Genomic DNA, 144,179 nt, shown 5'->3' with positions numbered 1-144,179 from the left:
TTATTATTATTCCAATAAAAAAAAAATCCCCATAATCATTTGAACACTGTAATTATATCTGCGACTGCTCTGCTACTTTTGGCGGCATAATTTATACTTAAAAATTAAAATACTTGTCTGTTTTTCATGGACGTATGTCCGGCATCTCATTTATTAACAATTTCGATTCCTGCTTAATATTTGATTTATACGTGATACTTTAGTTAAGGAAACCAGATTTTTATCATGTATTATTTCTATCTATCAAAGGTCGCGGTGTCACTGCTGTCAGTCCTTACCTGTCCCATCTTCAAACCGCTGGCAGATCTTCGGTTTTATTACATTTTGATTTTAAATTTTGCTGAACTTTTATAATTCGTGCAAAAGTGCTAAAACTAGGGTAGTAATTCCTCAAAGCAAACCGGTTGGCCTTATACAGATTGGGCAAATTTGATTTTGGTAAAATTTCATCAGTTTGTGAGGAAAAAACAGAACGATGAATCAATCGTTATTTACATATTTATTTTATTTACAGACAGCAGACAAACTTAATTATTTGGACAGCGAATAATCTTCAATTGACATTCTACATACCATTTATGCCCAGACACTTGTCTCTGAACTTTTTTTTCCTATATAATTACATTATATAACATAGGTATTTTTTCAAAGACAAGTGCCTGTGCATTTATGAAAGATATGTGACTAATTTACCCATATTTGTTTCTTTGTCAACATTTTTTTTTAATTATTTCCTTTTCTCCTTCTTTACCTTTAAGTTGTTACACTTCTCGTCCTCCGTTACTTTCAATTTCGTACACTTCTCGTCCTTCTCCTGCTTTGCCTTTCGTATTTGATATACAAATGTTCTCTAGTTCAGAATTCTATTGAGAAGACCAACCAGTGATGTCTTGGTTAAGTGACGATCATTGAGTTCTGCAAGTATGATTGCAGCATCTAAATCAGAAAAGCTTTGCGATATCGTGTGATCATGTTTGAATCATTAGGACTTTCGAAATTGAATACGTACTCATTTTCCGAGCCCCGATTATCAGCCACTGTTAGCACGGAGCTTGAAACAGTTGATTGGTGTATGTTAACAACAACTTCAAAGTTGTGTTGAATATTGTCTGGTGTGGCAATGGGTGCCATATCTGGAGTCACTGTAACGGCTGGACTAGAATTGTTCGAAACAATTTGTTCGCTAGTCAAAACCCATCGAAGGGCGTGTTCGTCATTGTAAAGATTTCGTATATGCCTGTTTGATGATTCTAGGGGCTGATTCTTTGTTGACAATGTTGTTGGGGTCAGCTGACATGAATTCGGTAATAAATAACGGAATTCTGTCATCAGAGGACCAAACATTGTGCGGTCAAGAGGACATAAGTAGTGTGTGTGGCATAGGGTGGATGAGCGAATACCTTGAATCTGTTGGTAAGTGCTGCTTCTAAGAGTCCTTATGTTTTCATGCGAGTGATGTGAATCTAAATTGAGCACCTGTGGTCGCTTGGGCCCACAATGCTTCAGAACCGATTCTTGAACTAATCTTCACCCAGTTCATCATCCATCCATTTCTTTTGCTGGTAACGTCTCACTAATTTCTGGTCCTTCATGCATGTTATAAGATCTGACATCTTGCGTTGTTTTGCCTTTTGCTGAAATGAACGTTGGCATTTTGTTTCCCTGCGGCATTGACACAAGGAGGGAGGGTTATCTTTTCACGTGTATTACCTATACGACCAGGAACTGATTTGGCACGCTTCCGCTCTAGAACTACGGCTGGCCGATGTTCAAGATTCATCCAAATTTCGTCCACATTCCATATGTATGTAAGGGAAAGTTTTTGTGTTACTTTCCGTAGATCCTTTATATAATTGCCAACATCATTTGCATTAAGCATAGTTGTCTCATGGGCAATCATACCACATATTGTCATGGTCTTCTAATAAATATCTCAATTCTGAATATACAACTGCTAGTAGTCTGTTGTTATTTATGTATTATTGTCATTTTGTTTATTTTCTTTGGTTACATCTTCTGACATCAGACTCGGACTTCTCTTGAACTGAATTTTAATGTGCGTATTGTTATGCGTTTACTTTTCTACATTGGCTAGAGGTATAAGGGGAGGGTTGAGATCTCATAAACATGTTTAACCCCGCCGCATTTTTGCGCCTGTCCCAAGTCAGGAGCCTCTAGCCTTTGTTAGTCTTGTATTATTTTTAATTTTAGTTTCTTGTGTACAATGTGGAGTTTAGTTTCATTATCACTGAACTAGTATTTATATTTGTTTAGGGGCCAGCTGAAGGACGCCTCCGGGTACGGGAAATTCTCGCTGCATTGAAGACCTGTTGGTGACCTTCTGCTGTTGTCTGTTCTATGGTCGGGTTGTTGTCTCTTTGACACATTCCCCATTTCTATTCTCAATTTTAAGTTTAGATTTTAAACCTCAATAATTTTAATATATTGTGTTCTTTACAAGTCAGTGTGAGGAGTATGTGCACTTTTACTATGACGAAACTCTGTTCAGCTCGAGGGCATGCTCAGGTTGACAATAGTTGTCCTTTTATCCTCCTTGACCTGTTTAACGTTGGGCACAGTTCGAGTTTACTGTCTTTTAAAAAAAGATTCCTTTCCAAATCTGTGTGCCCTATGAAATTCAACCGCTGAATCCATTTTCATCCATTTTTATCTCGTTAGTCATAAACTGTTTGATTATGTCCTCTATATCCGGGTTTTTTTTTTAATATAAAATAGGGAGATGTGGCATGATTGCCACTGAGGCATGATTGCCACTGAGACAACTGTTCACTTAAGTCCAAAAGAAGTGTAACACTGAATCGTATGCAACTTTTGGGTTTGTAGATATATCTGAATACTGGCTGCTAGCGGAGTGGAAACTGGCTTGCGTTTAACCTCTGTATCATTGGTCAGGGATAGTCCAGTAAACACCAAACTGTATCTTGCCACTATTCACGCCCTACTGGTCCTCCTCCCCAACTTTAAAACGAACAACAGTCACTCCCGGGTACACAGTCGGTCCGTTGACAACTGGTCTAAAGAGACAACCCGGATTGTCCTACAGCCATTGCTGGTGCCCCCAAACAAACGATTTTGTAAATTATGTAATAATGACATTGTTGAAGATGAAATTCATTTTCTTCTTCAATGTCCATCACTTAAAACTGAAAGGTCCAGTTTCATTTTAGATTTATCCTCCAAATTTATTAATTTTAAATTTCTAAATGACCAATCAAAATTTGTATGGTTGATGTCAAATGAAGATCCATTGGTTAATAACATAATGATCAAATTAATAGATAGTTTGATAAAGACTAGAAGAGCAAAATTAAATAATAAAACATAAGTAGCACCAGCTCTTCTTTCAATAATACAACGGTACTGATTGTGTTCACTCACTCATTATCTTTGGGAATACACTGTGTTTGTTGTCTCCCTTTTCCTATATAGTTTTAGCTTTATTGTCATGTATTGTAATTTCAAATAGTTCAATAAAAAAAATCACCACAATTATTTGTACACTTTAATTTAAACTGTAATTGTACTGCTCCTCGGGGCGTCCTGATTGACAAATAAAAAAATGTTGTTGTTGTTGTTGGTGGTGGTGGTGCACCATTTGATCAATTTGACGACCTATTTTGAAGACAACTAACCGCGTTTACATGGTTAATAAAGGTAACGGACTCTAAGTGATTTTATTCACGCTGCATGTAATTAAACCCTACAACATATATAACAATGATAAATACATAGATAGCAAATTACAAAATAAAACATAACAATGGACCAAGGGAAATAAATCAAATACATTCCAATCTATATTTCTTAATCTTGTATTCAAATGCACACATACAATATATAATGTAGGATGCTAAGGAGTCATTTGACCTTATGATGAGGTCCCATTATATTGTATGTGTGCATTTGAATACAAGATTGAGAAATAGGGGTCGCCCCGCTATTCCGACACCCCATTGATCCGACGCCCCATTTGCCAAACACCCAATACTCCGACACCCCATTAGTCCGACACCCCATTTGTCCGACACCCCAATACTACGACACCCCATTAGTCCGACACCGGTCGTAATCGAAAATCTACTTTATAGAATCGGTAGATGTGGTATTTGACCTAATGTCTACCATCTGGTTATGTACTAAATTATACGTAATATTTTTCTTTACTAATACAAAGTTTGACCTAGCTTTTTAGCTCACCGGGGCCCGAAGGACCCCATGTGCGCTAATGTCATCACTTGGTGTCCGTCGTCGTCTGTCGTCGTCGTCGTTTGTCGTCGTCTGTCGTTGTAAACTATTTCAAAAATCTTCTCCTCTGAAACTACTGGGTTAAATACCTTCAAACTTTAACTAAATGTTCCTTAGGGTATCTAGTTTATAAATTGTATCCGAAGTTTTGATCCATTGACAAACATGGCCGCCATGGCTAAAAATAAAACATAGGGGTCAAATGCAGTTTTTGCTTATATCTCAAAAACTAAAGCTTTTAGAGCAAATCTGACATGGGGTCAAATTGTTCAAGATCTATCAGCCCTGAAATTTTCTGACGAATCGAACAACTCATTGTTGGGTTGCAGCCACTAAATTGGTAGTTTTAAGGAAATTTTGCAGTTTTTTGTTATTATCTTGAATATTATTATAGATAGATATAAACTGTAAACAGCAATAATGTTCAACAAAGTAAGATCTACAAAAAAGTTTATATGACCAAAATTGTCAATTGACCCCTTAAGGAGTTATTGCCTTTTAAAGACAATTTTACACAATTTGTTCATCAAGTTTGCTAACATTTTAAAATCTTCTCTGAAACTACTGGGCCAAATACCTTCAAACTTCATCTAAATGTTCCTTAGGATATCTACATGTAGTTTATAAATTGTATCCGAAGATTTAATCCATCAACAAACATGGCCGCCATGGCAAAAAAAAAAGAACATATGGGTCAAATGCAGTTTTTGGCTTATATCTCCAAAACTAAAGCTTTTAGAGCAAATCTGACACGGGTAAAATTGTTTAATTGGTCAAGATCTATCAGCCCTGAAATTTTCAGACAAATCAAACAACCCATTGTTGGGTTGCTGCCACTAAATTGGTAGTTTTGAGGAAATTTTGCAGTTTTTTGTTATTATCTTGAATATTATTATAGATAGATATAAACTGTAAACAGCAATAATGTTCAGCAAAGTAAGATCTACAGAAAAATTAAATGACCAAATTTGTCAATTGACCCCTCAAGGAGTTATTGCCCTTTAAATACAATTTTACGCAATGTGTTCATCAAGTTTGCTAACATTTAAAATTCTTCTCTTCTGAAACTATTGTGCCTAATACTTCTTAACTTTGAATGAATGTTCCTTTAGGAATCTAGTTTATGAATTGTATCCGAAATTTTGATCCATCATCAAACATGGCCACCATGGCTAAAAATAGAACATAGGGGTGAAATGCAGTTTTTGGCTTATATATCAGAAACTAAAGCATTTAGAGCAAATCTGACATGGGGTAAAAATGTTCCAATGGTCAAGATCTATCAGCCCTGAAATTTTCAGACACACCGAACAACCCAGTGTTGGATTGCTGCCACTCAATTGGTTGTTTTAAGGAAATTTTGCAGTTTTTGGTTATTATCTTGAATATTATTGAAGATAAAGATAAACTGTAAACAGCAAAAATGTTCAGCAAAGTAAGATCTACAAAAAAGTTTTTATATGACCAAAATGGTCAATTGACCCCTTTAGGAGTTATTGCCCTTTAAGGACAATTTTACACAAGTTGTTTTATGTTTTTTAACTTTAAAAATCTTCTCAAATGAATCTAGTATAAATTTTGTACTTCATTTCCTTGTACGCCAAGAAACATAGACACTATGGCTAAAATGGAACATATGGGTAAAAAGCAAAAATAATCATTGATGAAAGATTTAAGCAAAAAAAATAACAGGTGAACGATTCAGGCTCTTGAGAGCCTCTTGTTTATAAACTAGAGGCTCTCAAGAGCCTGTGTCGCTCACCTGAATTTACTGATGCTTTGGAAATCATGTAAAATAAGGTTAAAATCATAATTAATAGTATTAGATATTAGATATTATAATGATATCTAAGATAATAACAAAAAACTGCAAAATTTCTGTAAAATTACTAACTCAGGGGCAGCAACCCAACAACGGATTGTCGGATTCGTCTAAAAATTTCAGGGCAAATAAATCTTAATCTGATAAACATTTTTGCCTCCTGTCAGATTTGCTCTAAATGCTTTAGTTTCAGAGATATAAACCAAAAACTGCTTTTTACCCCTATGTTCTATTTTCAACAAAGTCGGCCATGATGGTTAATGGGCGGGGTCATCCGACAAATTTTTTAAACTAGATAACCTAATAATGATTATGGCCAAGTATGGTTAACTTTGTCTAAGTAGTTTCAGAGAAGAAGATTTTTGAAAAAGATTACAAAAATTTACGAAAAATTGTTAAAAATTGACTATAAAGGACAATAACTCCTAAAGGGGTCGACTGACAATTTTGGTCATACCACTTATTTGTAGATCTTACTTTGCTGAACATTATTGCTGTTTACAATTTATCTCTATCTATAATAATATTCAAGATAATAACCAAAAACTGCAAAATTTCCTTAAAATTACCAATTCAGGTGCAGCAACCCAACAACGGGTTGTCGGATTCGTCTGAAAATTTCAGGGCAGATATATATCTTGATCTGATTAACAATTTTACCCCATGTCAGATTTGCTGTAAAAGAGGGACGAAAGATACCAGAGGGACAGTCAAACTCATAGATCGAAAACAAACTGACAACGCCATGGCCAAAAATAAAAAGACAAACAGACAAATAATAGTACACAATACAGAAAACCAAAGACTAAGCAACACGAACCCCACCAAAAACTGGGGGTGATCTCAGGTGCTCCGGAAGGGTAAGCAGATCCTGCTCCACATGTGGCACCCGTCGTGTTGCTTATGTCATTACAAATCCGGTAAATAGTCTAATTCGGTAAGTCACATTCGTGAAAAGGGAGGGTATTGTAGTTACGACATAAGGAACATATCCGATATCGTCTGTGAAACGGTTATTCCATAACGGTCAACCAACTCGTGATGGCGTCCGTAAAATTTACGAAGGGATGACTTCAACTTCACCATTTGGAACTCTTGGTTTAATAGCTTTCTTGTGAGCAGCAATCCTCTTTCAAGGAAATCATGATAGGAAACACAAGCCCGGGAATATCGTATCAATTGGGAGATATATACTCCGTATGCAGGCGCTGCTGGAATGTTGCTACATTGAAATGGAAAGTTCACAATTGGGAAGCTGAAATCATCTCTTTTGTCGTAAAGTTTTGTTTTCAACCGACCCTCATTGTCAATTTCTAGATGTTAGTCAAGATATGAGGCAGACTTAACTGTATCTGTAGTATCCTTTATCTCCAGTTCGATTGGATAGATTCGTTCAACATAGTCACCAAATTTTGTATTATTTAGTGAGAGAACATTATCTTTATAGCGGAACGTAGAGTTAAAGGATATTGCTAACTTCTTATCTTTCTTCCTAAGAAGTCCCTGTATGAAGTCAGCCTCATAATAATAAAGAAACAAGTCGGCAAGAAGAGGGCACAATTGGTTCCCATTGGAATTCCGACAGTTTGTTGAAAAACACGTCCTCCAAACGTAACAAATATGTTGTCAATCAAGAAATCAAGCATCTTGATAATGTCAGTTTCAGAGAATTTTTTGTTTGAATCAGAGTGATTCTTTACAAAGTAGGATTTATCCCTCCCCAAGACAAGATACTTGTATCTACGTTCGCCATTCTTTTTAATGAAACAAAGTAATACCAACTCTTTCAATTTGTCTTTTAGTTTGGAATGGGGAATACTTGTGTAAAGTGTAGAAAAGTCAAATGTTTTAATACTATTGCAAGATGAGAGAGTCTTAGATTGTATGTACTCTAAAAGATCTTTGGAATTTTTTAGTATCCACATCTGATTCACGCAACCTCTAGAATAGGCAGTTTCACAATAATTTTGGAGCCCGGCTTTGATTGCTGATAAAAAAGATGTTAATAATTTAGAAAGAGGTTTCGTGGAGCACTTGGAAGACCAAGCAATATACCGTTGTTTGTAAGGACACTTATGTAGTTTAGGTATCCAATACAGTGATGGAAGATCCAGTTCTTCATCTTTGGTTGAAATTCCAAAGGAACACAGAACCTATGATTATCCAGGATTTCCTCTTTGGTAAGTGTCGTGAGGGTATATGTTGAGTTTCCAAGTGAATTGCCAATACCTAATTCATTTATCAAGCAGTCTATGTAATGATATTTATACACAAAAACGATGTTGTTTGGGGCTTTATCTGCGGGGACAACAACATATTTGTCATGGAGGTAGGACAAGTGTTTTGCAACATTTGGGTCTTTAAAAATTGACGTAGCGTGGGTATTGATATGCCCATTTAGTTTCTTAATTCGGATTTGTATCAACGACCTCAAAGCCTTAATCCATTCGGAAAGAGTATCTACGTCTTCTTTCTCGCGATTAGCCCATTGCCTGGCATAATCCTCGACTGAATCCATCAGTATTTTGAAGTTGTATTTCCAATTGATGGATTTAGGCTCACGATATTTCGGACCTTTGGATAACAAATTTCGCAGGGAAGTGTTATTGACAATGTTGAGGTCTCCGGTAATAACATGGCCAGCCGGATTATATGTGAATTGGGAACTAGCACAGGTGCAATCAGGAGGTTTAGACTTGAAGTCGTCAATGTTGAGATCCTGCAAAACGTGTTTGTAATTGAAAATTTTAGTTGCAATTGGTTTGGTATAGGTATAAGAAATTATTGGTACAGACTGATCTTTAAAATAAGGTTGTATTTTCGACTGAACTAATTTATGATGAAGAATATTGCCTAAGTTGACGCCATCGAGACCTTTGTTGGCAACGGAAAGTTTAAGAAAAGATATTTTCTCTTTTTCATCTTTTCCAATGCGAACTGGTTTGAAAAGTCTGTGACTTGCAATATCCGAAATGATAGCTGTAAGTTTGTATTGGTTTGAATGAGGGTTTGTAACAGTGGTTTCCAAACATAAATTAAACAGAGAATGAAGTTTTGAAAGGGGTAATGAATACAGTTTCGTGCGAATGTGATGAATGCCTAACGGCTTTTGTATAAATGGCAGCAAGTCATTAATAGAGACATCATGCAAAGTTGGTGATGTATATTGACGATGACCATGACTGCGTCTACGTCGAGGAGTAGAGTTGAAAATATTCATTACATTCACCGAGCTACAGGAAGGACTAGATAGAATACCTATACCATCATTTTTGTCATTGCAACCATATGGTGTCGCAGTTCCAGTAGTCCTCTTTTTGTCTACGGAGAGGCGTTGCAAGTTGAGGATTGTTAGTCTTGTGGTATATTTTTTCGATTATACGAACTGTCATAGAAACGATGGAATGATCAGGCTGATTACAATGCTGGTACAAAATGTCGTTTGCATTGAGGTTGATATCTGATCTTAGGCCGCCCTTCGGGCCAGGTGAGCTAAAAAAGAAACACTCTACTAAAAAAGACAATTTGCTTGATGTTCAGTGGCAAATATTTCATGCATGTTCAGGACAAGAACAAATTAACAATAGATATAATTGGTATATGTCTTGTTATAGAGAATTCACCGCGATAAGGGCGGAAAGTTTGGACTGACACTGGATTGGAAAGGGACAGAAATGTAGCCTTGCAACTGGCTAACAAACTAACCCCTCACAGAGTTGTTGTAAGGGAACTTAACATGCAGAATATGTGGCACTTTCTCTACGAGTTGCATCAGATGTTATTTCCTAATTCTGCGTATCTATACATCCCGCACAGTCAAATGGACGCCGACTTTAACAGGGTTTTACAGCCGGTCGGAAAAAGACCAAAATTAAATATATTTCCATACCCAAGTCAACCTTGGGGGGTCTCTCGTAGTTTAGGAAATTGTCCAGATCGCAACATACTATCCTAAACCGTCAATACTGAAAAGATTTCATTAACAATGAAAAGAAACTTATTTTATCCAAGCATGTTGGTTTCCTTTTATATACACTGAACGTGAATTTAAATATCAAAAACTTAAAAAAAAAAAAGAAAAAAAAGGGAAAAACGAAAGTCAAGTCAAAATGTCCATAGTAAAATTGTACAATTGATAATATTTGGATTTTTATTTGGTACTTTATTGAGGTGGTTAAAGTCAATTAAAAACGATGGCATTTGCCGTCAGAATAAATTTCCAGGAAATGTTTACTACACATTTGCAACTGAACGTTAGGCAAACAAAAAATATGAATTTTGTAGCTAGGGCTGGGAGTGTACTCTGAAAGCAGTGATTTGTACTTTGTATTGCATATTCATTTAAAATCAAACTCTTAAAAACAAAATAATGCTTTATTGGTGTTCAGATCTTTTCATCTAAACAAATAATCGATTAACGGTCAACATTTTAATCGGTTGAACAGCATTGAACACAATGTGTGAAAATAGTTCTGTTCCAACACCTAAGGATAATGACCCAAGAATAAAAGGAAAGTTTGTACGCATACAGAAATGTAACAAAGACTATACATTTCATGGATTTTTAACGTGCTGCTGATAACTGGCAGTTTATTCCTACTACGAGTCGATTAGTATTTGCTCTTGCTTCTAAATCTCGTTTGCTTGGCATAGAAGTAGCAAATACCAAAGTCGTTTGTTTGAACCGACCGAAGATCGACATGACGTACTCTATGACAAGCCATTCTCGTAAAAACTATGTCTAAACCCTTTTTCTGAAAAATTACACACAGAATTAAAAAAAAACACACTGAGATTTAAAAACCTGAAATACCACACTGAGAAATCGAAATTACACACTGAGATTTTAAAATTTCACACTGAGATTTAAAAAAATGAAAAACACACACTGAGAATTTGAAATCACAACTGAGATTTTAAAAAGACACACTGAGATGAAATAAATTGAAAAACACAAACTGAGAATTGTTAATTACACACTGAGATTTCAAAAATACACACGAAGATTAATTTGCACATTACTAATGAATATTCATGAGATGAATAATCCAACAGATTAATATCTTGGTCTCCCGAACTCTTGTTATTTTAATGAAATGCGGTTCCTTCAACCAACATTTGTAATAAATTTCAAGACTTACCATCGTTTTTTGCCAACTCATATTCTTAAGTTTGTTGCCTATAATTCAGATTATAACTAACAGTGTATCGGGATGTTTTGCTTAATACTGTTTAAGCATGGGTCCCTTTTTAAAAGTCTTTCAACTGTTATCCTGATTTTGCAAGGTAATCTTTTATATTTTTGTTACGTTTATATGCCATAATAAAAAAATTCCCTGCATTGTTTGTCGCAGATTGTTCCAATGTTTTCTTATAATTGTAATAAAGTGTTTCACCATTAGGTTATATTTTGTAATGAGAGTAAGTGGGTATTTTTCTTGTTCTATTGGTCTTTAATAACGTATTTTTTCTATACGTTGTATTTCTCATGTTTTTACAAAACATTTGGCGCCGATTAAAGGACTAACGAGTTCTGTCCCCTAGTTGTTTTAAGCTTGTAAAAGATTCAGATTAAGTAGGCTAATTAGCATAAAAAGTGCACACAAATCTCAGAGTGTAATTTTAAATTCTCGGTGTGTAATTTCAAATTCTCGGTGTGTGTTTTTTAAGTTAGGTCAACTCAGTGTGTCCTATTGAAATCTCAATGTGTAATTTTTAATTCTCAGTGTATGTTTCTTCATTTTTTGTAATCTCGGTGCGTCTTTATGAAATCTCAGTGTGTAATTTTTAATTCTCAGTGTGTGTTTTTAGTTTTTTTTTATATCTCAGTGTGTTTTTTTTTAAATCTCAGTGTGTAAATTTATCGAAAAATGGTTTAAACATAATTTAGACCAAAACGGCTTGCTATGGTACTCCTGTATTACGCGAGACAAGCACGACATCACTGATGCAGTTTTATATGCAAGATATACAGATAGAGAAACCAAAAACAGAAAGTTCTGTATGTCTTCTGTTCAGACATGGAAAACGATATGTTTTACACTAAATTCTTCTTGTTCTTTTCTATGGTCATAATGTTTTTCATATTTGTTGATGTATACTTAGTGTTTTGACATGTGGGTTATATCACCATAAGAAAGGTATGGCTTGTGATCATTGCTTATGCTTAGCCTGAAGCTCTTCACATCATAAATGTTTTTGTTAAGTAATTCTGTCCGTGCCATTCTGTCCGGGCCTGAAATTTCATGATATATTCGCATTGTGCATGTCCAATTAACGTTGAACAGAATTTAGATTGGTGTCTTAATTCCAAAATAATCACTAACCTTAAGATTGCTTGCTATCATGTAATTTTCCTATTAGTTCTTTTTTTCCCCAATGGTGACTGGGGTATATAAATAAGGTAACTTTGTCTTCTTCCAATCGACAGTATAACCTTTTCTAATATGTATGAAATTAAATATTTTCCACTGGACGTAAAGCAAATAACAATCAATCAATGTTAGTTCTTTCTTTAGCTTCTATACTCTAGCTTCATACATATAGGAATATTGGCATGTTCCTGTAACATATACATCTATTAATGAATAAATTATTAGTTTGTCCGTTAGAATCTCAAGTATTTTTCAGAGCAAAGAGACAAACTGATTTTATATAGAACTCCAATAACCTTAAAATCTCACCGTTTGTCGAGGAAATTTATGACATTATTTATGATTTTATATGATAACTCTATTGTAATGTTGTAATCCCCTGTTACTATTTACTAGAATATAAATTGTAAACTCATATAGTCAGTAGATTCCTTACGAGCTGTAGAGTATTACTTGGAAGGGAGATAATCATTGAACCAGTGAACCCACTGTTCTTAATTCTTCTATAAATGGCATTACTGCCACATTTTAGCTCCTTTTATAAAAATCAATTTAATAAAAAGTTTTAAATTTAAATCGAGTTATACTTGAAAATCAATTAATGTGCCCGTCTTATTCACTCAATTCATAGTCACATATATTAATGCTTAAGGAACAAAGGTTCATTTTGGTTCCTTTATATTCTTACTGCGTCCCCTTTAACCTGCACATGATAGCTAGTGTATCCAGATATATCTAAGTAATTAGACAACGCTTTAAAAAGTGTTTTCTGACTTTAATTGCGCTGGTGATAAAGTTTTGCTACTTATCATTAATACACCAACCTATCTTAATACTAGTAAATTACATCGTCTGTTCCCACGAAGGACAATGTCCTTCTCTTAAAATTGAACAAACCTTTTATTCGGCTTTCTAATATAGAAATAAATACTTTTTGTATTTAATATTCCGATGTCGGACTATCGAGGCGTCGAACTATTGGGGTGTCGGACTATTGGGGTGTTGGACAAATGGGGTCGGACTATCGATGCTGCCCCTAATATTCTAGAGCCCAGTTAACCCGTGTGGTTCACACAATGCGCCATGATCGTTCCACTTGCTTTGTATAGGCAGGGATACAATTTTTCCTACCATGGAGTTGTAAACATATACTGAAGTGTAAACAGTCGGATATTTGAAAAGGATCTAATAGTTTACATTTAGACTTACTATATATGAATATTGGCATATTGTCTTTAGGTTAGCATACTCAATTATAAGTGATAGACTTACTATTAAATGCGCACAGACTTGCATTCCTACACTAATATACATGTGAGACTTACTTTTAATGTTTGACTTGAAATCCTACTATAGTTTACATGTTAAACTTACTTCGAACAATTTGTAAACATATTGGCATATGCATCCCATATTTCTTCTGACGAATTTATAATCATTATAGTGTATACCCATAAGCTCTCTTCTAAAAGAATTGTAGCCATGCTTAGGTATAAATGTAAAGCTGGCTTCAAAAGACTTAAACCTGATTTGAATATACCTGTACTTCGAACAGACCAATTTGAAAAACATCCGAACTAAGGTGAAATGTGATTTTTTTCTTTTTACAAACTGACAGCTTATTCACTTAAAGATATACAATAGACTTAACGGTAGTCATTAACTTTAAATGAGTGTTTTGAAGAAAACGATCATTTTTTGCAGGTTACTGAAAACCAGTTTAACTGTCATTCAAATTACCAAATGTACTTGTATTTCATAACTGTCAGTAACTGTGAGTACTCTCAGATCTGTACTTATTGTCTTTTTGTTGTGGGGATGTATAAGTACCCGTTCATGTGCACTCTGTGTTTTTGTTATATGTATTTCGATTTGTATCCATCTGATGAGTTAAGCCTTTTTCAATTGATTTTTGTAGTTTGGTCTTATGTTGTACTGTTACACCACTGTCCCAGGTTAGGGGAGGTTTGGCGCCTTCAAACGAGCTTAACCTCGCCACATTCTGTATGTGTCTGTCCCAAGTCAGGAGCCTGTAATCCAGTGGTTGTCGTTTGTTGCTATATATCATATATTTTTTGCGTTCATTGTACACAAATTAGGCCGTTAGTTTTCTCGTTTGAATTGATTTACATTTATCATTTCGAGGCTTTTTATAGCTGACTATGCGGTATTGGCTTTGTTCATTGTTGAAGGCCGTACGGTGACCTATAGTTGTTAATTTCTGCATCATTTTGTCTCTTGTGAAGAGTTGTCTCATTGACAATCATACCACATCTTCTTTTTTTTTTGTACTATAAGCCTTTATAATGAGCAAATAAATGAATTGATAAATATTAAAATTGGGTATGCGAAAGTGTACGTTACAAACTCACACAGTGAAGTTCAATAGCTATATATATATAAACACATTACATGCATGATTCGGATTTTTATTTCACAAAATTTAATAAAATTATAACCTCCCAACTTAGGGTTACTGTATACTGCACGAAAATATGACACCGCTTTTATCGGACATAAATCATATAAAACTTTTGATTACTTTATGTTTTAGCTATTATAAACCAAATAAAAAATAATATTTTAAAACGTTCTAGTCGTTCTAACGCTAATCATTCTCTCCATCTGAAATCGCATTTAAAAATATTTATGAAACTTGCATGCTTTTTGAATAATCATCAGATGATATTGCTTTACACTTGTTATATATTATTTGCAACCTTCTTGAATCATAAAATGTTGTCAAATTCCTTGCAGGATCCTCTTAAAAATTTAAAACCATGCATGACTTAACGGGGAGTTTTTCGGAACATCTGCCCACTGGCACTTCTATGAAAACTAAACATGTAATCTTTACATGCTTCAAAACCTTATAGTTTATTGTTTTGTTGATTGATTGATGCGATATCTATTTTAAACGCAACTTTAAGCAGTCTTGGTTTAATCTTGTCGACCAGTTGTTAATATTGGAGGAAGCCGGAGTATCCTGCAGAAAGAACCAATTAAGGTCATATTAAAATAAGCATTTGATTTGTTTAAATACGTAGTAAAATTATTACAACATCCCCAATTTGAGTTTTGCTAATATCTTGTTCAATTCAAAAGATATTTTTAAAATGTTCTTTTTGGTTTGAAGTCACTAGTAGAGCAGTCCGTCTTTTACGCTTCCGATTTAATCACAGTTTCTGATAAGGTTGGTTTATGTTTCTCAATCATTATATGAAAGTGTTTGTATGAACAGTTGTTTTTGTCGGTTTTTTTTTCGTTCATGCTATTGTCTGTTATTCTTTGACATGTTTTTCCTTTAATATCTTCTCTCTTTTCACCGGGAAACAATTATTATATGAGAAGACGTTTATTTTTGTCTTTGGTTTAAAAAAGGAGGCGGAGGATACCAAAGCGACATACAACATTCTCACAAGTCAAAGAAGGTAACTCCATGGAAAAAAAACTAAAAACAACAGTCTACACAACAGTACATATACAACTAAAAACTGAACATCACGAACCTCACCATAAAACTTAGGTGATAAATGGTGATCCAGAAGGCTCAGCAAATCATGATCAAAGTGACATCCCAAAAAATATCGAACGATATTCTAGAGAGTTCAAACCTTAAAAAGGTTAATACGACCAAACCGTTGACTGAACTGTTCTCCAACCTAAGCAATAATCATGTACGGATGAAAGAGCGGATGCAGGAGTAGTCAACTGTGAACTTTGCTTACTTATTATATCATCAGTGTCAGTAGGTCGTTTGTTGACAAGATTGTCCATCCTATTATAAATGCAAAAGCAAACACCAAGCATTATCAAATTTGTTTTAGACAAAACCATTACAAAGTAAAATAAAGATGTGAAAGGAAGGCAATTAAAAAAGATAAATGTCTTACGTTTTCCGTCATTAAGTAGTCACTGTTTAGTTGAAACTACATAGACCAAGTAATTCTGCAACCAAATGCATGCTATGATTTTCGATGCAAATTTTACAAGGATTGTTTTTATTTTTATGGAAATAAGTAAACTTATTGAAATATGATTTCAGTTTCAATTATTGAGTATTTTAAAAACATTCAAAGTTCGGGAAATGTTTACACCTGTCTCATTTTAACCACTCAAGAGAGAGAAAAAATACAGAATAATATGCCATGACGAACCTTTTCATCTGTTATAAATAACAAGTGTTGTTATTTGGACATTTATGTACATACATTTTCTATCAGCTATGTTAAGTAAGCAATTTTAACAATTTCTTCTAAATATTTGTTCATTAAATTCAATTTGAAGTCCTAGACTGTATATTTACAATTTAAGCATAAGGAGACGTGATATGATTGCCAATGAGACATATAACCATCACAGACTAATGGACATTGATTTACACACCTAAAGGTCATCGTACTGCCTTCAACAATGAACAAAAGAAAACCATACAGGTAATAGGTTACTGATGAAAAATGAGAAAATCAAATGAGATGTATGTATGCCCTTGATTTATAATGTATATAATTTTATGTACTTTATACTAGTATTCCTAAAACTCACTCTTCTAGGCTGATATACAGGAACATCATTATTTTATGTATAGACAGAAAAGTTCCTTCATATCTTTAATAACTTTCAACACGACGAAAAACAAATTTTTTCCATTGTAGTTTAAAGATAAGTATCTATAATATAATATTGACAAAGAATTTTCAAAGAAGGGTGAAGTAGTTTCCCTGAAAAAGTCCTTTTGTGAACAATTATGATGCAAAACCTTCTTTGGAATTTTTCGATATTTTGCTATTAGATCACTATTTTGCATGCATGGGGGTCTCGATGAGTGAGTGGTCTAAGTAGTTCAGATTTACTGTTTTATTAGCCTGTCAGCACTGAGTTTGTGAGTTCGACCCCGTTGTGGCTGTTATGTTGGTATCCGATTTAGGATTGCCATATTTCTTGTCGATCGTCGGTAGTTCTCTGTAGTTGCACCGTCTTCCTCCATTACTAAAATTCGCCGTTTTTCTTTTTCTTCACTGCTTTCAGCAGCCTTGTTGGATATTTATAGACTTTTAAATTATATTGTAGACAAGAACGGGACCTTGTGTAAGATTTGCTACAATAATGCAGTTATTTTCCTCGTCATAGGCTAAAGGCCAAGGCTGATACAGTCCATCATGTCGACCGTCTAGCCTTTTGCTTCTGTTTCCATCACTGGCAATAACGATCAGAAATATGTGGCCTGCAACGTATATATTTCCCTTGCAATCTACTGCAATACCAAAAGGTTTATATTCTTCGAACGGTAATTTCCATATAATTTGGTAATCGGAATTAATAACAGCAACATTTTTCTTTTTACTGTTTGTAAAAAAGATTTTGTCCTCAAAAGTTGTGACATATGACCCCCATGGTAATTTGTCTTCGAAAATACGTTTAGGGTTACTCAGTTTCCGATTCATTGTAAAAATACCATCATCTTTCACACAGAATATGATTTTTCCATTGCGATAGGCTATTCCACAGCAAGCATTTGTCGAACTAGTACTTTTAATGACTGTATTCTTTTTTAAATCAATTATATGAAGAGTGCGGAACATTCCGTTGGTAACGGCAACTGTATTTACATCTATAGCGCACACATCAAATATACCTCTGTTTGTAGGTATGGTAAACGAGGAACCATTAACCTCTTGAATGATAAGTTCACCGGAACTGTCAGCCAACACGATCTTCCCACCAGGAAGAACGCAACACCCGGTGATGTCCCCTTTTCTTTCTACGTTGTATAAGTCTGTCATTTCAAGTTTGATATTATCGTAAGCCGACGCACGTTGCATGACTATCTGTCCCTGTGTGTCTTCTCCTTTGGTAATTTTAACCAGAGTTGTCGATTTCCTAACGGTTATTTCTTTTATATTCTCTAGATCATCACATGTGTTTTTATCCCTACTACTTGTGAGAGAAATATTGATATTATCTAATGTACCTTCGCTGTAAATACTATTTAGATAAATCTCCTCTTCATGTACAATATCCTTCATTTCTAGCATGCACACAAACGCATGTATGTCAGTCGCGTAGTTATTAATGTATGTGAAACCCTTTTCTAAATCTATCATTTTGTCTTCTCTTTCCCGCAAGTCGGTAATAAGTTCTCCTACTTCCTTTCTATATTTTTTGGAGACCATTGCCAACTCATTTGAAATTTTTGGCTGATCTCTATTTGTTGATATCTTTTCCTTTATGCTATCTTCTTCAGCAACAATGTTTGTAAGATTATTCTCTCGATCTTTTGCAGCTTTTGCCAGATTACTTGTAACATCCCTCAGGCCCCTCAATAAAAAGTACATTGCTGTTGATGTTTTTACGTTTTTAGCTGCATCGACTAGTATATCAGTGTTTTCGCAATTTCTATGCGTGGAAAGGATACATTTTCGGCATAAAGGAATTTCGTGGTCACGACAATACAATTTTAATTTTTCGCTGTGTTCCTTGCAGAAAAGTTTAGTCTTGCGAATTATCTCTGGAAGTTTCTCATAGTCCGCCATAGTAGAAATACCATGTGTTCTTGTGACTGATGACAGACTATGATGGTGGGAACATTTGTCGCATAGTTTTTCTACACATTCTGGGCACCACGTAACAGCTATGGATGATGTATGACCTGTGACGCAGAGATCACATGATTCTTGAGATGTTGCCATTTGATATATCTAAACGAAACAATCATAATAATATTTTGAATTACTATTATACACGATTATCAATATGGTGAAAATAACATTTTATAAATTTTTGGATTTCCCTTCATCAGGAACGCTCAATCCTAAACATTTAATTTTTATTTAAATCACATTTACAATGTACATGTACAATTAAGAATTTTATTTAAAAATTATTTCCTTTTTTCTTCTTCTGTTTGTTTACATTGCATTTTGGTTAATACTAAATACAGTGTAGTTTTTATCTATATGTGGAGATGTTTGTTGAGAACATATATTTAGATAAGTTCTCGTAAAGTCAAGTGTAGTACATTATACTGCAGCTAAAGGTAGGAGGTTCCATTATAACATTTCCCTTGGGTGAAATGAATATTTTTATTAATCTTTAGTGGTCTGAATTGGTCTTTAAAAACGATTAACGTCTGAATGTTGTCTTGTTCTCCTATCTGTTTGGATAAGCACATATGTTGGGTTATATGGCTACATGATGGTGTATGTGTAGAAAAAGATGATAAATGTTATTTTTCGCATTTTTCTAGAATTGTCCAGTTGAGTGTATATAGCAATTCAGTTACTGAGCTGGTGTTATGGTATCTGTTACAAGAGTGCATAGCTGCTTTGCACTGGAACATCTCAAGTCGGTGTGTTTGTAATATGGTGTGTGGTTCCCAGACACAACTGCTGTATTTTGGCTTTGATCTTACGAGTTATGTATAAGCTTTTTTTTCAACTGTTTTTCAGTTGACCTTTAGGTTTCTCTTTACAAAGTTTAACATGCATGTGGCTGAAGCTGTTACATTATTGACATGTTTGTTCCATTTTAAGTTTTTGTTTTGTATTGTAACTCCAAGATGCTTTGTGGATGTTTTTCTGCATAACATGTTCGTGAAAGAGGGGCTAAAGATACCAAAGGGACATTCAAACTCGTAAGTTGTGAAGAGTGTGGTCAAACTTATTGGATTTTAAATAGTTGTTATCTGCAGGAATGATCATTTTTCATGGTGAAAAGAAATGAGCTAGCCCCCTCCCACTGGCTGCTGATAAATGGTCTTTTTGAAATTTTTGAGTGTCTTCTCAGTTATGATTGACTTGTATATTATGATGTTATCTGCAACTAATCTTATGGTGCTGTGTTTGGTGTATTAACGTTAGTCATTTACATGCATAAGGAACAGGATAGGACCCAAAAATGTTCTTGGGGAACACCAGATGTCACATTAATTTTGTCTGATTGTACACAATCAATAACGGCTGCTTTTTTGACGAATGTGAGAAAAAGCGTCTATCCGTTAGGTGTTGTATTCAATGCCATACCAATTAAGAGATGTCTTTTGTGATGTACTTTGTCAAACGCTTTGGCAAATTCGATCACAATTATATCACTTTGGAGGTATTGTTGTGTTTTTGTAAGACCTTGGTTGAGTGAAAATAGATGAGTTTCACATGATGTTAATCCCCAGAATCCATGTTAAGGATCGTTCACTATTTTGTTATTTTGCAAGTGCTCATCAAAGATACAACGCTTGTAATTTTTGAACGCCAGTTATATATTTGTCCCATGATTTTACGTAGTATGCTGTTAAATTGAATGAGTCTTTGGAATTATTTATTGCATTGTGCTGATCTCCTTTTTTAGGAACTGTGAGCTTTTGCCCCATCACTTGGCGTCCGTCGTCGTCCGTCGTCGTCGTCCGTCCGGTGTAAACATCTCCTCCTCTGAAACTACTGAATTAATTCCAACCAAACTTAAGCTGAATGATCCTTAGGGTATCTAAAATAAAGTTTGTGTTTTATTTTCTGTTTCGTCAAAAAACATGGCCGCCATGGTTAAAAATAGAACATAGGGTTAAAATGCAGTTTTTGGTTATTATCTTGAATATTATTATAGACAAAGATAAACTGTAAACAGCAAAAATGTTCAACAAAGTAAGATCTACAAATAAATTTTATATGACCAAAATTGTCAATTGACCCCTTAAAGAGTTATTGCCCTTTAAGGACAATTTTATACAATTTGTTTATCATGTTTTCTAACTTTAAAAAAATCTTTTCCTCTGAAACTACTGAACCAATTCCAACTAAACTTAAGCTAAATGATACTTATGGTATTTAGAATAAAGTTTGTGTTTTATTTTCAGTTTCGTCAAAAAACATGGCCGCCATGGCTAAAAATAGAACATAGGGGTAAAATGCAGTTTTTGGCTAATATCTCAAATACTAAAGCATTTAGAGCAAATCTGACATTGGGTGAAAATGTTCATTAGGTCAAGTTCTATCAGCCCTGAAATTTTCAGATAAATTTCTAACAACCCATTGTTGGGTTGCTGCCACTAAATTGGTAATTTTAAGGAAATTTTGCAGTTTTTGGTTATTATCTTAAATATTATTATAGATAAAGATAAACTGTAAACAGCAAAAATGTTTAGCAAAGTAAGATCTACAAATAAGTTGTATATGACCAAAATTGTCAATTGAACCCTTAAGGAGTTTTTGTTCTTTAAAGACAATTTTTCACAATTTGTTCATCTAATCTAGTTTGCTTACTTTAAAAAATCTTCTCCTTTGAAACTGCTGAATCATTTTCAGCCAAACTTGGGCTGAATGAGATTCAGAGTATCTTGTATAAATTTTGTATTCTATTTCCTTGTACGTCAAGAAACATAGCCACTATGGCTAAAATGGAACATAGGGGTAAAATGCATTTTTTTGCTTTTGAAGAAAATATGACAGATACAAAGAACATTTAAATGGCATTGTTAAGCCACTCATTAATATATATTGAAAAGCAAAAATAATCATTGATAAAAGATTTAAACAAAAAATTACAGGTGAGCGATTCAGGCTCTTGAGAGCCTCTTGTTTAAAAACAATCCACTGGGGGTTTTTCCTGTTTCCTGTGTCTAGCGAGTTCTCAAATATGTATTTTATTGAGGTTGAGATGTCACTACTAAGCTTTTTTCAGTACCTTTCCGCATATTTGATCAGGACCAGTTGCTGAATAAGGATTGCTCTTATCAGTAATTTGTTTACACCCTTCGTTGCAAAAAGTGACGTTTTTCATATTTGGATAGTGTGATTTTCTCTTGTTCGGTATTGATGTGTTTGTTGTTTCATCAAAATGCTTAATGAAACTGACTATTAAAGATGTTTGCTTTGTCTGATGTACTGTCTGTTATTTTTCGATATTTCCTACGTGCAGCAATGGCTGTATTGTCATTTATCTTACTTTTAATGTAAACAAGTTCTTTTGTAGTTTTTTCTTTCTTGTTTGTGATTGTCTCCTAGGGGATACTTTTTTCTTGGCTAATTTAAGTAGTCTGTCAGTGACTATATTCAAAAGATCATTTGTAGATTAAATGTGGTATTGATCAATGTGTTTGTTCACATCTTGTTTGATGTTTTCGTTCTAACATGTAGCATTTTTATACTGGTAGGTTTCAAACCACTCGAAACGATCCAGAAACAACAAGGGCAATCGCATAAACAATTTGAAGATTCCCGTAAAATTATCGAACTGTCTTGGATTAAGCGACTGCAGACAGCATATACCCTGGGTCTAAATGACAATATAATGGGACAAGGGAACATATCTAAAACTTCTTCTATTGATATCATTAATATTGTTGATAAAAGACAATGTCATATTAGGTCTCATGGCAAACGTATCAATCGAAATCAACGATTTAAACATCGTATAAATTATACACTTGATGTTCCTCTATCTACATTTAAAAACAATGGTAGGCATCAATTATTATGTAAACTGGGTCAAATACCAATAAGTAAAATGATATTTTCAAGGAGTGTACCACAATCTCGTTCTTCAGCCCACTTTATGAATATTCGCGTATAATTACAGCTTTTTGCCACCATTAACTGTTCTCGCGTATCAATAAACCTGAAGATCATAAAGGCATTTTCTGAAAATTAAATATATAAACAGAGGTATTGATTTCATCAACTTATCGAGTATATTTAATGACTCTACCATTCAAAACGTTATACCTCCCTATTTTAATATCACAGAACCACCTATTATTTCGTATACACACAAAAAACCCAGCAGAAGTTTAATTTTTAATTATACGTCAATAACATCAGACGTCAGAGTAGAAACAATACTCCTTTAACTTGAGACTGTGAATCATCGAATTTTGGATATGATCCCTATGACCATGTTATTACGGGGGACCTCAATACCGTTCAAGAACGAAAGTTTAAAAACTTTTTGAAAAAGGACCAAAATATCGTCCTCCATTTAAAATAGATTGGAAACAGTGTCGTCAGGTCGCAAAGGATGCTCTTTCATTGTATTCTAAAAATTGGTGGAAACGGGAAAATTCTCTTTATTCTTATTTAAATAAATGTATGAATGTTGTGGATATTCGAATATCACAATTTTGAAATTAATTTAGAATACATAATACGCCTATTTCTAGAATAAGAAACAAACTTCAAGTACTCGCAAAGCGGTTTGTGTGTGTACCGGCCGACAAAGCAGCCAACAATGTGATGGTGGTATGCCGTAAATACAACACGGACGTTCTTAAGAATGCAATTTTAAATTCTTCTACATTGAAGTCCGAACGCTCCACAGACAGTCATATAGTACACAATCATATCATAACCACATCACAGCTTAGGGCCTATTCTGAACATTTGAAGGTTCCTACTATGTATTGGTTAAACTACACAAAAACCTAACTGGTCCCTAACTACTATCAAAGAACTTATCATTAACTTTTATAAAAAAGCATATAAAAATAGTGAAATTTACTATTTTTGGAGTGTAAAAAAGTCTTTGGATGTTTTTGATAAATATCGTGCCTTTCATAGTCCTTTTGATTCTGTTGACAGTTTTGACTTTTCAACTTTTTACACTACACTTCCACACAATCTTATCAAACGAAACTTTTCCTATTGGATTAAATGGTTGTTTGGTAAATCTGAATGCAAATATATTTGCTACAACTCATAAAGCCTTCTTCTCTAATGAGAAAGGTAAATATGCTACATATACTTACTGGAGGTGTGATGAGATGATTGAAGCTTTTAATTTTCTCCTTGATAAAATTTATGTACGTTTCGGCAATGAAGTTTATCGACAGGTTCTACATATTCCTATAGGCACCAATTGCGCCCCTTTAATATCAGACTTATTCTTGTACTATTATGAATCACAGTTTATGACCAAACTTAGTAAAGACCCGTCTAAAATGCATTTAATTGATAAATTCGACAACACTTATCGTTATCTTAATGATATTTTTTCGTTAAATAATCAAGAATTTTCTAAATATACTGCCGAAATTTACCCAAAGGAACTTACTTGGAATAAATCAAATATAAACGGTAATAACTCTCCTTTCCTAGATTTAGATATTTCCGTTTTACACGGGAAACTACCCAAAAATTTACGACAAAAAGTACGATTTTTCGTTCCCTGTTGTTAATTTTCCTTTTTTGGACGGTGATGTTTCTTTGGCACTATCTTACGGTGTTTATATGTCACAACCCGTTCGCTATGCCCGTGTCTGTAGTGACGTTTTGGATTTCAATGAACTTAATCTATGTATTACTGGTAAATTATCAAGTCAGGGATTTTGTTACCACAAATTATTTGAAACCTTTATTAAATTCTTTCACAGATATAAAGATTTGGTTTGGACGTTTGGTTGTTCCTGTAGAAAACTTATTTTTAACGGGATAGCACATCCTAATTTTTACGAAGATGTTGTTTACCGAGCCCGGAAATTTTGATACGATCCGGGTAAACTTATCGATCCTTTAAATAAACTTATTCTAAAAGGTTACCAATTCAACACTATACTCAGATCTTTGAACATTGTTTTTATTGGTATTAATATTGATTTTGCTATCAGTAAATTAAAATCAAACTCAATATTATTTTTATATACATATATATGCACATTCATGGCTCTACAATCTGTCGACACCTGTATCTTGGCATTGCACAAGGTCATGTTTTTCTCTGACTGTTAATGACGTCTTTATACTAAATCCATTGGATGTTGGATGTGTACTGATTGATGTTTTAGTCTTAGATGCATGATTTTTATTAGTTGTTATTGGCTTTGAACTAGCTGTGAGTAACTGTGAGTACTCTCAGATCTCTACTTAGTGTCTTTTTGCTGTGGGGATGTATAAGTACACTGCCACGTCCACTCTGTGTTTTTGTTAGAAGTTTTTGTGCTTTGTATCGGTCTGATGAGTTAAGCCCTTTTCAGCTGATTTGTTTAGTTTGTTCTTATTATGAACTGTTATACCACTGTCCCAGGTTAGGGAAGGGTTGTTGCGCCTTCAAACTAGTTAACCTGCCACATTCTGTATGTGCCTGTCCGAATAGTTGAAATATTCTCCACTTTGTTGACCATGCATTTGTTTGACTTCTTAATATTTTTAAACTTCATTATGCTTAGACAGAATACTTTGGGATAAATATATATGTATATGGACCTTTCAAGTCTTAAATAAACATTATTTTATACAATGAAAGTTCCAACTATGTACTGGCTTCCATAGCTGCACAAAACACCTTACAAATATAGATTTATTTCGTCTTCAAGCCATTGTTCCACTACTAAACTGTCTTTTCTACGTACTAGTACACTTGGTACAATCAAAATAATAAATTGTTCAAAAAAGGCCTTTGAAAATAGTGGAACTAATTACTTTTAGAGTGTCAAAAATTCGTTTGAAGAACTTGATAAAAGAGGGACGAATGATACCAGAGGGACAGTAAAACTCACAGATCGAAAACAAACTGACAACGCCATGGCCAAAAATAAAAAGACAAACAGACAAATAATAGTACAGATGACACAACATAGAAAACTAAAGACTAAGCAACACGAACCCCACCAAAAACTGGGGGTGATCTCAGGTGCTCCGGAAGGGTAAGCAGATCCTGCTCCACATGTGGCACCCGTCGTGTTGCTTATGTTATTACAAATCCGGTAAATAGTATAATTCGGTAGGTCATTGCATGCTTATATTGGTGATTTTGAATTCGTTCAAAGTTTTGATTTTTCTACCTTTTATACCACTTTGCCTCATAATCTAATTAAGAAACAAATCACACACCTAATTAAATGGGCATTTAAAAAGTCAGTATGCGAATATATATGTTCAACTCTTTTAGGCCTTTTTTTAGTAACAATAAACAAAAGAACTATGTCAATTGGACCTGCTTTGATACGATTACTGCCCTTGAATTTTTACTAGATAACATTTTTGTTCGCTTTGAAGATTCCGTTTATCGTCAAGTTATCGGAATTCCAATGGGGACTAACTATGCACCACTTATTGCAGACCTTTTTTTGTATTGTTATGAGTTACAATTCATGACTAAAATCAGCAAAGACCCATCGAAACAACATCTGATACATAAATTTAATAACACTTTTATATATTTGGATGATATATTGGCTTTCAATAATGAAGACTTCAGTATGTACACTAAAGATATTTATCCTGCTGAACTGACTTTAAATAAAGCTAATACTAACAATGAACACTGCCCGTTCCTGGATCTTGATATCTATATCTTCAACGGGAAGCTTTATACCAAAATTTATGATAAAAGAGATGATTTTTCATTTCCTATTGTTAATTATTCAATTTTAGATGGTGACGTTCCTTTGTCACCATCTTATGGTGTTTATATATCTGAACTTGTTCGATTCGCTCGTTTATGTAACAACGTATTTGATTGTAACGATAGAAATCTCTGTATTACTGAAAAATTATTACACCAGGGTTTTCGATATCACAAACTAGTCAAAACATTTACTAAATTTTATCATCGGTACACGGACATCATTCGTAAATATAATTTAAATCAACATGCAGACATCTTAAACGTTCAGGTATTTCACATCCAATTTTTTATGGTAATATTCTATACAAAGCACAAATATGTCGACATTCACCTCAAAAGCTAACCAAACCTTCAAACAGACTTATGCAGAAGGGATATAGTTACGATTCTGTTGTCAGGTCATTAATGATGGCATATTTTGGTATTAATATTGATTCACTCATAGGGTCTTTGCATCGGAAATAAACACATTTGTTCTAAAACCAGTTGTTGGCATGATACGGGAGGTATTGTGCTTGATCTTGATATGATGAAGACATAATCTTTCTATCAGTTTAATTAAGGTCTGATGCTGGCCATTGTTAATTTATGTATTATTGTCATTTTGCTTAGTTTCTTTTGTTACCTATTCTGACATCGGACTCGGACTTCTTTTAAACTGAGTTTTACTGTGCTTATTGCTGTGTGTTTGTTTTTTCTACATTGGCTAGAGGTATAGGGGGAGGGTCGAGATCTCAAAAAAACATGTTTAACCCCGCCGCATTTTTGCGCCTGTCCCAAGTCAGGAGCCTCTGGCCTTTGTTATTCTTTTTTTAATTTTAGTTCATTTATATGTTTTGGAGTTGAGTGTGACGTCCATTTTCATTGAACTAGTACACTTTTTTTGTTTAGGGGCCAGCTGAAGCCCGCCTCCGGGTGCGAGATTTTCTCGCTGTGTTGAATACCCATTGGTGGCCTTCGGCTGCTTTCTGCTCAATGTTTAGGTTGTTGTCTCTTTGAAATATTCCCAGTTTCCATTTTCAATTTTATTATCTTGTCTGTTTTTTTTCATCCCAAATTGTTGTCAATAAAATGAAATTCAATATGACTGTCATACAAGTGAGAGGTTTAGCTAGCAATAAACCAGGTTTAATACACCATTTTCTACGTAAGGAAATGTCTGTTCAAAGTCAGGAATATGACAGTTGTTTTCCATTCGTTGATGTGTTTGAGCTTTTAATTTTCCCATTTGATAAGGGACTTTCCTTTTTGAATTTTCCATGGCTATTTTACTTTTTATCTTGTTGACATGACAGTTGTCTTGTTTTGATTTGTTCTTTTATTGTTATTCTACTGGTGATATTAAGGAGCTTAGTGGGAATCCAACAAGAAATGTTAAAGGCTGCTACGAATGTCAATATCAAGTTGACCTGCTGCAGAATTATGCATGGCATATTTGGTAAAACAAATTTGGCTATTGACCGTGACACAATTGTTTTGAAAATTATACATTTTTTCATCATTAAAGACTGTGCTTAAGAGTTAGTTTAACATATTGCATTCGCGCAAAGGAAAAAGAAAAAGGATCAGACACAAGTAAAACAAAATTATAAGGTCATATCCACAATACAATATATATATATCAATATGAGTTGAATGTGATTATTCATTCTTTGATATCAACAACATAAATATTTCTAAACTATACTGAACAAAAGAACGACAGAGATGATGATGATGATGATGGTGTGCGTTTTAAGTATATTGATATTATACCACGAGAAATCGTTTGCTCTCTTTATAAAATTAAGACTGGTTTGATAAATTTGCGGATTTTGATCGGAGGAAAGAGTTTTTTCTAACAAAACCAATAGTTTTGTGTCCAAATTGCAGCCTTCGGGAAGCCAGCTGAGACCATTAAACACTAATCTTTCTTTTTAAGTTCGTTCATTTAAATCGAAAGAACAACCAAAGAAAAAATGGCGCATGTCCTCAATATCAAATCCACATCTACATGTTGGAATAGATATAATGATAACTCTAAATATTTCACAATTCAAAAAAAAGGTGTCGACATCTAAATTGGCTTTAGATTATATTCAATTTTCTACAACCATATAAATAAACATGGCGAAAAAGGTGAAATAACAAAAATACCGAACTCCAATGAAAACTCAAAAGGGAAAGTTCCTTATCAAATGGCAAAATCAAAAGCTCAAACACATGAAACTAAGGGAAAACAACTGTCATATTCCTGACTTGGGAGAGGCATTTTCTTATGTAGAAAATGGTGGATTAAACCTGGTTTAATAGCTAGCTAAACCTTTCACTTATATGACAGTCGCATAGAATTCCTCTTTATTGAGCAAAACAAACAGATGGATTCTCATTTAGAATGTCGCGTTTTTTAATGATATTTTGATAATGACATTTCGAACTGACATGTTCAGATTAATCCAACGTTTCATTGTTGAGGTAATAAATGACTGGGAAGTCAGCGTCAGCCTGCAAAAAGGTAATATGACACTTTGTCCATTTCACAAGGGAAATTGTGTCGTACTTTGAGACTTAGGGGGCATTATTGTTTTGATTTTAATAAAAAGAGTTTTACTCACGAGTCCGAACTGTAACTAATGTCTATACTTGGGACAGTGTGATTCTTCAAATCTTTATTAGACCTTCCACATTTGACGTTGCTATAAATCACAAGCCAGAAGTGTTTGTATAGGAGAGTAAACATTCAGTTAGAAAATGGAGGTTTATATTTGTCGTCATATTTTTCGTCGGCAAAACATCCGTTTAAACGAAATTCACAAGAAGGATGTTCTATTCAGAATAGTTTTTCAAGTGTGATAATAGTCTTCCGTTGGTGTTTTTTTTAGCAATTTAAACTTACTAGTTTACCTGTGAGAGACATACCAATTAAAAACTTATAATATGTACATTTACACAACCCTTTTAATAGAACCGATTGACGAGTGAGCGATTATTTCATTATACATGTTATATGCATAACACTTTTGTAACTGCATGTTTACTCTCCTATACAAACACTTCTGCCTTGTGATTTATAACAGTCACGAAAAAGGCGTTGCTATCGAACACTTGGTTCCAAAAGTGATGGAATATACATGTACGTGGAAAGAGCTCAAGTTTGGGAAAATGTGTGATGCAAAAGTTTAGGGTTTTTTTTATCAAAAAAAGTAGAAATCTATTTAAGGATCTGGTACAAAATATTGGATGTCTGTTATTTGTCTCCGATAAACATTCGAAAACCTGGGAACTTATATATCTAATGGTCCCGGTCAAAACATATTTTAATAGTGTATAATATTTAATTGGTTTCGTTTTTAACTATGGTGTTGGATTTGAGATGATTGAGCCTTTTCAATTCCTTCAACTTCTTTTGATATCTTTTGACATATGGGCTATATTAGAGAATAAGTGACGAAAATAAAAATTAATGATATGACTTACCTGAAAAAGGAATAAAACAACCCCAAAATGATTATTTCCTCACATTTAACTGAAAAAATATTAAGTGTTTTTCTTACATGTCGATGTCCATTTGAGAAACGTTAAATGTTTTTGTATAATGCATTCTGCTTTTTTACAGGTAATTTAAATTCTTTGAAAGGTGATTAAAAAAAATCTTTTGATTTATGATCTTTATTTCGATATTTAATTGTCACAAACTGCGTTGTTGTGTTCATATGTGATACTTCTTATCAAAACAGGTTTTTATTATGTATATGTTTAAATGGTAATTCGATCGTTATCTTAGGTTAGAAATATGATTCATAATTTATCGGTGGGTTTTAAATTTTGAAAGACAAACAATCATTTTGTACATGTCTTTTAAATGAACTTATCATTATTTAAGCACTTAAATATGTGTCATCCTTGTGGATTACAATTAAAGATCGGCGCCTCTGCTGGTATACTGCCAAAGCCAAAGCATAGCAGATTAAGGGATTGCGCTCCGTAATGGGTCTACATATATGGTTAAGCATAAACTTTTTTAAATGTCCCACTCATAACGTTGACTTGGTGGGTCGTTTTTTTCAACATCGTGGATCTGCAACTATTAGCATCCAAGTTTACCAGTGTTTCGGTATTGTCAAGATCTTTAAGGATACAATTTGTAAAATATCGTAGTAACATAACAATTTCAAGTGTTTATTTCAGCTAAACTTTTCGATAACTGCAAACAAATCAATTATATGTTGTTTCTTTCGGTCCAGTAAGGGACATTTGAAATGATTTTTGATTACGTTCCAAAATTTGTACATATTTTCTCATAAAAATATCAATAGCAGTATAAGTTTAATCTTTCTACAAAGGTACGGAGTGCTTTGCAGTATCAAAATTACAGATGTCCGCTGCTAAGGTTCAAGAACCACCCCAATCAATGCATATATTGTCATTCACATATATAACTCAACTAACTGTTATGTCATCTCCGTGAATTGCCACGACATTGATATATTTGACTTTAAAAAAGCGATCAGCTGTATATGTACGATTTCCTATCCATCTATCATATCGATCAATAAGCATATTTCTATCCCGAAAGTCAAACAGAACGAGCCTGATATGTCACGGGTTCCTTTTTTGGTTTTTAATTCTTCTGCATTTAAGTTATGTCGTCATGTATTCATGCAAGCTTAAATTGTTACTAACATGTAAAACATCTAGCTCATTGCACCGGTAAAGTATAAAACATTGTTAATATTCATGATCAATAAACATGTTCTCGACTGTGTATGCAGGTAATATTTGTCACTGGACGTTAACTTAAAACATATACATGAACATGACTAATGTAATACAATGTAATGTGATGATAAAACCTACCTTTGTCAGAACCATATTTGGAAAATATATATTCCGACAATAAATCAACCCGGCCACCAAACACCTTCTCTGCTTCTTTTGAACGTGTAAATAAACGTCGAAGAACGTGTTTGTCTAAATATTGTTCATTTCCGCCGCAAAACTAATAATTTTCCTTCCCTTCAGCAAGGGATTTTTTATTTCTGTTACCACTGTGCTGTTAAAGACTGGTTTTCCTTTACAAAATAAAACCTGTCAATTGAGTCCATCATCTCCACCAAACTGTGACATCTCTGTATGTAAAGGCTGCGGTTGTATTCTTTTGAAAGTGTAAATAAAGCCCAAGAACGTGTTTGTCTAAATATTGTTCATTTCCGCCGCAAAACTAATTATTTTCCTTCCCTTCAGCAAGGGATTATTTATTTCTGTTACCACTGTGCTGTTGAAGACTGGTTTTCCTTCACAGAATAAAAAGCTGTCAATTCAATCCATCATCTCCACCAAACTGTGACATCTCTGTATGTAAAGGCTGCGGTTGTATTCTTTGACATTGATGTCTGTGAAACTTTCTTGGTCCCTATAATAAGTGTTGTTTATACCATTTTTTTCCTCCCAACATTTTACATAAAAGGAAACGTTCTCACCTCTAGCTTGTTTAACCTGCAGAGTTGACATAAATCTGTCACCTTCATGACGTGTTATGATACCGTAGATAGTTGTAAATTTGCTGTTTCTGTAACCCTGTTGTTTTGACGGCTTCTAACTGAATGAAAATTCCATCCTTTTCTTTTATCTTTTCTACAAAATGATCAATTACCTTATGGCATGTGTTACTTTGTCATCCTGGGTGCGCATACAGCAACTAAAAATAGGTTAATTCAGTAGTGTCAAAATGCAATGCTCCCTACAGAAACTAAGGTATTTGGTCCACATAATGAACTAGAAAGAACCAAACTGCTGTAGCAGTTGGTTGGTGTTTGGAAACGAAAAGAAACAACGCCATATCAAAAAGTAAAAAAACAAAAATACCGAACTCCAAGGAAAATCCTTTTTCAAATGGCAAAATCAAAAGCTCAAACACATCAAACGAATAGAAAACAGCTGTCATATTCCTGACTTGGTGCAGGCATTTCCTTATGTAGAAAATGGTGAATTTAACCCGGTTTTATTGCTAGCTAAACCTCTCACTTGTATGACGGTCGCATAAAATTCCAATACATTGACAACAATGAGTGAACAAAACAAACAGAAATAATAGGTAAAAATGTCAAAAATAGGGGTACAACAATCAACATTGTGCTATAATCTTAATCATTATAAAAATAAACAAATATCTCTACAAAGAAATACGAAATTGCATCAGACAAAGCACACAAACAAAAATGAAAGACAATAATTTTAAAAAATGACCACAGCACAACAACACATTGGCGGGATGCATAAGTACCGAGCCACGCGAAAAGAATATTTCCATAAATAGACTAAACAGTAGAGGTTAATAATTTACAAAGACAAATAAAAGAACATTATAACACGTAATGAAGATGATAAACAACATCAGTACCTAGAACCTATACTTCAAGACCATCATGTATATATTATTTGTGAAGGTGATATGGAATATTTATCGACAAGGTCTTGGTATCTTCCGATGAACTTTTTTAGAAAAAGGACGAGACGTTATTTGATATAACACAGGTTCATCAACTTTTTGCTCAGAACTGATGACGTTTTATAAAGTCTGAGTAGAAGCTGCAATCTCTTGAATACCGAATGAGCAGGGAAATGTAAATCCCATATGCAGGTGAAGTCTGTATATTGCAACTTAGGTGGGGGAAATTGATAATTCCAAAATTAAAATCGTCTCGTTTGTCATAGGATCTGGTATTGAGATGACTGCTTCTGTCGAATTCGAGGTATAAGTCTAAAAATGAGGCGGATGAAGCCGTATCTGTTGTTACTTTAATTTTTTGTTCTGGAGGATATATTAAAGGAACCCAGTCAGAAACGTTTGGATTGTTAATGGAAAGAACATCATCAATATATCTGAGTGTGATATTAAATGATCTTCCTTCTTTGATCTTCTTGTTTTTGACAAGTATCTGAAAGAACTCCGACTCATATGAAAATGAAAAGAGGTCGGTAAGGAGAGGCGCACAATTTGTTCCCATAGAAATTCCGACAATTTGTTGAAAAAGTTTACCTCCAAATTCAACAAATATGTTGCCAATAAGAAACTCCATCATACTGATCACTTGTTCCTCTGTGTGGCATGTTTTACCTTTTTGTTCACTATTAACAAAATATTGCCGAATGGTATCCAAAAGTAATAAATTTATAGCGTATGCTACCATTTTTATATTGAAAAGCATTGTTGGTTATTTCTTTTAGACTATTTTTCAATTTCACATGGGGAATGGTGGTATACAGGGTTGAAAAATTAAAGGATTTGATAGAATTAATTTCAGAGAAAGATCGAGATTTAATATTATCCAGAATTTTTTAGAATCCACATATTGTTAATACGACTACGCGAGTAAACAGTTTCACAGTATTTCTGAAGACCCTCTATCACAGCGGACAGAATTTTTGTCAATCTAATGGACAATTCTTTTGTAGAACATGTAGATGAGCCGGTAATGTACAGTTGTGTGTATGGAATTTTGTGAAGAATAGGTATCCAATACAAACAAGGTAAGTCTTCAGATTTGCTGTTCAATGTAATGTCCATTGAAGCCATGAAGGACTTATGATTCGCCAAAATCTCATCCTTGTCAAATGATATGTTTTTGTATGTGAGATTACCTGAGTGCTCATTTATTCCGAATTCTTTTTCAAGACACTCGTAGTAGTACGATTTACATACAAAGACAATATTGTTAAAGGAATTGTTCGCAGGAACAATAACATATTTATCGTGAAGAGATGATAGACATTTCACAGCTTCTCTGTCTCTGAAAACGGTTTTTTAAGGTATTTTTCCAAATCAAGGTCCTGCAATGCATGCTTATAGTTAAATACTTTAGATGCAATGGTTTTGGTGTAACTGAAGGATACAATAAAAACAGACTGATTTTAAAAATAAAGTGGAATTTTATATTTTAGAATCAAAAACGTCTTTCCATGGAATTATAACACTAAAAACTGGAATATATAACTTAATATTTTTTAAGCTGGTGCCATGTTCTCCCCATTAACCCTGCTACTGCCAGATTGAAATTTTAAACGATGTAACGTACACCACAATTGTTTGACGTCCGACAATTTTTGACTTATGTACAGGATTGAGATATCTATTCTAATCATTATATACTGCAGAACTTATAGTATGTACAGATGTCAAAATGTATGTTTTATAAAGATAAGGGTGATTTATATGAGTCATCAATAAATCTATTATGATCATTGTATACTGCAAAACAGATGTCAAAATACACATGATATATGTATTATATAGATGATGGTGATGCATATGAATTTCTCGTTGTGATAAATTCCGATATTCTCAACTGTGTTATACGACAAGAAAAAACTTAAAATATGCATTGTATGCCTAATACTGTCAAAAATTATTATTTTCTGCAAAGATTTGCGGAAAATCGTATCCCATTTCACCGATCATGCGCTCCCAACAGATCAGTAATAAGGAGAAATAAAAATCACAAATAACATTAAAGGTGGCAACAAATGTCTCTTCAGTGATGCTCGAGGCCAAAATATTTGAAAATACATAGCTTATTAAAAATATAAAGAGCTAATGACCCAAAAAATACAAAAACGTTATAATCAAAATCGAACAAGGAATCAGAGCTTTGCGTGATTGGGATATATTCCTTAATTTAAACTAATTTCCGAAATTTTGTAACAGCAAATTTTAATAACACAAAATCCGTATTTTCATGCCTAAACCGATCGAAGTACTGGCTTCTGGGCTGGTGATACCCCCAGGGACTAACAGTCCAGCAGCAGATGTATCCAGATGCAAATAACTACAAGCTTGAAATTCAATAGATTATCAACATGATAGATTATTTTTCCTATAATATTTTTGTTGTTTGGTAAGCAGTTCATATCGCTTCATATGAAGATAGTTAATAACCTGTCCACACACCTAGCTGTTCACAAATACTACGATTAAGATCAAAATTTAGTGTATCTATGGCATAACAGAAAGGATTAAAAATCAGTTGTATTAAATCTAGACTATCTCCAATGCAAGATTTTGCGAAAAATTCACTTCCTCAATAAGGTTCTAGATGAGATTCAGAATAGAGAATAATATGCCAATACTACAGAAAAATTGGTTAAACAATAGAAAAAAAAAGACAAATGGTTTGAAAAATAAAGAAAAGAGAATAATGAGGTGCTGATATATGAAAAAAGAGAATAATGGTCAAAATGTATAAAGAATAGAGAAAAATGACTTGAAATATTAAAGAATACATAATTGAAGGACTCCCAACCAAACCCTCCTTTATCAACTATAATCTCTATCAATCGTAATGGTCATGACTGTTTCAACTGATTCAAAAGTAAATAGAAAATGCGATAAAATATAAGGACTCTTGTTACAATGTTATATAACTTACATGATGGACTAATTTAATTTAATCTAATTAAATACAGCTCGGTTATATTGCAAAATATATATTTTCTAGTTGCAATTTTGGTTCCTATAAAAATACTTATAATATCTATGGTTTTCTGCCGTTCATCAAGAATCTTGATGGGCCAGTAATGCTACACTTTATTGTGTATAAAAGACTTCCATATAGTTTTGGTTAGTGGATTGTCTAAAAAGTTTTCTATACTGTCTTTCCTATATTGTAACCAGAGCTTTTTTATATCAATGAACCAACTATACTAGTCAACAAAAGAAACTGTCTTTCCTATATTGTAACCAGAGCTTTTTTATATCAATGAACCAACTATACTAGTCAACAAAAGAAACTGTCTTTCTTATATTGTAGCCAGAGCTTTTTTATATCAATGAACCAACTATACTAGTCAACAAAAGAAACGATACAAGGCAATGTATTTTCCATATATAATGAAATTGGATACACTGTACCAAGCTAAATAATTGCCCAGTTGGTCTAATATTTACAGAGTGTTATTTTCTTATCAAAACCATTGATTTAAAGCAAATACGCGAATTCTCTCTTTTGCAATTTTTGTTATTTCAAAAATCGTATTTTCACCAAAAAATTCAAATATCTATATTAGATTACTTCATTTGAACTTTGGTGGATAGTTGGCTCATTGGCAAACATACCGCATCTCCTAATTGTTATATTCAAGAACTTAAAACTTTAAACTTAAACATGGTCTGCTTAAAATTTCGAAAGCCTTTGCAGATATTTGAATACTTAATTCTCATCTTCGAAATTAAGTGCCGACTTTTGTCATCATTTTCCGCAAAATAAATTTGACCCCTGTGTTCAATAACACGGTATTTTATCACTTTCCAATTTGATCAAATTCTTTTAATCATATGCATTTGCTTTGCAAATGAATGTTTTTTACTGGATAATTTAACAGTTTTTCCTATTTATTATATTTTATGATAAATTGGAGTTCAAACTTGTGTATCGTTAATTTTGTTGACTAGTATATAACAGTATGTTGAAGGATGCCAGTTTAACTGCCTTCATACTAATCTCTATTGATTGAATGTATTTTCTGACTAAGAAATGATCCTGAATATTATATTTCAACTTCAATCTGTATGATGCTGAAGAATTATTTATATTGCTTCGTCTTAGCAGCTAAAGATATAAGCTGTTTTAATAATCGAAGTGATTTGCCTTTCAAGATTTCTAGTCCAGAAGTTGTCGTCATGCTAAACACTTATCAAATTGTGACTTGGATGGAGAGTTGTTTCTTTGGCACTCATACCACATCTTCTTATATCTATCTATCTGTTGCTTTAATAACACATGTTTGGACTTTAATAATGTTAGTGTATATTGTAAAGTCACATTCTAATGAAATTGTGTGAAATATATCTTCAAATCAATTATTTTGCATTGTCATCCTTAAATCTACAATGCAATACTTGCATATGACAGTGAAAATTAATATTTGGATTCGCACGTTTTAAACTCTGTGGGTTATATTTGTTGTTATATATTTCAGATTATATATTTTGTTATAAAATAAGTAAATATCGAGTCAAATGATACCTGTTGTCATAGTTTAAATGTACATAGATATAAAAAGATGTGGTATGAGTGCCAATGAGACAACTCTCCATCCAAGTCAAAATTTATAAAAGTAAACCATTATAGGTCAAAGTACGGTCTTCAAACGGTGCCTTGGCTCACACCGAACAGCAATCTATAAAGGGCCCCAAAAATTACTAGTGTAAAACTATTCAAACGGGAAAACCAACGGTCTAACCTATATAAAAAAACGAGAAACGAGAAACACTAATGAACCACATCAACAAACGACAACTTCTGAACATCTGATTCCTACACATAATGTATTATATAAATACACTCTTTTGTGTAGCCTGCATTATTATGTGGTGTTTACCGTACTGTTTTATTAGGACCATAAAGACCATTGCTTTTATACCGTCATGTTTTTTATTTATTTAAAGAATGTCTTGAAATTGCGTTGTACATCTGATAATCAATACACACTCGATAGTATAAACACAGACTGTGTTTCGGAATCGATAGATCTAAAAAAAAATGTTATCTTCATAAAAGCAGTTTGCATTCGAAAATATATTTTTCCGTTTAGGAATATGTCGTCTGACCGTTTATATTTCTGTAAAATACATATGCAAACTATCAGTATAGTTGGTATCGGTATGTTATCGACATACCCTTAGTTTTTTCTCTATGTTTTTGAGGGATCTCTTCAATGTAGTTCCAATTTTTTCCGAGTATCTTTTCCCTTTTCTGCAACTGTAAAACACAGCCTTCAGAAGTAAAGCAATACAATAAATATTCAAAAGACTTAAATTCTAAAAAAAATAAAATTGAGAATGGAAATGGGGAATGTGTCAAAGAAACAAGAACCCGACCAAAAAGCAGAAAAAAATCCAGCAATGGGTCTTCACCACAGAGAGACAATCCCACACCCGGAGGCGGGCTTCAGCTGGTAATAACTTAAGGCAGCACAAAACTTCAAAAGTCAATTGTCAATTAACTCAATATTGGAGATATGCAATCTAAAATGTGTATTCAATACTAAATATGAAAATATTATAAACATAAAAGAACAACTGTAACGCTGCACAAACCTCTAAATGCATATATTGTCGATATCATCAATATTCGAGGTTTGCAATTTTAAATTATATAATTTCATGCGTCCGAAGCGCCTAACCTCGTATCAAAGCCCTCCTTATGCAAAACATCAAATATTATGTATGTTCTTACTTGTGGAACTTGTAGGCTGCAGTTTGTTGGTGAACCTAATATGTATAGGGAAATATGGCGTAAATCAAATGTAAAATAAAACAAGATTTTTTTTCATCATTTTTAACTCATGATCACATTCCGAATTTTCGTGCGCAGGAAATTGTTGAATATGGTTTTTTTTTTTTTTTTCGAGAATTAAGGACCAAACATTACTTATTTTCGAAAGTTAAAATTTATAATCTATTCCTTGTACGACTTTGACCCAAGCAGAGCTATAGAAAAACAGTACATTAATGGGTGTTACATGGACACTTTTAAGATGATACACGGACACTTTTTAGTTGTTACACGGACACGTTTTAGGACTAGAATCACTCGTGCATAATCAGTGAGTTCATGGGCGCTTTAAATTTCAATTAGATTTGAACTTTTTGTGTCACCGACATGTTACCTGTCTTTTTTATTAAAATATTTCCGTTGGCATCAATAACTATATCTTTTTTCAAACAATTCCATTATATTTATATTCTTATCAGTACTCTAAGAGATTGACCATATAACTTCAAAAGGGGGTTATGGTTTTTTTTTTAAAATAATCATCTGATCACCAATTTTAAGAGACAGAATATATTGTGGTCAAGCAGATGACAAAATAATGTTCTGATTCCCGAATACCGTATATAATAGTGCTAATTTCTAAAAAAAATATTTGGTGATAACGTTGAAAAACTAAATAATTTTCTTACTCAGAAAAAACATACCCCCCCCCCCCCTCTTGAAGCTAAATGGTCGGTCCTTAAATGTATTTTTTTTTCAATATGGACATGAATAGTATTCTGATAGTAAAGTAATGCTGGTACCGACGTATATATTTCTATAAAAAGACAGAAAATATATATAAAAGATAAAATCCCTATCAACTCACCAATGCACGACTGATCCTATAAATACTAAGTGTCCGTGTAATACATGTTCAAATAGACATCAAATCTTGAAGAAAATCATTCAACTTATGTCACCAATTTTGGAAGGTAAGCTGCGATTAGATCATATTGTGACACGTGTTTAATCCCGATCAAAACTATCAGAGACATATAAAAACCTAAAAGCATGACAATTTTTAAAACAAAATCAATAATGTATGCCTATATATATCTATTAACAAGACAAAATCCATTTTTTCATAACATTCCATTCACTAATGAAATAGGAAATTCATTCTTTTGATACATTTATATTGTATTGAATTCATATATATTAAATTCATATATTTGGGAGCAAACGTACGATTATTTTTTTAAGGGGGAATAGGGGAAAGAAATGGCACATCCTGCATTTTTTCAACAAAAAAAGGATGAAGCCTGTTTATTTTTAATTTCTTTTAAACCCCCTCCCCCTTTTTTTCGTTTTTCCCCAAATAAAAATCAAATGTTAGCTTGCTTACCTCTGAAATCTTTTCCATACATTACTGACTTGCGAAGTTGCATTTTCAAAAGTCTCAAATGTGTACGACATTCATCTTTTACTTGACATGGTTCTTTTTTTATCAAATTATTAGATTCTTGAATTTCTTGAGGAAATAGCTCTCGGCTGAAGGGAAGTATAAAAAAAGGTTTGTTTAAACTGTAACTTACATTAACTGGTATATGGCCATATAAGTTTTTAATCTGTTTAATTTTGCTACCTCTTCTAAATGCAAAATAAACTACTTTTTTCTTGTTGTACAAGTCAGATACATAAATTAAAACAGTTGGTTGACGGGAAGAGTTAACAATTCTAAATTGTTCGTTCCCAGAGGCAATTTGACGTTCAAATGTTGCCCCACACCACACTACAGTGAATTCATTGACCATGACGATATTTCACAAGAGAAATCACGCCCCTTTCAACATTCTAAAACATGAAATGTGTTCCATATATCCATATATGGATCAATGAAAATCGCGATCAGTAGTTAACATCGTGTCTCGACCAGAGAAGCTGAAATACTGTTTTATTTGGAATGTATACATATGAGAAATACGCAGCCTCGTCTATTGAAAATTCATAATTTGCCTAATCTTCGAAATTGTGTAATTATGCAAGGCTTACTTTTTTACAAGCGATATTCTAATAAGTACCACGTTCCAGTGTTCCAAAAATCAAAATATATTCTGGCGCCGTTTAACATCAGTCTGATGATATTGATGAAATTATTAATTGTATTTATTTACGTTTTAAAAAAAAAATCTAATTGTTGTGATTTTTTTAAACGTATATTCGAATTATTTGTTTTGTACAGTATTGTTTGTTATAACGACCCGAAACCCTCGTATATATAGCCGAGGGGCGTGTGGGATTAAATTTATTAATGTTATCAATATGTTATTCTGTGGTAATTATCCTATTCATTCTATGGAAATTTGTATTGACAGATGATAAGGTTCATATTGTTATGGCACTTGCTTGTCATTATACAAGGAATACTGGAGGCCGAAAAATATAATATAACTAAAACCTTAGACGTTTTCATAGGACTAGCTTCAAAGAAGATGTTGAAATGTTTTTCATCGGCAAATGGATACGATAAAATAGAAAAGTCAACGCTTTATCAAATAGCGATGAAAAGATGGGAAAATAATATTGATTCTAAGAATGGTGCATCTGTTAGGGTATCTCAAATCCCTTCACAGCTTAAATAATGGACACAATCCAATAAATATGCAGACATGATTTTTTTTGTATTACTTAACAGAGAAAAACAGAAAGAGAACATATGTTACTATTTTGTCTTTTGAGTTGTGTGTCACTTTATCTATCTACGAATGTGACTTACCGAATTAGACTTATAACCGGGTTTGTAATAACATGAGCAACAAGACGGATGCCACATGTGGAGCAGGATCTGCTTACCCTTCCGGAGCACATGAGATCACCCCCAGTTTTTGGTGGGGTTCATGTTGCTCAGTCTTTAGTTTTCTATGTTGTGTTTTGCGTACTTTTGTTTGTCTGTTTGTTTTTTTTTCTTTTTAGCCATGGCGTTGTCTGTTTATTTTCGACATATAAGTTTGAATGTCCCTCTGGTATCTTTCGTCCCTCTTTTTTTCCTCCTTCTTAACACACCTGTTTTCCTTTGTTTTATTTGCTGCGGAAGTGACGTATACATAGTATCTCATTTGTTTTCATATATAATTTAAAAAAAAATCGTTTTGAAATTATATTAAATGTATTCTTGTCAGACATGTCAATGATTGCTGTAAAACAATCGTTCTCCAAATGTCTGACATGACGACAAAACAACCATTTTGTACTGATCACGCCATGGTTACCGATGTTTATCGTGTTGCATTATTAGCTGATGTTCGAAATTTAAAAGAAAAACGAAAGCAAAACCAGATTAGATTGTATTTATAAAATAATTGCTAAATTATTTAAATTTGGTACTATAAATTTCTCATGTTGATTATGGCAAATAAGTGTAAAGTATTTTTTTTTTCAATAGGAAAACAAGAGGATGTAGTATGTTTAAAAAGGAGACAACCCTCTGATTTACACCAAATGACGTAGAAGTTTATTGCTATATGGCACAGTACGACCTTCAACAATGAGCAAAACCAATATCGCCGGCTATTAAAGGTAAATGTAAAAGAATTGAGAATGGGGGTCGGTTATACAAAAGTTACATTTACATAACAAGTAAAAAGACACAATGAATCTATAAAACATTTACAGTTATCGATATAAAAATAAGGAGATGTCGTATAATGTCGCCAATGTGAAAACTATACATCAAAGTTCAAATGAAATGGATGAATCAATTGTGGAAAACAGTACGGCCTTCCGCAATGAGAAAAAACCCATACCGTATGGTCGGCTATAAAAGGCCGGGACATGAAAAATATAACACAATTCAATTGAATTGAATTCAACCCTCCCCTAACCTCAGACAGTGATGTAACAGTACAACAAATGAACAAACTATAAAAATCAGTTGACAAAGGCTTAACCCATCAGATAGATACAAAATAGAAATACATCTAACAAAAACACAGAGTGGACGTGGATAGGAACTTATACATCCCCAAATTTTATTTTTCTATGTGATATTTCTTTACTGGAAATACAAGGTTAACAATAAAAACGCTTATATATATATTAAAATCTAATAACGATATAATTTCAAAAGAGTTTTCATATAAATATGCTGTACAGAGATATGAATAATAAAGTTGACTTCGCTCAACTCGTTCGACACTAGTTTACATAGAACAAATGATAGTCAAATTTCTTATTGAAACACGCTGTGTTTCTGACTGAAAGAACTAATCATGAGTCATATATCATAGTCCAGGATTCCCTTAGAATAACTGTATAGAGTAAACATATAATAACTAAGATATATACTATGGAAATACTTATTTTCTTTTGTTTTTTTAATTTTGCATTGGATGCATATTTTATATAAAAATGCAGTCTTTTTTTTATCTATTTGTGTATTAGCAGTAATCAAAAGTTGAACATAAACGTTAAACACTGTGCCTGATAGATGTCACATTAAATACAATGTTTTTACATAAAGAGGTACACAGATATCATCCAACTTTTAATGCATATTCAATGAATTTTAAATAAAATTATGCGATTAAATTTTATCTTCTTCTAAACAGTGCGAAAACGTGCAGCAAAATTTCGTTCTGACACGCAATGGTTAATTAAGGTAGCCGATTGATATTGTAAATCTAGACATAAAAGATACCGACGTGCAAATATTCGAATTTAAGGTAACATACATTCTCCAACTAAGTGCCAACAAGTCACTAAATGTTTCTTACATTTCCTGGACTATGAAATTTATATAATTGAGGAAAAATCTTCTTTATTTGTACTATGATATTCTCTTACCTTCATACATACTCCTTGAATGCAATTGTAATTATATTTTTTGAAAGACATTCAATATCAATGGGAAACTATTCAATTTGGTTATGCTTTTATCTTTAGGTAATCAAAGTATCATTTGAAAATATTGTTTACCTGCAGCTAGGGCCCAATATGGAAATGCCCTTGTAATGCCAACTACTATATCAAGAAAAAATTCACACACCTAATTAAATGGGCATTTAAAAAGTCGGAATGCGAAAACATATGTTCAAACTCTTTTAGGTCATTTTTTAGTAGCAACAAACAAAAGATCTATGTCAATTGGACATGCTTTGATACTATATCTGCCCTTGAATTTTTACTTGATAACATTTTTGTTCGCTTTGGAGATTCCGTATATCGTCAAGTTATCGGAATTCCAATGGGGACTAACTGTGCACCACTTATTGCGGACCTGTTTTTGTATTGTTATCAATTACAATTTATGACTAAAATCAGCAAAGACCCATCGAAACAACATCTGATACAAAAATTTAACAATACTTTTAGATATTTGGATGACATATTGGCTCTCAATAATGACAACTTCAGTATGTATACTAAAGACATTTATCCTGTTGAACTTACTTTCAATAAAGCTAATACTAACAATGACCACTGTCCTTTCCTCGATCTTGATATCTTTATCATTAACGGGAAGCTTAATACAAAAATTTACAAAGCACAAAAATGCCAGTATTCACCTCAAAAGCTAACAAAACCTTTAAACAGACTTATTAAGAAGGGATATAGTTACGATACTGTTGTCAGGTCATTAAAGATTGCATATTTTGGCTTTAATATTGATTCACTTATAGGGTCTTTGCATCGGAATTAAACATATTTATTCTAAAACCAGTTGTTGGCATGACACGGGTTGTGTTCTTCTCATATATTTTATGACGGTATAATACTAAACCCCTAACAGGAGGGATTGTGCCTGATATTCATATGATGAAGACATAATCTTTCAATCAGTTTAATTGAGGTCTGGAGCTGGCATGTCATTAACTGTTAGTAGTCTGTTGTTATTTATGTATTATTGTCATTTTGTTTATTTTCTTTTGTTTCCTATTCTGACATCGGACTCGGACTTCTCTTAAACTGAGTTTTACTGTGCGTACTGTTGTACGTTTGTTTTTTCTACATTGGCTAGAGGTATAGGGAAAGGGTTGAGATCTCAAAAAAATATGTTTAAACCCGCCGCATTTTTGCGCCTGTCCCAAGTCAGGAGCCTCTGACCTTTGTTAGTCTTGTATCATTTTTAATTTTAGTTTCTTGTGTATAATTTGGAGTTTAGTATGACGTCCATTATCACTGAACTAGTATACATATTTGTTTAGGGGCCAGCTGAAGGACGCCTCCGGGTGCGGGAGTTTCTCGCTGCATTGAAGACCCATTGGTGGCCTTCGGCTGTTGTCTGCTCTATGGTCGGGTTGTTGTCTCTTTGACACATTCCCCATTTCCATTCTCAATTTTACACTACCAAATCCATCATGTAGTCAAACAATTGCGCCTTATCCCCACACCTATGCCTTCTGATAATAGAATGTCATCTTTCGCCCAAAGCAACAACTACATTTATGACAGCAAAAATGTTTTAGGAAGTGTTGTCTTCGTTGTTCTGAGTGTTTTTATTTCAATTGTTGTTTTTATCATAAGAGATTGGTATATTTTCTTGTCTCAGTAAATTAGGACTAGTACTTTTAATATTCTAGACAAATCAGTAAAATACCGTTTAAAAGTGTTTTCGTTATTTTTATTGAACAACAAAGTGCACTCCTTCTGCTAACAATGTTCTTCAATAGTCCAGTATTCAAGTGAGGAGTCCCTGTTTGTTAATACAGGAAATCCAGGGTTGTTTTCTGGTAAACATCATTATATCAAAATAACTGTTACATTAGTTTTGATAATAGCTAAATTATAACATTATCAACAATGGACATGATAGAATAAACAAATATATATCAATTTAGACTTATTTACTTAACAATTTACTATATAACATCTAGTAATTATTTTACGCATTGGTTCCGGATTATTTTCTTTATTTCTTTCGTGAACGTGTTATTTTATTACTATAAAATATCTTTGACACCGATATTATTACAGGTGACACGGTAGTATTTCCTGGCCCATAGGAATAATGATAGCCTTTTTAAAATTTTCACCACTTTCTAACACTGCCCAAAATTCTACATACACAGTTAACTGAAGTACTTTCCTTATAATATATAGAAATGAATTTGAATATGTATCATGACCGTTTACTTTTTTTGCTATCTTTAAAAACCTAAGGCCACTATTGCTTTTATGTCTGTTATCATGCAGTGAATACAAAATCTAAAAAGATTCTCAAAAATTCATTTTCACCTGTATGTAAAATTACTTCATATTTTTCTACACCTGATTCATCCGTCAGTTTTGGAAAGTATGTTCAGTTGATACTGTATTTTTTGTCCAATCACACTATTCAGATACATTAACTGAAGTAGGGTACACAAAACAGCAACCTAAATTCTGGAATGCAAATACTACCGTGCCACCTTAACAAAGACATCACAAACTTGAAAACAGTCATGACACCTATGATACACAGACTTCTTACTATGAAACATATTACAATAAAGAATACTAGTCTGCACTTATTTCTTACCAAAAAAAAAAGAAAAGATTATACCCCTACCCCAGCTAGCAGATTTTCACTTTTTTTCATCTTATCATTTTTACTTAAGCAGTGAACAAAACCCAAATATATGATGTTTCAAATCAACACAGAAATAAAACATGGTGATTCAGGAGGAATTATTGGATTGCCAACTCTATTTTTAGTAAATCTGACTGAAAGAAACAGTTTAAGAACCAAATCATGAAAAATGATAGAAAAGTCCATTCCACATTTTACAGCATGCCTTACATTCCCTTTAAGCATTTCCAGATTATGAAGGCAACATAACAATATTCTTTAGATGGCAGTTGACTTTTATTCTAAAATCTTTTTGACAATACATGTACTAGAATATATCTCTAAGTTGACTGTTTGTCTATTTCTCATGTATACATAAAGTTTAATTATGTCCCCTTACATAATCAATTTACCTTTATTGTGCTTTTCAGGGTCAGAAAATCAAAACAATTCATGACATTTGCATGGAAAATGAATAAACTATTTAATCTTGCTGATATACTATCATAATCATATTCTTTGTCCAAAAAAATTGTCTTGTCAATGTAAAGAAAGTCCTAATGCTATCTCTATTTCAGCTAAATATGAGGGCTAAATGAATAAGTAAGGACCCCTTAACCACTTACTGGTTCCAAAAAAGCTCATACTGGTGTCATGTTACCACAAAACTACAAATTAAACCTGAAGAAAACTAGTATAGTTGTACTTGTGTGGAAAAAAATAACAAATTATGCATTTTATTTTTTTCGGTGAAAATTATAGGATGTACAGGCAACTAAAATATGTCGCGTCTCAAATTCCAGTTGTTACGCATATGTTAGACACTGCGAAAAGTTAAAGCGAGCATTTATAACTAAAAATGTAATACAAGTTACATAAAACTTATGAAGTTCTGTTTTCTAGGTAAATTTTTATATTATAACCAACAGATCAGGCAAAATTTGCTGAATCAGCAATTTTCACCTCCAGGGGTGGAATTCAAAAGCTGTTTTTATTCTAGTTGCTTTTAATCAACTTTTTATTGATAAATTTACAAATTGAAAAGGGTAAAAACATACCTTTATTGATTTAGTGTAAACATATGTAACCCAGTTAAGGTGGCACGGTAGTATTTCCTGGCCCATAGGGATAATGGTAGCCTTTTTAGAATTTTCATCACTTTCTAACACTGCCCAAAATTCTACATACACAGTTAACTGAAAGAGGGACGAAAGATACCAGAGGGACAGTCAAACTCATAGATCGAAAACAAACTGACAACGCCATGGCCAAAAAATATAAAGACAAACATACAAATAATAGTACAGATGACACAACATAGAAAACTAAAGAGTAAGCAACACGAACCCCCACCAAAAACTGGGGGTGATCTCAGGTGCTCCGGAAGGGTTAACAGATCCTGCTCCACATGTGGCACCCGTCGTGTTGCTTATGTTATTACAAATCCGGTAAATAGTCTAATTCGGTAGGTCACATTCGTGAAAAGGGAAGGTATTGTAGTTACGACTTTCCTTATAATATATAGAAATGAATTTGAATATGTATCATGACCGTTTACTTTTTTTGCTATCTTTAAAAACCTAAGGCCACTAGTGTTTTATGTCTTTTATCATGCAGTGAATACAAAATTTAAAAAAAATTCTCAAATATTCATTTTCACCTGTATGTAAAATTATTTCATATTTTTCTACACCGATTCATCCCTCGTTTTGTGAAAGTATGTTCAGTTGATACTGTATTTTTTGTCCAATCACACTATTCAGATACATTGACTTAAGTAGGGTACACAAAAGAGCAACCTAAATTCTGGAATGCAAATACTACCGTGACACCTACACAAGCTTTGGATGTTTTTAAAAAGTGTGCTATATCCTATTCACAGGTAAGTCTAAATCAAAAATAATTTGTAGTTTAACGAAAAGTAAGGTTCTATAAATATTTCATTTATTTTGTAATCTTCTCTTTTTTAACGGTAAAGAGTCATATTATTAATCATCACAAGTAGCGGTGAAAGGTAAAATTATATGAATTGGTTCCAGGTGTGAAATTTACAAAATTTATCTTTTTTATTGATTAAGTAATTCATTTATTTTTGCTAGATCATATACTTTTCAAATAAGGAAATTATTATAACAATTTGGCAGTTCTATCTAGTATACGTTTATATTTGGTATTCTTACATATTGCCATATTTATGTCTAACAATCCTTCCTACGGTATATTCAATATGTACGTTTAATGCTCTATATTTAAGTTTCAAAACGAACATTAATTTTCTTACATAGCTTACATGTTGGACTAACTTTATTCTTATTAAAAGTGGCTCGGATAGATTGAAAAATATATATATTCTAGTTGCAATTTTGATTCTTGTAGGTATCCTTACAGTATCTTTATTGTTTCCTCTCTTTATGGTAATCAATGGGTGTATTTTCCGTATGGTTTAATAACAGTTCATATATTAAATGGTTGTATACATCTTTGAATCATCTAGAATCTAGAATCTTGTTGGTCCAGTGATGATGCACCTTTTTTGTATATAAAAGACTTCTGTTTAGTTTTCGTAAGCGGATGGTCCTAAAAGATTTCTATGCTTTCTATCCTATATGGTAAACAGAGACATGATCCTAACTACATGAAACAAATAGAAACAAAAGTCTGGGCACATGCTGATAAAAACCACTGTCCAGTTAATGCATTACACAATTTCTAAAATAAAAGATCAACAAAAATGACCAAAGGTTACTCACTTTTGTGTTGGCCATCAATCATATAGTAAATAGATAATAGTATCACGCATGGTTTAAAAAAATCACTAATGGGATTAAACACCATCTACAGCGTAACTTTAAAAACGGCTTGTCCAACAATCACTGGTAAAAGGAAGCTTACTTTTGATACGATATTCCCGGGCTTGTGTTTCCTATCATGATTTCCTTGATAGAGGATTGCTGCTCACAAGGAAGCTATTAATCCAAGAGTTCCAAATGTTGAAGTTGAAATCATCCCTTCGTAAATTTTACGGACGCCATCACGAGTTGGTTGACCGTTATGGAATAACCGTTTCACAGATGATATCGGATATGTTCCTAATGTCGTAACTACAATACCCTTCCCTTTTCACGAATGTGACCTACCGAATTAGACTATTTTGTAATAACATAAGCAACACGCGGGTGCCACATGTGGAGCAGGATATGCTTACCCTTCCGGAGCACCTGAGATCACCCCGAGTTTTTGGTGGGATTCGTGTTGCTTAGTCTTTAGTTTTCTATGTTGTGTCATCTGTACTATTATTTGTCTGTTTGTTTTTTTTATTTTTGGCCATGGCGTTGTCAGTTTGTTTTCGATCTATGAGTTTGACTGTCCCTCTGGTATCTTTCGTCCCTCTTTTACTTATCGTAATGCCCACAAACATCGTCTTCAAAACCTGTAAAAAGGTGTTGAAAATATACTTATTATGAAATCAGTGGTCATTAAAATGTTGCAAGTATAAACAGTTACTCACTGTAAAATTGAATGAGGGTCAACAAAGACAGATATCAAATGTGTTGAATGATACTTTTGGGAAAACTCATTTTATGCCAGCATACGCGACTTCTCATGAAAATGCCGGCTCTTGTAACACCAACTACTGTTTCAAGATCAATATGAAATCCATCATGTAGTCTAAAAATTGCACCTTTTCTCCACACCTATAAATTCTGATAATAGAATGTCATCTTCCAAGGCAACAACTACATTTATGTTGGAATATTTAACTTTTTCAGCTACTTGGAAAATAAGAAGAGACTGATTGACACTGAGTCTCCTCCAAAACCTATCTCACAGAAGAAATTCAAAAGGCTTCTACCCTTGAACTTAAGTGATTCTGACGCAGATTAATGATTGACAGTTTGTTAATGACTAGCTTTCTTTTCTAAATCTAAATGTTTAATACAAATTGATGAATCTATTTGAAGATTGGTGTGTTTCAAAAAGTAGTGTACAGTTTAAATTGATGCATTTGCATATAAATTTTTAATTCAAAGTAAATAACCAAGATGTGTCTGAAACATACGAAATTTTACTTTTCCTTCCTCTGAAGATGAGCAACAAATATTCAACTTTTTGAGTTTTATTGATGACATTTTTTAAATGTACAATGTATCATAAGAATGTATTTTATGTCGACTGGAGTGACTCGACTGAATATTGATAAAAATACACAAGTTTTCAAGTTCCTATAATAAAATTAGATGTAGGATAAATGTCAATGTCAAGACAGCAATCTGATGACATTTAGAGGGTAACATAGACACACGCATATCCTTGGTGGCCATGGGCTGTTGTATGCTCTTTGTTTGGGTTGTTGTCTCTTTGACACATTCCCGTTTCCATTCACTATTCAATAGTCCTAAACACTATACAGATATTAATAAAAACTATAAAGATATGGCCCAACACAGAAAGAGATTCCTGACTGGGGACAGGAACACGAGGAAAATATTGGTCACCCAGGTTTTAATTTATACCTGCAAATGTATTCAATGTTGAATTAACGATAGCAATGTTAGATATACCGCTAAAATGACAACATTACATGACGGGAACAGAGTACAAATAAATGCTAAAACACCAAAGACAGAGAAATACATAAATAAATAATATAATAATAGAACATTTCGACATGTTAACCACAGAATAACAACGAATAACTAAAATAATTTAGGACAGTACACAAAAACAGCTTAATAGAATTACGAAGTGTGTGTCTGTAACACGAATGGATCAACGCCTCAAAAAGTAACGTCACAGGTAAATTTCTAAAAATTGGATATAAATCAAGATTAGGTTTCTAATTATGTTATTTGATGTATTTTATAACAATTACAAGAATATTAATATAGAATTGTGTTAGTAATAGTGCAACTAACTATGTCGGCCTTTCTTCCAAATCAAACTGTGTAAAACAAATAAATCCTGTGCACATAGTTGCTTTAAACTAAAATTATACAAATGAACTGGGTGATGAATTATCTTTACTTTTACATACGAATAGAAAATAAAAGATAGAATCACAACTACAAACGGAAAGACACAAAACAATATCCGATCAGAATTACAAATAAATACACGTTTTTCATATAGATTAGACCGTTGGTTTTCCCGTTTGAATGGTTTTACACTAGTAATTTTTGGGGCCCTTTAAAGCTTGCTGTTCGGTGTGAGCCAAGGCTCCGTGTTGAAGACCGTACTTTGACCTATAATGGTTTACTTTTATAAACTTTGACTTGGATGGAGAGTTGTCTCATTGGCACTCATACCACATCTTCTTATATTTATGAACGCAGGATAAACAAATACCGAGACACGTCTTATAGCAATGTGAATTAACACTCAGTAAAACAGTCATATTAGTAACACAGAACAGGGTTTTGATATGTTTCTATATAATAAAAAGTATAACTAATCGCCGTATTGGAATATCGAAAATAAGACAACGTGTGACCGAACGCCACCATGGACTTTGTCTCTGTATCATTAATGACAATATAACATTACTAGGATTTGTCTTATGTCAAGTCCTTCTTGCATGTAACTTGTTCATCGTTATGTCCGATGATCTGTTCGTTTCATTCTTTATTTGATCAGCTAAATCTAGGTCATTCACTTTTCTATCAGCTTTGTCTATTTCGTATTTGGATCTATTCGGTCTCTCACAAATAATCGAGAGACTTACTACAATAGAACTCATAACCATAGAAACTCCTGCAAAGTAAAATCCGGATTGATAGTCGCCGAACTTGTCTGTCAAAAATCCTATAAAAGAAAAGAAACTATACATAAATCGAATAGATACTCATCATGTAAATACTAGATGATTCTGTATATTGATTTCCTGTATCCTATTGTCCCTTTTAATCTTTCCATGGTGTGAGAGACATAAGCGAAATTTAGACGATAACCTTGTACAATATATTACCTCACAATCGATTGCGGTCACAACATATGATGAAAATGTTTTAGGTAGTGTTGTCCCGGTTGTTTCGGGGATGTTTTTTGTCATGAGAGATTGGTACAGTCATTTCCTTATTATCTCAGTATTAGTACATTTAACAGTCTAGACAAATCAATAAACACAATTCAAAAGTACATTACAATTGATATGCAAGTCTTATTATCAATCATTTCATAAAAGATATGCCATTGCGATGACGCTGAAACATGCACGACGCATTGTAAGAGGACGGAAGTAATGACATCAAGTTAAACCAGTGCTAAAGACTCAAACAATAAAAAAATAAAAAACAAAGCACAAAAATGTCGTCATTCACCTAAAAAGCTAACCAAACCTTCAAACATACTTATTCAGACGGGATGTAATTACGATACTGTTGTCAGGTCATTAAATATGGCATATTTTGGAATTAATATTGATTCACTCATATGATCTTTGCATTGGAAATAAACATATTTATTCTAAAACCAGTTGTTGGCATGCTACTGGTTATGTTCTTCTCATATATTTTATGATGGTATGACACTAAACCCCTAACGGGAGGGATTGTGCTTGATTTTCATATGAAGAAGACATAAGCTTTCAATCAGTTTAATCGAGGTCTGGAGCTTGCATGTCAGTAACTGCTAGTAGTCCTTTGTTAATTAATGTATCATTGTCATTTTGCTTAGTTTTTTCTGTTACCTATTCTGACATTGGAATCGGACTTCTTTTAAGCTGAGTTTTACTGTGCGTATTGCCATCTGTTTGTTTATTCTATATTGGCTAGAGGTAGTATAAGGGAGGGTTCAGAACTCACAAAGCATGTTTTTTTGCGCCTGTCCCAAGTCAGGAGCCTCTGGCCTTTGTTAGTCTTGTATGATTTTTTAATTTTAGTTTATTTATATGTTTCGGAGTTAAGTGTGACGTCCATTTTCGCTGAACTAGTACACATTTTTGTTTAAGGGCTAGCTGAAGCCCGACTCCGGGTGCGGGATTTTCTCGCTGTATTGAAGACCCATTGGTGGCCTTGGGCTGTTTTCTGAGTTTTAGTCGGGTTGTTGTCTCTTTGACACATTCCCCATTTCCATTCTCAATTTCATTAAGTCAGTAATGGGTATTAATAGATTTACATGTGAATGCTTTTCATAATATGTGTTGTTTAGTTCTTTCAAATTGATCTAGATTACATACCTGCCATAGGTGGACCAACGAGGAATCCAAGACCTTGAAATAACAGAGCTATACCACATGAGCTGGCCAGGTTCTCTACTCCAAGAAGGTCCACTAAAATAACTGGTGGCAAAACATTGTATGAGCCACCGGCAAATAATCCTAAAATACACGAATATAACACAAAGTGCCAATATTCGCAGGCAAATACACAACATATGCTAGCAACGCCACTTGTGAAGATAGCAAACACATACAATTTCTGTCGATTCTTCTTAAAAAACTTGATGTCACATAATACACCAAGCATTATACGTCCAATAATATCCGCTATCCCAGATATTGATAATAAAAAGGCTGCTTCCTTTGAACTTATACTGAATTGCATTGCCAAGGCAGGCAACATAATAGATGCAGGTGAGTGGCCTAGTGTTGCTAACATAAAAGATATACAAAAACAGAGAAAACGATTATTTGTCAGTAATGTGTAATCTAAATAATCTTTTACGGTTTTGTTTTTATTATTTTTAATAATAACTGATTGTCGGCAATTTTTATCATTGCTGTCAGTGATCAATATCTCTGTTATAATTGTATTAGAAATTCCATTGACTGTTTTGTTTAGAATCCTTTCCTCAACATCCATAGCAAAATCAGTCGCTTCATCTATTGTAAATACTTTATTTGAAATCCCTTTCAAACTAGATACTTTGTGCTTTTCGCTTTTGGGGACAGAGCGAAACAAAGACCCACAGACACACATATTTAACATAACACCGCTCATAACCAGCATTGTTCCTTGGAAACCGTATTTCCTCAAGAGAAATTCCAACAGTGGTGCAAAAATAAACGTCCCTACTCCTGACCCAGCCGTAGAAAGGCCGTTAACCAGTGATCTTCTTTTATCAAACCATCTCCCTATTATTATAATACTTGGGATGTTTGCCAATGACTTTCCAATACCTAATTAAACATATATGATATATTACATTAAAATGACAAAATTATTTTAGCTGAACCAGAAACAAAGATAGTTGTTTTCGCATATTCATTTAAAAAATCGTATAACCCTTGATAGAAATCGCACTTGCATTTTGTAATCCCGCTGAAAAGCTTTGTAATTGTCGTTTCTTTTTTGTATATCGACTCTTCTGATATCTTTGTTTTGACAAACGTGACAATTTCAACTTTCTTATCTTAAATATTTGATGTATCAGCAGAAACATATCCACTGCACCGTCGTATGGTGTTAAGAATGGAGAAGCACGAAGATTCTGTACAGAGAACATACAAACATTATAGTTTTTTATCGCACATTCACAGCACAATTATAATATCCATATTCAATTACAAAGATAATAATAAAAAAAAAAAATCATATGCGATTCCAACGAACTTTTCAGATTATTTTCTTAAAAGTTGTCCCTTGGAGGCCCTATTTTTTTTTTAATAATTTGGAAAAGCAAACACATTTTTCAGTAGGATAACTTTATACTGTAAATCCAAGTAAAGTTAATATTTACGGATGCTTCATGCAATGATAATCAAGTTTGATCCCAAAACAAATCGACATGTACAATATGTGGACAATGAAGTGTAGGTCTGTTATCCTATAGTGTGCGGAACTGAACAAATAAGATCAAAATACTGCTATAAAATCAAACAGATAATAGATGAGATAGACAAATCTATGTTTGAAAACATTGTAAATGAAAGCAAACTCCGTCAACTTATTTTGGACAGTACTAACAAATACATAGATTGTCATACAGAAATGTGTACATAAATAGAACGCGCAGCAAGAAATATGTGTTATGAAATGCACCAACATCGTTCTAAAAGGATGTAATTATAACAGAGTACAGATCATGAGAGGCAAACGTATATCAAATTTGGAACATAACAATTTTGAGGTTTTTAACAATAAATTCTACCATTCTTCAACATTGTTCTGATTGTGGGCCATTTATACGAAGAACCCTTTAGTAAAAGACTGTTTCTTTTATTTAGTATAAAAATTTAAACTTGTGATGAAAACATACACGTAAATACATACATGTAAATATGTTAATCCCACATATCTAGTTATTTACACCCAGCATGGTTTTTTAAGCTTTCGCATTGAACAGTTTAGCACCACTAAATGATACAAATTTTGCTTCTTGTGTATCATGCACAATGCTTGTAACATAATGAACCTTTAAGTATGAAGAATGGGTGTGGGTATTTTTTTATTGTTTACATAGCCTTCAACACTATGCCATACGATAGTGGTCAACATTCAATGAATGGAGGAAAATACAAGAAACTGAACTGAACGATAAAAGCAACTGCCAATGGAATAAACTTTACTGATTTAAAGAGTTATATGGTTTAACAAAGTTCTAAGAACAAAAAGTACTATAACAATTAGGAATCACCTGCTACAAGGCCGTAAGTTATAAACATATACTCTATTTTAGGCATAAATCCTGTTGTGAGCCAACCAATAGACGTAAACACACCTCCGACTATAGTCATTGAGCGACAAGAAAACCTTGTGCTCAACGCACTGGAAAAGGGACCTGAAAAGTATAAATTGATTTGTTAACGGAATTTCGAAATAAAAATCGTTCATTTTGATGAATTTTACTTTTTGAATATATTTTTATACTATATAAATACATATTTTGACAAACGTAAGATGAATAAGTAATGAAATTAATTGTTCATTTTCAATTTATATAATATAGAAAAAAATCTTACTGAAAATTAAGACCATTGCGTTAGCCACGGAACCAACCCAAGCTGTTTTACTTGCATTCTCCTGGAATAAGTCCAACAATTCAACATATAATACACCAAATGTGTTTACAGCACCGCCAATCAAAAGGTGCATTATCACTGCACCTGTAAATCAAATAAATCTGTATACGTAATGAATACACAACTTATATAAAGATGTAACAGTTGTAAATTGTATTTGAATTTGTAAACAGTTTCCATCATTTTCGTTCGTTTTATTTTGCCAAGTTTACATAATAGCTCTAATTAAAAAAAAATATTGGTTTTTATTATTTTTCTTACACAGAAAGTACATGTATTCGATACGCATCCATTGTATTCCAGAAACGAATTGATTTGCCTAAAATAGTAGGTTAGTGTAACTTGCACTTTATTTATTTACCTCGATACCAAAACAAACTTAAACACCAACTTCTTTGTTGTTCTCAGACAGCTGGTTAAGCCAGATGTAGAAAACGTTTATTCAATTTGATATCACTGAAAATGTTTTTTTATACTGCCACTATGTTACGATTGTCAGAATTCATTGACCGCATAAACTGTGTCGTTAGAAAAATTCTTGTTTAGGACGTAGAAATGTTAACGCACATTTTAATCTATGACGTCATTAAGGAATGCAGGTTCTCGGAATTTTTGCTTCGTACGCTTCAAATTCACAATTGTTGATTTTTATTCAAAATAGTTTACTAGTATTCAAAACATTCCAAGAGATGCAGTATAAATGAAACAACCATAGTTGTCTCAAAATAATACATTGTAGTTGTACTCGATTTGAAATGGATAAAGAAATGCAGATCAAAGCCTCACATTCTACCTGTTTCTTAGCCTTGTACAAGTACATTTTAATTTTTGAGACAAACTATAATTATTCTATATAATTATATTCAATTTTTATATATTAATTGTAAATAAATATTCTAACCTACGACTACAATCCAACCCCAACCTCCATCTGGAGCTTGTACGTCGTGATTTGAATCGTTATCTTCATCTTTCTTTTCACATGGTTTGGACATCACTCTGAAAGTTATATTAGCATGTATAACTATATTTAGCTGTTCTCGTGTTTTAGAATGTTCAAGGGGCACCACTAGAACATTCACTCTTCTTATGAAAAAGTCGTGAAAATCAAATCAGTTATGCCGGTGACGATAGTGCTTAGTTATTTCTAAACAACAATCGTAAATTTAAAAGAAATCATTTCTCAAACGGTGTTATTAGAAATATACATGCAAATACACAATGTTTTATGTTCAGTGTTTATCGAGATAATTGCATTAGAAGCTTGTGAAACTGAAATCTAAAAAAATATTAATCATTGCTGCATATTGATAAAATAAGTTGGAAAAAATCATGTATATACAAAATCTAAAGATCCGTCCGGTCAACAATTTTCGGATTCCGTAATATGTTACAATTTCACAAAATATACTTTTTTTCACATCTAAGTTTTCAATTTCACCAGTCTGCTTTCGTCGCGTGAACGTTCAATATAGAAATATTGCCTTTCCATGGATAAAACAATTTTAAAGTCTGTCAGTGCAGGTTAAGAAATTAAGAGATAAATATTTTCATATATTTCATTAAAAGATTTTTTTGTATAAAATTTTAACAAAAATTCATCTTAATTTTTGTACATGTATTTGCGGTCTTCTTCATCTATTTACATTCAAGTTTTACAACTGAAAAAGGTCCGTTTGAATTTGATCAATAGCTTCACTTCAAAAGTGTTAAATCTCTGCTGCATATCAATCAATTCCGTTGGAACTTTTCCCCTGAACTTCTCTAATCTAGCTGCATACATGAACTGATAATTTGCAAGTTCCAGAGAGGGATACAGCCAGTAGAAAAATAAAATGAAGTTGGTACTCCAGGATTTCTTTGGCATAGCAACATTTTAAACCAATTTTGCATCAAGCTCCTATAGCCTGTTTTACTCGTCGTTTGTTATTTAATGAGGGAAATGATAACATTGAATTGACATTTTATTTTTCCCTTATTCAATTTATTTGTATTTTCATATTTACCAGAAAGTTTTCTGGTGAATTTATAATTGATATCGTTCTTGCTGGAACGGGACAAACATTTAAAAGATCAAGTTTTCAGTGTTTTCAGTGATAGCTATCGTTTTTGAGTGTGTGTTTTGTGTAAAGAGTGTTTATATGCAATTTTGTTTTTCTTTGTTGACATAGTTGTTTGTTTTATAGTGATTAGGATTATAACACGATGTTAACTGCTGTACCCCAATATTTGACATGTTTACCTTTGATGTCTGTTTGTTTTGCTCACACAGTGTTGTCAATATAATGGAATTTTCTGCGACTGTCATACAAGTGAGAGGTGTAGCTAGCTATAAAACCAGGTTTAACTCACCATTTTCTACATAATGAGATGCCTGATCTACACTTTTTGTTAATGCTACAACAAATTTTGCAATTTTAAACTATAATTTCTTCACTTTTATGTCTAACAATCCATCCTGAGGTATAAAAAGTACTCAATTATCAGGCCAGTACTAGAATATTAATAAAAAAAAGAAATATTGTCACTTTTTATTGTTATCGACGTAAATAGTAGTATCCGTAGACTTATAGAGCTCTCAATTTGTATAAAACTATTTAGAGACAAAAAAAACAGAATTTTAATGCCGTTGTATAATATTCTAACAAAATGGAAAATATTGGCACTTTTTGTTGATGAGACAACAAATTTTGCAATTTTAAACTTAAATTTCTTCATTTTTATGTCGAACAATCCATCCTGACGTGTATTAGGTAATCAATTATCAGGCAAGTACAAGAATATTGAAAAAAAAAGATATATTGTCACTTTTTATTGTTATCGACATAAATATAAGTAACCGTAGACTTATAGAGCTCTCAATTTGTGTAAAACTATTCATCCTTAGGAACAAAAAGAACAGAATTTTAATGCTGTTGTATAATAATCTAACTAAATGGAAAATATTTGCACCTTTTCTTTATGAGACAACAAATTTTGCAATTTTAAACTTAAATTTTTTCACTTTTATGTCTAACAATCCATCCTGAGGTATAAAAAGTACTCAATTATCAGGCCAGTACTAGAATATTAATGAAAAAAAGAAATGTTGTCACTTTTTATTGTTATCAACATAAATATTAGTAACAGTAGACTTATAGAGCTCTAAATTTGTGTAAATTTATTCATCCTTAGGGACAAAAAGAACAGAATTTTAATGCTATTGTATAATATTCTTACAAAATGGAAAATATAAGCATCTTTTTTTTTTGATGCCACAACAAATTTTGCAATTCAAACTTAAATTTCTTCAATTTCATGTCTAACAATCCATCATGAGGTATAAAAAGTATTCAAAACGAAATATTGTCTCTATTTATTGTTATCGACATAAATATAAGTAACCGTAGACTTATAGAGCTCTCAATTTGTATAAAACTATTTATCGTTACGGACAAAAATACCAGAATTTTAATGCCTTTGTATAATATTCTAACAAAAGTGAAAATATTGGCTACTTTTTTTTATGTGACAACAAATTTTGTAATTTTAAACTTAAATTTCTTCACTTTTATGTCTAACAAACCATCCTGAGGTATAAAAAGTAATCAATTATCAGGCAAGTACAAGAACATGAAGAATATTAATAAAAAAAAAAGAAATATTGTCACTTTTTATTGTTATCGACATAAATATTAGTAACCGTAGACTTATAGAGCTCTCAATTTGTGTAAAACTATTCATCTTTAGGGACAAAAAGAACAGAATTTTAATGCTGTTGTATAACATTGTAACAAAAGGGAAAATTTTGGCACCTTTTTTTTACATGTTTTATGTGACAACAAATTTTGCAACTTTAAACTTAAATTTCTTCACTTTTATGTCGAACAATCCATCCTGAGGTAAAAAAAAGTACTCAATTATCAGGCCAGTCTTAGAATATTAATAAAAAAAAGGAATAATGTCACTTTTTATTGTTATCAACTTAAATATTAATAACCGTAGACTTATAGAGCTCTCAATTTGTGTAAAACTATTCATCCTCAGGGACAAAAAGAACAGAATTGTAATGCTGTTGTATAATATTCTAACAAAATGGAAAATATTGGCACTTTTGTTGATGAGACAACAAATTTTGCAGGTTTAAACTTAAATTTCTTCAGTTTTATGTCTAACAATCCATCCTGAGGTATAAAAAGTACTCGATTATCAGGCAAGTACAAGAACATGAAGAATATTGATAAAAAAAAAGATATATTGTCACTTTTTATTGTTATCGACATTAATATAAGTAACCGTAGACTTATAGAGCTCTCAATTTGTGTAAAACTATTCATCATCAGGGACAAAAAGAACAGGATTTTAATGCCGTTGTATAATAATCTAACAAAATTGAAAATATTGGCACCTTTTTTTATGCAACAACAAATTATGCTATTTTAAACTTAAATTTCTTCACTTTTATGTCTTACGATTCATTCTAATGTATAAAAAGTACTCAAATATCAGGCTTATTATATTTCAAATTTGAGATGAATCCTTTGAGAAATAAAAAAAAAGTGATCAGCACTTTCATTTGGTTCTGTCGTTGTCGATATTGATCCGGTCATTGTCAATGTTGCTAAGGTCACATTTTCGCAAGCTTTGAAAATATGTTTTCGTTTTTTATTTATATTTAAATATTAAATAATGAAATCTTATTATATTTCAAATTTAAGATAAATCCTATGATATAAAAAAAAAGTTATTAGCCATTTTATTTTGGTCCTATCATTGTTCTGTCATTGTCCTATCATTGGTCCATTAATTAGTTTAACCCACCATGCAGTAGTAAACGTCCGTTTACTTTTTACAAAAAAAAACAGAAGACGCGCCCGTCTACTATGAACAAAATGAGAAGACGCGCCTTTTTCGCGTTAACGCGAAGGTTAACGTGAAAGTAAACACCCGCTTATTTTTTATGTTTACTAAAATTTTGGAGTTAACGCAGAGTTAAAGCGGCGTTAAATTTTTCGGCGAGTCTACATGTAATGCTTGGTCTGCACCCAACTGTAAGTCAGGAATATGACAGTTGTTTTCCATTCGTTTGATGTGTTTTGGCTTTTGATTTTGCCATTTATGAGGAAATTTCTGTTGTGAATATTTCTTGGAGTTAAAAGGAAATATATATATATATATATGTTTTGCATGCACACGTATAAAAATTGCCGTTTTTATCCAACGCAATCATAGGTTTGAACGTTGTTTTCAATTTAGACTTGTTTATATATATACATTTTCCAAAAGACCAAACAAGTGAAAAAGTATATTTTAACAAAACGCATTTGACTAGCAGGTCGAACAACGGATGTTCTTAAACCCTGCTGACTGCCAATGTATATATATATATATAGGACAATCCCTGATGATAGCGGGTCTATGTAACACTATTTTATTAATCATAAGGACAAATCCCGCCGAAACACTAGATTAGTGTAGGACTGATGCAAAAATATTATTTATAAATAGCAGATATTATTGATACAGATATAATTTCTTATCAGAAAGAATATATCTCTTTATAAACATAATCATAGATTATAGATTATGTGATAAAATATTTGTAGGACATTAGTTAAACTAATTTGTTCAATATGGTCCCGTACATGAACCATGTATTTTATATTTTAAAAAATGGCAGTGAAGATGAGGAGGGAATCCGTGGATTTTGGGTTCCGCTTTTTTTAATCCGTGATGTTTGGTTCCCCTTTATTTTAATTGTATTTTTGTTAATTTCGTTTTGTTTTAACACAATGTATTTATCTCCGTAAAATATTCCAACACCATTTATAAATGAAATATATATGCAATACTAGATGCGATTCAAAATTATAATTTTTATATTTATTTGCTTTTGTGTTTATAAAAAGTGAAATTTCTAGTATAATTTAGAATTTGTTACTTGTTTATAAGGCAGGATCGTGGAGTTCCGCATATGAGTAGAATATTTTCATGTACCTGCCTTATAAATCAGTTGTGTGATGTATTTGCCTATGAAAATATATGTACTATAAAACGTAAAGATGTTAAGGGGAGAAACCAGCCTGTATTAAGTTATACAAGAAGGTTCGTGACTTTTTGTATTTACTTTTTTCGTAAGATTCGTTTGTAAAAACAGTCGCACGACCATGAAATCCATGTTGTATTGTGTGATCTTGATGGATTGAATTTTCGTATTTTGACATTTTAGTTCTTGATGCTTCAACTGGCATGTGACTCCTCATACAGGTGGAATTTGACATTTCTCATTTGATATTTGTCAGCCGTATGTACGAAACAATATATTAAGTAATTTACATGTAATGTTTGATTCAAACGACTGACGGTAAACGTTTATCGCTCTGCAGTCAAAGTGGAAAAGTAATACGTTAAACTCAGTGTCAGAATGGAAAATTTCAACGAAAGTTGATTTCTGGTCATGCTTGTGGCACAATCTCTATAAAGGTTTATTATTGCCATCATGAAATTGTAAATCCTTATCAAATTCTGCATAGTATTCTTTTTTTGCAACAGTGCGAATGAAATATATTAAGGTATGCGTCAACGAGACAGCAACAAAACAAAACCAAAATACTAAAGTTTAAGTCTGAACGATCCACTAATCAATAATTGCACTTTAGTAGAAAAAAAAGCAAAACAAAAAATGTAAGTCAATTGGCAATTGGTTAATCCCTAGCAAGCTGGCATATGTCCATTTATTTCCTTAATAAAGATTTCAATCATATCAAATTACATATTAAAAGAATGTTTTATATTTAGTTAGTATGTACATAACACCTATATATGAATAACGAAAATTTATACACCCAACACAATACACTATGAGTGTAAAAAAAATGTTTACATTGATATGAAATATTAAATGTTCATCTTATATAAATCATCTAAAATTTCATTCCAGACAGGTTTTTTTTTACCAGAACCATAAAAAAATCGGTACACTTATTATAGTTAGTAATATATGAATTCCCGTTTCGTCTGACATTTAGACATTTAATAATGAATACTTTAGGGCAGACACATTTTCATAAGGAACTATGTGTCTTTTGTCTCAAATAGATGAATTATAATAAATATTTAACTTGTTTCAAAAAAGATCCACATGTTTCACATAATTATAATCTACACTTATGTTTAATAAGAACCACATTGAATGATTGATCCAGTACTTGTGTAATAGGTTTTAGACTGTTTGCAATTCAACAATATACATGTGGATGTTAGAAATTGTATCACCCAATGTCGACATTACCACAAATTATTTACGTACACATATCAAATAACTTAAAAACATTGGTTAAAATGCAAATTTATCGAATCAACAAACAAACATTTTTGTTTGCAAATCATGGTTTTGTTTTAAGTTTTGTTTTCACTTAATAATTTTCAACTAACTATACATGCTTAACTGTTTTAAATTTATGACATCTTTCCTTTGTTTAAACGGGAAAGTGATATTTATATTTATTATACTTTATGCAATTTTTTTTATATCATCCATTCATTTCATTGGACACGCGGCATTTGTTAATTTTTACAACCCTTCATAAGCCCCGCCCACCCATAGCAACATGTGATAGTATTAGTAACGGGTGTTAATGCCTACAATTAACACCCACTGAGGCCAAAGTTTGCCGATCCGGAACAATTAACACTCGCTCCGTCCAAGGTTTACCGATAATTTCCATCGTTTTGTTGTTGTTGTTATTAGTAAACTATCTTAATTTATGACTTTATTTTTTACAATTGTCCTTCTAATAACATAGTGCACACTTGACTCATAAGGCATTCAGTATCATAAAAAACATACTTTCCTTGGATGAAGGTGTTAGGGTGATTAACAAACTCGGTGAAAAAATTATATATAATAATAATAATAGCAATAAGCACCATATTTCGAAGAATTTAGTATAAAAATATCTGCGATGGAATGAAGAAAATTTCGCAAACAATTTTTATGTTTCAACTTTCATATATGGAATTCATTGTGATTTTTTTTTTTTTTAATTTTTTTATCAATTCAATGCGATTTTTTCTTAAACCAATTATGTACTGAGAAAACAATACTCTCTAAATATTAGCTTGGTACCTTGCATCCAATTTCATTCTCCATGGAAAATGCATTACTTCAATTTTGATATAATTTGTCCTTTTGATAAAATTTTCAAGATAATGGCCTTCGGTATTTATTTAAAAGAGGGACGAAAGATACCAGAGGGACAGTCAAACTCACAGATCGAAAACAAACCGACAACGCCATTGCCAAAAAATAAAAAAAACAAACAGACAAATAATAGTACAGATGACACAACATAGAAAACCAAAGACTAAGCAGCACGAACCCCACTAAAAACTGGGGGAGATCTCAGGTGCTCCGGAAGGGTAAGCAGCTCCTGCTCCACATGTGGCACCCGTCGTGTTGCTCATGTTATTACAAATCCGGTAAATAGTCTAATTCGGTAAGTCACATTCGTGAAAAGGAGAGTATTGTAGTTACGACATAAGGAACATATCCGATATCATCTGTGAAACGGTTATTCCATAACGGTCAACCAACTCGTGATGGCGTCCGTAAAATTTACGAAGGGATGATTTCAACTTCACCATTTGGAACTCTTGGTTTAATAGCTTCCTTGTGAGCAGCAATCCTCTATCAAGGAAATCATGATAGGAAACACAAGCCCGGGAATATCGTATCAATTGGGAGATATATACCCCGTATGCAGGCGCTGCTGGAATGTTGCTACATAGAAATGGAAAGTTCACAATTGGGAAGCTGAAATCATCGATTTTGTCGTAAGGTTTGTTTTTTCAACCGACCCTCATTGTCAATTTAAAGTATTTTAAACAAATTTCTTAAACGTCTGCAATTTGTGAATTATCTCCCTTTGAACAAATAGAAATCATGGTAAAAACAAATACCTTTCTCTATGTTATTAATGAGAATCACGTTAAATGATTAACCCAGTACTTGTGTGATATGTTTTAGGCCTTTTGCAATCAGTCAAACAATTTTCAAAACAGTGTTCACACTTTATGACATATGTAGTTTGTCCGAGTTTTTAATATGGTCTTTCAATTCACATTTCATCAATGTTCAAGATTGGTGTAAATATCTCCTCGAGCACATTTTCTATCTCTCTGGTCTGTATGGATTGTATGATCTTTCTTAGCCAGGTATCTATGCCATGTTGTCCACAGTAGAGGGGAATGTTGAGGTATTTTCGAATAAAGTTGTACATTTTCATTGTGCCTAGGATGAAATAGTACAATATTCACTAAAAGAGAATTTATCGAGGAATTAATGAGAAGACTATTTCTGTCGCAATATCATATTGAAATTTTACAACAGACTTAGATAATTTAAATAGAATTTGAATGATAATGTGTTACAAGTTAATTTGAGTATCAATTATAATGTTTATAACCAACTTCCAGGTAAGCCTTCAAAAAGTAAGCTTCAGATTTAAGATTCGAAAAAAAGAATCAAATTTGACCGGGAAAAAAATAAATGAAAAAAAAAAAATAATATCGACAAAAATTTTCCTGAAGCTTTTTAACCCCACCTTATTTCCATGTTCCTGTACCAATTCGCGAACCTCGTCGGAATTTGTCATATGTCATATATCTTCTCTTTTGTTTTCGTTATTTAGAGTATTTGGGTTTTGGTGGCAGTACTTTGATTTTGTGTAAATCATTTACCACTTTTTTAGACTCCAAGCGAATTAGAGTGTGTCAAATTGATTCGACATCTGTCTATTGTTGGAGACTGCATTTTGCACTTTTGATGTCTTTTTATTATTTCTGTCATTGGGTTGTTGTTCCATAATTGATGCATATATATCCTATAGCTCCTTTTGATAATGTCTACTAGTATTTAGGTGAAATTCACCATTGATTTTAGTTTATCATTTTCAATAATAGAGACTTTTATCTTTTATCTCCCCAACAAAATGTGTCCCATCGTTTTGATTTTATATTAGACAAAATTAATGTTCTATAACCTACCTTTCCCCATCTGTTTGGCGGCATCTATATTTCCATTACATGCACAAGTATATAGAGTAAACATTCTATTTGATAGACGTTTCCTTGCTTCTAAGTGTTCTTTTCCTGATGGGAAATCTGTCTCCTTAGCAGTCTCTTGTTTAGATAAAAACAGCAAGTCATACCATTCTATTTCGTTTAAGGTGGGTGCAATTTCAGGATATTCCTGCTCAAATAAATCGATTTCTTTTAAGACGAGATTTCGGAGGTGACGTAGATCGATGGCCTGTGTAGTCAGGAGAAGTAGGTTTGCTGTCATCATTTGTAAAATTTCCACTGCCTCTGAGGTGAATCGAGCGCTGACTAAAGCCATTGAATTGATTGCCTGGTTGTGGCATTCTGCACTCAATACATGATTACTCATAGGGTTGACAAAATGATCGAGTTCAGACATATAAGAGGCCATTGCTATATCACAGCCTTTGAATCCGAAATCAACATTGATATCACATCCACTAAGATTCGGTGGCAATCCAAAATTCAGCTTGTCATTTACAACCTCTTCGAATAGAGCAAATTGTAACTTTCCGCAAATTCCAAGCGACTGTCGTGTCTGGTCCATTGTAATAGACATAGTTTCTCCCTGGAAATTTGCGTTATGTAAAACTGTATCTGTGCGATGATCAATTAGTGGATTATCATTTGCGCTGTTAAGTTCAATTGTTATTCTTCTACATGCTTCGTTTAGTGTTTCAACGACTGATCCAAGCCATTGTGGTGAACTACGCACACTATAACGATCTTCCTTAAGAACTCCACATTTGTCTGGCAGGTGCATGTCTAATGTTGTGATAGCTAGCTTACTGTCTTCTAGAATTGACAACATATTCCTTGCTATTTCTTTCTGACCAATATGCGGAAGACAGTTGTGGATAAGAGGATGGAAGCTTTCTGTTCTTCCTTTCACTGATTCGATTGACAGTCCGGTACATACTTGGGTAAGAAGAAGAAGCAGATTTGCGTCATAAAGTGTTGGAGCTGAGAACCCGGCAGTGAATGAACATGAATTGATTACCCCTAAGCCTTCCTTTGGGCCAAAGACGACCGATGATATACCAGCCTCTGCAAGAGCTTGTGGACAAGACATTATTTTCCCTCCTTTAGACACTTTCATATCTTCTCTACCTATCATGGTTGCTGCAATATAACCTAAAGGCATCAAATCTCCACTAGCACTAACAGATCCACGAAGTGAAACTTCGGGGACAATATCATTATTAGTAAGATCTGCCAGAGTTGTGACTACTTCAGCACGTACTCCAGAATATGCTTTTGCAAGACAATTTGCCCTCGTTACCATTGCAGCCCTAATCTTTTCTAATGGAAACCTTCGACCCATTCCAACATTCACAAGACGGATCAACGCCTTCTGTACATCCTCAAATTCACATGAACGAACGTCGGAACTACCACCGAAGCCTGTGTTTATCCCGTACACAACAAGTCCTTTTTCTAACTTTTCTTTTAGATATAGTGCATTTGCGGTTAACTCTTGCAGGGATATTTCAGCAATTTTTACTTTCAATTTTGGCTCAATGCTGACTGCCAGGACTTCCGGTATGGTTAAATTAGTCCCATCGAGCGTGATACTGTCTGACGTATTCTTCCTTTTTTCAATGAATGTTAAAGTTGTTCTTGCATGAGAATTTTCCATTTCTGTGATTTTCCTAAAGTAGAGGACCTGCGTCATGGATATATAATTTTACAACATACGAAAAAAACTCTTTTATAAGATAGAAACAGGAATTACAAATACACTATAAATTCTGCTAAAAGTAATACAGACTCCTCTTTCTTAATTATTTCTTAGAACTAAAGGAAATTGTTCACTAAAATATAAAACCTGAATTCATTTGTTTGGTACGAAAGGTGTTCTATGTCCGTAGTTGGAAACGAAGCAATGCAGTTTCAAACATTAAAAATGATTTATCGACTGCCCGATGAGATCATATAATACTTATAAAATAATAATATCGATCCGAGTCCGACTTCAAACATTATCAAACCAGCGAATCTCGAAATCGCCAAGAATTAAAAAGAAGTTGAGATAAATTTAATAAGGACTATAGAATATCTGCCATGTTTAACTGCGGCCAAACATTGACGATACTTCTGGCTTGGGACAGACAGTCATAAGAACATGTGGCAGGCATTAACTACTTACATAGCACAGCCCTGCTAACCTCCCAATCCCAACCCTTCTTTTAATGTCGATCAACGTATATACAGTAGGTATATATTTTATTTTTCTATTCTATTACATTTGCATGATGTCGTCTCGAATATGCCACTCTACCTTAAACGTATGTCATCTTTCCATCGCATTGTGAACAATTGTATATTTAATGAAAAAAAAAATATCTAGCTTTTGATAGAGAAAAATCTGGTATCTTTAGAGAGCCATCTGTCAATAAATTATAGTTTTAGTCTCATTTACTAAAAATGCAATATACTAGGAAATACCAGGTACATTCCTGAAATATCAAAATATAAAAAAAATCGGTTTTAATTAACCAGCAATGCAAATTTTCTTATTTTTGAAAGCGCAGATAGCAGGTACAATTTAAACTGCTAAAACCATGAATGACTTAAATTGTGATGATTCGAATTGGTTGAAGTTTACCTTGAAGTAGTAGTCGTTTCAAATCAGAAAATAATTCATGTGATCTATGACATACACTATACACAAATACAGAATTTCATTCAAAAGATATACAGTCCAGTAAATGCTAACTACACTCAGTATGGTAGATGTATTCCTTTACTGGTTCACATGTTATAAGGACAGAACAAAACGTCACTTAACTAAATAAAAAAATAACTGCAGATATTTATGCAATATATTTTCTGTAATCAATCACGATTTTCTAAATTGCATTAACGATAGCAATTTTGCTGCACCAGATGCCGTTTTTTTCCAGTGATTCTCGAGGCCAAAATATATGAAAATCCAAACCTTTTAAAAACAATTGAAAAGCTGATTACACAAAAGAACAAAATTTAAAGCCACGGCCGGGTAGGGAATCAGACCTTTGCATGAGGGAGATTTATTCCTTATTTTAAAACAGTGTCAATTATCTAAATATCCAAATGGAATTAATCTATCTCAACGCAATCTTCCTTAATCCAAAATCAATAGGGTCCGTTCTCTATTTTAAACCTTCATTTTGAATTTTTCAATATTCATGCCAAAATTAATTGCAAACGCGGCGCCATTTCATTTCCTACTTCCTGATGGTGATGTTACGATGTTCCGTCTTATGATATGTTAATGTCTCGTTTGTCTTGATACCCTATACATATTTTTTTCTCATATTTAAATAATTGTAATATTTTTATTACTGAAAAACTGATACAGCAGTGTATATATAAATATCACAATTTGGTCAAAACTTTTACTAAATAATGTAAGGAATTGTTGTTGAAATATGATTCCCATGGCAGGCATTAAATATATAGGGCTATTCCACAACCATCTTGTCAACATTGTTATTTGCTGCTACTCCGAAAACTGTATTGTTGAATATAAGTAAGCATATCCTCTCAATAACACTTTCAAATTCATTGAAATTCTATTGTCATCTTTGTAATAAATATTCAGGTACAATCTATTTCAGACAACAATTCTCCTTAATATGTATGAACTGTTTGCTGTATAACGTTAACAATCTAATCTAGCATAGGAGACATATATAATATTACAACAAATGTCAGAACAGTTTACAGTTTTATCTTACTTTGTGAGTGGCATATTCTGAATTGGTCGATTGATTATTATTCAATCTTTGTATAAAACTTTTGAATTTCAAAATCATTAAATTTACAAAAAATGCAACCTTAACGATCAATCTGTTTAAAAACGCATTTGTATAAAATATAAGCTTTAAAACCAGAATAGTTATCGAAGAAATAAAAATTGTGTTGTAGATAAAGGCAACAGTAGTATACCGCTGTTCGAAACTCATAAATCGATAGAGATAAAAACAAATCCGGGTTACAAACTAAAACTGAGGGAAACACATCAAATATAAGAGGAGAACAACGACACAACAAAAACACAACATTAAAATGTAACACACACAGAAACGAACTATAATATAACAATGGCCATTTTCCGGACTTGGTACAGGACATTGTAGGATTACCTTTATCAACAAATCCCAAGTATAAAATCCGGCATGTCGGTGGAGCACATAGCATATTCATATCCCATTAACATGTTCATAATATGTATGTTATTGGTCCACTGGACGTTAAACCATCATCTATGAACCGACATCTTTTTATATTTTGTATGTTTATAGTTCAAACTTAATTTCGAACAGCAGATCCTAAATTAAATTAAAAAGACACTTAATTCGTCTGACCATGTTTGAATCATGTGAATGATTAAGATATGAAATATTATTTGGGTTTATTTTTCCATATTTTGAATGTGCATCTGACGTCATAGTGGTTTTTATCTTTTTGTTTGTCTCTGTTATTGCTTTCAATTTACATAACATTATTAAAGTAAAAACAATACTGGAACAATTACAGAAATAAGGATAGATAAAGAAGTTAATATTAATTATTAATAATAGATCGTACCTTGAATGTTATTGGAACTATTTTCTCCTGAAATAGAAAAAGATTGTGCCTTACCGTTCATCATCGTGCTCCTTTTATATGTGATTTAGAGGACGACATTGACGTGTTTTTTTCTTTCTCTTTCAGTAGTCTGGTTGTATTAATAACATTAATATTGCATCACAGTAATATAAATATCATTAGGTCAAACCTGTCCTGTAAATAAGTACTGCGTTTTCCTAGAATTCTAAACGTTTTCCTCGAACAGGAATTACCTTGACGTTTATAAATGAAACAATTAAAACATGGACAAAACAAAAAAAAAACAAATAAGAGCAGAACCACATGATCCGGACCTGTAATTGGAATTCCTTTAAGCAATATGTCATCAAATAACAGTAATATTAAATGGATATTAACTTTTATCATCATTTTGATTGGTAGTTACAACTATATTAACTCATATGACCAGGATTAACATAGTAATGTACTTTAAGAATCCTTGTCCGTGATATTCTTAATTATTGAACGTAAATTACACTATAAAAAAGTTCCACCGTTTTAGCTTAAATGTTATCTTGGTTTTAGACCTGAACGTTAAGTAATACAGTTTGCTGTTACAATGACAGAGCAACTTTAATCACAAGAACTATAACAAAAGAATAGATTTCAAATGTTCCGCACGTGTATCTGTCTTTTAAAAATATTTCATCGGCACTAATTTTCGAAAATGTCCGAGACATTACTAATATAGACCTTTGATATAAATTTTATAAAATCTGATAAAAATTGTACACGTGAGAGCGCTTACAATGCAATTTTCATTATAATTAATATTTCCAGGGGCATAACTCTTTTAGAAATTATAATTGATCGGCACATGTTTTCGAACTTGTCCGAGACATGGCTGATGTAAACCTTTGATATAAGTTTCATAAATTTCTGGCAAGGAGTGTACCCATGAGAGTGCTTTCATTGTGCTATTTCGTGGCGGTCAGATTTTATTTTTGAAGAAGCCGGAGTGCCCGGAGAGAACCTCCGACCTTCGTTAGGAAAACTGACAATCCTAGTCAATTAAAATTATAGTCGGAAGCACCTGCCACATGCGGGATTCGAACTCACAACGTCAGTGTTGACAGGCTAGTGATACAGTAGTTCGACTACTTAAACCAATCGGCCACCGACGCCCCTCGTTTTGTGTAGAATTTGATCAGGGTAAGTGGCAATTTGGACATGAAAAAGTTGCGTACGTTTCGGTGATTTTCGGAGGAATGTGTTTAGGAAACAGTTTTGATAATCATTGACAGACGGTAATGCTGACATAAGTTTATTGCAATCAGCAAACACGAAAATGCTATAGCATCAATAACATGTAATTATAATTTTGTAAGCGAAAAAATATAAATGAAAACAGAGAATATTTCGAATAATATAATACAAATAATACCTTACAAACTACTTTATCAATTGTAATCGTAGTTAATACCTTACAAACTACTTTATCAATTGTAACCGTAGTTTTCAGTTTTCATTTAGCAAACAAACAGAGTTTTTAAACACCAAAGTTCTTGAACATATTTGAATAAGTGATACAAATTTTGACATATTAAGCCAAGAACAAAAATATTAAGAAAAAAAACTTAGACGCAAATGTCTATAGGCTGGACAAATCATTACAAAACGATATTCATTTTCAATGGTTTTCATATTGCAACATTGACACAGTCTTTCAGCATGTTCAGTACGAGGTACGTTGTTATATCTTCCAGTTTCAATGTTGTTTTTTAGTGAACTACATCTAAGTTGTGCTAAGAGTCTAACAGTAACATCAAGAAATAAATCTTTTTCCAAAGAAGGTCAGTTAACTAAGTAAGAACACTTGACGCCCAGTTTGATTTACCATTCTCGGCATCAACTAACATTTTATATATATCTAATAAAATAAGAGGTATCTTGGTCATAATTTTTCACCAATATTTCAGTATTAAGTGTTTTTTGATAATATGCTTTTGTAAATGACCAAGTTCGTCAGTAACAGGCAGCACATATAGATGCATGTTTACCAACTTAAAGTACAAATCTACAAAATTTATTATAAATTAGTTCAATGTCTTTGGCATGACGGAAACCCAATATCTCAGAATCCTACCTGAAGATCGATCTAACAAGACTATGGAACATTTCACATTTCTGTTGAGTAGATATATATAAAATCTTAAATGAATTAAAGAGTGACGCAAGTGATGTATTACCTTGTTTGGATAATCAGTTTTTGGGTTTGCTAAAATTTTCCGTTGTAGTGAAATATATTCCCTAGGTAAATAAAAGAGCTCACGACATTAAGCTCATGTTTGTCGTAATACCAACTATGATTAACTTGATGCCATCAATTACTAATTACAACTATTTCAGTTTTATCTTTATTTACTTTAATGGTCCATTTTAAAGTTTATCAGGAAGTAGCTGTAGTGCCTCTTTTGTTTTACCGAATAAAACTGTATCGTCAGCAAAAAGTAGCAGATGAATTAAAATACCATTCACCCTAACGAAGTCGTCTTTGTTATTTGTTACAAGCTTCTCAGAAATGTCGTTGATGAAAAATATAAAAAGAAGAGGCGATAAAGGTTCCTCTTGCTATACGCCAGGAATATTTCAAACACTTCAAAACATTATCCTTCAGTTTTCACACGGAGACGCACAATTGCATATGTCGATTTTATCATATTAATCGTTTTGTTGCTTATTCCCGAATTATAAAGCTAATACCATAATATTCGACTGTCTACATTGTCAAATGCTTTACAGAGGTCAACAAATGCACATAATAGGTTTTTTTTTATTTTGTAAAGATTGGTAAATAATACCAAGAAGCACGAAAATTGCATCAATTGCTGATTCATGCGGTCGAAATCCAAATTGGTGAGCTAATAGCTTTTCATTCTCTTCAGCCCATGTTATTAGGCGTTTGTTTGAAATATAAGTTAACAGTTTTGAAAATATACTGACAATATTAATAAGAAGATGTGGTATGAGTGCCAATGAGACAACTATCCATCAGATATATGCAAGTATGATTGTTCTATAATTATTCGAGTTTGACAAGTTCCCCTTTTTCAGCACAGATATAACAACTCCATAAGTATAAGGTAGGTAGAGTAACTATTTTATGATAGGGATTCGGTGTATCAAACAATATTACTCAATTGGAGTAGTTTTTATAACCTTAAAAAAGAAAGTTTGTGTGCATCAGCTTGTGTGTAACTAATTGTTATTACACAAGTTGAAAAGACTGTTATGAATAAGATCAAAGTCAAAAGTTACTGATTAATGTTGTCTAAGCACATACTTGATGTCCAGAAACTATAAAATATATAATCTATATGCAATATTGTATCATTGAATTGTTTACGAATAAACGTTTTCAAGTTGTATTTTGAAATATTACATACATATGGAACATACTATATTAGTATTCCCAGCATACATTGAAATGCATTAAAATAATAACACAAGGTGACCATAGACATAAATATTGTTGTTACATTCGTAATTAAACGGTTTCTAATCCAACCTAGTATTCCGGCAATTAGTGTCCATCGTAACTTGTTTTGTTATTGTTACGTTTTCAAAGTAATCGTAGCCAGTGCCTGTAATATTTGTAACAACAATCGGATATTTCTTACCATTACAATATGCATTTGATTTATATTTACACTGGCTTTTTACAATGGATTTTATTCGATTATATATTGAGTTGGATAGTATATGAACTGTAAACTCGTATCCTAGGTTATGTGAAGAAGTCAATTGATTTCAGGAATAAGCTGTCTGTTATTTTCTCATTCATAATCAAACCCAATCTTTAACAGGAAAATGTTTGAAATACAAACTTTCTGTTCTGGCTTTTTTAACCAAGAATTGATTTGAAATGTATTTTCAGAGGCCTGTCAACACTGAAGTTGTGACAGGTGAGTTCCCAATTCGAATTGATTGGATTACCAGTTTTCCTGCCGAGGGTCAGTGGTTCTATCCAGCTTCTTCAACCAATATAACTGGCCGCCACAAAATAGCTAAAGGTGCTGAAAGCGGCATTTAAACACCAAATATTATTTGTCAATCAAATAAAGGGAAATCTTGTAAAATTGAGAATGGAAATGGGGAATGTGTCAAAGAGACAACAACCCGACCATAAAACAGACAACAGCAGAAGGTCACCAACAGGTCCTCAATGCAGCGAGAAATTCCCGCACCCTGAGGCGTCCTTCAGCTGGCCCCTAAACAAATATATATACTAGTTCAGTGATAATGAACGCCATACTAAACTCCAAATTGTACACAAGAAACTAAAATTAAAAATAATACAAGACTAACAAAGGCTAGAGGCTCCTGACTTGGGACAGGCGCAAAAATGCGGCGGGGTTAAACATGTTACTCGTGTATACATCAATGAGACAACACAAAAACAAAACAAAAACAAAGTGCTGGTCATCACTTAGGAAGCATAAATTGCTTTCATTTTGCATTGTTAACTAAACATTTAACTATACATTGTATAAGCAAAGAAATAATTAGTTTGGCAATATTTTCATTTGACGTACTGTCCATAATCTTAGCTAGGTAGAACAGATAGATTCATACACCATGTACTACTTTCTGTAATTTTTAATTAAATACTTTCCTTATTGATATACACATGCACATCATTCTGAAGTGTATTCTTTATATCTTGGGTAAATCATATTAAAATTACTTTACATGGGTATGGTTACGATCTAAATAATATTCATCTCACTGCACTATATTGTGTGTACTCACAAAGATATAGAAGAGGTCTAAGATATTACTAAATAAAGATATCAAACCAGTGATAGTAGGGTTTCGATTAAAATGTGCACAATCTTAACCTTGTAAGTTTAGTTAATTCATTTTTCCAAATAAAATAACCTTTATCTGATAAGTGTGACTCATGCCTCTTTACGACAGAAAGTGAAAGAAGCTTAGATATTATCCCATATCAACAAAAGGCTCAAAGCACTTTGGCTGTTATTGGCCTACTTGGAACATAAAGTGTAGACTTATATTTTGATATTAATATAAAAAATCAAGTAACCCAAATCATATATATATATATATATATATATATATATATTTAATTCTATATGACAAATGCTACCCTCTCCCTCCGCCTTAACACGATTGTTAAACAACCCTTATTCAAACAAGATGAGTGATAGCATCAAAGTAACTTCCATCCTAAAAATAAGAAATCAAATAATTTCTGTTAATTTATTTTTTTATTCTGACATTTGACAATAAAACATTTCTATTACAATAAAAGTACTGTTAGATAGCAGTTTTAAAAACATGTATAGTATTTGCTTAAAACATTATTCCATGATTTGATAGGTGGTAATAATTACATTATAAACAGACACTGCAAACAAGTAATAGTCTGAAATGGGTTAAATCTGTACTCGACTGTACTGATTTTTACTCGACCAGTCTGAATTAATCTGAATTTTATTCGATATTACTCCACCCTAATCTATACTATACTCGACTGTACTGATGTGTACTTGACCCTTATCTTTGCAATTTAAAAAAGTCTGAACTATTACTCGACCAGTTTGAAACAATCTCAACCCTTTCTCGGCCTGTACTCGACTAATACTCGAGCAGTTCTCGACCTATTATTTCAGGCTGAACCATACTCGATCAAAGTCTGAACTGTACTTGACCAGTACGAATCATACTTGACCAAATAACTTCTACTATTTTAATTTTAACTGTTTATATGAATGTATTTTTAATTGACATAACAACAGTCACAATCAACTAAAGATATATTTACAGATTTTTACATCCTTACATGATTATCAGATTTATCAAATCGAGATGGTCAAATTATCTAATTTTAAAGTCTGAGTCTTGGTAGAAAAAAGAGATTTTTTTACCTGAAAAACACACCTGTACTGAGGGTAATAAAACCTTAGTAAGTTGCTTCTTGCTTACCATGATTTTTTTTTAACTAAACTTTATTCACCTAAATTCATTGAATAAAAACTACACAGGCTTCATGACTATATACTTTAGTTATATAACTATCTTTTAAACTGAGGTATCAGGTAAACGGACAGAAAGTCACAAATTTGAAAGAACAAAAAGTCACAAATAATTTGTTTAAAATTATTAGAATATATATAAGAGAAATTTCTTGAAATAATTTCTTTTTATAACATATATTCATTTTACAGTTAAGGAAATTGTTCAAAAGCCTTGATAAATGATGATTTAAACATGCCAAAGATATATTTCATGAAATGTTTTCCTAGAATTCAATTTCCTCGAACAGAAGTTTCCTTGAAGTTTATAATTGAAACATTTTTTTGATTTTTGGAATGCCTTTAAGCATTATGTCATCGCATAACAGTAAAATTTAATGTATATCAACTTTTATCGTCATTTTGATTGGTATTTATAACTATACTTACCCATGACCAGGATTTACATAATAATATACTATATAAATTCTTTGTATATTCTGATGTTCATTAGTGAACGTTAATTACAGTATGAAAAGTCACGTTTTAACTAAAACATTATCTTGGTTATAGACGTGACAGTTAATTAAAACAGTTTACTGTTACTATCACAGAGTAACTTTAATAACAAAAACAATAAAAGTAAAATAGCAAATTTGATCAAACAGTCATAAATTTCTGGTCTCTAACATCTTAAAACACCACAAGACGGGTTGCCGACTAATCAGCGATGTTACTTTTATTTGTTGGGACAGTTTGTCAGCTAACTGCTACAGCAGATATGTTACCCAAGCATCGCCTCGTCATTATTAATAACATAAATACTTTTTCTTTAAAAAGAAAAAATGAAAAATTGATGTTATGTTCCTTACGTATAAATGAACATATAGTCATAAAGTATAATTAATGTTTGATTCTGCTGGTTAAGTGTGCAAAATCGACCTTTAATATGACTTCGGACACCTGTCGGCATCTCGGATACAAAATAATCATGTGATAGTTTGTTACCACAAAGTCCTTTAACTAGCTGATTTTTGGATTCTATCTTAACCTTGAACTTGAGGTTAGTATTTCTTCTCGGTTTGTTTAGCATCCGGAAAAATAAGAAAAATTACATGAAGTATTAGATTTTAAACTGAAAAGGTATATCAATATGAATTAGCTGTTTAACTATATATAATAATATTGTTTTAAATTATGCATTTAATTTTCAAAAAATGTGTCTTCGATAGAATATATGATAAACCGGCCCACTTTATTTTATATATATTTTAATTTTTCAACCAGGCATTTTGATTTAAGCAAGTTCTGTACTACATATGCTACTGATACATCTTGTATTGTAACATTTATCGACCACCTACATTTTTTTTACAAAATTGTAATTCTGGTAAATTTGATGAGTTAAACTACAACCACTGGGTCGATGCCACTGCTGGTGGTGGTTTCCTCCCCGAGTGTTTCTCAAGCACAGTAGTCAGCACTTCTGCGTTAACATGAATTATCATTGATATGGTCATACTTATGATTAACAGTTTTACAAAACTTTGAATTTTTAGAAATACTAAGGATTTTCTAACCCACGAATAGATTACCTCATCTGTATTTAACAAAACCTGTCGGAATTTTGGGTCCGAAATGCTCCTCAACTTTGTACTTTATTTGGCCTATCTTAACTTGTTTGATTCGAGCGTCACATATACGTCTTGTGTAGACAAAATGCGCGTCTGGCGTACACAAATTAAATCCTGGTATCTATGATGTGTTTATCTGTATCTGCTTAAACACAGATTTTTGTTCTGTTGTTTTACAGTGATCTTGCTTTTGTATTTGTTTTTAACAATTACTTGAACAATCATGATTAAAACTTTATATTTACCAACAAAATTATCTATTTGGCAATTCTCAAATGGTATCGTTATGATGAGGACATTTTAAGTACATGTAATTATCATATCTTGTTTGGTATATAATCAAAATATTTCCGCCTTTAATAGATATTCTTATACGTTCTGACACAATATAGGTGTTTGTGTTCTACTGAAATGCCTTACTTCCGTGCAAACTGTCGGCTGTTTCCGTTTAACGGTCTTCCGGTTGGAATCAGTTTCTACCAAGATACGGATTGTTATTAATGATGATGAACTATTGACTGCATGTATTGAGTTGAAAAGTGATGATAATGTGTGTACCAAACTTTTAACACAGTTAACTATTCAGTTAAAAAATAATTCATGAGTGTAACCCTGGGTCTTAAATACATCACTTTCTGGATAAAATCAATGATTGTAACTTTATAACACTTTCGTAGGAAATTGTTGTTCTGTGCGTCTGATTGCCGTGCTATCTGTAGGATTATTGCCAACTATAATTTAGTTAAAAAGCGTACCAAAAATTCGTACAGAAAACATTCGAACGCTTATAATAAAATTAAGTCCTTAGAAATTGTTCAGTTTCCGCCTGCACCTAAAATAAGTCTGATTTTTATAAGAATTGATGCTTAAATCATAACAGTCTTCTGTAAATATTTGTTTATTATTCTTATTTAGCGGTATACTACTGTTGTCTGTAGCTTACCTGGCCAAAAGGGCATAGTGAACTTTTCTCATCACTTGGCGTCCATCGTCCGTCGTTGTCGTCTATCGTCCGTTAACTTTTACAAAAATCTCCTCTGAAACTACTGGACCAAATTTAACCAAACTTGGCCACAATCATCATTAGGGCATCATCAAAAGCTGTGTCCGATGACCCCGCCTGCAAACCAAGATGGCGGACATGGCTAAAAATAGTACATAGGGGTAAAATGAAAGTTTTGTGTATTATTTTGAAAACTGTTATAAATAGAGACAAGAGTGCACACGCTGAAATGTCTCGCCTTCTTTGCTAACCATTGATTTTATGTTGATAGTCCTAAATACAAAGCTTTACTGCAAGTAACACATAAACTTTAACATGATCCGAGAAAATGAGGTCAAGGTCAGATAAACCAAACGAGAAACACATGTACACCTTACAATCATTCAATAAACCAAACATAGTTGGCATATTGCTTATTGTTTCTAAGAAACAGTCTTAAACAAGAAAACTTAACATTGACCAATGAACCATGAAAATGAGGTCAAAGACAGATGAACCATGCCAGACCGACATGTACACCTTACAATCAATTTAAGCATTAAATATAGTTGACCTATTGCTTATAGTATCCAAGAAACAAACTTAACCATGAAAACTTAACATTGACCAATGAACCATAAAAATTAGGTCAAGGTCAGATGATACCTGCCAGACAGACATATACGCCTTACAATCCTTCCATACATCAATTATAGTTGATCTATTGCTTTTAGTTGAAGAAAAACAGACCAAAACACAAAAACTTAACACTGAGAAATGAACCGTGAAATGAGGTCAAGGTCAAATAAAACCTGTGAGACTGACATGTACATCATAAAATATTTCCATACACCATTTATAGTCGACCTAATGCATATAGTATTAGAAAAAAAGACCAAAACTCAAAAACTTAACTTTGACCACTGAACAATGAAAATGAGGTCAAGGTCAGATGACCACTACCAGTTGGACATGTACACCTTACAATCATTCCATATACCAAATATAGTAGACATACTGCTTATAGTATCTGATATATGGACTTGACCACGAAAACGTAACCTTGTTCACTGATCCATGAAAAGAGGTCGAGGTCAAATGAAAATTGTCTGACGGGCATGAGGACCTTGCAAGGTACGCACATACTAAATATAGTTATCATTTTACTCATTATAAGACAGAAATTAACATTACAAAAAATGCTGACTTTTTTTCAAGTAGTCACTGAACCATGAAAATGAGGTCAAGGACAATAGACATATGACAGACGGAAACTTCGTAACATAAGGCATCTATATACAAAGTATGAAGCATCCAGGTCTTCTAGCTTCTAAAATATAAAGCTTTTAAGAAGTTAGATTATCTTGAATATTATCCTGAAAACTACAATAGATACAGAGAAACTTTAAATTACAAAAATGATCAGCAAGACAAGATCTACAAATAAGTCTGATGGTAAAAATCGTCAGTCGACACCTTATTAGAGTTATTGCCCTTTGATGACGATCACGTAGGTAGCAAAGATTGCTTTCATTTTACAATGTTTAACTGAAAATTCAACTATGCATTGTTTAAAGCAAAGAATTTATTATTTTGGCAATATTTTTAATTGTTTACTGTCTCTAATTGTAGGTAGAACAGATAGATTCGTGAGCCATGTACTACTTTCTAAAAGTTTAATGTTGACTTAAAAAGTGAGTCCATTTATCAGTGAAATACAGAATTTTAAAAAAAATCAAACTTTTTATTTAGACGCTATTTCTTGATCTTGAAGATTAGCCTCTGTCCAAGTTTCCTAACAATCCATGCAGGTTTCACAAATTTATCATGGCAAAAAAGTTTAATCCCAGACTTTCTATAAATGTTAATTGTAAAATACCAAGTCCATATATCTATCAGAAAAGTACTAAAAATGAAAAAAAAAATCAAAAGTTTGCTTCAGACATTATCTCTTAATCATAAAAAAGCTTCTGCTAAAGTTTCAAAAAGTTCTATGAAGGCTTAACAAAGTAATTATCAAAGAGTAACAAACTTTAAACCCAGACTGTATCATGTGTATCTACTTGTCAACTGTAAAAAAAATAAACTTTTGCTCTAAATATTATATTTTGGTAATAACTAAGCTTCTCTCCAAATTTCAAAAATTCCATAAGGTTTGACAAAGTTATTGATTACTGAAAAACTTTAACCTCAGACTAAATCTGAATGTTAATTGTAAAAAAAAGTCAATTTACCAGTAAAAACGGGAAAATGAAAATGAATATCTTCAAAATTTTGTCTCTGGATACTGTCTTTTGGTCATTAACAAGCTTCTGCCAACACTTCATAAAATTGCATGAAGTTTAAACAAAGTTATTTATGACTGAAAAACTTTAACCTCAGACTAAATTTGATTGATAACAGAGAGATATGTCTCACCTGTCGGCATAAAATTCTGAAAAAGACAATCTGATGGACAGCAACATTGCTAATTATTTCAATGTCGCTGGACCAACTAATGGGTAGGGCCTCGAAATGGTTGACAAATTAAGATATACAAACAGCAATGTAACTTTATAGAAAATATTGTCTATTGTAAGTAGTTCCTATCAAACTAACTTAATCATAAAACTTAACATTAAAAATTTTGATTGAAAGTCACTGGACCATGACCTAGGGGCAGGACCTCAAAATAGTTGTCAAACTGTACTGATAGCAATACAACTTTACACAAAATATCATTGATCTATCACAAGTACTTCCTATCGAACTAACTTAAGCAGAAAACTTAAATCAAAGTCACTGGACCATGGCCTCAAAATTTTCGTCAAACTGATAATTACCGATAGTAATGCAACTTCATACAAAATATCATCGTTATCTATCACAAGTACCTCCTATCAAACTAACTTAAGCAGAAAACTTAACATTGAAAATGGCTTATTAAATCAAAGTCACTGGACCATGGCCTCAAAATTGTCGTCAAACTGATATGTACTGATAGTAATGCAACTTCATACAAAATATCACTGATCTATCACAAGTACCTCCTATCAAACTAACTTAAGCAGAAAACTTCACATTGAAAATGGCTAATTAAATCAACATCACTGGACAATGGCCTACAGGCAGGGCCTCAAAATTGTTGTCAAACTGATATGTACTGATAGTAATGCATCTTCATACAAAAATATCAATGATTTATCACAAGTAGTTCCTATCAAACTAACTTAAGCAGAAAACTTAACAATTGTTGACGCCTTCATCGCCGTCGCCGGAAAAGCAATCCCTATTTACTATATTTTTGCTCATCTTTATGCTTGAAATTAATGTATATGATCAACTAAAAATACTGGGAGCACTGCTCAAATAGACCCCCCTCCCCCCCAAAAAAAATACATGTACACACAGTGATACCCATTGACACAAAAAATAAATAATTTGGCACTATTAAGGCTACCTCAAGTTTAACGAAGTTTGTGGCCTTGATTTTTGAACGAATAAAATTCTATAACCGTCCAAAGAGTGAAATATGGAGAGTTTTCAACAATTTTTCAATGAATAATGTTCTACAAATCTGCAATGTAATATCAGAAATTTATAAAATAAAAAATACAAAATGGAACTTATTTCAATAGATATAAACAAGTCACCAAAGTTTCAAGAATACTGCTCAAAGTGTTTTAGAGTTATTGTTGAAAAACTGGAAAATCCCTCCTTTTTGTCGAGCCTTCGACTTTTGTCGAAAAAGCGAGACATAGTGATCCTACATTCCGTCGGCGTCGGCGTCCACAAATATTCACTCTGTGGTTAAAGTTTTTGAAATTTTAATAACTTTCTTAAACTATCCTGGATTTCTACCAAACTTGGACAGAAGCATGTTTATGATCATAAGATTATATTCAAAAGTAAATTTTGTAAAAAAAAAATTCCATTTTTTCCGTATTTTACTGATAAATGGACTTAGTTTTTCTGCCAGGAAACATTGCATTCACTCTGTGGTTAAAGTTTTTGAAATTTTAAAAACTTTCTTAAACTAACCTGGATTTCTACCAAACTTGGACAGAAGCTTGTTTATGATCATAAGATTATATTCAAAAGCAAATTTTGTAAAAAACAAATTCCATTTTTCAAGTATTTTACTTATAAATGGACTTAGTTTTTCTGCCAGGAAACATTACATTCACTCTGTGGTTAAAGTTTTTGAAATTTTGATAACTTTCTTAAACTATCCTGGATTTCTACCAAACTTGGAAAGAAGCTTGTTTATGATCAAAAGCTAGTATCTAGAAGGAAATTTTGATAAAATTTTGTTCCATTTTTTCGGTATTTTACTTATAAATGGACTTAGTTTTTCTTCCAGTCAACATTACATACAGTCTGCAGTTTAAGTTTTTAAAACATTTATTAGATTCATAAATTATCCTGGAATTTTACCAAACTTGGACAGAAGCTACTTACAATCAAAAGATAGAATAGAGAGGAGTATTTTTATTTATTTTTTTCCTCATTTTTGTTGAGCCTGCGATTAACAGCAAAAGTAGGCGAGACACTGGGTTCCGCTGAACACTTACGAATTTTTTATGAATAAAGTCCCAATACTCTAAAACGTAAAATCAAAAATGTTTAAAAATTGAAAGCGTACTTATGTCAATATATATAAACAATTCACCAAAGTTTCATGAAAATTGCTCAAAGCATTTTTGAGTTATAAGTCAGAAAACTGGAAATTCCATCACTTTTTTATGAATAAAATCCCATAACTCAGAAACGTAAAATCTAAAATTTATAAAAATCAAAAAGGAACTTATGTCAAAAGATATTAACAATTCAACAAAGATTCATGAAAATTGGTGAAAACATTTTTGAGTTATTCTTCGAAGTGTTGACGACGGACAGACAACGGTATACCATAACACGTCCCACATACATGGGCATATAAATAAAAAACCAAACCGTATAGTCAGCAATAAAAGAAATGAAATGCAATAATCTTTATCTGATAAGTGTGTCTCATGCTTCTTCACTAGGAACAGTCAAAGAAGCTAACAAGTTATCCCATATTTACCAAAAGGCCTAAAGCACATTGACTGTTATTGGCCGTCTTGGAACATTAATTGACTGATATTTTGATATTACATGTATTATAAAACCCAAGCATCCAACAGTATACACATTTTTAATTCTATATGATTACAACCCAATATTACCCCCTCCCTTCCGAAAATGTCTGTACCAAGTCAGGAATATTGGAATTGTTTTTCACTTGTTCTGTTGATTGATAACTTTTGATTTTGTCAGTTTTTATGAACTTCTCCTCTTAGAATTTGCCTTGAGTTTGGTATTTTTGTTATACTTGTTTTCCCCTTTGATGCAATTGTTCAACAACCCTTAATCAAGCATAAGTGATTGCATAAAACAGACTTCCATCCATGATGAGTTTATTTTCCATCCTAAAAATGATAAATACAATAATTTCTGTCAATTTATTTTTTATTTCTGACAATTTTCAATAAAACATTTCTTTTACAATAAAAGTACTGTTAGATAGCAGTTTTAAAAAAAATGTATAGTGTGTGCTTAAAACATTATTCCATGATTTGATAGATGGTAATAATTACATGATAAACAGATAGCATTGACATTTCTATAAACAAATTTACTGAGGTACTCATTACATGATACATCAGAATATCTAAATAAAGCCGAGGTGTCTAATGCATGTCTCCTTATATGACTTTGTATCTTCCTTTGTTGATAGGCTGGTAAGAGTTTTGCTGTAAAAAAAGAAAGAAAAGAAAACAATATTAATTTACATTTCTAATAAGGATGTTCGCTTGTCATGTTTTGGAATTTTTGTCAGATTTTCGGAATCCTCTGGTTTTATCCATTTGTATGCCTTAAAAAAATTTGTCCATTGACCCCTTTTTCTTTTAATAAATCTTTTACATATATAATGATAAGCCATCTGTAAAAGTCTTATAAAATTTTAATTATTTTTTAATAGTTTTTGAGAACTTAAACTTGTCAATGATATAGCTATGAAAAGTCAAGAGAGAACATTTTCCCGCCAAAATTTCAATGGCTAATATCTCCAAAACAAGCACATTGACCTATATATTTTTTTTGCTCTTTTGATTCCTTTATGAATCCCCTATCAATATAAACTAGTGTTTTAAAAAGCTTATTATTTTGAAACTGAGAAGCGAACTCCCTTAAGTCTCAAATTGAAACCGAGATAACTGTTGGTTTATTTTATTTTCAAAACATCTTGATGAACCTATGAGTGGATTTAAACAGTTGATTTAATGGTGGATAAAAAAAATCACAAATTAATCTATATTACTGTCTCAAGATTCACTCTTTCTTAAAAGATGATGTATCCAAATTACCATATTTCTGTTTGAAATTTGAAACAAATAATAATAATTTTATTCATTTTTTATGTTTTATATTTATTTTTTTTTAATAAATCATTATTATCATTTTTATAATAAAAAATTATATAAATCATTAATCAACATTCAAATATGGTATGACTCATGGTCACTGCTTTGTTATTGAGATATGTTTTGGCCAATGATGTCTGTTAAGATAATTATTCTACAAAAGATCTTCATTTAAAAGCCTGAAATATAATTCCTAGTGATCATGCACCAAAAAAAAAATGTAGGTTTATTTTTTTAACTTAAAATAAAACATTTTTGATGACCCCTTTACACTTTTATCAGTTTTACTGATGTGCACTGCACCTGCAATCTAGAAGAACTGACAATATACATCCCGTCCATATCTTCTGGGTTTACAAGTGAGGCATTACACACACATAGTTTTATCAGGGGTTTATTTTTTATTTTAGAAATTGTCAAAATATTCCCCTTTAATATCTTCCAGGTCCAAAAAGTGAGACAATACACATATAGATTAATTTAGGATGAGTCATTTTTAAGGGATTTTGAGAAGTTTTAATGGAAAACCTGACCATTTGGGAATCAAAATAAGTGTGATAGGCTGAATTTTCAGAATTCTGCATGATTCCAAAATGAGTACTAATATTGAAAACTTGTTCTTTTTCCAGACCACTAGGAACTCTAGGAAAATGCAAACCAAGGGTCCATAAAACATATAAATACATACCAGTCTAATGAGCTCCTCCTTGATGAGTCTAGTGATTTCTTTCTTTGCTTTCTGTATAGCCATTTCACTGGTAGCTTCTATAGCTAGGTATAATTTCCTCTCTCCCTCGGGAGGTTCCTTCTTAGGAGGTACATAAGTACCTCTGACTGTAATACCTGCCTCAGAGTATTCACAGATCTGTGCAAGGGCTTCCTGTTAAAAAAGATTTCAATGATTAAATGAATTTTTGTCTTTTTCAGTACTAAAATAAAATACAACATTGAAATAGGTACATTGTATAATCTAAACCATGTGTAAACTTAAATCCTGTCAAAATTGAACTTGTATAACAAGAAAAACCATGAAAATTCGGTCCTACTAAAAAGCGCCCCGGAGTGCCCGGGAAAACAAAAAGCGCCCGGGGAAGAAAAAAAAGCTCCCAGGAGAATAAAATAATAATATTTTATAACAATAAATGTTTTCCTGAATAAAAAAAAAAAAATCATTGCTTGTTTTGTCCTTAATATAAATGGGGATATGTACGATGCTCCATCTAAAGTGTGTAGATAGTGTTGTTGCACTTTTACATTTTAGATTTCAAAATTGTATATAAGTAAGTAAGTAAATATAAACAAGAGTATATAGAAGAATCATGAACGATATTGTCCTCGATCATGTCGATCAAAACGTATATTTCGTTATTTAAAAAAATCACTGCCCGGGGTGTAATATTCGCAACTGCATGGTGAACACTTTTCAAAGTTTTGTATGTTATCAAACACACTTCAATTGACGGTGGAAGATCGTGGAAGGGTTTGAACATACCTGCCACAAAGAAAAGAAAAGTTAAACCAACTGCTAAAGCAAATATGATATTGTGGCCTTGTGGAATATCTATATTTATAATAACATTTTAGCTTTAAAATATATAATATAAGAAAAAGCGATATCTGGTTCATATGAAGAGTTTGAATTCACTGTCTCGTTTGTCATATAATAAAAGACAGCAAAATAACTGGACAATAGTGAAGTCACATGCTTTCTAAATTAGTCTATCTCGGGGAGTTGGCTTTCGAATTATACTGCGTATATGTAAATAAGGGGAATTTCTTTACACTATATATCTAAAATAGGTTGACCTAAAGGTAATGGAATTGGAAGCGAAGTATGAGCACAGTGTTCCCGCGTTTCAACGTTATTTTAGCAGTAATACATCATCTCTGAAGAGCTATGTCCAGGAACCGACACAAAAAGACATTGCACCAATTAACTGGAAGAACAATTCATGCGAATCCATGAATAATATTTTAAAACTATCGACAAATTGGAAAGCCGTTAAGCTCCCGGACCTTATAGACAAACTACACAAAATTGTTCAATTACGATATCGATATACGCCGAGCATTACATGGCCAGGGGAACCATGCGTTGGCTCCTTGGGCTAAAAAACTTCAAGTAACAGAAGTCGTATGGTCGTCGAAATGTGCAAAAGAAAAGGACGCCATTTTCAGAAAGTTTATGAATCTAAGCAAACCGAGAGACAATTTTGTGGAATCATCTGACGGAAAATTAAAGATTCCTTAAAACTCCAACCACCGCAAGGAAGCCAAACCAAAAGAAGCGTATTCGTAGCAACAAGACCACTACCTTGAAATTTTCAACATAACTTTTAATTTACATTGTATTATATTAGTTATGAACAGTAATGTAGTTGACAGTTTGTATGAATAGGTGGTAAGACGCATAGCGCTTTACTTTTAGTGCTTTTTTAACCATAGTAAATGTTTTATATGCAGATGCTGATATAGATTTATTATATCTTTTTATAAAACTGAAATTGTTTTAATGGCTATGCTAATCAGTGTTTTAATATTTACTTTTTATTTTTAGTGCTTTTTTAACAATAGTAAATGTTTTATATGCAGATGCTGATATAGATTTATTAAATCTTTTTATAAAACTAAAACTGTTTTAATGGCTATGCTTATCAGTGTTTTAATGCTTAGTTTTAAATTTAAACCAAACTCCTGCTTTTTATCCCTCTTGTTTTAACTACGGTACATGTAAAGTACTGCTTTATTTGCTGATTTATTATAATTTTTTTTATATAAAACCAAAACTGTTTAAATCACGGCATGCGATTCGTAATGCTTATCGGTGTTTCAATGTTATTTGTTTTATACCAAACACCTGCTTTTAACATGCATTATATAATTGTTTTATAAAATTAATATTTATCTTTGAAATTTAAGTTGTTTTTTGCATTTTTCATTTTGATATCGTTTTTGAAAAACATGTCTTTTGATATCTAACATTTTATAAATCTTCAGCATTATCTGTGATCCATTATTATCTGTCTTTCGAAATAGTATTTATATTTTGTTAAAATTGAAACATTCATACTTGCTTTTGTGCTTTATTACAAATGTCTATTATCTGAATTTGCAAAATACTTGTCTAAAATTAAAAAAAAAATCAAATGTACATAACTTATTTCATCGACACAAAGTTGTCTCATGCCAATACAATATCTATATATTTTCCACGGGCGCCTTTTCTCCCCCGGGCGCTTTTTCTTTTCCCCGGGCGCTTTTTAGTAGGACCCTGAAAATTTATCAGTTGTTTGACCTTATTAATTAAACACCTGTCTAATTATATTTTTTTCAGTTCAACAGGGTTTTTCTTTATTAAGACAGGTTTCAGAGTACATAAATATTCATATTGATGTGATATCAATGTTCCCTGCTTTGTGCTAAACCGACAAACTGATTTTGATTTGAGTAGGTAGAAGTTTGTAGACAGACATGTCATCCAACATGAAACCTCATTCTAAGTGTAAGTTAACCTTTCTTTGGCCTTGCCACTAAATGCTATGTGGGTAGCAGAGAAGCATCAAACAATTATTTTGTAAAGGTTCCTGTTTTGATCTGGAATGAAATTGAACTCGCAACTTCCAACTATGAGGGCATGTCAACAGCTATTTGCTGCAACTAGATACATTTTCTAAAGAGTTCTGTTTTTATTAAAAGGATACTTGCATATTTAAGAGTAACTATAAACAAATGGACCATAGATATTTTTTCCTTCTGTTTTTTTGCATTGCAGTAGTGTCAACTCATTTGTTTTCTTATTTTCAGCCTCCCTCCAAAATATTACAGCCTATTTGTGAAGACATTATTTGATAAGATTTATATATATATATACTGCATCTGCAATGTAAATACATAACGGTCAATGTTATTTTAAACACTTTTTATGTTTTACCTTTGATGTGACTTTCCATCTAGCAGTTTGTGGGAAGTCATTAATTTCCAATTCTTCTTCATAACGTTTAAACATGTCTGCTGCATTCTCTTGATCTTCCTCCTCTGATACAGGTTTATACCCTAGCTTGGCATTCAGCTTCTCAGCTACCTGCTCAGCTATAGTTTTAGACTGAAATGGACAAATTCATATAATCAACGTTATTGTAAATTGAGAATTGATTGTAATTTTTTATTATTACAAGGAAATAGGTATTGTGAAAACAAAACTTGTAAAAATATATTTTAAAATTGTAACAGCTAATCTGACATTATTGTCCCTTTGTTAAAAATTTAAATAATAAATGCTAGCAAAACTTTCAGTAAATAATTATCATGCATGTATATCATTTGATAAATTTAACCTGATTTGTTGCTAAGAATAGCTACATAATTAAGACACATCCCCAAAAAATATTTTTTGAATACAACTGGCTTACAGCAACAAGAGGAGCAGTTCCCTCCCCAGTCATTAGAGATCTTGCAGCAATCTGTGTAATATCTTGTGCATCTGGTCCTTTCTTCTTACTGATCTGAGCTGCCAGACGTTTGGCTAGTTCTAGTTTCTGTTGATTCGTCTGTTGTGCAATGGCTGCTGGGTTCTGTGTAGGATTTGTCAGGACAGGGTGGGACACATTAGTGACACGTTTGATACTGGCGAACATATTTTCTATTTGTTCTTCAATCTGCAATAGTTAATAACAAAATATATTAGATTAAATAACTAAAGTTAGGAAAAAGCCTGTCTTGTTATGTCACCTCTTCTTGTCCCATTGAAGTTATACCTATAAACCGTAATTCATGAGTCACCCCTCTGAAAAGGTCAGTTTTCTCTGGTCCCTAGAGACACCTTTCTATACAGTTTTGGCTCTATTGTGTTCTCTGAATTCTAAAAGTTAACAGTGTGGTCTACCTAAAGAATCAGTCCAAAGTACATGAACAGAATTTTGCCCTGCTTGAATTGGTGGGGTCATGCTGGCGTCCAGTCAATTTGTCACAGGTTTGATCCCAACCAGGTCAAACAGGATTTGAAATTAGGTATTTGCTGTTTCTTCACTAAGCACTTGACATTTAGCTGTAAAAGCAAAGGCAATCAAACAAAATTTGTCCAATAAGGATGACTTGTCTTCCTGCGGCTGCATTACCTTGTGTACTAGCACATTATAAATCTAAATCAGCTTGTTGGTCTAGAACAAAGCAGGGTTCATCATCATATAATATTTCATCACTCTCGACAGTTAAATTACAAATATTTAAAAGACTCATAAAGCTTCTTATTCTAAATTTGGAACAAAAAAGTTTTGAGAAGAGAAATAGCGAATCACACTTGATGCAGTAGTAGAATATTTATTTTTTTACTTACATCAACTCCAGCATCTTCATCATCAGAATCCTGTAAACCGAGGGCCTTCTTCTGTAGTTTCTTACGTTCGTCGGCTAGATGTGCCTCAGTCTCATCAAACTTAAACCCTCGCCCATGGAAACCACTGTTCCTTATATTCTTGCCATCCTATAATTAAATTTTCTAAATTAATGAAACTAGCAATGCTGCTCCTTAATTACTGAAAACCGTATTAAAGTTTTACCAAAGAAACACCATTAATGTGACTGCTTTTCCACCTCTATGAGTCATATTTGACTTTTTATCAGGATGGAAGTTACAAAATTTGGTAAGTATTCTTTGATTGTTTATCTACATAAAATTTTAACCTCTGCAAGCTGTCATTTTTTTTTTCTGATCAGCATCAAAGTATCACTTTTTTAACAACCTTTAAAACTTTTTGCAATAAAATATAACATTGTGAATGCACTGAGTACTATGACGATGCAACATACAAGTAGGTTAATATAAACCTATTAGTTTATTATTACGAAATTAGAAAAATAATGTGCAAAAGTCAAACTTGGAACGTCATTTATAAATACAAGAAAAAAGTTAGATAATTGTTAAAATAAATTGCTGCATAGTTCGCTTATAGCACTGTAAAGAATAAATTCTGGTAAAAATAGAAATAGAAATATTTCAAAATTTCACATAATTGCAACATCTGAATATTTAAGCATCTGTCTTACAATTAAACGTAATCATAAAAATCATGCATAGAAAAAATATAAATGTTCAATAGATTAAATTACTAACCATCTTTGCTCTAACTTTGTACAATTCCCAAATAGTATTCAGTTCTGCTGGTATTTCTGCTCCCGATAGTTCTAAAGCCTTTATTATGTCCCCTGAATATCTCTCCTGTTCTGGAGTTACAAAAGTAAATGCAAAACCTTTATTTCCAGCTCGACCTGTGCGCCTGAAATTAAATAATAGATATAAGTTTTGATATATTTCAAATAACAATTGTAAAGCCTTAAAGTTTTCCAATGAATCAAATACTATACAGTAGTTATCAGACAATGATAAGATATGGAATTTATTTCCAGTTAACCCTTTTTAAGTTTTGCTTTTTTATTAAAACTTTTTATCTATCTGATAGCTCTGAACTATCATTTTTTGGTAACAATTTACAAAATTTCTAACTACTGTGGGAAAATCTGTCCTTAAACTTTTAGGCAGGGACAAAAGGTACTATGTTATTCATTATTTCATTTTTAAATTGAATTTCAGCAAAACGTCTATGATATGATCAAGTTATGGCTACCTCTTTTTGTTGAAGTAAAAATGGTTCATGAAGCAAGTGCCAAAACCCAAATCAAATTGATTACTAGTCATGCATCAAGATTTCAACATTTCATAACCTTAGACTTAACATTTTAATTATGCACAGAACTTTTACATTCAAAAGGGTCACTTGATATGTATGTTGAAATTAAGATTTCTTATTGGGGAAAAGCAAATTCATATGAATCCTGCATCATATTTTGTTGTTGGCTCCTTTCAAAACTTTCAGAAAGTTAAATCAAATTTTTTTATGATTACAACTGTATCTCCTTAAATCAAAAAAGAAGTTGAAATAAAATGGGTGTGGTCTCTTGTCTTATTTTGTTTTCCAGCAATGAATGTATGACCTTCAATTTTAATACTTTACAATTTTTTTCCTTTACTCATGAACAATGAGACCTAAATTAAATAACATATCTATAAAAAAAAAGCAATTGAAGTCTGAGAGACTGAAGAATGTTTTAACAAAATAAAGAACAAAATTCTGTTAATATGTAATTTTTCATGTGAAGTTTATTTTTTTACTCAGTCACCTTTAAACAAGGTCTTAGCCAAATTATTATAAAAAAAAGTTTCTTCAAAATGCAAATAGAAGAGTCCTAAACTTACCCACATCTATGTACATAATCTTCATAATGGTTAGGACAGTTAAAATTAACTACCAGGATCAAATGTTTTACATCTAAACCTCTAGCAGCCACAGAAGTGGCAATCTGAAAAAAAGAAAGCAATTATGTGTTGTTGGTCTGTTGTATCAATTAAATTCATGTTTCTGGAAATAAATGTGTATTCATGTTGACAATTTTAAACAAATTTGGGTTGAAAACGGGGCTTCCAAAATTTTTTTGAGCCAGTCGGACATTTCATATCTTATCCCTATTTTAAATCCCTTTAGACTTAGTAAATTAGGCAATTATGATAATCAGTTGGCCATCATTATACAAATGATTGACATTAAAACGATATTAAACTTTACTTTGATATAAATTCGATGTTCTGACGTAAAGTGTTAAATTGAAAGTGCAGCATTCGAAGTGTGCAACATCAGCGTACTAATTCTGCCTATATCCGCTTTAGACTCTTTATTTGTGCAAATTAACGTTGTCAAAAACTTTACTTTCGTTTTTAAAATCACATTTTCCTAATGCCGGATGTTGACTTGACACTGGTAAATCACGGATCAGAGACGGATACGTAATATCCGTGTACGTTTACGATTGAGTTAAGTAGCCTTTTCAAGTTATTTCTTCCAGAAAATACTCGAAATGAACGTTAGATAAAGGTATCAATGATAATTTTAGCATTATTGAAGAATTAGGATGCATAATTAAATTTCCCACCAGCGCACAATAGACAATAGACACATGCGCACACGTGTACTAGTTCAAACAACGTGGTTCTGACGATTATTTGTTTAAAACCTTTTCCAATTTTTCATCAAATCATATTTATTAACGTATTTCTTATAACTTCAATCTTTTAGACAAAATTAATAAGATGCAACCCGCTGAAATATAAGAAAATAACTTTGAATACCCTTTAGCATACCCCAGTATTTAACATGATGTACAGTGTTTTTAAATATAATAATGAATATCATACAAATTCGATTTCATTTATAAATATTCTTATTTGAAGAATTATTTTAAAATCTAAGGATACTTTTTTAAAACTGAATGCTCATTTACAATAATATCTACAAAGCATAATTAAATAGGATGTTGTTCTATACACGCTTACATGTGATCTCGTTTACCTGATCACCTTTATGTCCATTGTTATGCATCATCAATTCTATTGATTAAGACAAGCTAAGGTCTCTCATCAAAGGTAATGACCTGTAATCAGTGAATGATTTATGGCTTCAATATTACTTATTGAAGGGATAATTGTTTGACAGCTTGTTGTTTTTTAAATAAAAGAACAAATGTTTTTATTGATGCACCAAGCCGTGCATTTACTTTATGTACCCAGAGGATTAGACTAACTGAGACACTTCAAAGTACGGAATATGCTGCATCTGTTTAATTAAACCCAAATATGATCGAAATATCTTTGTGAAATGGATTGCCACAATTATAAACTATAATGCCCAAACGGACATTTTTACCGATCGATAGTTGGTAAAAAATGTGAAATGACCATTTTATGAAAATGCCTTGAATAACAAAAAGTAGCAAACCTATGATATTTGACCGTCTGAGGCTGAGAGCAGCCGGACTTTTTATATAAATTTCGGTCAAGTCCGGAATATATGACCGTTTTGGAAGCCATGGTTGAAAACCCTATTTTACATGTATTCATGATATTCTAAAAATTTACATCTTAATGAACATGTTTCTTTTTTCTGTACAATGATTCTATGTTTTTCTAAATATTGCTTTTGAGGAAACCCAATTTCTTCTGCAGTTTTTAAGTGATCTTACCAGAAGTTTAACATTTCCTGTTTTGAAGTCTTGTATAATACTATCTCTATCATACTGATCTATCCCTCCGTGTAAGGACATACAGGGATAGGAATGTTTCAACAAATCTTTCATCAGGTCGTCAGCATGTTCTTGTTTATCAACAAATATCAAAACACTCCCTCTTTCTTGGTAGACACCTAGTATCTCCAGTAGTTTTAAGAGCTTTCGGTCTTCATCGATTATGATCTGAAAATGTAAATTCTTTATACATTAATTGTGGACACAGGGTAATGTCTTGCATGTTTTACCAAATAACAAACCTTAACAATTGTTGACACCAGAAACTGATGCCAGAAACAGCCCTCCTAACTCTCAATTACACATACCTGCCAACTTCTCTTAAGGATATGGCCCTCAAATGACACCTTTTTCTAAGTACAATTCAAAACTAGGATTAATTGACCAATATCACAATGAATCATAGCTAATAGAATTACTAGATAGGAATCATGTCTTTTTTGTCAATGTACATACTTGCGCTCTTTTCATGATGTCACAAAGAGCACTCATTTTGATTTTTCATTAAAGTTCAATGAAAACGGGTAAATTTCTATTAATTTTTTTGACAGGAAACATAGTGTGGCCTATTTGAGTTGTAAATATATACGCTGTATTTATGAGAAATACTTTACAGTAAACTGCTTCACCGAGCGCAGCTGGATTAGACCGCAGAGGTCTAACCCTGAACAGTTGGGGCAAAAATGGACACAATATTCAAGCTTGATACAGGTCTGAATTTGGATTTTAATTAAATATTTGACACATTATAGGTTTCTGACACAGAATAAATGTTGTCAAAGAACTTGAAATTGGTTGTATGATTTGAATTCATATTCAATTGAAGATTTCTTGCTGTTGTGCAATACTTAGTAAATCTGTTTTCAGATTATATACAAAGAATTAGCAAAACAAATTGTGAAACCCAATTTTTTTCTTTGGAAAATTGACAATTTCTTAAATCTTGAGGGAAAAAAAATTTACATGTAGTTCAGTGGTTTTTGTTGGTTCATGTCTGTCATATTTGTATTTCGTAAATAATTTTGTTATAAATTAGGTCATTAGTTTCTTTAATTGAATTGTTTCATATTTTTCATGTCAGAGCCTTTTATAGCCAACTATACGGTAACAACATCAACAACAAAAACAATACTCTATTTTAAGAGGGTTAGACAGTTAGATATAACTATGGTATGGATTTTTCTCAGTGTTGAAGGCCGTACGGTTGCCTGTAATTGCTAACATCCACTTCATTTGAACTTTGATGGATAGTTGTCCCATTGGCAATCAAACCACATCTCCATATTTTTATATGAAAAGAAAATGTTTAGAAACCTCTAATAAGACAATTTCACCAAATTTAAAACAATATGCTTGTCAATTTCTTCTGTCCATGGCAATGAAACTTACAACATGTTGTTCTACATCTTTGCATACAACACTCCTCCCTCCAACTTGTACTTCTATAGGTTTCTGTAGAATCTTTCTAGCCAGGGCCTCCATCTGTCTTGGAAAAGTAGCCGAGAACATAACAGTCTGTCTGTCTGGTCTTACACACTCAACTATCCTTGTTACCTGGAGAAAAATAGATTTAGTAAATTGTAGAACTCTTTACACTACAAATTTACTTAGGGCTGTTCCATAATTGGTTGTTGGGGTTGGGGTAAGGGGTAGGGAGATAATAAAAATTTAACAGGTTGTAGTTCTTTTATAGAACAGCATTATGAATTGTACAGAATTTAAGATAAATATATATTGTGGGTGGCCTGGGTTAAAAAACACATTCAGATAAATATTTTATTTGGAACAGTCCTTTATTTAGATCACAAATGTCATAGTGATTTAGCCAGTGGTTAAAAAAAAAAAACCAGTCAAAAAGTGAAAGGTAAGCAACAAATAAATTGAAGGCTATGCATGCTGATAGTAAGAATGATTCACTAAATTGGTTTATTGTAGGATATTGTGGGTTCATCAATATTCTTGGGTTACAAATTTTCATGGTCTTTTGGGGTATATTAAAGGGAAAACAAGGTCCGGTAAGGGCTAATTTTGGCCTAAAATTTGAAGTACATCTGATGAAAGATTTTTACATTTTTTAAACACTTAAGTGTCTACTTCAGTCAATTCAATTAGTTTCTGTAAAAGATTTTAACTGATTTGGTCATTAAAGATGCTCAAATTCAAGCTCAAATATAAAAAATCTATCAAATATGCCATAATATACCATTTTTCAGATAATTTTTGTCTAAAATGTAAGTGGCCACATTTGTGTGCCATTGACAATGTCCCATTGAAAATATATTTAGTTTAAAACATAACATAATTAAATTATATAGGAGAATGCATATGAATGTTTTATTTTTTTTTTTATCAAATAACTACACTGTTAAGTTTGGGACTTCTTGAATTTACCTGAGATAGTATAGTTTACTTACTTGGGGTTCGAAACCCATGTCAAACATTCTATCTGCTTCATCTAACACAATGTAAGTACATCTCCTCAAGTTTGTAACACGTCCTGAAAATATATTGGTTCAATGTATAGGCTGTTAGTTTGATAAATTCACTTTTTATTTAATAAGATTTTTTTTATATTTCACCTTAATCTCTTTTCTTCGCAATTTTCAACTTTTTCAGACAGAAAACATATGTAGTACTTACCAGTAAAAAACAACAAGCTTTAAAAACTTAAAGAAAATGCATTTTTGTACAAATTATAAGTTATAATTCCTTTTAACAATTTTCCATCTCATAATGAAATCCCAGTTAAATAAATATTTAGACTATTGAAGTAAAATTGAACAATAGGAAGCTGAAAATCTTTTTTCTCAATTTTTTTTTACTGTCTTACTCCAGATATCAACTCAAAATTCTAATGCATATCAGATTCACATATGACAACTGTAGAATTTACAATATCATACATCATACACCATTTTAAATTTAAACATGATAATTGCATGTCTTAAAACATCCTGATGAAGTAGATACCATTTAAATCTTCTTGGATCATCTGCAATCATCAGACTGGCTGAAATAAACTGTGAAGTTACTATATCCTGAGCAAATAGAAGTAAATAAATTACACCGTATGTGTGGAAATTATAATCCCCACCCAGCCCATCTGGTGATGTATATAACTAGAAGTGATGGTATAACACATGTCCTACAGCAAAGAAGACAATGAAGCAATTTTTTAACAACATATGCCTCATAAGTTTCAGGTCATAAAAACCACTGGAAATAAGCCTTATTTTTAATTTGGGGAGAAAATTGAAATTTATGCAAATTTTTACATCATATAATGACATATTATATATGTCAAGATATCAAAAACAATTAATATAATCAGAAGTTGGAAAAAATTGCAAATTGAATTTGAAACTACTCAATATGGTAGTTTGTAACAGATGTAATACCTCAAGACAAACATCAGTGTAATTATAATTCTTTGGATATTCTCAATCAAGCTACCATAATTACTTCAAATTAAAGAAACCAGGCAGAAATGGAAACACTAACATGTCAATAAATTTCACAGACTTAAGAGCCCATCAGTGGAGATATAAAATAATTTTTGTCAATTTCAGAAATTCATTCAATTTTGATAAAAATGTATAGTAGCTGCAAACTTTCAGTTAGAGAATGACAATCTTCATCTGGAAGAACTTTTAACCATCTGTAGCTTTTTAGCTCCCCAAAAATGGTTTTAGCTTTGCATCTCAATATCTGTAGTTGCTTTAATGGGCAAAAGTGTTTGGGAAATTCCATGTTTTTTGGTATGACAAGGGTAAAACTATATTCACGACAAGATTTTGATAGGGGTTCAATTAGAATATTTGATTAATTAATCATGCATTAATCTATGGGAGCACATATTTAAAATATTTGTTTCATATTACACAAATAAGGCCCATGCATGGTAAAATAAACTATAATAATAATAGAGAAAATACCTCACAAATCAATACCCCCTCTCCAAAGGTTGCAAAGATATAACAGAGTCCATGTTTTTCAATGGGACATCAGAAAAATTTAATAGAGGGTTGAAATGAAATCAGGTACAGAACATATTATTAACACTTCATTTAAATCCAACTACTGTAAATTCAGAAATTATTGCGAGGCTTTTATTAATGTGAATAATGCTGAGTATTGCATTAATAAGAACTCGCATTCTGATATCTAATATACTTATGTCTGTTTGAAGTTTTCCTGAAATCGCAATAATTAATCTCACATTTTTTTTCAGTCTTCAAAAATCGCAATAATCAATGCACACAATAATTTCTCAATTACAGTACTTGTTATAAACTCTGGACTCATTATTATTCGAGGGATACTAACATTTTGTGAATTTCGTGGGTAAGTTGAACCACAAATTCAATGTTCAACGAAGTACAAATTTTCTATAGGTTTGTATGCAGGCTTTTTATACAATTGAGAAATCAAATATCCACGAAGAAATATTTTATCCTTGCTGACCAAATATGAAGTCAATCTGTTGTCTTTTTAGTAGTTTTGAGAAAAGTTTGATGAAAATGATTGATGGACCAACGGACAAACAGACAGACAAGGTGAATGCAATATAATAAGGTACATCACAAATTATTTGGAGAATATTTTAATACTAAAGTTTAAAAGTCACTTCTTTTTTTAAATTTTTTTCAATCAATTGCTTCAAACAAACAATTTTTTTGTACCTGAGAAAACTTTTTGAAAACAGCAACTTACTTCAAGAAAAGTTTAGATAAAATTTCAAATGGTCAAATAGAGACTAGAAATAGAGTTATCTTACATTTTGTGTACAAATGATATGCACTAATAATCTAAACCACGCCCACCAAATCTTAAAACATACCATTATTGGCTGACAACATGTCAATCATTCTGCCAGGAGTGCACACAATAATTTCACATCCTCTTTTTAATTCAGCAATCTGTTCAGATATCCCAGTTCCTCCATACACACAGACAGACTTTAAACCAAATACCTTGGCGAACTTTTTACACTCAGTATGAATCTGCATAGCTAGCTCTCTAGTGGGTGTCATTATAATAGCTGGTAAAAAGATAAATGAATTTTAGTAAAATATTAAAATAGTGTTATTTCTTTTTTTAATTTGGGATCTTTAAAGAAAACTAGAGTTGTGGCTTATAACTTGTGGCTATTTTATTTAAGAAAAGGTACAGTTTTATAGATTGTGAAACTGATTTATATCTAAATTATTATACATATTCACTATTTGTTTAATAATACTGTTTAAAAGATTAACTAAAACTCATACGGTGACCTATAATTGCACTTATCTATGTCATTTGAACTCCAGTGGATAGCTGTCTCATTGGCATTTATAACACATCTCCTTATTTTTATACTAATGAATAATAATGAAAATTTGCTTAACTTAAGATAGGAAATCAGAGCTTGACCTATTGTGTTGACACCTGTTCATTGAAGAAAACCCTTTGTAGCCTGGTAGATTTCTTTCGTTTATTTATTGAGTTGCTGTCTCATTTACTTTATCCTACGTCTCCTTTTATTCTTATCAACAAAGTTATTTACTGCTTTGTTACGGAAAACGTCTTACCTATTGGTCCATCCTCTTCGTCTAATGGTGGCTGATCCATGATGTGTCGGAACATTGGTATAAGGAAGGCCAGAGTCTTACCACTTCCTGTCTTGGCTATACCAATCAGATCTTTACCAGACATTATTGTCGGTATAGCCTGGGCCTGAATGGGAGTAGGCTTCTCATAGTTATGTCTGTAAATATATCAGATGGTCAAAAAAGAGGGTCTGAATGGGCCAATATTAGAGAAAAATGTGTCAAATGCTGTAAATTAAGAAAGAAATGTGTGCATTTATCATTGTAATTGAGGATTAAAACACATAAATATGCTGTTAATTATTGAGATTTTGGAAAAGCTGCATTTATATAACACAGACAACAAAATCTTATTTTTGTTATTTAGATATTTAGATAATTGGGTGTTGATGGCAGATCTTGAACTTTTCTTTTTTATTCATCCAAATATTATTTAGACTCAGGCTGAGTTTTTTTTGGTCCGTGTTGAAGGCCTCACTGTGACTTTGAGATGAAGAACAGCAATAAAAGTGCTGTTCTTTGGCTTTTTGTGTTTTTATTTTTCATATTTTTTTGGGCTGTGCATGTACTGATTTTGTGTCATGGATGGATACCCCATATCCTTTATTTTTCTATTGATTTAGAGTTTAACATATTGTTTAGACATATGTCTATTGGTTGAGGACTGTATGGTGTCCTCTAACATGCAAAACCTATTAACCCCGTCACATTCTGTATGTGCCTGTCCCAAGTCAGGAGCCTGTAATTCAGTGGTTGTCATTTGTTGCTTTTTATCATATTTGCTTTCTGTTTATTATTTTGAGCATAAATCAGGCTGTTAGTTTTCTTGTTTGAATTGTTTTTTTATAGCTTGCTATGCAGTATGAGTTTTGCTCACTGTTGAGGGTAGTATGGTGACCTTTATTTGCTAACCGTCTACATCATTTAGTCTCTGGTGGAGAGTTGTCTCATTGGCAATCACATTTGGTTTATGAAGATGTGTAGAAATTTTCATTTTCAATCCATGGAAGATAGCTCATTGACAATCATACTAATCTTTATATTTTCATCATGTAATTGGTAAATGTTCTAAAATCAAACTTAAAATAATTAATACTTACAATTTGAGAACACTCATGACTTTACTACTACAACCACACTGTGCCCAGTTCTTAATAGGTTTAGGACAGCCTTTACCTTGTACTTTAATTCCTTCTAAATCTAATCGGTAAGCATCTACTTCTGCAAACAAAAGGAATAATACATTGTTTCTCAATTAATCTATAGAAAGTTTGCTGGCTAAAACATAAGATATCTTGTTATTTATTTTCTTATAATCTTATATGATTTGCATAATGTAAGCATATCAATTAAAAATATAGATTTCTGAAAATACAAATGAAAATGGGTCTATTGGGATATAAGTTGATCTACACAAATGTTAAAAATATATTGACTTAATATTATGCAGCAATCTAGATCTTAATAAAATAGGATAAAACATACAATGTAGAACTTGTACTTGTAACATAATAACGATAACTCATCTTAACAACAAAAACCTTTATGCAGCTTATCAATCATCTATGTGTTCCTCTTGCACACTTTACCTTTCTTAATGATGATTGTCAATTATCTGTTAAGCAACCTAACGCAAGAAATATCTCCCTTTATTTTCCCTTAGTTGACATCTCTGCATAATGAGGAATCTTTTACTCTGATTGGTTACAATAGGTTTAAGACGCGATTTTTGGTGGTAGGCTTTTTTTTTGACTGACCATGTTCTCCTGACTACTTTCATAACCAATATTAACAACATGGTGGCTTACCTGTGTTGATTTTACTCTATATTTATGTTTAATAAAAACAAAAGGAATTTACTACATTTTGCGTGCGTAATTGAAATCATTAAAGTTACATTTTGAAAAGAAATACTTTTAAATAGTTTAAGAATTTTAAAAAGTTTATCAAAGTGTAAATAAAACCATAAATGTGCTCAGTTCTATTATAATATTTGCTGTCTGTCTTGCTAGTGTAATTTATAAAGATATGAAGTTACCTTCTTGTGTCATTCTGGCAATCTCAGGTACTTCAACATAAAAGTTCTTCCTGAATGGTGCGTAATATATCCTGTCGTGGTCTACTGTTATCATTTCCTGAAGAAAACAAAATAAGAATGTGTCCATGGTGTAGTACACTGATGCCCCACTCGCACTATCAATTTCTATGTTCAGTGGAACGTGAAATTGGGGTCAAAACTCTAATTTGGCATTAAGTTAGAAAGATCAAATCATAGGCAACATGTGAACTAAGTTTCAAGTTTATTGGACTTCAACTTCATCCAAAACTAACTTGACCAAAAACTTTAACCTGAAGTGGGACAGACGGACGAATAGATGAACGGATGGACAGACGGACGGATGAATAAACGAACGGAGGCACAGACTGAAAAACATAATGCCCATAAATGGGGCTTAAAAAATAACGTAACCAAAAGATACAGGTAAATTATTTCATCCATTACTATCCTGACAATATCATGAATATGCATGAACTTTTGCAACTGGCAGTTAGGCAAACAACAATCATCTACACTTTCCTGCTCTTTTTGAGTTAATTACACAGTTATCTCCCATATTCAAGCAATAAACATTTATTTTCTATTGTCAATAAATACTAGCCTGCTGCTTATACAGGATTGGGATCAACAAGTCTTGTCATCTGAATGTTAAGTGAACAATCAGGACACAAACTGTAATGTGGCATTAAACCGGAGAATGCACTGGTTTCACACTATCACATTTCTATGATCAGTGAACCAGTAAATAGGGGTAAAAACTGTAATCTGGCATATAATTTTAAAAGTTCATATCATAATGAATAAGTGTACTAAGTTTCGAGTTCATGTGGCTTCAACTTCCTGGTAAACTACCTTCAACCAAAAACTTAACATTATATGGAACAGACGAACAGAATATAAACTATCAGAAGAAACAAATATGGGACTGATTCACAAACCAGAAAACATAATGTCCCCATACTATAGTAGGAAGGTCAAAAAGTTGTGTGCTGCAGAAGTGTAAGAAGTCCCTGAAAAGGAAATTTTCATCACATATATTATAACACTTACCTTTTTCTTGTTTTTCTCCTTAGCTATCTTCAACATTGTGGTATCCAAATCATCTTCTTCATCTTCAGAAGAATACTGAAAAAAAGATTTATATAATATGTCTCATTTTTACACAGTGTTTTAAAATACCATTGAAAATTTATTATCGAAGTACAGATCAATGTGCACTTTTGTATTTTTCACCACTTATTCGTTTGATAAGATTACACAAAAAATAATTTTGACCTCTTGAGTTTTTATTTTTTGTTTGGTTGCTGTATCCTCATGATCATTGACTAATACCTTAAGTCTCCATTTAATCAAATACTTAAATTAACCAGCACTCCATCAAACTTTAATTCCTATTACCATGAAATAATCAAATAAACTTTCACAGCAGAATTGTTTTTATTTGTCTATTGTCCAATTTGCTTGTCCGTCCTCAATACAAGCAGGACATGCAGGAGAGTGTTTATTTCAACTGGTGTCCTAACGCACAAAAAAGATGTTCAAAAGTCAATGGGAGTAAGATGCCACTGCCTTACTATATGATAAAAAGATAAAAAAAACCTGTGTACTACAATTTTTACTCAAAATAACAGTATAATTCTTTTTTAAAATTCGAAACAATAACGTCACATGTGGAATTTTCTTAAGATGACTTTAACTATGCTGTGATGAACCAAATGATGTTCACTTTAAATCTGCCACATTATGTGTTGTTCCAAAAACAGTCAAGTTATTTATTACCTATAACAAGTGTTTTTACAATGTTTCTTTTTGTGAACATATAAATAGATATTACCTCCATAGCATCAACATTATTCTCCATGAGTTCTCCTTTCACAATCGTATTATCAACTTTCTTTTTGGTTGCAGTTATCATTGTAAACTTCTTTGTTTCACCCTATAAAATTAAATATAAAACATTCAAACAAGTAAAAAGCTTTCACTGCCAACTGATGCTCCCCTAACTGCACATTTATTGAGAGAAAACATTTTCATTTCAATGGTTTAAAATACTAATATGCTTGAATGATCCTATTTTTGCCAATTTTTCACCTGTATAAATGTGTTACAATTCCTAGAAGGATACTGTCTTGAAACAAACATAAAAAGAAAAATCTATTTTTATTAACAGGGAAGTTGACCCCAAAATCAATTGGCTTTATCCCTTTCCATATAGCTTCATTTTGATCAAACAAGGGAAACTTAAGTAACCATCAGGAAACCGTTTTCAATTTTATTTTTTTTATTTGAAGAAACAATGACCTTGACCTGTGACCCCAATATCAAGATGCATCTTCTAAACATTCTTCTCTTTACCTTAATTTTCCATCTGTATAAAAGATGAAAAATTTGGTGAAAAATATCAAAGGGACATTCAAACTCATAAGTCAAAATTAAACTGACAATGCCATGGCTAAAAAAGAAAAAGACCAACAGACAAACAACAGTACACAAAACACAACATAGAATACTAAAGACTGAGCAATACGAACCCTACCAAAAACTGGGGGTGATCTCAGGTGCTCTGGAAGGGTAAGTAGATCCTGCTCCACATGTGGCTCCCATTGTTTTGCTCATGTAAGTACAGTTGTTTTGCTCATGTAAGTACAAACCCGTTAATATGTTTCATTCTGATCAAGCAAGGTAAACTCAAACAAGAAATGATTGTAACAGGATGCTGTTACGAAGTCTCCCAAACGAAGCTCCCATAATTCGTAATTCCCATGGTCGCCTGACATTGAGCAAAGTCCAGTGAAAATTGGTTTGGTCCAGTAAAGTTATATGCATTAGTGATGCCTGGGGACTAACCCTGTATATCATTCAAATCATCTTGGCATGACAAACCAGAATATATATGGTTTAGGGGTGGGGATCTTGACCATTTACAAGATATTAGAACTTTCTCAAATGGCAGGGGGTGGGGATGACCCCTGGGGACTAACCCTGTATATCATTCAAACCATCTTAGCATGACAAACCAGAATATATATGGTTTAGGAGTGCGGATCTCAACCATTTACAAGATATTAGAACTTTCTCAAATGGCAGGGGATCGGGATGACCCCTGGGGACTAACCCTGTATATCATTCAAACCATCTTAGCATGACAAACAAGAATATATATGGTTTAGGGGTGGGGATCTTGACCACTTACAAGATATTAGAACTTTCTTAAATGGCATAGGGTGGGGGTGACCCCTGGGGACTAACCCTGTATTTCATTTGATTTGCTTTATCATGACAAACAAGAATATATATGGTTTAGGGGTGGGGATCTCGACCATTTACAAGATATTAGAACTTTTTCAAATGGCAGGGGGTCGGGATGACCCCTGGGGACTAACCCTGTATATCATTCAAACCATCTTAGCATGACAAACAAGAATATATATGGTTTAGGGGTGGGGATCTTGACCACTTACAAGATATTAGAACTTTCTTAAATGGCATAGGGTGGGGGGTGACCCCTGGGGACTAACCCTGTATTTCATTTGATTTGCTTTATCATGACAAACAAGAATATATATGGTTTAGGGGTGGGGATCTGGACCATTTACAAGATATTAGAACTTTCTCAAATGGCAGGGGGTCGGGATGACCCCTGGGGACTAACTTTGTATATCATTCAAACCATCTTAGCATGACAAACAAGAATATATATGGTTTAGGGGTGGGGATCTTGACCACTTACAAGATATTAGAACTTTCTTGAATGGCATGGGGTGGGGGTGACCCCTGGGGACTAACCCTGTATTTCATTTCATGTGCTTTATCATGACAAACCAGAATATATATGGTTTAGGGGTGGGGATCTCGACCATTTACAAGATATTAGAACTTTTTCAAATGGCAGGGGGTCGGGATGACCCCTGGGGACTAACCCTGTATATCATTCAAACCATCTTAGCATGACAAACAAGAATATATATGGTTTAGGGGTGGGGATCTTGACCACTTACAAGGTATTAGAACATTCTTAAATGGCAGGGGGTGGGGGTGACCCCTGGGGACTAACCCTGTATTTCATTAAATGGGTTTTATCATTTAGAACATTTTCAATTAAAAAGATTGTGTCTATCACAAACGGTTTTCAATTTATAATCATTTGAAAATTTTAAAAAATAAAATCCCATAGGGTTCTATAGTAAAACCCTCTTTTGTTTTTTCCCCTCAAAGTACCCCTTTATAAACCCCATTGCACAAACAAAACCCTGATTGCACCACTAGACATGTTAGTCTAACATATTGTGAAATCCTAAGTTAATCTGACAAGCGGTTTTGGAGAACAGGTGCGGACAAGTTCAAATTTAAAAGCGGCGGAAGAGGAAGAGGAAGAAGAATAATAATAATAATAAGAACTGAGCAAAAACAATAAGTCTTCCCAAACTTCGTTTGGGAGACTTAATTACCATCCAAAATCATCTTTCCATTTTTTTCCCATTTTTAGTAACAGTGACCTTGAATTTTGACCTTTTGATCCGCAAAATCAATAAGTTATATCTTCCATTTGCACCCAAATTTTCACAAAATGATAACTTAGCCAAAATAATAATACTGTGAAAGAGAGTTCTATGCTGTAAGTTATTTTACTAAATTATTCATCTGTGTTATAGGTTGATCACTGCTGTAATTTAAAATAAAGATATCCTCAGAAACAATAATCATTAATGTATTTTTAAATTAATAATGTGAAGAGCATGAAAATGGTTGACAACAAGACCAATACTTGAAGCATAACTGATCATTCACTTTAATTGAAAACAAGAAAAGCATTTTACCTAATTCTAAGCCTTGTACAAATGAACTTTTTTATTCAAGACAATGGTTGTTCTATAAGCATGATAAGTATGTAGGACTCAGAGGTGAGATGGTCTGCGCCAGATATGATGGTCCTTTCACTGATATGCAATGGTTTATATGATGCATGTAGCAGTTTAAATTCTATTGATGTGCAATTATTATGAGAATTATATTTTTTAATTGATAAGAATATAATTTGCATTCTTTTCTGCCCATAAAGCATTTATGGTATTTCTGTATCGATAATATGTATGTGTATGGTTGAAATAGATTGGTGGCTTATTTTGTTTCGTTCTGAATTTCAGACAACTACTACAGAAAACTTAAAAGGTACATCTAATAATTTTAAACAAATTGACTTCTACATCCACATGTGAACATGAAAAACAAAAATTTTTGTAACCCATAGCACTTCAGAGTTACCACCAACACACTTTGGCTTAGCTATCAACAAGATAGCGTCACAATGCCATCATCACACTTCAGCATCAAACCATCACAATTCAGCATGACCATCTTGTTCAGAGTCCTAAATATATATCCCACTTCTATCTCAAATATGCTGTCAGAAGCACTAACTGTCCAAGTACATAGTAAAATAGTTAAGCTATAACATGTATAATAATCACTTACATTTGAGGCATTTTCAGTCTTCACAGGTTTCACATCTTTTTTCTCTGATTTTTTTTCAATTGTCTGAAATTCAAAATGTATCTTGTATTATTGTAATTGTTTTACAATAAAATTGAGAATGGAAATGGGGAATATGTCAAAAAGACAACAACCGGACCAAAGAGCAGACAACAGCCGAAGGCCACCAATGGGTCTTCAACGCAGCAGGAAAATCCCGCACCCGGAGGTGGTCATTAGCTGGCCCCTAGATAAAATTGTGTACTAGTTCAGTGAAAATGGATGTTACACTAAACTCCAAAACATATAAATGAACTAAAATTAAAAAAACATACAAAACTAACAAAGGCCAGAGGCTCCTGACTTGGGACAGGTGCAAAAATGCTGCGGGGTTAAACATGTTTTGTGAGATCTCAACCCTCCCCCTATACCTCTAGCCAATGTAGAATAAAGAAGCACATAGTAATAGGCACAGTAAAACTCAGTTTAAAAGAAGTCTGAGCCCAATGTCAGAATAAGTAACAGGCAACAACAAATGAGAATGTCAATTCATAAATTTTTTTTCATATTTTCCAACAGATATTTCTTTTAAACAAAAGGGGAGGGGAGCACCCATTAGAATTGGGAACTAGAGGACCTGAGCATGGTTAGATTTGCAAATTTGCATCTTATGTGAAGCATAAGTCAACAAGACAACAATAGACAAGTGTCTATACTGGTTATCAAGCTCTAAATTGACCCAATTGGCAAACATGCACACATAAATGTCAATATCAAATCCTGGGTTCTCTGATTCGTAGTTCTTTGGAAAATATGAAAAAAAATTATGAATTGACATTCTCATTTGTTGTTGCCTGTTATCTATTTCTGGCATGAAGAGATATTTCTGGTATCACTGCATGGAGTGTGATATGACAAAATGAGTTAATTTGATAAGCTTATCCAGCATCATGAAACAATATTGTGACATTTCAATATTGGCTATTAGTAAGGTCCTGGATGACTTTCAAAGGTCAAAAGGATGTTCATTTCTGAAATATTACAGATTAAATTCTTTCAAAATAACTCCTTACAGGATTATTAATAATTTTGGTTGTATAGTTCACTGTATGGCCTTCAACAATGAGAAAAACCTATAATGTATAGTCAACAACATTACCTACCATTCCTGATCAAACAGTTTCAAATGAACTAGTACAGATTAGCATCAACTCATGCTATAGCTAATTCATTAGAATTTGAAAACTGCACAGTGATCGGGAAGGACGTGCGCCTTGCGCCAATTGCGCTTATCGACCAGAAATGGCGCATAGATTGACAAATGTAAGCGCCCGCGTGGCGCATGATATTTTTCACTTCGTTTTGAAACGTTGAGATATCGTCAAATGGATTTCCGATCGTATTTCGTGCCGCCATTTGTGAGTACACAACTGTGTAGTGTTTACTCAAATGATAGGAGCACCTATATATTTTTGGGACGTCTCGGGTGTTTTCCTATGGTAATAATAGCAACATGCGGTATGACTGATTACCCAAAAAACGTAATTAACCATCATTCATGATATATTTTTTTATAAACGACTTTAAATTTGTGAAAATTGGCTAGTACAGGCGAGAATTCTTCTCTGATTATAATCTTTTCAGTAAGCTTGCTATTATTTCGATTGAAAAACCCAAAAGCCTTTTTATGAATAGCATAGTATTTGTCTCCGTAAAAGGGGCTTAACTGTCCTTGTCATTTTTTTTTGGTCTTTGGCTCGTTTTGACATTTTGTAAACATGCCTTCAGCGAATTGTTGTTGTGTCTTATCAATTAACGTTTTTCTCTACTGTTATTCTTGTCATCGCGATGAAGTAATAATAATACAAGTGCAAATGAAATGCCAGAAACTTCCTCTAATACGGAACGTCTGGAATAAGTATGGTATCGACGAAGACCCAAATTTAATGTAAAAAAATACATGAACATGAACAACATGAACAAGGAAACAGTACCAGTTTTAACATTGTAAATAAAGGTTATCGTAAATATTGCCCGGTTTGGAAGAAGTTATTGTATATTCATTGAAATTGAAATTACAAAATCACAGGAACAATATCCATGATATTAGTTAGAATCATACTTGTAAGTACAGTGAAATATACACTTTTTTTATTTTTTGTTTTTATTGTAAACGAATGGCCCACTCATTTGACAACATGGCCCATTAATTCTAAAAATGGCCCATTGAATTTATTTTTGGGGGGCCCTGGGCCCATAGAGAAAAAATCCTTCCAGATCACTGACTGCAATTTTAAAAGAGAGCATTATTTTTGAAAACTCTGGGGTTTGCATACCTAAATAATATGAGTAAAAATATTGGGTGAACCCTTCAGAATAATGTACCTGCATGAAGGCATCAAGGGGATCTTCCTCATCTCCATCCCCTCCTGTTTGAGAAGGTTCTTCCTCTTCCTCTTCATCATCATCCTCCAGAGACCATTTTTTAGAAGGAGGGGCAAAATTAACAGGTAACAGTTCAGCTTTCTTTTTCCTTTCTGCTCTCCATTCTTCTATTCTTTTTCTTCTCTTATCCATCTCCAATTCCAATCTTTTCTGCTCTTCTTCCTAAAATAAACATTAAAACAGATTAAAATTACCTCATTGCTTTATAAATTGCATGAAGATTCACAAATATATGAAATATGAAACCTAGCAAGCTGATTGGGCCATATACAAAAACGCTGGTCTTTTTATATTCTTTGTTTCAATTTCACAAACCTGAAAAGACTTTCAGTATGCTTAAAATCAAGTGCCTCAAAAACTATGATATTTCTATTTTAAATCAGTTCATGCAAATACATGTATGTGTGTAAATAAAATTCAGAATGGAAATGGGGAATGTGTCAAAGAGACAACAACCCGACCAAAGAGCAGAAAACAGAAATTGTTTCCTTAATTTTACAGGGCTAAAAAAACAATATAATTAACTTTTAATTACTAATATACTTTGATCATGTTGATATATATATATATATATATGAAGGAGACAAAAAAATTTAAATTACCTGCTTAACAAAATAAATAAGTTAAAATTATAGTTTCTTAACAAAATGATACCTGAGTGATCATGGTAGTATAACATGTAAATTATTTACTAAAGAAGAAGTGTGTTTTATTTCTTAGATCATAGAGTAAAATTATATATCTGTGCACATCCAATCTTTTACAATTTATAAAGGAGTAATTGAAGAGAGGTCAATATTAGCTGTAAAATTACATGAAATTCAATCTAGTAATGCTATCTGATGACCACCAAACTAAGACATCATAATTACACACATTGACAATGAAGATTATAATTTTTTAGCAAGTTTTGCCTCATTTCCTTTCGATGGTTTTTGCATCAGACAAAAAAATGGCATCTAGTAGAGACAAAAAAAATCTTGATTTGATATGTATCTTACCCAAACTCTTCTTTAAGTTACAAATCTTGTGGTGTAAATGTATGGCCAATGTTTCCCAGATGGAAAGACATTTTAAATTTGGTCACAAACAAGTATACTGATATATTTCAAGCTTCCGTTACTGTTTAAAACACACAGAACATGTAAAAGAAAAATGTTATTTGAATTTGTACATGCTTTATTTCAAATATTGTGTTTTAGGTGAAATATTACACATTTAATATTCTGGAAAAAACTTAGGCCTTCCGGGTGCTACTACTTTATCAGTATGACTATGTATACGATTCTGAGTTTGACAAACCTTATCAAGAGGTTCATCTTTAACATTCAGAGCCCCTTCCTTGTGGATAACACGGTCATCATCATTCTTTCTGCTGTTTGGTGACCTGGATCTTGATCTTCTGGCAAAAAATAAAGACAGAAGTAAGACATGATTTTATCATACATGTAGATCACTAAATAAATATCCTCCATATAAGTGAAAGAAAGTGTGGGGTATACAGGTATATATCAATGAGATAACCTCAAACAACACATAAAACAGAGAGGTTCACAGTTTACTATCATTCACAAGATAAATTTTCTCAAGTAATCTAATCTGCAGAAATAAAAAAAACCTACAATTTCTATTTCAGAACCAGTGAAAAATCAAAAGGGAAAATACAAAGATTTGCAGATTTTCAGACAATATTTCAAATAAATGGGGAATGTGTCCATGGGACACAGATGATGCCCCGCTTGCATATCATATAAAGTTATAAAGGGACATAACTGAAGAACGGTAAAAGTGATCTTACCCAAATTTGTACCTGATCTGATTTTTGAGGTAATTAAGTATTGTGTATAAGTTTCATAACATTTGGTTGAGGCAAACTTAAGTAAGAGAACAGAAACGAAAAATTCAGCAATTTTTCCATTTGTAAAGGGGCATAACTCTAGAACAGTAAAAGTGACACCACCAAAATTCAAACTTGATCTGTATTTTGTGGTAATAAGCATCATGTACAAGTTTCATAACATTTGGTTCAGGTAAACTTAAGTTGGAGAACGGAAACAAAAAGTTCAGCAATTTTTCCATTTGTAAACAAGCATAACTCTGGAACTGTTAAAGGGGCACTAGTTGTCAAATTCATGTTCACCGATTTGACTCAAATTCTCATATTTGATTTATAACCATGTAAAACATTTTACAGGGCATGGGCCTTGATAATATGTAGCTTCGTTTCGTGTGTATTTTAGTCTTGACTCCATCTAATTAACTATCGAGTTGACCTCAGAAGATGTCCGATAGTCATCTTAGTGATATAAACATAAATATAGATATAAATACAAAGCGAACACTTGCAATTGGATTTTCCTAGGTCTGTTAAATTTCATATTATAGATTAAAATTACATATGAATCATCGTTTTTACCTGTATAAGAATGATTTTTTGTGGATCGAATCAGTCAATCAAATGATTTACCTTTGTTTCACTTTCAATGTTGACATTCTATCCTTTAAATAATTGAACACGCACACTGCATGCGTTATCCATCTCTAGGTAAGGGGTTAAATTGAAGTTCACATGAATACGGATTCAATGAGGTCGATTATTCACTTGCAAGTGAATAATTCATCATCAATGTTTCTTAGCTTAATTTGACAAAATTGAACAATACGGGCTGCTAAAAGCAAATTATTATTTCATTTTTTCACTTTCATTAATGAATTTGAACAAAAAAAAATCATACTTTAGATTTTTTATAAATCTCGTAGCTTGTGCCCCTTTAAAGTGACATCACCAAAATTCAAACTTGACATAAATTTAGAAAACATTACTAATTTTAAGAGTGATCTCCTTTAACACAGCTCTAAAAAATTGGGGAACTCTCGTTTCTTGTTTCTGCTTATCACTTAAATATCTGTCCATATGGAACATGAGTCTACATTTATATTTATTCTATGTTCCTTATTCTGCCGTGTATAGTATGCATTTGTGCATAAAATGCGCCCCCTTTTCATCCCCCCAAAATCATATCTAAAATGAAACTCCTTACTTCCTCTTATCTCTATCACGTGATCTAGACCGCCTTCTGTCTCTCTCTCTGGACCTAGATCTTCTGCGATCTTTTGATCTTGATCTTCGTCTTTCTTTTGATCTTGATCGTCTCCTTTCTTTAGACCTACGTCTTTCTTTTGATCTTGACCTTCTTCTTTCTCTATCTCTCTCTCTTGACCTTGATCTTCTTTTAGGACTTCTTGATCTACTTCTGTGTTTCTTCTTTCTCTCCCTTGAAGTACTCCTTGATCTTGACTTTGATCTTCTTCTGTATGATCTAAACAATAAAAAATATACAAATTTTTCTTTAAAGATGATCATTACATTACTGAAATAAGAGTTGTGGTAGGTTACTGTGTCATATTTGTTTTTAGTTTATTGTTTGGTCATAAATCTGGCTGATGGTTTATATATCGGTTCACATTTTGTCATGTTAGGGCCTTTTGTAGCTGACTAAACAGTATTGGTTTTGCTCATTTTTGAAGGCTGTACATGTATGATGACCTATAGTTGCTTAAATTCACTTCATTTGGACTCTGTTGGATAGTTGTCTTATTGGCAATCATACCACATCTCCAAATTTCATAAATGTATTTTGTTCCGAAAATTATTATTGAAGAACAACTTCCATGACTTCCCTTTCATGCCCTTACAGAGTTTTTTCTTCAAAACTTAATATACAAATCAATAAAATATCTTAAACTGTGCTGGAGTGACACATATGTCCATGTTTTCATTTATGCAAGCTACTCATCATTGGCACTGCTGTATCTCTTTCAAATAAAATACCGAATTTTAAACAGTGTAATATTGTTCTTCAATTGGTCCCGAATGTAACGTCATTAAGGTGTGACATCATATATCGAATGACGTCATTGTTGGGCATATGACGTCACAGACTTCCAGTTGTTGTACTTTCTGGCACACGAAATGCAACCTTGTAAAATTGCCGGCAGCAAGAGCATGAAGAGGGTTAAAGTCTTATATACGCCCTTGATACAAGATACCTAAATCACATTTTATGCACAACATGCACGTTTCTAATATTCAGTATTTTTGCACCTAAAAAAATTCGTTATACACAAGCCTTAAATTGTATTGGAGGTAATTTTTTTCAGAGACAAATGACTGTGGATGTAACAATACATAGGTTTTGTAATATAGTCATTTTACTAGAACATAATTGTGAGATAATTGTAAGTGTGGTACCTTCCATCTCGGGGCATTTTTAATTTGTTCTCGCTTTTAAGGCTTTCTTTCAATTTGAGCCCTCAAATAACTGTAAGACGATGGGAAACAACGTTTTACTACAGTTTTTGTCATTCAAATGCTTGTTAATTTACTAAAAACGGTCAATATATAAAGCGTTTTAATGGTTACCGCATGTCGGGTTGTCGTAATAAATAATTAATCAATAATATATTAATACTTTGCCCTTGAATTCTTATGAAATATCTATTGAAAACGTTTGTTTTGCCATAAAAATTAAATAATTTATAAAATATAAAATAGTCCAAGTGTTACGTCTTTCTGCCGTAAACTGTTTACCGGAGGTACCACATGGTTTTGTTTTGAAACTTTCTTCAAAGATTACTTAGCTTATCAGGTTATATTCTGCTTGGTCATTATTCTTACTAGTTTTATGTGCAGATTTCGTTTACAAATTTGTATGAGGAAGGTGTTACCATCATGATCACAGAAATCAAAAAGGGATTGTAACAATAGTCAATAGTGAATAGACAATACTAACATGCTAGGATCTTCACTAGATGAATCTGGATTTTGTAAATTCTATAGAATTAATGTCTTCTGTATCTGCAAAAGATTACTGAAATAGCTTTCAAAATGCAGGACATGGCTATATATACATTTTCTAAACATTTCTTGGTTCATGTCCCCCCCCCCTTTTTTGGCACCCTTTTGCCCTTCCATTGACACTAATGATAGAAAAAAAACTTCCTACTGAAGGTTTACAAAACGGGGAGGTAGCTCTAAGATGGTGATGCCTTTTTTGCAGTATCTACAGGAATTCTAGTCACTTCAGCACCTGGTCAAATCGGCACCAGGTATAGTCAATTGGGGTATCGGGTCCGTTCGCGCCCAATACACGTTCGCACCCTACACGTTCGCACCCCACACGTTCGCCCCCTAGGTCCGTTCGCACCCTACACGTTCGCACCCTTTTTTTTATTCAAAAACCTGATAATTTTTTAGATGTTTTGTAGATGTTTATATCAAAATATTTTTATTTTCATAAATAAAAATTCGGGAATTTTTAAATGAAATATAGTTTTAAATTGATTTGATGAATAAATATTAAATGTTAATTATGTATGATTACTGCTTATTGGTATTTATTCACAGCCTAATTTGGTGTTATTGTTGAGTGTTTGAAAATCATGATTGTTGTCATGGTTGTTTTAACTTGCGTTGATGTAAATACTGCATGTATTTAGCTTGGTATGAGTAAAACTTTGAAGATTTAAAAAAAAAAACATGAAAGATAATTGTTTTTAACTGCTTGGCTCCTTTGATCTCACGTGTGTCAGAATCCCACTTTATTCATAAACAATGAAAAAAACTATTTATAGCAATACACTATCCAAACATGATTAAAAATTATTCAACACAAAAATAAAATACTGGTCGTCAGAATCTCACTTTATTTTAAAACAATGAAAAAAATGTTTATAGCAATATATTTACCATAACACAAAAAAAACCTTGTCAGAATCTCACTTTATTTAGAAACAATGAAAAAATATATATTTATAGCAATACACTTACCAAAACTCGTTTACAAATTATTAAAAACAAAACCAATAAAAAATGGGCGCGAACGTGTAGGGTGCGAACGGACTTCGGGTGCGAACGTGTAGGGTGCGAAAGTGAAAGGGGGCGAACGTGCATGGGGGCGAACGTGATTGGGCGCGAACGGACCCGGATTCGTCAATTGGGTACCTAGTCAAATTTGGGCTTGGTTAATACGGCACATAAGATTGTTATTTGTGCGCCCATGATTTACATTATGTTTTGCAAGTAAATTATTGAAGACTCTGTTTTTTCTATATTTTTAAAAATATTTTCACTTCGTATGTCAACGTATATTAATCACACACATCAGAAGTTTCAATGGAAACTTTGTAATAACAATGCCATATTATCTCTGTTGGAACTTGTAGTATAAAAGAACCTCTATTTCATGAACTGCACATTGCTAGTAAACATACAAAATTGGTGCCAAGTTAGTCATTTTATACAAGTAGACAGGAAATGCAGGAAAACAATTTAAATTACAATGATTGAATATGTGTTTATCCTCATCTGTAGATTAATCAACAGCTTGGGTAACATCTTCTTTGTTTAATTAAAAGTTTTTTAATTAGGCCAAATAAAAATATATGTCATGTATGTGTTGTTCCAGTCATGCCAGTTACATTTTTGTACATCCTGAAAGAAAAGGTCGATAAGTGGCATATTTTTTTTTTTTTTTTCAAAATCCAGAAAACAAATCATGTGTTCACCGAGACTGATTTCAGGTATTATACCCGCCCCTAATGGAAGTTTGCCATTTTGTATGTGTTTGGTTGTAAAATAAACAGACATTTTACGTTTTTAGTTAATTTTGCTGCGTTCTGTTAAGAATTTTTTGCATTTTTAGCAGATGACAGAAGTCAGTGAATTTAATTATTGACATTCACATTCCACAATATGGATTTGTTAAAAATTTAAACTATCAGTGTTCTCCCCAGGCCCTTAAAGGACCACGGGCCCGCGATGTATAATTTTTTACCGTGGTGGTATCGTTCTTAGCGCGATGTATAATTTTTCTCCGTGGTGCTAAAATTTTCAGTTAAAAAATCGTAAATCGGTAAAGTTTTAAACCACTTGTTAAATCTTTTCCGTGCGGTATAAAATTCCAGGTGAAATTGGACCAGTTCAAACCAGTTCAACACGGATTGTTTACACCACGTGATCGATTTACCTTTATGAGGTCCTTTGTTGATTGGATTTAATCGATGCAATTAACACTTTTTACATGATTCTTTTGTGTTTTAATTTAGAGATCATAACTTTATGATCAAAGATGACTATTTTAAGGCTTCAGTCACCACCTGACAAGTCGGCAAATACCTTGTACACAAACCGTGTTGACCCGATAGTTGTACACACGACCAGTGTTCCCGCCTGCCCTAAATAGAAGGGCGGCCCGCCCTTGGTGCCCTTACCCCCGCCCTTCTGCCCTCAAAAGTAAAAGAATGCACCCCTCTGCCTTTTCAAAAAAATAAAATTTCAAAATTTTATGCCTACCGGCGTTTCCGGTAAAATTGTTACCTGATTGTGTAACACTAATTAACTGACAATGGGATTAAGTTAAATACCTAATGCTTTGGCAGTTTTATCACCTTTGTTAATGATTGTTTACTGCTAATTAGTGGATTTAAGATAATTGAACAATTACTAGATATTTAATACAGAATGAAATGTCCACATGTTATCCATTTGTAATGTTTATGTACAGCATGTACACCTGAAAAAAATTATTTCAGAAGGCATAACATAAAAAATAAAATTTTAAACAATTTTAAATGCATACATAGTTTTGACTTCATTGGTAAAAAATGTTTTGTTTCATAACCATGAGTATGAAATTTAAAGAGGAATCAAAGAAATTTGTACTTTGAACATAGATTCACTTCCTGTTTTTAATACTTCTTGTATTTTATAATCCTCCTGACATGGAGCACTCAACAAATTTATTTTTAACAATGATCAGTCAGGGGTGCTACTTTAACAAGTGATTTCATCATCACTTATTTCAGTGATTTGATAAATTCAGTTATCACCTATTTAAGTGATTTTAGTGTTTTCTTTGATCTTCAAATGCTAATTTCATTGATTTTCCATATTTTCACTATCTTTTCTATAATTTTCCTACATAAATCAATTATCCCTTTTTCTTTGTATATTAATTTCACCAGTGCGCTTGGGCAGTAAGTTTTTAAAAGTACCCTTGGGAATTTTTCTGTAATCAAAAATTCATTAACTACTCTTACTATCAGACAAAGATCAACAATATTAGGTAACCTGATTGGTTTTCTTTAGAGTTAGAATGATCTACTTCAAGGTTATGACCTGATCTACAAATTATTCCAGTTTTTGCATATTTTAAAAAAACTGTAAAAGTGTCAGGCTTATCAAGCAAAAGACAATTTCTGCATGTACATAGTTGTTTTTTCAATGGAATTGTTGTCTTTTTACCAATAAAAAAATCAAGCTTGTGGGAAAAATATTAAGAAAATGTTATAAACACTTATTAAAGTGATTACATTTTAACTTCTAAAATTACTTGTTTCAGTGATTTTAAAAAGTCTGTGTGAAAATTTTTAATATTTCACAGCCAAAATCACTCGAGGAAGTGATTCTGAAATCACTTGTTTTAGTAGTACCCCTGACTGATGATGGAGAAAAAAGTAACTGTTTATACTTTCTGCAATATATAATTGCATCAATATAAATATGATCATCTCCTGTCTCACCTGTTATATTTATAAAACTCCTTACTGAGGAGCACTTTGGTGTGCACTTAAAAATACTTTTTTGTAACAATTTAAAAGATAATAAATAACTTTCAATAACATATATACTATATGTTTGAACAAGTAATTTAAATGTAGATAATTTAATTACATTCAACATTCAATTTTGCATGTATAACTCCATCTTTCAAAACTACTTGTTTATTTTGGTATAAGTTATAAAACATTGAAATTTCTGATGATTATTTTCCATACCAAATGTACAAGTTTGTTTAGATTAACATCAGAATGATATGCTTTGCTTCATGGTATGATAATTTGATGAAAAAAAAATCTTACTGGAACCAACATCAAGAACACATTAATTTCTGAATATGGTTTAAATACAACTAATGTTCTCCAGCTGAGCCTCGCAATATTCAAGGTAATTTATACACTGTCCAACATTGCCCTTAAAATCTGGGTTATAACGCTAAAGTGCCCTTTCAGACAACTAGCACCCTTCTGCCCTGAGATTCAAGCTGGAACACTGACGACGGTACATATTTTGTACATTATAAAGTTAGCTCAATACTTATATTATAGTTTTATATGTCTCTGATTAAACCATGGCCAAAATTATCTTTAATTATGACACAATTATTGCATGATATTCCGGTTTCAAACTGTCAACAAGTAATTCAAAGGGGAAGGATCACATGACCCAGTTACTTCACGTAGAATATTCAAGATTATTTACAATTAACTGCAATCTATTCTATTTTATAAATAAAATGCATGACTGTACCTTCAAACTGGATATCTATATCCATATGATCATTAATGAATAACAGAAGTGATCTTGCAATTTTAATCCATAAGCACATGTTAAATCTATTTATATCTACTTCCAGTCATTTAGGCGGGAAAATAAGGAGACTTTGATGTTGACATTGAACATGTTGAATATAGTTACTTATAGATCTATAGACCTAAGATAAATTTATAGATTTAGGAATTCTTTTTAAATGGATCATGACAAATAAAGATTTAGATTTCAGTGCAGTATTAAGTCTGTATCTATGTTTGAATATCACCAAAGACAAGAAAGGTTAATACAATGTATTTACATTACATGAAATCTGGGACTATTATACTAATATAGTATAATAGTCCCAGATGAAATCTATGGCAAAATGTTTTAAAATTTATGAAAAATTTCTTTTTATTAAAATTTAAGATAGAAACTGGTTCAAATTATAACACAATTTTGTTCTTGTTAATTTTATATCTCCTTATGACAGGAATCCTTTCACATACAACAACTTTCTTTCTAGAAACTAGAAAGTTTTTTAAATTGAACATTTTTGTTCTCTTTTGAATCTGGGAACAGTATACATGTATCTAACAATATATATGTTCCTGTTTGAATGATATTTTATTTTTATTGATCATGGATTTTATAAAAGATTTAATTACTTTAAATTTAGATGAATATTATGTAATGAATCATGTTTTATTTACTTTTAAAAAATATTAAAAGTATACAAACTGTTTATTGATCTTTTTAACCAATAATATTCTGACATAACACAGTACCACAGTATAAAAACAAAACAAGAGACATAAAAACTGCAGTAACTAGAAATATAGCGACGCCACGCGACACAACTGATTTTATGAATCATTTCACCAAGCTGTTCACACGCGTTACCCTGGTGCTATCCAAAAATCCTGGGGAGAACACTGACTATTCTCCCCATATACCTCAAATAAAAAGGTAAAAATATGTGGTGCCAAATTGACTAACATGACTAACCGAATGCTGAAATGACTTTAAATAGGTGCCAGCTTGACTAGATGCTGATTTGACTTTTTCTATTGGTGCTGATTTGACTTGTACCCATCTACATTTTGTCTATCATTGCCATTAAGAATACTATCCACAAGACACCAAAATGATGTAGATGTAAGCAGCTATCAGTAAGCATACACCTTCAACAACGAGGAAAAAACCATACTGCTATAATACGAAAAGTAATAAGCTGTAAAAGGTCCATCTTCGCTAGCCAAGGGTTACGATCCACTTCCCTCCTCTCCATCCTTGGCGGATTGAGATAGAATTTTGGAGACACAAGGTAATGATTTTCATTGGTTGCAGTCGAAACTTGCTGCATCCAATCAAAAAGGGCCTATAACATGATCATGTGTAAATGTAGAAAGTGTATGTAAACAATTGGCACGTGCTTGTTGTGCAACAAGTCTTTACATCCCTTAACATACCACTATATTTAGTGACAATTTGAATGTTTTTAATCAATCAATAGAAGTTCCTGTGTATGTTTCTCGCACAAATGCATGAATGTCAACATATATTTTCGTTTCCTGCTTTACCAAGCGTGTAGAATCTAGACGATACCGTGTTTTTAGCTCCAAATTGAAGAGTTCAAGTGCTACCTTTGGTCAAGAATAATGTATTCGGAATGGGCGTGACCTTAATCTACCGATAGATGGCACAACATTGTTATCACAAATGTTGGCTTAATCTGCCAAGGGTAGAGAGGAGTGAAGTGGATCGTAACCCTTGGCTAGAGAAGATGTAAAAGGCCTTGACAAGACAAAATGTAAAACAATTCAAAAGAGAAAATCAACGGCCTGATTTACATTGTATGTTCAAAACATTAAAAGTATAAGAAAGATGATACTTTGATAGACAGCTACCAACGTCAACTACTGTTTGCAGGCTCCTGACTTGAGACAGGTACATTTTGTACAAACAGTATGTAAAATTGTTATGGGGTTAAACAAGTTTGCAAGCTCTCAACCCTTCCTTTACCCTAGGACAGTGGTGGCACAACATAAGAACAAACTGTAAGAATCAGTTGAAAAAGGCATGACTCATCAGATCATTTCAATGCACAAAAATACTATAGACACAAAGTACTGTTGATGTGGAAGGTTTATATGGCTTTTCAATCTTTTGGTTGATGTTTATGTCCCACCATATAAGTTCCGTGTCTTTGTATGACTTTTGATGGTTTTCTATTACATGTATTATAATGAGGACTTAGTCCTTTAATTCAGGTTGTCATCTTACTGTGAGCAGTAGACTTCATTGGTCATAAAAAGAACAAGATGTATTACTAACTTTTTTGAACATTATCAATAATTTTTATATTTTTGCTATTTCAGGGTTTTAGCATCATGGGATTTGACAGAGGTGGTGGCAGGGGTGGAGGCCGAGGAGGAGGAAGAGGATTTGGTGGTGGACGTGGAGGTGGTGGATTTAGAGGAGGTAATTAGATTATAGGGGTTGATCACATGATCGTGACATACTTTGATATAACTTGTTCAAGTTGATCTGTTTTTAAGTTTAATACCATGAAATTTCATACATGTAGCAGTCAATCCTCATTTCTCAGGATAAACATCCCAATATTTTTTTTCTTCAGAATTTGAAAATTGTCTGATGATCAGTCTCGTGATTGGTGCTAGAAGGAGAGGTCAAATCTCCCACTTTGAAAAAATCACCTTTATTCTCCCTCGTTTCCTATTGTCTGACCATAAAATGTTGTTTGTCTTGTCAAATTATTTAAATCATTATCGTATAACTGTAAATTTAAATAATATGGAAGGCAAAAAATCTTAAACATGTTGAAGGTCAATTGTATGTTTATGTTGTTATGTCTGAGGCTACATGTACCGGTAATTATTTATAATCATTTAATGCTGTTTAATCTTGATTGGTATACATTATATATGAATAAAAGTAGAATTAATGTTAGACATGTTAGAAAAATTAAAGATTAATCAGTCAGTGTAAATCCTTACATCAAGAGATTTTTTAATTACTTCTGAAAGTTATGTGTTGTGCTGAATTTTGGAAAATAGGAGTTATTTACCTTTTTTTCAAATTTAAATTGAGTAATACAATCAAAAGATTTATCATTCTTTCATGAAGGATACATGTACATCAGAAATGAATAAATGAATGTATCTCATAATATCTGTTTAACAGTTTAGGAAATTGTTCATTAGCAAAGTTACAAATGTACAGTAAATGAAGATTTATCAAAATTTAATTTTCCAAATCATATATTTCTTGGCACAATGAAGCAAGTCTATATAAAAGCCAACTTTGAAAGCTTTTTTTTTTTTAAATTTATCATTATTAAATTCTTGATAATAACTTTTGTTTACAAAAATGTTAGATATATAACAATTAAAGAAAAAAGATATATAACAATTAAAGAAAAAAAAGTAGTCTGTTAATCAAACAGGACAAAATTGTCCCTAAACTAAATTGAGACTTTTTGTCTGTGATCTTTTGTTCTACATGTATATGCTGCTCAACCCTCATCCTAACCTGGGCAGTGGTTTAATGGCACAACATAAAAACTAACTGTAAAAATCAGATGGAAATTGAGCATGATTGCTTCAATGATTGTTTTTCTCACATTTTCTATTATTTCTATTTTAGGTAGAGGAGGAGGAAGAGGTGGTGGAGGAGGGAGGTTTCAACAGGACTATGGACCACCAGAATATGTCATTGGTAATTGATGTATTGGAATTTTGAATTTGTAGAAAACGAAATTATATCTATAAAAACTGAGTGCCTAATAGAAACACAACACCAACATGTATATTCCATTGAATAAATTTCAAGCCAGCGAAAGTTTTTTGGAAATTGACTTAATGATTTTGCAAATTTATTAGGACATACAAAAAGAAATTATCTGGCTATGTAATGATTTTGCAACTTTATTAATACATACAAAAGTAAATTTTCTGGCTATTTCAGAGGTTTCTAATTTTGATCTAAATGCTCACAAATCCATATTTTAGACTGAAAAAAATTTTAATTTGCACTTTGGTAGACAAAACTTGCTTGGTTCGAGTGTGATCACATTTGGAAGAAAATTAGATTCAATTTTGCCAACCATCATGACCATGAGACCAATTAACAGAATTTCAGAATTGAAAAAAGTCAATGTGAGATCAAACCATTATTTTGTATTTTCATTCTAAAAGGGATCCTAGGGTGCTTTGAATATGATGTATTGCATTTAAGCATTGTAGTACTCAACTTCAAAAGGGAGATTTCTTCCCAATCAGAAACTATTGAGGGGAGCATTTTCTGTAGAATATCTTCCATGATACTGTAAAAGAGTGGCAAAAGATACCAGAGGGACATTCAAACTCATAAGTCGAAAATTAACTGACGACGCTGTGGCAAATAAAGTAAACTGTGTATATGTGGAAATTTCACATGAGGATATTTTTAGTTGATTTTTTTGTTAAGTAAAATGTGCGAATATATTCCATCCTAAATAGTTTGTAGAAAGCTACTACATGTACTATATAGAAGTTAGTTGTAAACTTTATTGTTGGTGCCCCGATGGAATGTTTAGGCATTAAAACTGCCAAAATATTCACATTTACAGTAAAGGATAACAAAGATGAATCTCAAACAAAGATTTGCAAATAAAAAAATTGTTCATTGTAGTGATGACTTTTCCAAATATTAAGGTGCCCGATGGCCCAGTGGTCTGATTAGTTCCACTACTGTATTACTAGCCTGTCAACACTGCAGTTTTGAGTTTAAATCCTGCACGTGGAAGGTGAATTTGACTCCAATCTTATTTGACTAGGATTGTCAGATCCTACCAAAGGTTGGAGGTTCACTCTGGGTACTCCTGCTTACACTTATAAAAACAGACCACCAGGAAATAGCCACCTGTGCTGAATTTGGCGTTATAAACCAACCAATCAATCCAAATATTAATCAGGGGCAAATTGGCAATAAAGGTAAGAGGTTATAGTTTGCATTAAACTCCCCAATATGAAATAATGATAAAAAGAGGAAAACTGGACAGGTTTTGAAACATATTAATGCCAAAATGAATTAACATTTGTATATCTATTGATTTCAGAGATTGGCACTATGGAACACACATGTGAGGATGACCTTGTCTGCAGAAATACCAATGAGAAAGTACCATATTTCAATGCTCCAATTTATCTAGAAAACAAACAACAAATTGGCAAAGTAGATGAAATATTTGGGTCCATTACAGAATCTGTATCCTTTAGTAGTTTTTTTATGGGTCATTTTTGACTTTTTATTCACATTAACATTTTTGAAACAGTCTGGGGAATTACTGAAATAAGTGATTTTTAAATCACTCAATTAACTAGCAAATTAGAAATTCTGTGATTTTGTTGTTTTACCAAAATTTTAAACATAGAGGTTTAGATTATATCTAATTATTAGTAAACTGAAAACAATAAACCTTTTTCTTCTTTAAGTAGCAAGGTGTATGCCTTGATGCAATCATTCATCTGTAAATTATAAATTTGTTGAAAAAAATGCTATAATAAAGGCTTTCTATAATGATCTAATACTTTCTTGACAGACTTTTCCTAGCAGTGAGAGTAATTTTCCTATAAAATTCAAGGTTTTAGCTTTAGATTATGTATTAAAAATTTTCTGTTCATGACCAAAATTTAATTGTTTGTGGCTGTTCAAAATAGTGGGGAGTTACTAATAAAATGATACTTGAAGAAGTGATTTTTTTTAAGAAAATAGAGAGATGATACAAGTGATTTTCATCTTATTATCCCAGATTCAATACAGGGTCATCACCTGACATGACCAGTGATTCTATACACACAGATGTTGGTTCTGATAATTTTAGCATCACATTTAGTCCAGGACCATTACTATTATATTAGTCTAGTGATTTATTTGGACTACTTTTAAAATAGGTAATTATTAAAAGAAAGACTACTCTTGCAACATTTCTGGACAAAATGCTACTTGAATAAGTGATTTAAAAAATCACTTATTTAAGTATAAATTCCCTGACTGTTAAAATGTGTTTCTTTATAAATGTACACTGGAGTTATAGTAGTTAAAATTTTTGTACTACCTTTGTACATGTTGTAATGCTTTTATGTTGTTATTGAAAGCCATTTACACTTGAAAGTATATTATTTTACTACCAAGCATAGAGCTGACTTTGTCAACTTGAAACAATATTTTAAATGGTTAACTGTACTAAGTTTTTATAGACATCAGTATCTAAAAATAACATGCATGATATCAGCTGAGAGAAATAATTTCCTTAACTGTTTTAAGTATTTTTCAGTAAAATTATCAGATGATATGAAAGCAAAATCATTTGCCAAGTTATCTAAGGTAAGATTATTACTTGAGATTTTTGTTAAAGACTACTGTGAATAAAACTTTGTGATGATTCTTCATTATGATTAGGGGTGATTCACTTTGAAATATATCTGTATATTCCATTGGTAATATATTACAGGATCATAAACCAGTCCTGTCACCAGCAATCACTGTGTTTCACAATGAATGACTTGTAATCGTTAACAAGAGTGATTTTAAATAAACCCTGTTGATGTGTCACCGTGCCATATCTACAGAAAATCACACAAAATGTTTTTTTTTTTCTTTTAACAAATATACCTATACGGATTGCCAATTATTACATATCATATTTAATATTTTAAAAAATTCATATAAGTATTAAGATGATGTTGAATGTAAGTGATACCTAAAATTGAATATAGTATTTTTCTTAATATCGGATCTCATTTTACACACACATCAGAAAGTTAGGGATGGTTGGGATCAACAAAAAGTCCTCTACATGAGTTGATGAAGTTATGGGTAATGTCTCCAGACCTTGGATTTTAGCAGAAAGAGGGAGTCAAATATTTGAAGATGAAATCTGTCATGTGTCTTAAAATCATTCTATAATTTATTTGCTTAATTTTGCACACAAGAAAAACTTGACAGATGCATAAAAACAAGTTATGACTTTTTAAATCTACACATTGAAACAGCTGCTACATCTGGACTCATGTATCTATGAAATAGTATATTATTATTTTTTTTGTTAGATCAAAATGTAACACATGTATGCTGTTAAAATTGAATAATTGGCAAACTACATGTAAAATCCCTCCATTTTATGTTATAATATTTATTCATTTTTTAACAAATTCACTTATTCCAAGCAATTTATTTATATTTTATTCTGTTTGCAGTTCTTTATAGATCCAGCCAAACTATTACCATTACAAAGATTTTTACCTAAACCTCCAGGCTCAGCTGGGAAAACAAGAGGTGGTGGTGGTAGAGGAGGTAAGAGTTGTCTCCCATATATTTTGATGTTTCTGTGAAAATGATGCCATGTATGGTTTATGAAGTAAGAAATAAAATGGCTCTATGTTTTAAGATGATTTAAAAGTTAATAATTATATAAAGACCATGTAGTTTTTATTAAGAGATATTATAAAATGTATGTCATATATGAAGCAGATGCAAAATTAATTTAATGAATTTAACATGCCAATTCATTAATTATTTCATTTCCACTAATCTACTCGACAATTTCAGTATCTATAGAATAACTTTTATTGTTCATACATCTAGATGAGAAAATTTCACACCATCAGCCAACAACTCGTTAACATTATCAACCAATCAAAGATTAGTTAACAATTTTGACAGTATTATACTGAATGATTCTACAGTAGTGAATTGGTAGTTGACTATTTATAACAGGAATAGAAAATCAGAAAATTTCATTTTACACAATTTCAGTCATACCGAGTTGGAATATTATTTACCTCTAAATATTCTTCACCGTATAAATGTTTTTTTTCCATTTCTCTTACTAAAATGTCCCATATTAAGCCCCCCCTAAATATATGCTTGTTTCCTGCCTCCTGGAATAAGAACATAGAGTAGGTATGTAAAATGATTTTATTTTTATTAAATATTTTATATATACTACACGTATATCATGTATATATATATAGAGAAAGGTTCTTAAAAAAAAAGTAAAGACTTAAATTGTGCTGAACTAAAGAAGTCCATAAAATGTGTCAGAGTAGGTGAGAAGGCAGGAAATAGAACTATATTTGTTTTGGCCTAAGCTGAAATCTTTAAAATGTTACATCATACCTGAAATTTAACAAAAGATGAATATGTTTTATATACATATGTAAATGAATGGCTATTAAAATAAGGAGATGTGGTGTGATTGCCAATGAGACAACTATCCACCAAAGTTCAAATGAAGTGGATGTAAGCAATTATAGGCAACTATACGGCCTTCAACAATGAGAAAAACTCATACCGTATGGTAGGCTATAAAAGGCCCCGACATGAAAAATATGAAATCATTCATTTGAGAAAACTAACAGCCTAATTTATAACAAAACAATTTATAAAAAACAAATATGACAGACATATTGTGACTTGGATGGAGAGTTGTCTCATTGGCACTCATACCACATCTACTTATTTCTATGAACCCAACGACAACCACTGAACTACATGCTCCTGACTTGGGACAAGCACATAAGGAATGTGGCAGGGTTAAACTAGTTTGTGAGTGTCAACCCTAGTTTGTATTATTAAACATGTACATAGACGTTCTTTTTCAAATAAAAATCCTTTGATTTTATCAAAATATTCAAGAAATGTACCACTATTTATACCACCGCTTTAAAAAGAGTGGGGGTATACTGTTTTACCTCTGTCCGTCCCTCCGTCAGTCAGTCCGTCCCATGAATATTTTTTGTCGCATCTTTCTCAGGAACTACATCATAAGGATTTCTGAAATTTGGTTTTAGGGTTTATATAAATTAGCTATACCGTGTGATGCGTTTTCAGATTCATCACTCAACAACAAATGCATATTTTGGCGGGGGTATCATCAGTGAGCAGTAGCTCGCAGTTTCACTATTTTTTATTTAATTTGCTGACAGATTTTCTATATGGAATGCCCTACATGACAATCATGTTAGAAATTTGGCATTTGCACTATGCAAGTGGGAAGGGAAAAAATTGGATGGTAGGAAGAGTAAACAAATGTGGAAGGATGATAGTATTAACTTGTTCTGGATGAAAAAATTCAATTCACCAAATCCTTAAAAACTGTTATGACAAAGGTTAATTAACAAATGGGAATGCGTAGAAAAGAAAGAAAACAAAACCCATTACTTATTATACAGGTGCTCACCTAATTGTTTGATCTGGAAACTTGGGCATCAAAACCTGAATGTTAATTAGCAGCCAAAGTTTTCCATCAGCAGTCATAAAATTCAATACTTTATGTAGATAATATGTATGGATTCATAATAAATGAAAAACATACACAGAGGACTTGGTTTTTGTCGAGTCTGCGACTTTTGTCGCAGAAAGCTCGACATAGGGATAGTGATCCGGCGGCGGCGGCGGCGGCGTTAGCTCACTTCTTCAAAGCTTTATATTTTAGAAGCTAGAAGACCTGGATGCTTCATACTTTGTATATAGATGCCTTATGTTACGAAGTTTCCGTCTGTCAAATGTCCATTGGCCTTGACCTCATTTTCATGGTTCAGTGACTACTTGAAAAAAAAGTCAACATATTTTGTAATGTCAATTTCTTTCTTATTATGAGTTATAGGATAACTATATTTAGTATGTGCGTACCTTGCAAGGTCCTCATGCCCGTCAGACAATTTTCATTTGACCTCAACCTCATTTCATGGATCAGTGAACAAGGTTAAGTTTTGGTGGTCAAGTCCATATATCAGATACTATAAGCAGTAGGTCTACTATATTTGGTATATGGAATGATTGTAAGGTGTACATGTCCAACTGGTAGGTGTCATCTGACCTTGACCTCATTTTCATGGTTTAGTGGTCAAAGTTAAGTTTTTGAGTTTTGGTCTTTTTTTCTAATACTATATGCAAAAGGTCAACTATAAATGGTGTATGGAAATATTTTATGATGTACATGTCAGTCTCACAGGTTTTATTTGACCTTGACCTCATTTTCACAGTTCATTTCTCAGTGTTAAGTTTTTGTGTTTTGGTCTGTTTTTCTTCAACTATAAGCAATAGATCAACTATATTTGATGTATGGAAGGATTGTAAGGTGTATATGTCTGTCTGGCAGGTATCATCTGACCTTGACCTCATTTTCATGGTTCATTGGTCAATGTTAAGTTTTCATGGTTAAGTTTGTTTCTTAGATACTATAAGCAATAGGTCAACTATATTTAATGCCTAAATTGATTGTAAGGTGTACATGTCTGTCTGGCATGGTTCATCTGACCTTGACCTCATTTTCATAGTTCATTGGTCAATGTTAAGTTTTCTTGTTTAAGACTGTTTCTTAGAAACAATGAGCAATAGGTGAACTATGTTTGGTTTATTGAATGATTGTAAGGTGTACATGTATTTCTCGTTTGGTTTATCTGACCTTGACCTCATTTTCTTGGATCATGTTAAGTTTATGTGTTACTTGTAGTAAAGCTTTGTATTTAGGACTATCAACATAAAATCAATGGTTAGTAAAGAAGGCGAGACATTTCAGCATGTGCACTCTTGTATTCTATATACAAACATTTGTTCAATAATTTCCTTAACATAAATTGCAAAAAACTGGTTTCATATGGCTTTATCATTCATATGGCTTTATCATTCATATGTCTTTAGTACATTATATTCAGTGATATAGGAATTCCATTTCTTCATTCAGAAAATAATTACAATTGACTTATGTCACCATGAACATTTTTATAGTTGTCCATATGATTTTATAATTTCTGAAAACTGAACTGAAATAATGATATTTAATCATGATTTCCTATACAGGTGGCAGAGGTGGTGGGGGATTCAGAGGAGGAAGAGGAGGTGGACGTGGTGGTGGTGGTGGATTCCGTGGTGGTGGCGGATTCCGTGGAGGAAGAGGAGGAGGTGGTGGTGGATTTAGAGGACGAGGAGGTGGAGGAGGTTTTAGAGGTGGTCGAGGACGATAAAACAGAATTAAATCTTAGAAGAACTGTATTAATTAAACCTGTGCAATTATTTTGTACAAACAAGACATATTTTTTATGAATGAGTCTACTCAGATTTTGTGAATTACAAAGAAGATTAAACATTTTATGAAGGAGTGAAGAACAACAGCTTGTATTTGGGCATGAATTATGATACCATTGACTGAGGAGTGGAAATTTTATAATTTCTAGCTCCAGTCTAGTGTAGGCAATTTTTCTAAAAAGATTGTTTTATTATATTAATTTGTCTCAGTCAATTTTATAAAACAGAATGAACTACATATCCATTGGAGTTTCCACTCTGTAAACTTGTCTGAATGATCTGAAAATATCGCTAGAAGATAAATTGAAACGTTGTTTGTTTACCACTTAGCATTTTTCCTTGTGTACTGAAAAAGGGATCTTGGAAGATATTTTATATTCATCCTGATTTAATGTTTTTACTTCATCACTCAAGTACTATTTATGGTTTTGAGACTTTATTTTGAGCGAGTCATTTTTTATCATTCATATATATTGTTAAAATTAGTAATCATGATCACTGAATTCTGTATTTTTGTTTGTTTAATTGTCTGTTGGTTAGTGACATGTACCATTAAGCTCCTTGCACTCATATGATCAATCTGCATGTAGGTAGTTTAAAAGAGAAAAGGTCATTTCGATGATGTGGTCTTTCCAATGGGCTTTAATTATTTGTCCTGAATTTTTTAATTGTAGAAGATGACCATCTATCAACATTTTAGCAGCTAAAAAATATTTGAATTCATTTATCATATTATTACTAATGTACACACATTGTAATAAAAGTGTACAATATTAGATATTCGTGCTCTCTTATTTATATCCACCTCTGAGGTCTCTTGTAGATAGCTGGCTTAAGGAAATTGATTAAATCCCATGACCTCAACGAAAGACTTGAGTAATATGAGCTACGTCGGATAGAAATTGACCATATATGCAAGTGCATGTATACATGTACATGTATAAAACTTTGATTTATTTTTAAACTTTAAAGATGAATTTTTGCCTGTTTTGTAGGGTTCTTATATCAACTCAATTTTCAAACAGTTACAGACTTTGCATAGAGATTTTTATGCCCTCCGCCTTCACTGGAGTTGGCATTAAGTGTTACCCTTGTCCTTCATTCTGTCTGTCTGTACGTACTTCCCAAAATTGGTTTCCATTCTCTAACTTTAGTTTGCCTAAACCAAATGTTATGAAACTTATACACAATGCTTAATGCCACAAAACACAGATCAAGTTAGAATTTGGGTGGTGTCACTTTAACCGTTCTTGAGTTATGCCCCTTAATAATGTTATATGCAACCAGTGGCATCATCTGTGTCCAATGGACACATTCTCCATTTATTTCAACCCGAAATAAGTAAACAGATGTATTTATATTTATTTGCCTACGGTTGATTACTATCCGTCGCAGCTCATATATAAAAAGGATTACATAAACTACAAAAAATATTGTACAACAGATCTAACCAACACTCGTTTCCTCTGAAAAATATAGGTGTACAAACAAAGACAAAGCATTAATGAACAACACATGGTCCAGAAAGTCTGACATGGTAAAGGCTCAGAATGGGGTGGAGGTAAACCAGCTTTAGGTACTCCAAAACCTCCCCCCCCTTTATCTAAGCCATATGTTGTCAATGTAACACAAGGAATTAAAAAAACTGCACAGCATTTGAAAAGCCTTCTACAGATAGCTCTAGCTAAGATAGTTACAGATGCTATTTCAATGCTACCACTAAAGAAAGCACAAATTCAGAAAAAAACATTCTCAAAAAAAAACTCTTTGTACAATTTAATTGAAATCTTTAGTATTGGTGAGATATTTTTGAAGTCAGGATAATGTGCCTGTCAACTATCATGTAAAAAATCTAACTCAGTGTAGTAGTCTTGTACAAAGCAGGGTAAGGTGTCTCCAGTCTTGTTATGTCAAACATGCTTTGGAACTTGAGCAGATGAAAAGTCACTAAACACTATTGATTGTTATCTCGTGTTGCCACACAACAGAGGATATGATAGAAGTTTAAATTGCTCTTTTCACTATTGTGTAAAACCATTTCGACATCATGTTAAGATGAATACAAAACTTATTATATGCTTGTTCTGTTGAAAAATTTCATTTTTTGCCTGCAACAAATATCATAGGAAAGTGTAGGTATCATTTCTTGGTTGACATCCTTGTGGTCAATACCCAATAAAGTTTCAATGTATCAGGTTCGTCTCATAGAGTACTCATAAAAATCCATAAAGTCTATTCATTTCAATAGCATGTAGTAGATCATGAATATGAGGCCCTGTTATGTCATTGATGCTTTAATGACTGACTTTTTCTTACTTTTGATCAGTGCTTATTTAGAATATTGAGAAAAGTTATTGATTCACAATATGCAGTTGAACTAACACCCATGCATATTTATGGCAAATAGTATATAAAGCTATGTATCTCAATTATAAATATCTTTCGACGAAGTTTAAGGAATAAGGATGCTGTGAATATATGAATAAAAGTCTCCTTTTTGCCTAAAAACGTGATATTACTGTTGCCCTCCACCAGAGAGTGTGTCATAAATAAAGTTGGAAAAGCTGTCTTCAAGGTCAAAGTAACAGTTTCAAATACTGACTGGAAGGATATAAAAAGTATTCTTCATATTAGTGTTGCCCACATTAAAACCACCCTCGCATACATAAACAAAAACAAGATAGAATGTACCAATTTACAAAAAATGAAAAGAACGATTCGAAAATTGGGGTCGATAGGAAATTTAACTTAACCAGTCTGTAAGGCCAAAATAAAGAATACTTGAGTTTTAGATTTCCCTATTAGCTACATTTTTTTGTAACTACTCTTTATGCCTTTTAAAAATGTCTTCCCTGGAGTTTTGGTAGACACTTTTGGAAGTGAATTCTGAAAAATGCAGGTCTTCCAAATTACTCAAGAAAAGCCTTTCAATATCATATATTGACTCAAGTTTAAGAAAACCCCAAAAATAAGAAAAGAATTCATATCCACCTATTGTATCAAGGAGGAAACTCTATAGGCACAGGTACTCGGATGGTGCAACTAATATGAGATCGTGTTTATTTCGAGAGAAATTCTGTCTGTCCTGCATAAACTATGAGATTGTTTCTGAATATTATTTTATTGACTGAAAATTGGAACTGGGTATTCAAACATGGCAACGAGTTCTCGAGAGGAACCATTTACAAAATTCCACCTTCCATGAGCTTTATAATGCGCGTAAAATGTTTTATAAATGTCACATTTCACTTCTTCTAAACGTTTTATTAAAACTTCGACCAGCTCATAGCACTTATCAAAGTTATATTGTAAAGGGTTCTCTTCATCAACTTTCTGCTGAAATTCCTTAAATCCTGTTAACACTTGAACATGCATAAGAAAGTTCATTGCTGTTATGTCATGCTGTTGAAGAAATTCTAATTTAAAGAGTAAATTATTCTCTTTCAAAAATATGTTAGGCATAAAGGGTTTTGGACGGTCCTTTGGCACGAGACAATCAAGAATGAAATCGACGATTGTGTCCATACATTCCTTTTTAGTCTTACAGTCATGACAACGAGCTGCATGTTGTACGACGGCCATCTTGATAATAAATGAACTTAATGGAAAATAAATCAAATTGGAAACCGACAAATGTTTACATAAATAACTGATGAAATGTTTCAGTATTTTATAACAGCTCACGTGTTGTTCAGATAGAGATTTCACCAATTTTACTTCAACTTCGGTGCATGTAATGCGATAGTCCGAGATTACTCTGACGTCCAACGGCTGTTTTGCCAGACAAGCTGGGGCCGTGGGACGTCAGAGCTCGTCCCATATCAAAAAGTGGATATTTGCCCGTCCAAAATAGATGCGCTGCTTCGTCGCTTCTGGTGCCAACGGACGGCCTTGGAATTATATAAATCGGGTATCAATTTGTTCATTTTTCATTTATCTCTTCATTTATGTAAGTTTCACCTACCTGCCACCCTTTACTTTCTCATATTTAGACAGTTTTCACAGTGACCCACTGATTCTGGCATTTTGACTTTCATTTTGAAAGATTGTCATGTGATCACGAGAAAAAAGTAAGGCACCATGGACTATGGGAAATGATGTATGCAATATGACCCTAGGTCAATATGAATATATAATCTAACACCTCGCTCATTTACGATGCAAGCAATGTAAATATCCGAGAGCTTCTGAATGTTATCGTGGTTGGCACTAAATGCTTAATACCGATCTCCTGTAAAGGAGGTGAAAAATCGTGGTTGGCTACTAAATGTTAAATATCGATCTCCTATAAAGGAGGTGAAAAAAGTATAAATATTTGCATATTTGAGTCTCGAGGTCGCAAAATCTCTCGTAACTTGACGTCCATTTGAAAATAAAAGTAAAAATGTCTGAATCGATGGGTCACTGTGAAAACTGTCTAAATATGAGAAAGTAAAGGGTGGCAGGTAGGTGAAACTTACATAAATGAAGAGATAAATGAAAAATGAACAAATTGATACCCGATTTATATAATTCCAAGGCCGTCCGTTGGCACCAGAAGCGACGAAGCAGCGCATCTATTTTGGACGGGCAATTATCCACTTTTTGATATGGGACGAGCTCTGACGTCCCACGGCCCCAGCTTGTCTGGCAAAACAGCCGTTGGACGTCAGAGTAATCTCGGACTAGTAATGCGAAAGCACTTGTCCAAGCATTTGTTTACAGTTTTATGAAGTAATCCAGGAACCAAAAGAACACTGGTTAAATTTTGAAACTCCTCTGATGTCGCAAAAACAGGTGACAATGATACATCCTGCATTCCAAAATATCGAATAGCTGGCGACACATCAACACATATGTCAAGTTTCTGTCCTGCTTTTACAGGGATCCAGTACATATGAAGAACTGTATTTGGACCTCCGTCTCTAACTGAAAATCCTCCAAAATAGAGATGCCCTAAACTTCTATCAACCTTAAACTTTTTGTATTTCATATATATTTCACCAACTGCTCTAGAAAGTTCAGCGAAAATCTTATTTGCAAGCAGTTGACCGTCATCCATAAAATCTCCCCACTTCTTCAACAAGGATTTGTCGTCAATAAAAATATGTGTATGCCCAGGATTATGTGAACACACCTTTCTACATTTGACCATATCTGGATTAGAAAAATCTGTTAAAATGCATAAATAGTCAAATTCATTGGGTTCTATCAACTTCGTTCCTTCTGCAATGCTGCCTAATTTTATAATTTCAGAAAACGTAAATCTGTTGTCATGTTCTGATACTTTTGCCAATACTCTATTTACTATTTCATTGACGGAACTATAAATTTCTTGAACTTCCGTTTCACGGAAATTGAAATTTAATTTCTTTTCTTCAAAATCCCTAAAGAATAATTCAGTGGTGGACATGGTGGATGTTTCAGCGGCTGATGTTCTTCTGTAAATGACCTCTGGCTCATAGTTCACACATTCCATATCGACAAACTGGTAAACAAATATAAAGTTATGAGTGGTAATAGTTTTAAAAGTCTAATTATAAAACCTTTGAATAAAACACGGAAGAAAGTTTAAAAGGTTTTCCATCTATTTATAACTGTGTAGTGTGATAACCATTTGAAGTGGCCTTGAAAAGCAGACGTACATTTTGACCATATGCGCCAAATTTTCCAGCCGTGTATTTATTTATTTATTTCTGTTGTTTATTCCCCTGTTATCATGGTTATCGAGTACAACATCACTTAATAAATTCAGTTTGAAGATACTACAATCTGAGACTACTATAACACAGTTATAGTAGTCTCAGCTACAATACAATTTAATGCCTCTGTTATAATTCATTAATTTTATGAATTACCAAAATGCTCCTAAACGTATTATGTATGTTATTAGCACAAAACAGCTAGTTAACATAAAATACATATATAAATATACTTTGTCTTTAAATTATGATCAGTTCTAAAACGTGTTGTTTTCATTTTTTAAATACAGATTAACACAAATAAGTTCGTACATTAATCATGTTAATCATGTTACATGTTTTTAGCACACTTGTATTGTTTGTTTTTTTTTTGTTTTTTTTTTCGAAGCTCATGGAATTTTGTTATAAACAATGCTGTAATATCTGTGTCCATATGGTATACCACCAGGAACAAATACTGTAATATTTCTTCAAGTGGAAATAATATTCCAGAATTATTATATTTCTTAAATTCCATTCGGAACCTTATTGTAAATGATATCTTTAATTTTCCATGACACTCAACTCAAACCTGAAGTGTTTGCCAATAATCCGTTTACATATACAACTACACTTTGTGTGATGTATAGAATTGTGAGATGTTTGTAAGACAAATAAAATGCTCGCGATGTGATTTAAATCATAAAATGATATAATGTATATTCATTGGTCGGGACCACTGCCTGTCTAGAATATCGCCTATCGTAAATTCCCGTTGTCTGTACAGTATATGTCATCTTCAAGTTAAAGCCAATCTTATTCTTGTAGGAGTTCGTAGGTTGCCAGTATGGTTTTGTTTAATCTTTTCTGTGAATGGGTTTTGGAGAATTGTTTGAGTTACAAGGCACAATTTTCACCCCACCCATAACTAAATAAAACAGATGTCGTATATGCTTCAACAAGACAGTCCTCATTTTTAAATGATAATATTTTCCGCTTACTATATCTCGGGCAATCTATATTCTACTGTGTAATTTGTCTTTATCCTGAATGAATATGAATGAAATATTTGTCCTTGACCGATAAGCAGACAAAAACCAATCAATTCTAAATGCCAATGGTTTCTAAGTTAGCAATGTACTAACCCCTACCCTTACACTGCATGTCGTCATTTGCCTTGAGATGGTGATAATTATAAATTAACTATTTACAAAACTTTGAATTGTTCGGAATAGTAGGATTTTGTATCACATGAATATATTACCTTAGGTGTATTTATGTCAAAAACTGAATTTTGGGTCCTCAATGCTTTTCAACGTCGTATTTTTTAGGCCTTTTTACCTTTTTTTATTTGAGCGTCACTGATGAGTCTTTTGTTGACGAAACGTGCGTCTGGCGTACACAATATTAATCCTGTTATCTATAATGAGTTTATTTATACATGTATATATTCATATTCATTGTGATTTAGTCAGATTGTTGTGAATTTCAGAATCTAAGAGTATTACGTTATTAATGAATCACTAAGGGCAAGTACTTTTCTATCTTATTTTCTGTCCAGTTACATATTCCATTTATATTGACTGATTTATTATTGACATACATAATGAAATATTTACCATTTTGCTAATTGCCGACAATGGATCAAATTGTTTTGATTAATTTTATAAGTAAACTAAATTAGAATTGTTTTACATTTGTCATTTCGGGGGCATTGACTATGCGGTATGGGTTTTACTTATTGTTGAAGGCCGTACGGTGACCTATAGCAGTTAATGTCTGTGTCAATTGACCTCTTGTGGAGAGTTTTCTTATAGGTAATCATACCACATCTTCTTATTTTTATAAAAATTATGTTAACCATGCATGCATAACTGTGACTAAATATTTATAAATATAAGAAGATGTGGTATGAGTGCCAATGAGACAACTCTCCATCCAAGTCACAATTTGTAAAAGTAAACCATTATAGATCAAAGTACGGTCTTCAACACGGAGCCTTGGCTCACACCGAACAGCAAGCTATAAAGGGCCCCAAAAATGACTAGTGTTAAACCATTCAAACGGGAAAACCAACGGTCTAATCTATATAAGAAACGAGAAACACATATGAACCACATCAACAAACGACAACTACTGAAAATCAGATTCCTGACTTAGGACAGGTGCAAACAAATGCAGCGGGTTTAAACGTTTTAATAGGTACCAACCTTCAACCTTATCTGAAACAATAGAGTAACATCACAACATAGAAAGACGCACTATAAAATATCAATTGAAATGGCTTAACTCAATCAAAAGACATATTAACACAAGTGAACATATACTGAACGAATAAATTCTATCTATTTATACATGTATATGTTTTTATAGAAATGCAAAAATAAACCAAATATTCATTTTTGACAGTTTGCACGCTTCGAAAGCTTAGAAGCCTCATTTTTGAAAGCACACTATAACTATGGTACATAACATAACAATGATGCACGCCTTAATTGTCGTGATGAGCATATCATTATTCAAAGAACGGAAACAGGAAGTAGGTGTCTGACAGATCCGAAAAGCGTTTACGCTTTACAACTGATCACTGTCTTGACAGCTGCTGACCAAATATGACTTACCGTACGTCATTCTTTTCCGTGATACTGGAGAAGTGTGTGACATATCGGAAACAGGAAGTAGGCGTCTGACATCCGAAAAGCCTTCACACGTTATACCTGTTATATATCACTGTCAGGCTGCTGATCAAATATGACGTACGTCATTATTTTCAGTAGCACTGTGTGACGAAAATTTTTGAGTTCATCCAACATATCTAGAAATGAAAGTATCCGCAAGTAGGAAGTAGTTTACAGACAGATACATAAAATACGCACAGGTTACAATACAGACACTGCTAATCAAATATTAAGTCGATTCGGTAAAACAAGAGATAAACAAAAGAAAACAAAAAACGTCGAAAATATTTGTAATTAACTGTGTTATTTATTTATTTATTCTGTCAAATTTGATTTAAAAAAATCCCTATAATTTGAAATTTTTAAATTCTCGTTCTTTCAACATGTTTAACATTTCATCTCTTAATATACAATTCATTCTGTCACATTTCTATAAGTAATGGCTTTACATTTCAAAGTAATCGAACAGAATAACGAGGTCATAGCAATCAGACAGTTTCCTTGATGTAACAAGAACAATCTCAATCAAATTGACGTGAGTTGCTGTATACTTATAATTTGATGAAGTTGTCTCGAGTATCAGACGACATTCTCATTTGGTAATCATGGCGATGAAACGTCATATAAAGTAAATTAAAAACTACACAATTCCACGATTGTCTAATTTCTCTACAAGTGCATTCTGGCAGATCATAACTGTTCCAAAGAATGTTAATGAGCTGTTCGTATACGACCAGATGTTTTCTCAAAGGTCATTGTTTTTCTTGTGTGTAGCAAAATTATGAAAAAGTATATACATCTCATAGTCGTAAGGAATTAATGTGACCGTGAAATGCTAAATATGCAGAGCTTCAGTTGGCTTTTACTGCTTCCAATGATAAAGTCTCTATTTACTTATACTAGTTAATGCTATTCAAATTATATCTAATTCATGAGTTTATTCTTTCGTTTTATTGTTTTCCTTAACAATTTTTGTGTCATCTTCTTAAAATACCAGCCGCAGTTGTGTTGCAAAGATTAGAAAAAACTGGTTAATTAAACTCTTCATTGTATATTCCATGCACACAACCTGATCTGATTATTGACATACGAAATAATTCCCCATTGGGCTTTCATCTTAATTAGTAATACAAAAACATAATTGACATTGATGGAACATACCGTTTGGGTCACTCAATAAGCAAACTTATTTTTGTAACTGTATCCTGCTTTGTGTTAATAGCGATGTTGAAATATTTGACATGTCACTTAAATACAGTTGTAAATCAACCTCCCAGATGACTACTACCAAAACGGTTCTTTTTAAAACATGCAAAATAATGGGAATTATCCGAATATCTCACAACAAGCAATAAAATAATGAAATTATGGAAAGCGTGCAGATTCTTAATTTCTGAGCATATGCTTTTATCTAAACTCGTAGTTATTAATCATGGAAAATATGTTTTAATGCATATATTCATAACCATGATAAGATTTCTATCCAAAAATGAACGAAATCTTGAATATCTACTTCTTGCTAATGTATACTGAAATATCAATAGAAAACCAAATAAATATCTTTTTATTTAAAAAGCCTATCAGATAAACTTGAACCAATGATAAATAATACGTATCAAAGAGGTGGCTGCGTATGTATACATACCGCCAAACAAACACAATCTTAACTTGGATCTATGCCAAATGTAGTCAAGGTGACCACATTTCCATACCACGGTTAACGGTATGCTTTTTGATTGATTTATTTAATTTGTTCTGTACAAAAAATAATCCTCCACCAGACATGTACTTTTTATAAGTGTTCTTGTTGCCCAATCTTTTGTTTTCCGGGTGGTATTTTGTGAAACGTTGTAATGAGCAACACGATAGGTTGCATCGTTCTGGAGCACCAGATATCACCCCAAGGTTTTATGGGATTAATGTTGCTCAGTCTGTCGTATTTTTAGACTGTTGGTTTTTTTTTTAATCGTCGTTTTTCTTTTTAGACATGGTTGTATAAAGTTCGACTTAAGATTTTTTGCTTTTCCTTTTGGTATCTTCCGACTCGTTTAGGTTTGTAATGGTGTTACCAATCCTTTTTCGATCTGCATTTTTTATTATTATCCCTTATCATCATTTATATATTTTGGTTAATTATGGTAATTAAGATTTGATTCAAAATGATTTCTAGGAGTTCTCTTGTAAGTTCAAATCATTTATAGATTTTTCAGAACCATAAAGATAATATATTTTCAAGCATAGAAAGAAACTTCTGTGATGCCATTTCTTACATCTAATGGAACGTCACTATACCAACTTTCTAGAACAATATATAAATGTTTCAGATTTGTAAAATCTTAAGATATAAAAAATGTCACACCAGTACAAACATAGGTGCATAGCAACTTTTCATTTTTTCGACAATAATCATGACTGGCCTCAATGATCTATGCTGCTGGTCGACATTAACAGATCATTCTGTATAATTTTGAAAATAACGATCGTTTCTGACATGGTGCATATGATTTACACGAGTTCACCACACGTTTTAGTGGGCTTCATGTTGCTCAGTCTTTAGTTTTCTATGTAATGTTTTGAATAATTGATTGTCTTTTGTCGTGTTTCGTTTTTTCATGGCTATCATTTTCTTTTTGTGAGTTTTAAATGTCCCCTATTTTCTTCAACATCCTTTGTTTTAACTAAAAGTCTATCAGTTAAGAAGAAGGTTGGTCTACTGACATTTCGGTACGGTTAAACAACAAATTAATTTGGCCGCTTTGAAATTGCAACGATGTAAACAAAAAATTTGGGGAGCAAAACTTCGCAGCATCAAACAGCCACTCTCAAAATCACGTAATAATCTTTGTTAAATTCATTACAACTGTTAAAGTCACCATCACGAATTGGTTGACCGATACGATGTGTCGGTGTGTTAACTCACTAGCTACATGTTTTAGCATCTTAGATATTTAGATACCAGTATAAATGTCTGATCTATAAGTTTACCGATTGTGTCCTAATCCTGATTTTGATATCTTAATAGTGCATGACTGATGACGCATGCATAATTGGTGACGCTTAGCCTATCGACGCCCTAGTCTCAGTCCTTTTTGAGTTCGTGTGATTCCCGCACTTTCTGTTCTTACCTTCGATTTAACTTTCCCTTATCGATTTACGAGATTGGAACATCAGCAAACTACTGCCGCCTTTAGTCTCGTGTTATTAAGGTATATCCCTATTCAATTTTACAAAAGAAGGAGGTGTAGCATGATTGGCAGTGACAGAACTTTCTACCCGAGACCAAATAACGTAGATGAAGTCAACTATAGGCCACCGTATGGCCTTCAACAATGAACAAAACCAAAACCACATAGCAGGTTGTTAAAAGTCCCGACATGACAAAATGTAATATATACCTGTTTATTGTTGAAGAGTGTAATAGACCTTAAGCTATTCACTCGTATAGTGGTAGTCACTATTCATTAGCCAGTTGTTGCAGACCAGTTGTTGGTGCCTATTTGACATATAAAGCATATCTCATTAGATATATGCCTTTTCCATCATTGTATCCTATCAGCGTTAATCATCATTTATTTAATATTCTAGTAGTATTATCTAGGTAGATTGCCTTTCTAATTTTTGATCTCGGTTTTAATCAGAAACCCGACAATGATTAAGTGACGTTTTAAGTAAATATAGCTAAGAATCCTTTGTCCGGTATATGATTTTATGACAACACGCGATTAATCAAACAAAACACGAATATGAAATATCAGTATCGTTTTAATCTGCGTTTAGTGGAAGCAGCATCCTTTTAAAACATTTCGCATTATCGAAGAACTAACTACAAAGAGACATTGAATGAATGTGATCGCGTTGAAAAATGTTGATGATTTGAAAAAATAATAATCTCAGGTACGTACATATTTACTTTTATACGTTTTAGTTTTCTTCTTAAACTTATAGAATTGATACAGAATATTGAAATAATAAACATATTAAATATCGAATGCACTTTTAGATTTAACATATATTTTGCAAAAAATGGAGGACTGAACACTGGTAGTGCACCATGATGCGGTAGTTGTACATTTATTTCGATAAGAGCTTTCTTTAAGTCCTTTTAATATATAGGCAAAACAATGTCTTATCAAACATGTATATGTTGTATTTCTCAAAACAGAAATAGCAATGAAAATATTACGCATATCTAAAAAGTATATACATGCATTGACGACTGTTTAGCACTTTAAGTAAGTCGTGGTTAACATCCTGATAAATCATAAAATAAAACCTTGTCGACTTGATTATTAGTCAAATATTTAAACTGTCCTCTTTACAAGCTTTTGGTGTATAATGTGTATAAGAAAAACATAAGAAAAAAAAAAGAATGTTAAAAAACAACATGTGTTGAAAAAATGACAACCTCCCATTCAATTATCTAATATCACCACAATCGACA

At 32.5% G+C, this 144,179-nt stretch overlaps 4 protein-coding genes across 6 annotated transcripts; 1 reads left to right on the top strand and 3 right to left on the bottom strand.

Annotated features, from left to right (window-relative positions):
- Window positions 1-17,056: 17,056 nt before the first annotated feature.
- On the bottom strand, window positions 17,057-30,469 carry LOC127708447 (tripartite motif-containing protein 45-like). 2 transcript variants are annotated; one of them, XM_052213316.1, is made up of 2 exons: window positions 30,247-30,469; window positions 17,057-19,160 (listed from the first exon to the last, which is right to left on the bottom strand). In XM_052213316.1, exon 2 carries the CDS (start codon window positions 19,149-19,151, stop codon window positions 17,517-17,519), a length of 1,635 nt encoding a protein of 544 aa, XP_052069276.1. In that variant the 5' UTR covers window positions 19,152-19,160; window positions 30,247-30,469; the 3' UTR covers window positions 17,057-17,516. The 2 variants fall into 2 exon arrangements, with proteins under 2 accessions (XP_052069276.1, XP_052069277.1); XM_052213317.1 differs by lacking the exon at window positions 30,247-30,469 and adding an exon at window positions 29,385-29,602.
- A 19,492-nt stretch (window positions 30,470-49,961) lies between these two features.
- Window positions 49,962-57,522, bottom strand: LOC127708238 (monocarboxylate transporter 14-like). The gene is made up of 4 exons (XM_052213082.1): window positions 57,453-57,522; window positions 54,432-54,685; window positions 53,744-54,005; window positions 49,962-49,999 (listed from the first exon to the last, which is right to left on the bottom strand). The coding sequence occupies exons 1-4, from the start codon at window positions 57,520-57,522 to the stop codon at window positions 49,962-49,964; spliced, it is 624 nt and encodes a 207-aa protein (XP_052069042.1).
- A 27,746-nt stretch (window positions 57,523-85,268) lies between these two features.
- On the bottom strand, window positions 85,269-115,320 carry LOC127710114 (probable ATP-dependent RNA helicase DDX46). The gene is made up of 21 exons (XM_052215856.1): window positions 115,186-115,320; window positions 113,975-114,253; window positions 112,236-112,335; window positions 110,874-111,095; window positions 108,492-108,554; window positions 104,854-104,955; window positions 104,070-104,144; window positions 102,999-103,095; window positions 102,061-102,181; window positions 100,943-101,118; window positions 100,213-100,413; window positions 97,787-97,869; window positions 96,762-96,926; window positions 95,313-95,540; window positions 93,496-93,599; window positions 92,356-92,518; window positions 91,579-91,725; window positions 90,656-90,901; window positions 90,178-90,348; window positions 86,935-87,126; window positions 85,269-85,574 (listed from the first exon to the last, which is right to left on the bottom strand). Exons 1-21 carry the CDS (start codon window positions 115,200-115,202, stop codon window positions 85,527-85,529), a joined length of 3,000 nt encoding a protein of 999 aa, XP_052071816.1. The 5' UTR covers window positions 115,203-115,320; the 3' UTR covers window positions 85,269-85,526.
- A 198-nt stretch (window positions 115,321-115,518) lies between these two features.
- LOC127707890 (H/ACA ribonucleoprotein complex subunit 1-like) lies at window positions 115,519-132,178 on the top strand. Of its 2 annotated transcripts, none has more exons than XM_052212648.1 (7): window positions 115,519-115,529; window positions 122,688-122,790; window positions 123,976-124,047; window positions 125,429-125,577; window positions 126,637-126,696; window positions 127,569-127,665; window positions 131,176-132,178. In XM_052212648.1, the coding sequence occupies exons 2-7, from the start codon at window positions 122,700-122,702 to the stop codon at window positions 131,337-131,339; spliced, it is 633 nt and encodes a 210-aa protein (XP_052068608.1). In that variant the 5' UTR covers window positions 115,519-115,529; window positions 122,688-122,699; the 3' UTR covers window positions 131,340-132,178. The 2 variants fall into 2 exon arrangements, with proteins under 2 accessions (XP_052068608.1, XP_052068607.1); XM_052212647.1 differs by having other exon boundaries at window positions 115,520-115,582.
- The last annotated feature ends 12,001 nt before the right edge of the window (window positions 132,179-144,179 follow it).

This window comes from Mytilus californianus, unplaced genomic scaffold (genome assembly GCF_021869535.1).
Source record: "Mytilus californianus isolate M0D057914Y unplaced genomic scaffold, xbMytCali1.0.p SCAF_7, whole genome shotgun sequence".
Classification (NCBI taxonomy): Eukaryota; Metazoa; Mollusca; class Bivalvia; order Mytilida; family Mytilidae; genus Mytilus; species Mytilus californianus.
Note: the sequence above shows the minus strand (reverse complement) of the source record. Positions and strands in the feature narration are given on the sequence as shown.

What these genes read in the sequence shown, in the direction of transcription:
- LOC127708447 (XM_052213316.1), bottom strand. Translation starts at nt 19,151, where the DNA reads ATGGCAACATCTCAAGAATCATGTGATCTCTGCGTCACAGGTCATACA.
- LOC127708238 (XM_052213082.1), bottom strand. Translation starts at nt 57,522, where the DNA reads ATGTCCAAACCATGTGAAAAGAAAGATGAAGATAACGATTCAAATCAC. An exon ending in CGTACAAGCTCCAGATGGAG is followed by an intron (nt 54,686 to 57,452) that starts GTTGGGGTTGGA and finishes ATGTTTAATTAG; the next exon opens with GTATTGGAAAGTCATTGGCA. An exon ending in CCAAAAGCGAAAAGCACAAA is followed by an intron (nt 54,006 to 54,431) that starts GTATCTAGTTTG and finishes TGTGACATCAAG; the next exon opens with TTTTTTAAGAAGAATCGACA.
- LOC127710114 (XM_052215856.1), bottom strand. An exon ending in GTCATGAGTGTTCTCAAATT is followed by an intron (nt 101,119 to 102,060) that starts GTAAGTATTAAT and finishes ATATATTTACAG; the next exon opens with ACATAACTATGAGAAGCCTA. An exon ending in GATGGAAAGTCACATCAAAG is followed by an intron (nt 87,127 to 90,177) that starts GTAAAACATAAA and finishes CTTTTTTAACAG; the next exon opens with GAAGCCCTTGCACAGATCTG.
- LOC127707890 (XM_052212648.1), top strand. Translation starts at nt 122,700, where the DNA reads ATGGGATTTGACAGAGGTGGTGGCAGGGGTGGAGGCCGAGGAGGAGGA. An exon ending in ACCACCAGAATATGTCATTG is followed by an intron (nt 124,048 to 125,428) that starts GTAATTGATGTA and finishes TATTGATTTCAG; the next exon opens with AGATTGGCACTATGGAACAC. An exon ending in AGGTGGTGGTGGTAGAGGAG is followed by an intron (nt 127,666 to 131,175) that starts GTAAGAGTTGTC and finishes TTTCCTATACAG; the next exon opens with GTGGCAGAGGTGGTGGGGGA.